The sequence below is a fragment of the Stegostoma tigrinum genome, chromosome 41, assembly GCF_030684315.1.
Source record: "Stegostoma tigrinum isolate sSteTig4 chromosome 41, sSteTig4.hap1, whole genome shotgun sequence".
NCBI lineage: Eukaryota > Metazoa > Chordata > Chondrichthyes > Orectolobiformes > Stegostomatidae > Stegostoma > Stegostoma tigrinum.
In genome coordinates this window covers 6764463-6908641 of record NC_081394.1, presented here as the reverse complement: position 1 = coordinate 6908641, position 144179 = coordinate 6764463, and the positions used below count along the sequence as shown (strand labels likewise).

Sequence of the window (144179 nt, the reverse complement as noted above, 5' to 3'; positions counted from 1 at the left end):
AGCCTGACTTGTCCATGCCGAAAACATATTCCAAATTAAGCTAGTCCCGTTTGACCTTCTGAGGAAGGGCCACTCACCCCGAAACATTAACTGTGATTTCTTTTCACAGATGCTGCCAAGACCTGTTGAGCTTTTCTAGTAATTTCCCATTTGACCCATATCCCTCTAAACACCTCCTATTCATGTATCTGTGCAGATGCCTTTTAAATGTTGTATCAGCCTCCACCACCTCCTCTGGCAGCTCATTCCAAACACGCACCACCCTCTGCGTGAAAAAGTTGTCCCTCAGTTCCCTTTTAAATTTTTCCCCTCACCCTAAACCTCTGGCATCTGATTTTGGACTCCCCTACCCTGGGAAAAAGACCTTAGCTATTCAACCTATCCATGTCCCTCATCATTTTATAAATCTCTGTACGGTCACCCCTCTGTCTCTGATGCTACAAGGAAAACAGCTCCAGCCTGTCCCTGTAACTCAAACCCTCTGAGTCCTGCAATATCTTTGTAAATTTTTTACAAACCCTTTCAAGTTTCACCACCTTTTTCCTACAGAGGTGTGACTAGAATTGAATGCAGTATTCAAAACATGGCCTAATCAATGTCCTGTACAGCCACAACGTGGCACCCCAACTCCTACACTCAATACACTGACTAATAAAGGCAAGGTCACCAAACACTGTCTTCACTATCCTATCCACCTGCGACTCCGTTTTCAAGGAATTACAACCTGCACCCCAAAGTCTGTTTGTTCAGCAACACTCCCCAGGACATGACCATTAAGTCCTGGCCTGATTTGCCTTAGCAAGATGCAACACCTCACATTTATTCATATTTATCTAAATTAAACTCTGTCTGCCACTCTGCAGCACATCTGATCAAAGTCACAAAAGGGCCATTATTAGACACTGCAAAGCAGACTGGGGCAGACATAAACAGCTCAGTGCCAAAGGAGATCACCTCACTTTGGTTTTGGCCGGGAAGAGATGCTACACTCCACCGGAACTCTCCTAAGTGTTGGGTGGGGGACGGGGGTGCTTGCTGGGATTGGGAGAGGAATCTAAATCAATAAACTAATCAGTGCAGCAGTGATTGCTGAACTATCTGCACACGAGGAAAGTACAAGATAAACCCTGTAAATGACTGACACCTCCTGGCAACGATTTCCAAACAACTGACACTCACCACCACAGCCCTGTGAGGGGCATGGATAAGGTGTATAGGCAAGGTCTTTTTCCCAGGGATGGGGATTTCCAAAACTAGAGGACGTAGGTTTAAGGTGAGAGGGGAAAGATTTAAAACAGAAGTGAGGGGCAACTTTTTCATTTAAAGCGTGGTGCGTGTATGGAATGAGTTGCCAGGGGAAGTGGTGGAGGCAGGTACAATTACAACATTAAAAAGACATCTGGATGGGGACATGAATAGGAAGGGTTTACAGGGATATGGACCGAATGCTGGCAAATGGGACGAGATTAATTTAGGACATCTGGTCAGCATATATAAGTTGGACCGAAGTTGCTGTACAACTGCTCGACTCTATGGCAGGGTGAGGGAGATGTATAGACGGTTGAAGCAGATAGAGTTTTAATTGAATCCTTTCAAAACAAAACAGAATTTTCTCTGTAGTTTTGGAAGTAGGAAATGCTATATCCGACAGCAGTCCACATCTACAGCCTCTGAAGGGACTGCTTTGTTGCCCAAACAAAAGATGACCTCTAATTTATGATAGGCCATTTCTCACATCCTCTTCAGAAAGTGAAGCTCAGTTTCACTGACAAAAATGATTACACCAACTTGCTGCATTTAAAACTTGCAAACTACTTGACCTTATTCAAGAATGAGCTCCTAGATTGTCATGTCGAGCAGAGATTTCTTCATCTTTTTCTTCAGAAGTGTTTTCTGCAGTCAAGGGAATGTCATGTGAGGTTTTTTGTTGTTTAGCTGAGCTCGGGGGAAGCTGACTTTTGAAAAATAATTGCTTTAGTGATGATATCAGCACTTTGAAAACCGTGCTGAACTGGTGGTGGGGAAGGAGCCGTGAAAACCTCCAGCAAAAGCCAATGCTAATGCTCCCATTAGTAAGAATGACAGGAAAAGCCTTATCAAGTGGAGATAGTGGGAGTGGCAAAAGATTGAGAGCCGTCTCCAAAGATGTGAGCAAGCAACAAAGACACTTTCTAAAAGGACACTGCAGTTTGTGAAAGGCAGAGTTTGAAGCTTTTGATCTTCAAATACAGGGCCCTTGGGGGAACCAAATGAGATTGCATGCAGGGTTTATGGGGGACAGAGGTGCGTAGGTAGAGTTAGGAGCCCAACCCCTTGGCCTCGACCTGATTTGTAAACTCCCGAATCCTGACTGGAAATGTTTTGATGGGAGGAGGTGTTGCAATGGAGTCATTGCTTTTAAAACATGGCCTCAGGATATGGGCTTGATATTTTAGAATAGAACTGCAAATTATTGTCATGTGTATTTTTACAAAAACTGTCAGAAATTTGACAAGCCATGGTGCCTAAATTAATGACAGATGTCATAAATGAGGAGAAAGAAAAAGTAACAGTTGGTCACTGTTCAAATTATGACTCCTGGGTGTGAGGCATGCTGGAAGACCAGGCCGAAACCACCGTGCCAAGCCAAAATGAGACCTCCATGCAGGGGCTAGACTTCCGCACGGGGCTGCTGAAAGACTCCAAAATCACCTCCTAAGTAAAGACGAGGCCTTCTCACAGGCACTAGGCCTTCATACCAGGCTGCTCAAATACCCAGAAGCTGCTCCAAAGCGATGGACGAGACCTGCACGCCAGGCCGAGACCACCCCTCCTGAATGAGGACACCACACTGGGAGACTACCTGGCCAGGCCTACGATGCCACTCTGTGACATTGGAAACCACTAGGCCTGGGCCCGAAGAAGCTGCCTTCCACCAATGTCATTAAAAGAAGCTAAGGTACCACAATAAATAGAAACATTTTAAAAGTATAGAAAAACAAAGTGAAGCGGACAGAGTTGATGGGATCCAGGCTGAGGAGCCCACATGTTGCACTGCTACTGTGCTTCCATCTTGAAAAAAGTTTAGGACCACTTGATGGTGATAAGTGGCCACTCAAAGGAGTGAATCTTTAGAACTTTTATTCCACATTTCTGGTTGAAGATGTTCCCTTGTTGAACGTATCTCAGGCTGGTCAGGCAGACTTATAGTATCGGCAGGAATTGAAGAATACTGGGAGCTGACAGTGAACTATCTTCCTAATTAATATTCAACAATGTTGTAATGTATCTCTGGAGCAGGTAGAACTGGAACCCAGGTCTCATAGTTCAGAGATACGAACATTACTGCTGAACCATGACAGCCTCTCACAGAGTAGAGATGTTTTCTCATTAATCTGTTTGCAAATCTTTTTGCACAACTTCAGAGCAGTTGGGACTTGAAATCAGGCCGCCTGGCTCAGAGGTAGGGACACCATCGCTGGCATCGCAGTAGCCTGCGCAATAAAACAGAGTAGTTTTTTTTTGTGTGAACCTGACATGTTGCAACCAAAATGGTGTAAAGGCCTCTTACACTTTGTGAAGTGAGCTTGTTAAAAAAAAACTGACACAGGCAATTTTGCAGGATTATGGGGTAAGAGCAGGAGATCAATAGTCCTTTTACAGTCTTGATGAATGGAACAAGTCCTCCAGTCCTGGTTGACAATAAGATTGGAATGTACAGGGTTCAGAAATGCTTCGGAGGTTCAGATACACTCACTTCCAACTTCATTAAATGCTTTTAATTCAAACCAAACCACCTCTGAATGAGATTTTGCTTTGTAATAACCCTGTTAAGATTGACAAAAAGCTGCATTAAACTGCCCCAATCCGGATGGAAGATGAAAAGCTTTTGCACCATAGAGGAATTTTGCATTGGCACGTGATTAGATGTTTTTCACTGAAGTATTTCTGAGTGCTCATCACACGATAACCAGTGCGAATGAGGAAATAATTGTCTTGATACCATTAACTTCCACATACCACCTGTATCTCAGAGAATTATGCACGGGAACCCTGAAGTCATAGAATCACAAAGCAGGGACGCATACACTTTGGTCCAACTGGTCTGCGCAGACCAGACATCCCAGTCTGACCTGGTCTCATTTGCCAGCATTTGGCCTATATCCCTATAAACTCTTCCTGTTCATGTACCCTTCAAAATGCCTCTTAAATTCAACTACTTCTTCTGGCAGCTCATTCCATGCACACATCCCTCTACTTTTGGATTTCCCCACCCTGGGTAAAAGACATTGACTATTCATGCTATTCATGCCTGTCATGATTTTATAAAACCTCTATAAGATCACCCTTCAGCCTCCGATGCTCCAGGGAAGAAAACCTCAACCTATCCATCATTTCCCTGTAATCCTGGCAACATGCTTTTCAATATTTTCTGTACCTTTTTGAGTTGAACTGCATTTTTCCTACTGCAGGGAGACAAGAATTGAACACGGTATTCCACAAGTGGCCCGTAAAGCCACAACATGAACTCCGACCTCCCATATCCAGTGTTTTGACCAATGAAGTCAAGGATGCATATTGCACACAGATTCCTTCATGCTCTGAGTATCCCTCGCCATCTTTTCCATTTCCTCTCACCGCAGCTGCCAACAGCAGAAGGGCCTGCTTTGATCCATGCGCAGTCAGTGGTTGCGACAGTGACTGCTTTGTCCTCAAAGGTGAGGAGAGGTGTGATAGAGAGGGAGGGGTGTGATAGAGAGAAAGAAAATATAATCAACCCTCTACTCCTGTACTCTCTTCGAAGTTGTACCATTGAGTCTGCATTATCTCTGAGTTGCTTCTGCCAAAATGCTTTGCATTTCTGTACACTGAAACCCATCTGTCAGGCGTAAGCCCATTTGGTCAACTTGTCAACCTCTCCCACTGTCATCCTCACAATTCGTTATTCTTTCTAGCTTAATACCATCTGAAAATTTGGACATCCTGCCCTCAACACCCATCTCCAATTCATTTATATAAATCAGGGCCCCCAACACCGATCCCTGGAAACACTAATTCCAACTCATCTCCATTCTGTGAATGCTGCCAATCAACCCATCAATCCCAACCAGTTTTAATTTGCTAACTAACTTGCCTCATGATACCATATCAAACAAGCCCAGCATCCACAATTCTACCCTCATTCACTGCCTGTCACCTGATCAAAGACCTAGTGAAATTTGAATGAGCGGCGAGATACCTGAATTTGGTAAGGTTGTGTATTAAGTTCATAGAATCCTTACAATGTGGAAGCAGGCTATTTGTCCCATTGAGTCCACACCAATCCTCCCTAATACTCTATTTTCCATGGCTAATCATCCTAGCCTGCACCTCTCTGGATGTTATGGGTCAATTTATCATTTCCAATCCACCTAACCTGTACATCATTGTGACTGTGCGAAGAAACTGAAGCATCCAGAGGAAACTTGGACAGGCATGGAAAGTGTGCCAACTCCATACAGACAGTTGCCCCAGGCTGGACCTTAGGAGGAAACCAGAGCACCTGGTGGAAACCCATGAAGATATGAGGAGAAAGTGCAAACTCTGCACAGACTAGTCCAGCAGTGTGGTGGGAACCAGAGCATTAGGTCAGCAAGTAAATGACTAAAGAGGAGTCAGAATCTAAGGCCAGGAAGACTAAGATGAAGAACAGACAAGGAAAGGTTATTGAACATGGCAGGACTAGGGGGTTTGATGTGTGTTTGTTTTAATGAGAGGAGTATGACAGGTGAGGCAGATGAACTTGGTCCATGGATTAAACATACAACTATAACATTGTAGCTAATGCAGAGAGTTGATTGAGGGAGAAGACTGGCAGCTTAATGTTCCGGGATTTAAAAGTTTAGGTAAGATAGAGTGTGTTGTAAAAGAGGTGGGGAAGTTGCATTAGAGATAAGGGAGAATATCACAGCTGAACTGAGGGAGGACACCTTAGATGATTCATCCAGCAACGTCATATGGGTACAGCTCAGGAAAAGGAAAGTGCAATTACTTTGATGGGATTGTACGACAGACCTCCCAACAGCCAGCGGGTTATCGAGGAACAGATATGTGGACAGATGATGGGAAAATGTAAAAACAACAGGTTCATTGTGGTGGGGGATTTCAATTTTCCCAAAATTAACTTGGACTCGCTTAATGCCAGGGGCTTGGATTGTGGATAATTTATTATGTGTATCCAGGACAGTTTTTTTCAAGTAATTTATACATAGTACAAATAGGGAAGGGGTTATACTAGACTTGGTACTGGGTGATAAGCCTGGTCAGGTGATCAAAGTTTCACTGGGGGAGCATCTCGGGAACAGTGACCATAATTCTGAAAGTTTTAAGTTACTTATGGATAAGGATAAGAGCAGTCCTAGGTGAAAGTATGAAGTTGGAGAAGAATAACTGTGACAATATTAGGCAGGATCTGGGGAATGTAGATTGGGGATGGCTGTTTGAGGGCAAATTCCCTCTGGCATGGGGGAATCTTTTAAAGGTCATTTGATCAGTGTTCAGGACCAGTATGTTCCTGTGAAGTCAAAGGATAAGGATGGCAAGATTCAGGAACCTTGGATGACAAGACAAATTGAGAGATTGGACAAAAAGGAAAAGGAGGCATATGTAAGGTTTAATAAACTGAAGACAGACAGAAACAAAACTGGAGAGAACTCAAACAAGGAATTAGGAAGGCTTAAAGGGGCCATACAATGTACCCAGCAGACAGCATTAAGAGAAATCCCCAAGGCATTTCACTGGAGCAGGGAAAGGTAGGCTCACTCAGGCACACATTTGTGTGCGGAGCCAGAGGAAGTGAACAAAACTTCCAATGAAGAGCCTGGACTGGCACCCACAAAGGAGAAAGATGTGTTGGATGGTGAGTTCTAACAGAGAGATGTTCATACTCTAGGGATGCCAACATCAAAAATGGTGTTGTGTGACCCGAAAAACCAAGTCAAACAAGTCCCTGGGATCCCTCCCAGAATGCTGAGGGGCAGGTGAAAAAAAGCCAATGGGGCCTCTTTCTTTCTTGTCAGAAACCCCTGCACCCTCCCCAGTCACAGGAGAGGCACCAGAGGACTGGAGAATAACCAACGCTGCCCTCTCCCCCACTCTATTCGAGAAGGGCAAACATTGACAATCCTAGATCAGCGGTAGGAAAACTACTGGAGAAGACCCTTTGGGACAGGATCTACCCTAACCCCGAAAAGCCTGACCCTACTAGTGATAGGCAGACCAGCTCTGCCTGGGGAAAGCCAGACCCCCGAAAACCTGACTGACTACCCTAGGGAAATAATAAAGATGAGAACAGGGCAGAGATGCTGTCCACATGGACCCTAGCAAGGCCCTTGACAATTCACAGAGTCCTTATAGTGGGGAAGCAGGCTATTCAGCCCGATTCTCCAAAGAGCAGCCACCAAGCCACTACCCTATCCCTGTAACCGTACGTTTCTCATCATTAATCTACCAAGCCTGCTCATCTCTGGACATTATGGGACAATTTAGCATGACCAATCCAGCTAATCTGCACATCTTTGGGTTTTAGGAGGAAACCAGAGCACCGAGTGGAAACCCATGAAGACATGAGGAGAACGTGCAAACTCTGCACAGACAGTCACCTGAGGGTGGAATTGAACCTGGGTCCCTGGCGCTATGAGGCAGCAATGCTAACCACTGAGCCACCTCAGGGCAAGCTAAAACCACAAAAGGTAAAGTCACATGGGATCCATGGTGCCATATTGATTCCATCAGACGCTCTCTGCAATTGGACAGAGGCAATTCTTCAAAAAAACCTTGACTGGCTAAACCCTTCTTAGTTTGATACCTCTCTGGCTGGTCCAAGTTGGAATCAAGAGGTGTCCAGTGGGTTAGGGTGAAGACCTGGCCACAGGTAAGCCATTGGACAATTGGAGAATGGGGTAATAAATGCTGGTCTAACTAACACTGCCACTCTGACAGCAAATCATGAATTTAGGTTAAAGTACCGGGAATTGCGCCAGCTCTTTTCCAAATAGACACTCCATTGTAATTAACTTGATCAGGTCTTGGCTGTGATTCCATTAGACTTTAATAATTGAGTGGTCCCCACAAGTTTGTAGAAGATGAAAATTGAATCATTCTTTAAGATGTTGTGTGAAGGGAGATAATACTGTTGGATAGGACAGCTGGTTGTGCTTTTTCTGTCAGTTTCAGTGTAGTTTCTGGCTTGGTTGGGGTACGGAGATGTGTTGGTAAAGCCCTCAGTGTCCCTCTGAATGGAAACAAATAGGAAATTAGCATTTTTGGCATGAAATGTACAATGCCTTATTGAAGCTACATTAACCCTACAGTTACAGTGCTCTGTCAACACTCAAATAAAGAAAGCTAATAAAAACACATACATTATTACATCGAAAGCTGATGCAAAAGACTTGAGGAATGTTAGAATTAACTCAAAGAAGTGAATGTAAGAAGCGGTTGGGACTTATATTGAATTTAATCACAGCCCTCTGGACTGCTGTTTTCTCTCTGGAACGCTGCACCAGAGGTAGAATATATTGGCTTTTGAGAGGTTACAACACAGATTCATGATAATGATAACTTCAGGCAATGATTACAAATACCAATTGTTGGAACATGGTTTAAACATGGCTCCTGGATGAGTGCAGCTCCAACAACACTCAAGAAGTTTGACACCATCCAGGCCAAAGCAGCCTGCTTGATTTGCACCACATCCACATGCACCCACTCTCTCCACCTCTGACAGTCAGTAGCAGCAGCTTGTACGATCTACAAGATGTATTGCAGAAATTCAACAAAGATCCTTAGACAGCCAAACCTATGACCTCCACCATCTGGAAGGGCAAGGGCAGCAGATACATGGGAACACCACCCCCTGCAAGTTTCTGTCTAAGCCCCTCACCATCCTGACTTGGAAATATGTTGCCATTCCTTCAGCATTGCTGGGTCAAAATTCTGGAATTCCCTCCCTAATGGCTTTGTGGATTTACTTATAGCACTTGGACTGCAATGGTGCAAAAAGGCAGCTCACCACCACCTGCTCAAGGGCTAACTACAGATGAATGATAAATGCTGGCCCAGCCAGGGACAGCCCTGTTCCATGAGTGAATTAAAAGAAAACACTTTGAGTTGAGAAGTGTGGAAGGTGATCAAACTGAGCTGATTGTAAATGATGAACATTGAGCCTCAGAAGTTAACATGCACAACCAAGGTGTCCAAGGATAAAGGGTTCTGAATCTCATTTAGTCATTCATGGGTAAATCAGATGACAAGAAGGTGCTGAGGAGCCAGGAACTGTGCCTTCTGGCTGGAAGGAGTAAATGGTAAAATGAGAATGTGGGAGCAGCATTGCCTCTTCATGATGAGGAAGAATCTGTTGATCAGATATGAGCCACTCTCCGTGCTGCTGTTAATAGCTTAGACCTGGCCCAATCCTCATTCCTGCGTGTGGTGAACACCAGGCCCAGTTTATCTGGAGGTGGAAAATGGATTGCATTTGCAGGGGCACAATGTAAAACAAAAACTTCTAGATTAAGCTGGGGATGGAAGAGGCAGCATGTAGCCAACGTTACCCGATATCTAGCTTTGTCAACTGTGCATTGACCATTACCGGAGTTGGGTTTGGTTCTATTAGATTAGGTTTTATTTAAGGCCTTTCTTAACAGCTTGTATGGACTTTCTTTTTACTTTGAGCTTTCTCAAAAATGAAATTATGGACCAAAGTGAAAAAGACGGGTTTGAAACAACAGCATTAGAAAGGGTGGCTGTGAGTATGGGAAAGCAAGTAACTACCCACCCATGCCACTTGTTTGAACAAGCAGTAATTGAAGAATTGATTTGGGGTCAGGATGGTGTGCAGAGGCAACTCTAGCAACATAAAGTTGATTTGTCTACAGACTACTGGTCATTTATCAGTAACAGAGACTTATTTTGCCTGCCAACACTTGTGTGATTGGTTTGCAGGTAGATGAGCAGCTTTGAACTATGAATAAGTTACAGAGAGAAAGAAAAAAAAGTTCATTCTTCCCCAACTCAGGAGTTGTCTCTCTGGTCTCTGCAGTCAAAACTCATGGTAAGCCTGAAGAAAACCAGTTTATCTTTCCTACAACAGTAGTTGTGAGCCGTGACTTTTAACATGTATATCAGTGACTTTTTAAATCAGGGAATTGGCCATTTTGAGTTTCTCACCAACCAATAGGAGAAACTTGAATATGAATGCAGGTTCTTTGAGGACTTCACAGAGTAGGAGTAGAGAGGTTTATTGCCCTTGTCGAAGAGTCTGTAACCAAAGGGCAAAAGCTAAGAATAAAGAGGAAGAATATAAACTCCCAGAGGGCATTGAATCTCTGGAATTCTTCAGCACAGTAACCTGTTGAGGCTTGGTTGTTGAGTGTAAGCAAGACTGTGATAGAGAGATTTTAATCAATAACGGAATCAAGAGTTGCGGTGTAAAGGGCGGGAAGGTGCAGCAGAAGGCTATCAGATCAGCCATGATCTCCTTGAATGACAGAGCAGAATCAATGGGCTGAATGGCCTACTTCTGCTCCTGTAACTGATGATCTAAAGTACTGAAGAAATGTGATGGCCAGGAGAAAGTCATAGCAGGTCATAAAAATCATTGCAATAATAGAGTCTGGGAACAAAAGCTAATGAAATATCTTTCCGGTGTTTCCACGCTAAACCATAACGTTTTATTCTCAATAGAAACTGAAAGAACTGTGGATGCTGTAAATCAGGAACAACAACAGAAATTTTGTTGGAAAAGCTCAGCATGTTGGGGAACATCTGTGAAGAAAAAAAAATCAGAGTTGGCATTTCAAGTCTGGTGACCCTTCCTGAGAACTGTAGTTTTATCCTGTCAGGACGTATTTCATTGTGTGTGTGTGAGAGAGTGTGTGAGAGAGAGAGAGAGAGAGAGAGAGAGAGAGAGAGAGAGAGGGGAATCTCATAAGGTGCTGTACTGATGCATTCTTTGCTGGCAAAACAAAGTTGATAGTCTGTGCACGAGTGACCTGTTGTCGATTACAGAGACATTTTCCACAAGCCAACAAGTTATGAAATTATGGTCCTCAGGCAACTGATCAGCTTGGAGCTTGGGGAACAAGTTATAGATAGAGAGAGAGAGAGAGAGAGAGAGAGAAAAGTGTTCTGTTCTTTCCCAGCTCAGAAGTGGCCTTTCTGCTCTCCACACTCAAAACTAACTTTGAACCTAAAGATAACCAGGTTAATCCTTTCTTCAGCAGTTGTTGTAAGCTGTAACATTTAACTGCTAAGCCAGAGACCTTTAGAAGACACAGCCATCTGTGTTGCTTGCCAAACAATGAAGCGTCCAGAGAAAGAGCATTGAACCAATGCATTAGCCAGCAGAAGAATCGTAAGGATCATTTCAATACCAGTGCCTGGCAACAATTCTATTGAAGTTTATTTCCTGCATTTTTCCCTCTGCCAATAGTCTACTTTATGTCTGTCAGTGTGTTAGTGAAAGTTTATAAGAGGATTGAAGTTTTGATTAATTGTGTGTGTGCTGATGCTTGATGACTCTTTAATTATAGCAAGAGTCCAATTATTTGTAACAAATAGTGATCCCTATTCCCTTCAGAATCCTGGTCCTTGCTTTGTATCAATCTGAGTTTGAAAGGCAAGTAAATTGGAAACCTTTTAAACTTCTGTGATAACTTCAGGAATCAAAGGGCTGGATTTCTAGTGTACTCCTCCAATGAGTTGTCATAAGTGGAAGAATTGTCTTACCCCTTGGTATGGTTCAGACACTCACCTGTTAAAGGGCCCATGTCGAAGTATCTGGATAAAACTATTCAGCAATAAAGTCTAGAGCTGCAACAGGACAGAAAATAAACTTAATCTTAATCATTTTGATGAGGCTTCAGCATCCTTAAATTATTTATGTTCATTCATGTACATGCATTCAGAATGCAACACAATGACCGTCTATCCATACAGTATCCAACAAATATCCCTGCGTATTCATCATCTCAAAAATAGCACTGTCCATGCGTTTGTTACATGCCTGAGTCAGTCATAAATTTTAATGTCCATTGGTCAATGTAACCTATAGGATGGTGAAGATGATGTTTGGTACATTTGCCTTTATTGGTCATTGAGTTTAGAATTTGTGGCTGTACAGGACATTGGCTAGGCCACTCTTAGAATATTGTGTTCAGTTCTGGCCTCTCTGCTTTAAGAAAGATGTTGTGAAACTTGAAAGGGTTCGGAAGAGATTTACAAGAACATTGCCGGGGTTGGAGGGCATGAGCTACAGAGAAAGGCTGAATAGGCTGGGGCTATTTTCCCTGGAGCATCAGAAGCTGAGGAATGGCCTTATGAAGGTTTCTAAAATCATAAGGTATATGGATAAAGGTGAACAGCTAAGGTCTTTTCCCCAGGGTAGGGGAGGCCAAAACTAGAGAGCACAGGTCAAGCTGACAGGGGAAAAAAATTAAAAGGAATCTAAGAAGCAGCTTTTTCACTCGTGTTTATGGAATGAGCTGCCGGTAGAGGTGGTAGAGGCTGATACAATTACAACACTTAAAGGGCATCTGGATGGGAATATGAACATGAAGGGTTTGGTGTGATATGAGCCAAATGCTGGCAAATCAGACTAGGTTAATCTAGGATATCTGATTGGCATGAACAAGTTGGACTGAAGAGTCTGTTTCCATGCTGCAATACTCTATGACTATGTAGTATGCTATACCTTCACCCAGGAACACAAGGAGGCTCACGTGCCAGTTTCATAATTTGATGGGACTCAGAATAATACAAACACTTACTTCTCTCTATCTGACTTGGCTACACATCCTTAACTACACTGACCTTGCAAAGATTGTTCAGTCCTTAGCTCTTGAGTTCTCATAAAAGTGCTGGAAAGTGGAGCGACTGTAGATTTAGAGCAGTTTCTGATGTGCTGGTCTGAAGGTCCTCTTCTGCACTATCTGCTTCTATAATTGAGTTACTACTTTTTGTGGATGAAGTTTCCATATAAATGCTACTCATTATGTGAAGATGTGCTTCTCCAAACCTGGAGATGTGGGGTAATTCTGATGTGGGTGTTACACTCTTCTTCCTCTTCTCTGTCACCCACGCTACATCTGTCCCTATCTACTTTCTATTTTCCTTTAAAATATTTTGCTGTATTTTTGTGCTGCTTCTGTCAATCCCATGCAGATTGACCTGATTAGTGGCTTGTGTATTACTGGCCATAGTGTGCGATATGACAGATGAATGAGCAGTCAGACCCTAGATGTACCAGGATCAGGGGGGCCTTGGCCTGCTGTACTCTGGTCCCTTAGGTAGCAGAACAGTTGGATAACATGAGTTAAGAAGGCAATGTGAGATACTTGGCACATGAGGTATAGAGTTTAAGAACAGAGAGGTGATGCTGGAACTATACAAATCACTGATTAGGCCACAGTGAGAGTATTGTGTGTGGTTCTGGAATCCACACTTTAAGAGGGACGTGATAGCACTGCAGATGGTGCAGAGAAATTTACCAGGATGTTGCCAGGGCTGGAGGGGTTTGGTTATGATGAGAGATTGGACAGACTGGGATTGTTTTCCTTAGAGCAGAGAAATTGGAGAGAGAATATGTTTGAGATGTATAAAATGATGAGGGGCACAGACAAGTAGGTAGGAAGAAACATTTCACCTTAATAGAGGGATCAGTGACCAGAGGGATAGATTTAAGGTAAGGGACAGAGGTTTAAAGGAGGTGTAAGGATAAAAAATATTCACCCAGAGAATGGTGGGAATCTGGAACCTACTGCATGTAAGGATGGTCGAGACAGAAACTCTCATCACTTTGAAGAAGTACTTAGATGTGCACTTATGATGCCAAGGCAAACAAGGCTATGGGCCAAGCTGTCTTTTATGTTTAATAACTATCTTTTCAAGTAAGTTTCCGATACCATCTAAATGCAGCTGTAGCTGAGTGATTGAATGTCTTTACTGTCACAGGTCAACAGTGGTAAAGAAGGCATCTGGCATGCTTACCTGCATTGTTCAGACCATTGAATGTAGGAATTGGGATGTAATGTTATGGTTGTACAGGACATTGGTGAGGCTACTTTTGGAGTACAGTTCTGGGCAACCTGCTACAGGAAGGATATTGTTAAATTGGAGGGGCTGCAGGAAAGATTTACAAGATGTTATCAAGGCAGGAGGCAATCTATATGGAGAGATTGGATAGGCTGGGATGTTTTCCACTGGGGTGTTGAAGTTTGAATCTTGTAAAGGTTTATAAAATCAGAGGCATAGATAAGGTGAATAGCAAAGGTCTTTTCCCTCAGGTGGGTCATTTCAAAACTAGAGGACATATTTTTAAGGTGAGAGGAGAAATATTTAAAAAAAATGTGAGGGATAATGTTTTCACACACAAGGTGGTTCCTATGTTGAATGAACTGTCAGAGGAAGTGATAATTGTGAGTGCAGTTATAACATTCAAAAGACATTTGGATAATACATGGATAGGAAAGGGTGAGAGAGATACGGACCAAATGCAGGCAAATGGGACTTGTTTAGTTTGGGAAACTTGGTCGGCATGGACGAGTTGAACCAGATGGTTCAATGTTGGAGATAATGGGAACTGCAGATGCTGGAGATTCCAAGATGATAAAATGTGAGGCTGGATGAACACAGCAGGCCAAGCAGCATCTCAGGAGCACAAAAGCTGGCGTTTCGGGCCTAGACCCTTCATCAGAGAGGTTCAATGTTGTATGTCTTCAGGTGCTGGGAGGCTGGATTTGAATAATTAAGTGATTCTTTCTGACAGGTACAATGAGCCTAAGGGTGTTTCTCTGTGCTGTAGCCAATGATTCTATGAATGTAATGTTACTGCCTTCAGGAATGACAATGTTGAATGAAACATCTTACCTGGCCGGGATCTGGGGCTACACCAATGCTTGTTTATTACGATGGAAAAGGCAATGATGAAGCAGAATGCCAAGGTCATCATTAACGTCAGGCCGGCCCTATATCCTTTACAGAATATAGTCAGGAGATCTGGAAGATAGAAATCAGGCATGCAAACGATGGTTAGCCTGGTGAAAGACATCCTTATTCCCTCTGCTCAAAACTTACTGGTATTTGAGTGCGAGGACTTATCCTTGTTTGGTGTTGCAGACTGGTATATTTCAAAGTCCAACAAGACTGCATACTAAGTGACACATTAATGTTTGGGGGCATCTGGTGCAGAGGAACAATGGGAAAATATCACTGTCTAAGACAGTTGCTCCCAAGCTTTCTAGCACATGTCAAAGATGTATAGGATCCATGGTGACTTGGCTGCTTGGATTCAGAATTGGCTTGACCATTGAAGGCGGGGGTAGTGGTGGAAGGATGTTCCTCTGGCTTGAGGTCAGTGACTAGTGGTGCTCCTCAGTGATCTGTGCTGGGACATCTTTTTGATGTACATAACTGACGTGCATGACAACATTGTTGGGTGGCTCAGAAAATTCGCAGACAACACGCAGATTGGTGAAGTTGTGGGTAGTGTAGAAGGCCACAGCAGGATATAGATCAGTTGCAGATATGAGTGGAGAAATGGTGGATGGAGTTTAATCTGAGTAAATGTGGAGGTGCTGCACTTTGGGAGATCAAATATTAGGCTAAAGTATACAGTTAATGGCAGGATCGTGAATAAAATTGATATAGGGAGTGACCCTGGGGTCCAAGTCCACAGGTCCCCAAAAGTGGCCACATGATCAGATAAGGCGGTATAGAAGGCATATGGCATGCTTGCTTTTATTGGATAGGGAATCGATTACAAGAATCAGGATGTCATGTTGCTACTTTATAAGACTTTGTTGAGTTCACACTTGGAGTATTGCATTCAGAGTTCTGTTCGGCACAGTACAGGAAGGATGTGGAGGCTTTGGAAAGGATGCAGAAAAAGTTTGCCAGGATGCTGCCTGAATTAGAGGGTTCGAACTACAAGGAGAGTCTAGAAAAACTTAGGTATTTTTTATCTGGAGTGGCACTAGATGAGGGAAGACCTCACAGAGGCCTATAAAATTATAAGTTGCACAGATTAGGTTGACAGTCAGAATCATTTTCCCGGAGTTTGAAATGTCTAATCCTAGGGGGTTTAAAATTGTATCAGAGATAATAGGAACTGCAGATGCTGCAGAATCCAAGATAACAAGGTGTGGAGCTGAATGAACACAGCAGGCCAAGCAGCATCTTAGGAGCCCAAAAGCTGACGTTTCGGGCCTAGACCCATCATCAGAAACATCAGCTTTTGTGCTCCTAAGATGCTGCTTGGCCTGCTGTGTTCATCCAGCTCCACACTTAGTGGGAATAAACGAACTGTATTTGGACAAGAAAATGTTGACAAATTGGAGTTTGCACATTCTGCCTGTGTCTGCCTAGGTCTCCTCTGGGTACTTACGCTTTCTCTTACAGCCCAAAGGTGCACAGACTAGGTGGATTAGCCATAGAAAATACAGGGTTACAGGGCTAGTGTAGAGGAGACGGGAACGGGTGGGATGCGCTTCAGAGGGTTGGTGTGGACTCACTGGGTCGAAAGGCCTGCTTCCACTCTGTAGGGAATTCTGAATTTCTTCTAAGAAATGTGGTTTCACAGGTATCAGTGTTTAACACACAGTTTTTCACACTATATATCATGTATATCACAGTACGTACAGCGAACAGTTCGTTTACTGGCCGCTGTGGGACCAGAATTGTACTGGTTGATAAAAATTCTGAATGATCAAACAGTCTCATAATCAAGATAAAAACATGAAATAAGTGATACAAACGTAATGCAAGGAGTATATACATCACTGCTACACGTTATTTAGAGCATGATTCACTTAAATAATAATGCAAGTTTGCCTTAAATTAAAATTAACAGCGGAGAGCCTTCTCACTCACACCCTCAACTGAGTACTCGGAGATTGTGATAATTCAGGAGAAATTAACTCAAAATTAAATCAAATGTTGATATTTGATAGGAGCAAACCAGTATATTTACTTTGAGGTAAATAAATTAAATCAAAGCTTTAATAACTGGACAGAATAATCCTGTAAAGTGGGTGGTACTGGGAGGCTGACAGTTTATTCATTAAAACAAAGTTTGCTGGAAATATATATGACGGAATCGAGTCTCACATTTCCAAGTTTTCTGGTGACATTAAACCTTGTGAGAATGTGAATGGTGACAAATGTGCAAAGTGACTGCAGAGTGATTTAGGCAAAATTCAGTGAGTGGGAAAATTTGTGGCAGATGAAATGCAATGTCTGTCAGTGAAATGGTTGTCCATTTTGTAGGAAAACAAACTAAATAGGAGAGTTTAATTTAAATGTTGACAGATTTTGAAACATCAACTTACAAAGGGTCTTGGGCTTGAATGGGCTGTTGGTCTTGCATTTCAAGAGGTTTTGAGTTCAGGAACCAGTCTTACTGCAACTTTATAGAGCCCGGGATGGCAGGTTTAATGTTTGAGGAGGGATTGGGTTGCTTGGGCTTTTTATTCATTCAGGGGATGAGTGCATCACTGGCTAGTCCAGCATTATTTACCCATCCCCAATTGCCCAGAGTCATGAGTCAACCACTTTTCTGTGTGTCTGGTGTTACATATAGGCCAGACAAAGTAAAGATGGCAGTTTTTTTCCCTACAGGACACCAGTGAACCGATGGGTTTTTCCTGACAACCGGCGATGTATTCGCAATCATCATTAGACTCTTAATTCCAGTATTTACTGAATTCAGATTCCACCAGCTGCCACGGCAGGATCAAACCCAGGTCCCCAGAACATTACCTGGGTCTCTGGATTAACAAAATAAAAGCCAAAAGGTGCTGCAGATGCTGTAAATCAGGAACAAAGTTTGAAGGAAGGGTCACTGATGTGAAATGTTAACTTTGATTATTTTCCTTCTCAGATGCTGCCAGACCTGCTGAGCTTTTCCAGCATTTTGCATTTTTGTTTCTGGATTAACAGTCCAGTGATAATACCACGAGGCCATTGCCTCCCTTAAATTTCACTGGAGCTTAGAAGAATGAGAGAGGATCTTATTGAAATGTATACAATTCAAACAGCACTGTACAGACTGGATGTAGAGACGATGTGTCCCATGGTTGGAGGTTCCAGAACAAGGGGTCACGTTCTCAGGATACATGGTAACAGTTTTGCACCAAAATGAGGAGAAATCTCTTCGCTGAGGAAGGCACAGAACCTGTGAAATCTTGTAACGCAGAGAGCAGTTACTAAATTTTAAAAAAAGCATTCACAGGTTGCAGACACCACTGGTTAGGTCAGACTGTTGGCTATCACTAATCACCCAGAGGGCATTTAAGAGTCAACCACCTTGCTGTGGGTCTGGACTCATGTGTAGATCAAAGCAGGTAAGGATGGCATTTTCATTCCCTAAAGGACATTAGTGAATAAGATGGGTTTTTCTGACAATTGATTCATGATCCTCATTAGACTCTTAATTCCAGACTTTTATTAAATTCAAACTTCACTATCTGCCATAGCAGAATTTGAACCCAGGATATTGTCTGGGTCTCAGAATTAATAGCCCAGTGACAAAAGCACTAGGCTATCACCTTCCCATATGTATTTGTGAAAGAAAAAAAAATAGGTTTCTGTGCACAACACACATGTTGCAAGTATCAGGAAGGCTAATGGTATATTGGCCATTATTCCAAGGGATTTGGAATAAGAGTTTTAAGGAAGTCTTAATTAAACTGTGCACAGCGTTGGTGCGGCCACAACTGAAGTACCGGCAGTTTTGGTCCCCTTATTCAAAGAAAGATATTATTTCATTGGAGGACATTCAGAGAAGGTTCACGAGAATCATTCTCAAATAGAGAGATTGTCTTATGAGCAAAGGCTAAACAGGTTGTGTGCTCACTGGATTTAGAAGAATGAGAGGTGATCTGATTGCATATGTAGAATTTTTATGGGGCTTGACCTAGTTAATGCCAAGAGGATGTTTCTTCTCACGAAAAGTCCAGGACTAGTGGACATAATCTCAGAATAAAGGGACAGTGACTGAAATGAGGAATTTCTTCTCTCAGAAGGTTGTGAGCCTTTAGAACTCTTGCAACAGAGAAATGTGAAGGCAGAGTCCTTGCATTTATTTAAGGTTGAGATAGATAGATTCTTGTCAGTTGGGGAATCCAAGATTATGGGAAAAGGGCAAGGAAGTGGATGGGAGCAGTTTCGGATCAACCATGGTCCTACTGAATGGTGGAGCTGGTTCGAGGGGCTAAATGGCCTACTCCTGTTCCTATTTCTTGTGGTCTTATAGTCTTCAAAGCTGAAGTATCAAAGGTGACGGGGAGAACTTGGGAGTATAGCACTGAGGTAAAGGATCATTCACGTTCGTGTTGAGTGATGGCATAGGCTCAATGGGCTGAGTGGCCTACCCCTGTTCCTATTTTCTGCACTTGGTTGATATGTGGGATCTGACACTTACCATGGATTTCACCCATAGCTCTTTGTTGCTTCTCGTAGATGTGCTTACCAATGAAGAAAATGCAAACCAAAACCAGAAGAATTGAAATGGCCAGACTAATATTGTAGGCTGTACAATCTGCAGAGAAGCCTGTCAAGAATGGAATTCATGGATCAGTTTTGCAAAAGAACTCAATTTATTTGACAATGCAAATCTGAAAGCTTGGGTTACCTCTCTTGCCCAACAGTTACACACTGGTTGGTGTACAAGACAATGGTAAGGACAAATGAGGAGTACTACATGCAGTTCAGGTTGCCCTCCTATGTCAAGGTTATTATTAAACTAGAAAGTGTGCAAGGAATATTAGCTAGGATGCTACCTGGACTGGACGGTCTGAGTCCTAAGGACAGACTCGGACTTTTTTTCCCCTGGAGCACGGGAAACAGAAAGGTGACCTTGCAGTAGTTGAGAAAGTCATGAGAAGCATAGATAAGGTGGACAGTAGACAGCTTGTCTCAATGGTAGGGGAGTCTAAAACTGGAGGGCATAGGTTTAAAGTGAGAGGGGTGAGGTACAAAAGGGACAGTATTTTCCATACAGAGGGTCTGGAATGGGCTACCAGAGGTCATGGGGGAGGCAAATACAATTTTGTCACTTAAGAAACATTTTGACAGGTACATGGATGGGATAGGCAATGAGGGGTTTGGGCCAAATGCAGGCAAACAGGGCTAGTTTAATTGTGAAAACTGGGCCAAAATTAGGCCAAAGAGCTTGTTTTTGTGCTGTAAACCTCTATGATTCTATGACTATGATTCTGTTAACATTTGTGGGATCTTGCAGCACATAAAGTGGTTATACCAATACACTGCATTACAACAGGGCAGTACAAAAAGGCTTAACTGACCTAAATATTCTTGAACAAGTTAAAGCTGTGAAAAGGATATAGATCTACAAACACTTTATGCCTCTACTGGGGTGGGAGGAGGTCTTGCATCATTGAAGTAAAGAAACATGTTGACTTCTGGTGCGAAAATTAGGAATGTTGTCATTTATTGTGAGGAGAATGCAATATAAAAGTAGGGAAAAGGGCAGCGGTATATATCGGAGGAATAACGGATCAGCCATGATCCTATTGAATGCAGGCTTGAAGGGCTGAATGGTCACCTCCTATTCCTATTCCTTATGGTCTTAGGGAAATTTTACAGCAGTTGTACAAGGCATTTTGGGGCCTTATCAGTAACACTGTGCACAGAGTAGGTCTCCTTATTTGAAAAATTATATAATTGTTTTAGAAATAGTTCCACTCAACTGATTTGTGGGATGAGGAAAGATTGTATAGTCATAGAGTCATACAGCATGGAATAAGACCTTTCAGTTCAACTCATACATGCCAACCAAGTTTCCCAAACTAAACTCACCCCACTTGCCTGCATTTGGCCCATATCCCTCTCAACATTTCCTGACTCTGTACCTTTTATGTCCATGTGTCTTTTGGATGTCGTAACTGTACCAGCATCTACCATGTTCTCTGACAGATCAATCCATATTTGAACCAACGCATGTGTGAAAAAGTTGGCCCTTCAGTTCCTTTTAAACCTTTCCCCTCTCATATGAAAACCCAAGTTTTGAAATCCTACAGCCTAGGAAAAATTCACCTTATCTATACCACTCATGATTTTATAAGCCTCCATAAAGTCACCCCTCAACCTCCTGCGCTCCAGTGAGAAATGTCCCAGCCCATCCTTAACTCAAACCCTCCTGGCAACATCCTTGCAAATCTTTTCTGAACCCTCCCTAATCTAATAGTATCCTTCCTCGAGCAGGGCAACCAGAATGGACACAATACTCCCAAAGTGGTCTCACCAATGCCCTGCCCAACCACAACATGATGTCCCAACCCTATACTCAATGGTCTGAGCATTGAAGGAAAACATGCTAAATGCCTTCTTAACCACCCTGTCTAATTATGATGCAACTTTCAAATAACTATGTACCCGAACACCTAGGCTCCTGTTTTCTACAATACTACCAGGACCCTACCATTAACTGTATGAATCCTACCTTTGTTTGTTTTACAAAAATGCGATACCTTGCATTTATGCATGTTAAACTCCATCTGCCATACTTCAACCCATTGGCCCAACTGAGTAAGATCCACTTGAAATCTTAGATAACCTTCTTCACTGCCCACTATACCACCAAATTTGTTGTCATCCCTAAACGTACTTTGGGCAAATAGGAGGTGGAATTACTGACTCATAGAGGTATAGTCAAGATAGCCCCAGAGGGCCCCTCTCTCGCTGAAGAAAGACAATGAGTTTAACCTGAGGATCACTGCACCACAGGTGAGGTGAGGTTGAGAAAACAAAACTTACATGGGAACCTCAGCTGGTAAAGGAACTGAACTGAGATTGGGGGTGTCACTCCATTGCAAATCAGCCAACTGAGCTGACTACCATCCCAATGAAATCTGAAGTCCCCGAGGCATCTCAGTACTTGGGAGGAGTGTTTCCTCTAGTGAGGAAGCTAGTAAAATAAATAAGTAAATGTTAAGCCGCACAGCATGGAAACAGGCTCTTCAGTCCGACACATCCATGCTGACCAAGTTTCTCGAATTAAACTGGCCTCATTTGCCTGAATTTGGCCCATATCCTTCCAAACCTTTCCTAGTCATGTACCTGGCCAAATGCCTATTAAGTGTTGCAAATATTCCTTCACCCATCACATTCCCCGGCAATTCATTCCACATATGAGTCACACTCTGTGTGAAAACGTTTCCCCTCACATCCCTTTTAAATCTTTCCCCTCCCACTTTAAACTATGACCCGTGGTTTTGAACTTCCCCACCCGCGGCAGTTCAACAGTGGGAGTAAAACAGCTATCACTTGCAGACCCATTGCAAATGCTGTCACCCTAATCTAATTAAACTGGACTAGCTGGGGATGGAAACCTCCGTGGAGGGACAAGATATTCCAGATAATTTGGTTTGTAATCAAATGTGCAAAGTGAGTGCAAATTTTTGGCAAATAATTTTTTAATCCAACAAGTGTAGCAGTTACTCACTGAATACTTGAAGAGTGATATTGGCTGATGCTTTGCTACCAGAGGGGGACTCCAGAGTGATAGTAAACTCTGAGAAGCCGTAAGTGTAAACAGAGGTTAGAAGGAGGGAGGCATTTGGTAAGAGGTCCATATCGTGGAACTTGTGCTGTGACATATTCTGATTGGTGCCGTTCCACTGGAAAAGTGTGTAGCCATTGGCGCTCCAGGTTCCGTTCTTCACTTCCCCAGATATACGTACAGAAAGGATGACACTGGCTCCAGCTTCTGCATTGATGCTGCTGAGCACTGGAGAGACGCTGAGAGGCTGTGGTTTATCTGTGAGACACGACAATGGTTCAGTAAACTACATTAAACTTATTCCAACTGATCATTTCGACAGAGGGTCAACTTGCCATTTCTATATGTGGCTGAGAAAGATGGACCTAAATCCAATGACCAATTCAGTTCTCGTTTTTAATCATGTTTTTAGTCATTCATAGAATGAGGGCTTTGCTGGCTGGCCCAGAATTTATTACCTGCCCCTAATTGCCCCTTGAGAAAGTGGTGGTGAACTGCGATCTTGAGCCGCTGCAGTCCATGTGCTGTATATTGACCCACAGTGGCATTTGGGAGGGAATTCCAGGATTTTGACCCAGTGACAGTGAAGGATCAGCAATATATTTCCAAGTCTGGATGGAGAGTGACTTGGAGGGGACCTTGTAGGGGGTGGTTTTCACATGTATTGCTGCCCTTGTCCTTCTAGTTAGAAGTGCTCGTGTGTTTGGAAAATGCTGTCTAAGGATTTTTGGTGAACTTCTGCCGTGCTTCTTGTTCATTGTACGCACTGCTGCTACTAAGCGTCAGTAGTGGAGGGAATGGATGCTGGTGGATGTGGTGCCAACCAAGCAGGCAGCTTTGTCCTGGATGATGTCAAGCTTCTTGAGTGTTGCTGAAGCTGCACTGCTCCAGGCAAGGGGGGACTTGTGCCTTGTAGATTATGGACAGGCTTTCAGGAGTCAGGAGATGCGTTAGTGCTAGATTCCTAACCTCTGACCTGCTCTCATAGCCACGGTATTTATGTGGATGGCCCCATTCAGTTTCTGGTCAATGATAATGGATGTTGATAGTGGGGGGATTCAGTTACGGTGATACCCTTGAATGTCAAGGGGCAATGGTTAGATTCTCTCTCGTTAATTATTGCATGGTATATGGGAGTTGCTGAGAAAAGCAGCAGTTATTGCCCAAGCCTAATTGCCCTTCAAGTGAGCAGTTCAGTGGATTATTTCAGTGGGCAGTCAAGCTTCAACCTCATTGTTGTGGGTCTGGAGTCAGACCAGATAAGGACAGCTCATTTCCTTCCTGAAAGAAACATGAGGCAACACTGTAGATTCTTATGACAATTGTTTCATTGAGGGTTCAATTTATGAATGGAATCTAAAGTCTGCAGGCTGCATTTAACCCACATCCCCAGAATATTGGTCATGGTGCCCAGTCTATCAGTTGAACGACATTAATGTTACACCACTGTGTCTTCTCATGCCGATTGTGCAATTTAAGTTATCTATTGTGTTTTTGGCAAATGCTAAGCTTGTGAAAGACTGTAATGACCAGCATGGATTGAAGAAAGAGATTTCCATCCCTTCGCAGCCTTCAGCTGCTGTGCTGCAACAGACGTGTGGCAACTCTAAAGGGGTTGCAGGAGCTGCTCGATCTGGGTGAATATATGCACACGCCTTTGAAGGTGGCAGGACAGATTCAGAGGTTGGATTGAAAAGAATGCAGTACCCTCAGCTTTATTAGTAGGGGCACAGAGTATAAGAGTGAGGGGGTGATGTTGATTTTACAGAAGAGGTTAGGTTGGCATCAAGTGGAGTACTACAACCCGTTCTGGGCACCATACTGCAGGCACTAGAGAAGGTGCAGAAAACATTCAGGGACATGAATGCACTGAAGTTCCTTCAATAGCATATTCTGAACTCAGGACCACGTCCATCTAGAAGGACGAGGGCAACAGATACATGGGAACACCAACCCTTTCAAGTGCCCCTCCAGACACTCACTGTCTTGAGTTGGAAACTTATCGTCATTCCTTCAGTGCTGGTGGGTGACATATCCTGTCACCCTGAAATAGTGCTGTGGCTGTATTTTATTTCAAATTAATTTTTGTGGGATGTGGGCATCGTTGACTGAGCCAGCATTTATTGCCCATCCCTAGATGTCCCTTGAAAAGGTGATGGTGAGCTGCCTTCTTGAACTGCTGCAGTACATCTGCTGTAGGTTGACCCACAATGACCTTAGGGAAAGTATTCCAGGATTTTAACCCAATGATACTGAAGGAATGGTGATATATTTCCAAGTCAGGATGTTGAGTGGCTTGGAGGGGAACTTGAAGGTAATTGTGTTCCCATGTATCTGCTACCCCTGTCCTTCTAGAGGGAAGTGGTGGTGTGTTTGAAAGGTGCTGTCTGAGGATCTTTTAATTATTTTCTGCAGCGCATCTTGTAGATAGTACACACTGCCATGATTGAGTATCAGTGGTGGAAGGAGTGGATGCTGGTGGATGTAGGGCCAATCAAGTGAATTGCTTTATCCTAGATGGTGTAGCACTTCTTGAGTGTTGTTGAGCTGCACCCATCCAGGGAAGTGGAGAGTATTCCATCACACTTCCACCTTGTGCCTTTTAGATGGTGGATAGGCTTTGCAAATTCAGGAGGTGCAGTATTCTTAGCCTCTGACCTGTTCCTGTAGCCATTGTGTTTATGTGATAAGTCTAGTTGTGTTTCTGGTCAATGGTAACCACAAGCCATGCACATCCCAAAGATTGCCACTGTCCTCAAAAGCAGTTCACCACTAACTTTGCCAGGGCAATTAAGGACGGGCAACAAATATGTTCTGAGTGAGTGATACCCACGTCCTGAATAATAAAAATAATAAAATGCAAATAAATAAAAACACTCCTGCTGTGATTTGTCTCAAAAATACTTGACACAGCTGATGTTTAGCAATCATTTGGAGAATTAGAAAGAATACTCAACCTGTGACAAAAACAGAAATTGCTATTGAAACTCAGCAGGTCTAGTAGCATCTGTGGGAGAGAAAGCTGAGTTGGGTCCAGTTCTAAGCTCCTTTCCATAGGAAAGATGTTATGAAACTTGAGAGGATTTAGAAAAAAATTGGCAAGAATATTGCTAGGGTTGGAGCGTTTGAGCTATCAGAGGCTGAGAGGTGATGTTACAGAGGTTTATAAAATCATGAGGGGCATGAATAGGGTGAACAGACAAGGTCTTTCCCCCCAGAGTGGGGGAGTCCAAAACTAGAGGGCATTGTCTTAAGGTGAGGGGGGAAAGATTTAAAAGGGACCTACGGGGCAACTTCTTCATGCATATTCATGTGTATTGAATGAACTGCCAGAGGAAGTAGTGAAGGCTGGTACATTTACAACATTTAAAAGGCAACTGGATATGAATAGGAAGTGTTTGTAGGGAAATGGGCCAAATGTTGGCAAAAGTGACTAGATTTAGTTAGGATATCTGACTGGCATGGATGAGTTACACCAAAGAGTCTGTTTCCACGCGATGCAGCTCTATGAGTCTATGACCCTTCCTCAGTACACTGCCAAACCTGCTGAGATTCACCAACAATTGCTGTTTTCGTTTCAGATTTCCACCATCTGCAGTTCTTTGTTCCACTTCATATTCAACTTGTAGTTGATAATTCTGGAAAAAGATTAGCAATGTTAGAAAGGCAACCTGCTTTTCTTTATTTTGGAAATTGCAGCAACTTACCGTAGACATTCAGCTCAACCTTAGCTGTCCTTGTGTTGCCAGATGCTGTACTCATGGTCACATCATATTCTCCAGTGTCCAAAGCGCTCACAGACTTTAGTTTCAGAGAAGTCTTGGAAGATATTGCTGCCCGTCCGGTGTAATCGGGGCTGATCTCTGGGAATGTGTCACGCCACCAGGCAACTACATTCCCCCCAAACATCCAGCTCCCATTCTTCACCTCCTCTGAAGGGCTCACAGACAGGATGACTGTGTCCCCAGCAACCACATTAATCTTGCTGCTTTTGACACTGATGGTAAAAGGAGCAGACTTTTCTAGGTGAAAGTAAACAAAAAAAATCTGTGATATTTTCCAATGATGGAACTGATAATACTCCAGATTCTGCAGTTGTAATGACAGTGAGATTGCCAATGTCTTACCCACTTACAACTGTGAGGTATCTTGGATCTTCTGGCATTCAATCATGGATAATCACACATACTAATCCTTACTTACTCATCCATGTTATTTGTTGGCGGTCAACCAACTCAGTTGGCTGGATGGCTAGTGAGTGATGGCAACAGAATGAGTTCAATTCTCACACCAGCTAAGGTTACCACGAACTACTTTCCTTTTCAAATCATTGACTTAACAGCAGGAGACAGAGAGTGGTGGTGGAGGATAGTTTTTCGAGGCCTGTCAGTAGCGGTGTTCCATAGAGATCAGTGCTGTGTCCTCTTTATTTGCCATTTATATGAATGATTTGGATGAGTGTCTAGAAAGCATGGTTAAGTAATTTTGCAGATGATATCAAAATTGGTGGCATAGGAGATGGTGAAAAAGGTTTTCTAAGATCACAAAGAGATCTTGGCCAAATTGGTCAATGGGCTGGAAAATGGCAGATGAAGTTCAGTCTGAATAAATGTGAGGTATTGCATGTTGGTAGGGCTTATATAATTAATGGTTAGACCTTGGGTATTATTGTAGAACAGACGTACCAAGGGGATTGGGCACGTAACATATTGACAGGATGGTTAAAACGTTGTTTGGAATTCTTGCCTTCATTGCTCAATCCTTTGAGCATAGGAGTTGGAAAGTCATGTTGAGGTTGTACAGGGCTTTGGTGGAGCCTCTTCTGGAATACTGTGTCCAGTTCTGGCCACCCAGTTATAGGAAGAATATTATCAATTTGGAGAAGGTTCAAAGGAAATTTACTAGGATGTTGCCAGGTACGGAAGGTTTGAATTATAATGAAATTCTGAATCGGCTGGGAGTATTTTCTCTGGAGCTTAGAAGATTGAGAGGTGACCCTAGAAAAGTTTATAAAATAATGAGGGCTTTTAATGAGGGTCAATGGGAGATGTCTTTTCCCTAAGATGGGGTACTTCAAGACTAGAGGCACATTTTTAAGTTGAGAAAACAGAGATTTGAAAACAGTCATGAGGGACAAATTTTTTATGTCGAGGGTGGCTCATGTGTGGAATTTGCTGAGGAAGTGTTGGATGTAGGCACAATTACAATGTTTAAAAGACATTGGAATAAGTACATGACTAGGAAGAGTTTGCAGGGATATGGGCCAGGAATAGGCAGGTGGGCCTAATTAAGTTTGGGAGAATTGTCAGCATGGGCTCAGGAAGGACATACTAGCCCTGAAGCGGAGATTCACATGGATGATCCCTGGAATGTAGCTTTAACGTATGATGAACGGCTAAGGATCCTGGGATTGTACTCATTAGAGTTCAGAAGGTTGAGCGGAGATCTAATAGAAACTTACGAGATAAAGTATGGTTTAGAAGGGGTGGACGCTAGGAAGTTGTTTCTGTTAGGCGGGGAGACTAGGAGCCGTGGGCACAGCCTTAAAATTAGAGGGGGTAAATTTAAATCTGAAATGAGACGACATTTTTTCAGCCAGAGAGTGGTCAACTTGTGGAATTCATTGCCACGGAGTGCAGTGGAGGCCAAGACATTGGATGCCTTTAAGGCAGAGATTGAAAAATTCTTGATCTCAGAAGGAATCAAAGGCTGCGGGGAGAGTGCAGGGAAGTGGTGTTGAAATACCCATCAACCATGATTTAAATGGCAGAGTGGACTTGATGGGCTGAACGGCCTTACTCCCACTCCTATGTCATATGGTCATATGGCTGGTTGGACCAAAGGGCCTATTTCCATGCTGTATGACTGTATGATTCTTTGAATGTGTGAGGTGTAGTAGCTTTCAGGTCAAACCACCACGTGTTCTCTCTCTCTCTCTGGCTGGACTATTGAGACGTAACATTATTTGATAATTCGGACATCATATCAAGCAGGGCTGGGGGAGCGGGAGACAATCAATTCAATTGAGGTGTTGTCTGAAAGCTGCTTACTTTGCAATGCATGAGCTGCCTGTGACTAAGTGTCACAATGCCAGAACTATATGCTGAGGGATGCACAAGATATCAGGCCAGCTTTGGCAGCAAAAAATGGCTGAGTTGAATCTTACAGAGTGGACTGTTTGGAGCCTCTCAGGCTGGATAGGTTACAAAGATAAGTTCTGTGTGAATATTAAAAGCATTGAAACACCACTGAGGCAACTGAAAGTCAAATTAACTCTGTGGAGAAAAGTTGAATTTACTTATAATCTCTGTCGTACTTATTGTGGCAAGCTTTGGAATGTACTTTAACAAATTTAACCAAAAATCCATTTTTTGAGGGAACATAAAGTGACTGTAAACTGATATTTTTGGTCACCCTATTTAAGAAATGATATTATTTCATTGGAGACAGTTCAGAGAAGGTTCACTCCAATGATCCCTTGTGCAGAGAGATTGTTTTATGAGCAAATGGGACACACTGTAGCTCAGTGGTTAGCACTGCTGTCTCACAGTGCCAGGGGCCTGGATTTGATTCCACTCTCAGGCAACAGTCTGTGTTGGGTTTGCCCAATCTCCCTGCATTTGCGTGGGTTTCCTCCGGATGCTCTGGTTTCCTCCCACAGTCCAAAGATGTGCAGGGTAGGGTGGATTGGCCATGGTAAATGGAGGGAGAGTGGGTCTGGGTGGGATGCTCCTTGGAGCATCAGTGTGGAATCGATGGGTTGAATGGCCTGCATGCACATTATAGGGATTCTGTGAATCAAAGGTTAAACAGATTGGGACTCTATTCACTGTAGTTTAGAAGAATGAGAGGTGATCTCATTGAAAGATTTTTAAGGGGCTTGACAGAGTAGATGATCTTTCCCCTTATGAGAGAGTCTAGGACCACAGGGCACAATTTCAGAATAAAGAGGTGCAAATTTAAGACTGAAAGAGTGGCAATTTCTTATTTCTGAGCATTGGGAGTCTTTGGAACTCCTTGCCACAGAGAGTTGGGGGGGGGCAGAGTCCTTGTGTGTATTTAATGTTGAAGTAGATACATTCTTAATCAGCTGGAGAATCAAGGGTTATGGGGAAAGGGCCGTGAAGTGGATGTGAGAAATGTCAGATGAGAGATTAAATGGTGGAGCAGGCTTGAGGGGCTGAATGGTCTACTCCTGCTCCTATTTCTTACGATCTTATGGACAGAATTCCAATCTTTTAGTTTAGAGTTTGGCTGAATTATACATTATATCTCAATGATACATTTGACACAGAATAAAATCCTGCTCCAAACCATGATGGACAGAAAGAAGCAAGAGCTGGAAATAACTGGAGAAACCCAGCGTGTCTGAGAGCAGCCACCAAGAGAGAAAAAGTAATGTCAATGTTTCGGGTCCAGTGTGTTCTGAAGAAGGGTCGCTGGACTCAAGTGTTATATCTGCTTTTAATCTTCACAAATGCAGCCGGACCTGCTGTGTTTCTCCAGCAATTTGTGCCTTTCATCTCAGAGCTTAAGCATCTACAGTTCTTTGTTTTATGAACAGAAATGTTTTTTTCACACACATACATGCATATATCACAAAATCCCCAATTCAAGTTTTGGTCATTGAGCCATACAGCACAGAAACAGACCCTTCAGTCTAACCAGTCCATGCCGACCATAATCCCAAACTAAACTAGCCCCACCTGCCTATGCTTGCTCCGTATCCCCACAAACATTTCCTATTTATGTACTTCTCTAAATGCCTTTTCAACATTGTAACTGTAGCCACATCCACCACTTCCTCAGGAAGTTCATTCCACATACAAGCCACTCTCTGTATAAAAAAAATGCTGCTCAGCTCTTTCTTAAATCTTTCTCACCTTAAAAATATGCCCCCTAGTCTTGACAGACCCCATCCTAGTGAAAGGATGCCTGCCATTCACCTTATCCATGTCCCTCATTATTGTAAAATAAACCTCTATAACGTCACCTCTCAACCTCTTACACTTTAGTGAAAGGACTCCCAGCTTATTTAGAGTTTAAAGGCGTGAGGCTGGAAAATTACAGCAGGTCATACAGTATCCAAGTAGCAGGAAAGTCAATGTTTTGGGCTGAAACTGTTTTTCAGAATATCTTACTCATAGACCCTGGTTTCCAGCATCTGCAGTCCTTATTGTTTCCCAGCCTATCCAGCCTCTCTTTATCACTCCAAACCTCCATTCACAACAACATCCGGGTAAATCTCTTCTGATTGATACCCCTCTAGCATGATACTATCCTTCCCACAGCAAATCGACCACAACTGGTCACATTACTCAAGCAGAGGCCTCACCAATGCCCTGTACATCCTCAACAGAACATCTCAAGTTCTATAGCCAAAGGTCTGACCAATGAAGGCAAACATGCTAAATTCCTTCTTATCTATATGTGATGCAGATTTCAAAGAATTATGTAACTGAACCTCTAATTATCTCTTTTCTTCAACACTCCCTGAGGCACTACTTTTAATTGCATAAGTCTTGTCTTTATTTATTTTATAAAAATGTAATACCTCACATTTATCCAAATTAAATGCCATTTGTCACTTGTCAGCCCATTGAACCAATTGATCAAGATCTCTTTGTAATCTTAGATAACCTTTGTCACTGCCCACTATCCCACCAAAGTTGGTGTCACCCTGAAACATACTAACCATGCTTTCTGTTTTCTGATCTAAATCATTTCTATAAATGACAAACAAAAGCAGACCCAGCACCAATCCCTGTGGAAAATCCTTGTCACAGGTCTCCAGCATGAGAAACAACCATTCGCCACCACTCTCTGTCTCTTACAGTTAAGCCAATTTTGTATCCAATTGGAAAGCTCACCCTGAATCCTATATGATCTAACTTTAGTAATTAGTCGACTGTGTGGAACCTTTACTAAAGTCCAAGTAAACTGGGTATACTGCCCTCCCCTCTCAATCTGATCATTGTCAATTACAAGAGACATGGAACTTACGAAATACATTCAAAGTGACCTTGGCTTTGGCCTCTTGTCCAGTGGGGGAATCCATTGTCACCCAATAATCTCCAGTGTCTTTGAGGGCCACAGAATAGAGGAGAAGGGAAGTGTTGTCCAAGAGAAGCACGTTGCGTTTGGTGTAGGCGACGTTGAGGTTGGGGGGCTCGACTGTCCAGAGGACGATTGACTCACCGTCAAACTTCCAGAAGCCACTCGAGACTGGAGAGGAAGGTCTCACTGGGAGGATGGCTGTATCACCCACTGTTGCATTCACCTCTGTCTTGTACACAAGGACACTGAAAGGCTGTGGTTCAGCTGCGGGAATAATTCCATGGCATCAGTGTTAGGAAGGAACCCAAAGCGGAACACAACATACAGAGACTGCCTTTTTCTTTAACCCAGGAGATTACAGTTCTGTCTCTGTACCCCAAAATATTGTAAGTTTCGCCCTTCTGACCCAGCCTGTTACCCAAAGAGATTCTCACCGTATGATATTAACAAGCACACTACAGAAGCGATGAGTCTAGCTCTCTCCATCCTGGCAGAAGTGCTTCTGATACAAACACTCTCCAGATTCCTGTTCCCAGGCACGTCACATGAGCAGTTTAAGAAGACTGGGAAAAGCCAAGTGACTGACTGCTGCCTGTTGATCAAACACTTGTCAACGAGCTCAGAGTGCAATCATTGTCAGATCCATTGTTCTGCCATTTCCCATCCACTTGCAATTTCTTCTGCCTGGACTCGAGACTGTGTTAGTTTCACCCTGCTTGCTTTCTCCAGATGAAAGGGATATTGGACTGAAACGTTCCCTGTGAAAAATGGCATATTCTGAGCCATTTCTGTTTTGTTCTGACAACACAACTCGACTGTGAAAAATATTGTATTGAGAAGCTCACAGCTCAGAAAGAAGGCCAATATCAATGCAGGAGTGTCGGTGTCGATAAGTTAATCAATGGCAATTCAGTTAGTCAGTGATAATGCAGTCAGTGGATGACGATTCAGTCAGTCGGTGATTCTCTTGCATTCAATCCTTCCACAAATGGGAATATGCTCTCACATTCTATTCTGTCCAAGCCCTTCATGATGTTGATTACCTCAAATCATCCCATTCCAGGCTTGTTTTCCCTGATGACAGTCCTTGGCTCTCCAGTCTGTCTTAATAACTGATGTTTCTCTTCCCTGGAAGTTTTCCTGTGAATCATTCCTGCTGTATGTCTTTGTATCAACTCTAAAGTGTACCACAGGTCATCATATTCTAGCTGAGGCTAAACTAATGTTATATACCACAGTTCAGCTTTGGAGAACAGTAGCAGGGAGGTCTTGTTGGAAGTCTAGAAGGCTTTAGTGGACCACCCCTGGAGTATGGTGTGCAGTTTTGATCTCGTTATCTGAGGAAGGATGTGCTGGCTATGGAGGGAGTGTTAATGAAAACTTAACAGACTGATTCTGGGATGGCAGCACTGACAAATGGAGAGACCGGATCAGTTACGATTGTATTCACTGGAGTTCAGAAGAATGCGGGGTGGTGGGATTTCATAGAAACCTATAAAATTCGAACAGAATAGACAGATTAAATGCAGGAAGGATGTTCTAGGTGACCAGGAAGTCCAGAAGCAGGAGATCACAGTCCAAAGGTGCAGGGTAAGCCTTTAGAACTGAGGTGATGAGAAATTTCTTCAATCAGCGGGTGACCCTATGGAATTCTCTGCCACAGAAAGTGTAGTAATTGTAATGAGGTATGCCAGACAGACCTCATAGAATATGATTTACCTGACTGGCTCTGGAAACCTGGTACAATCAGGGAGACCTGGCTGACATAAAAGGGTGAATGTCAGGAATTTTGGGGCCCTGAATGCCTGACTCAATGAGAGGCAGCAATATTTTCAAAGGCCACGCATTTGAATACAGGGTGATTGGTGATGGGACGCTAAGTTATTTCAGAAAGCAGTTGCGGCCAAAACATTGAAGACTTTCAAGAAAGATGTTGATGTAGTTTGTCAGATGGAAGGGATCAAAGGATATGGGGTGGTGAGAGGACAGGGGACTGAGTTGGATGATCAGCCATGACCATACCGAATGGCAGAGCTGACTGGAAGGGATGAATGGTCTAATTCTTTGATTTGATTTGATTTATTATTGTCACGTACAACGCAGATAGCCCATAGCTTACAAAGTGTTTAAGGATAATAGAATACAGCAAGGAATACAATGATGCAATAGAGCTCAAAGAGAAACATCAAAACTAAATTTAAAATTTCCGAGGTCCATTCAGAAGTCTAATAACAGCAAGGAAGAAGCAGTTCTTGAATCTGTTGCTGTGTGCATTTAAGCTTTTATATCTTCTGCCCAGTGGAAGAGGTTGGAAGAGAGTATAACTGGGGTGGGAGTGGTCTTTGATGATGTTGGCTGCTTTCCACGGCAGCAGGAATTGTAGATGGAGCCAGTAGAGGGAAGGTCGACATGATTGGTTGTGGTCACAACTTCCTGTAGTTTCTTACGGTCCTGGGAAGACCAGTTGCTGTACCATGCTGTGATGTATCCAGACAGAATGCTTTCTATGGTGAATCTGTAAAAATTGTTAAGAGTCTTTGTGAACATGCCAAGTTTCCTCATCTGACTGAAGTAGAATAGGGGCTGTTGTGCTTTCTTGACTGTCACCAGAACTTGACACTCTCAACCTCAGGTCCGTTGATACTGATCGAAGTGTGCCCTTCACTCCGCTTCCTGAAGTCAATGACCAGCTTCTCCATTTCGCTGATCATAGAACCCCTACAGCGTGGACACAGGCTCTTTGGCCCAACAAGTTCATACTAACCCTCAGAGCATCCCACCCAGACCCATTCCCCTGTAACCCACCTAATCTACACATCCCTGAACACTATGGGAAATTTAGCTTGGCCATTCCATCTAGCATGCAAAACTTTTGGCTGTGAGAGGAAACTGGAGTACCCAGTGGGAGCCCACGGAGAAGCAGGGACAATGTGCAAACTCCACACAGGCAGTCACCCGAAGGTGGAATCGAACCCATATTCCTGGCGCTATGCAGTACCATTGCTAATCTCTGAGCCACTGTGCTGCCCCAAATGTTGATGAGAGGGAGAAATTGTTATCTTTACACCACACCACCAAGCACTCTAACTCCTTTCCCTACATTCTATGTTTTGAGCCCATAGTAACAAAGCCTCCTGCATTTTTCTCTTTCCTAATTTCTATCTAAAGCTGTCCTGCCACTTTCAATAAAACAGAAATGTAGACCCTGAATTCCAGTCCCTCTGCTCCCACTGTCATTTGGGGATAGCCACTGCAAACTTCCCCAGGTCTGAAAAAAAAACGCATCTACCAGTTTCCTATCCCCCCGACCAAGTTTTTCAAGGAGCTATAAACAGCTGACGGTTGCTTTTTTGGTCGCATCTCGTTTTAAACAACTATTTCAACCAAAGCTCAGAGAATTCCTGAGTTTATTAGCTGCTCATTCCATTGTTCTCTCCTTTCCCCAGAAAACACTTGCTGTTCAACACTGGAAAATCTGTTCCTTTTCCTCTGCTGACTCTTCCCGTTTCAAAAGCAGGGAGAGGCTTAGGGACACTACAGAATCCCTGCAGTGAGGAAACAGGACCTTCGGCCCAACAAGTCCACACCCACCCTCAGAGCATCCCACCGAAACCCATTCCCCAATAACCCACCTAATCTACACATCCCTGAACACTACGGGCAACATAGCATGGCCCAACCACCTAAACAACACATCTTTGGACTGTGGAAGGAAACTGGAGCATCCGGAGGAAACCCACACAGGCACAGGAAGAATCTGCAAACTCCACCCAGACAGTCACCTGCGGGTGGAATTGAGCCCAGGTCCCTGGTGCTGTGAGGCTGCAGTGTTAACCACTGAATACTGTCGTGCCCACAATCACACTGGGACAAGATGCAATGCAGTCCCAAAGCAAGAATTATATGGAAACATCTCTCAAACCCATGACATCGGATTTCAGGGTAAGTAGGCGAATTGGATCCAATATTGGCTTGGCGATAGGAGACAGAGCTTGGTGGTAAAAGGCTGTTTGTGTGACTGGAGCGCAGTGTGCAGTGACCTATCACAGGGATCAGTACGGGGTTAATATCAAGTGAATAGGCACACAATAAGCTACAAGCTCTAATCCAAACCACTTAACACGCTCACTTGGAACTATATCACCATTCATAGAGTCATAGACTTGTACAGCACAGAAACAGACCCTGCTGACCAGGTATCCTGAATCAATCTAGTTCTTTTTTGCTTTCCAAAAGTGATCTAACCAATGTCCTTTACAGCTGCAACGTTACATGCTAGCTCCTGAACTTATACTCTGATCTATAAAGACAAGCATACCAAGCACCTTCTTCACTACCCTGTCTACATGCAACTCTGCCTTCTAGGAGCGATGAGCCTGCACTCCAAGCTCTCTAAGTTCAGCAATATCCCCCCACGGGCATATCATTTAGTGTATAAGCCCTGCCCTGATTCGCCTTACCAAACTGCGCACCTCATGGTGACAAGCCTACAGACCCACAAGAACGTGAATGACTCTATGTGGAAAATTACGTATGGGCATTAAATGTTGGTATTGCAAACAATAAGTTCCAAGTGGGGTGTTTGTGTCAGGAAATTAATATTACAGGCGTTGTGATTCAAGCTCCGACATATTCAAGAAATGTATTGCAGACCAACACATTTCCAACAGGAAAGAATCGCACATCACGAAGTATGTCCAATAAAGGAACAACATTAAGCCAGTTGGCTTATTGAGCCTGCTCTGGCCTCCACGGAGGTCATGGCTGATCTGATTTTAACCTTAACTCTGCATTCCTGCGAATCCCAACAATCCCATCCACCCTGGTAATGATGAATCTATCTTCGTCTGCCTTCAGAATATTTTGGGGAAGGGCATTCCAATATCACAACCCTCTGAGATTAAAAAAAAAACGTTGTCTTCTCACTGTTTCAAACAGGTGTCCACTTAGTTTTAAACCGTGACCCCCAAGTTCTGGATTCTCCCACAAGAGGAAACATTCTTTCAAGACACCTCAGGATTCTGTACATTTCAACAAATACACTTCTGACTACATGGACAGGTTGACTAGGCTGGGCCGTTCTACCTTGGAGAGTTAGAGGCTGAGGAGTGACCGATAAAGGTTATAAAATCCTGAGAGACCTGCATATGTTGAATAGCCAAGATCTTTTTCCCAGGGTAGGGGCTCCAAAATTAGAGGTCAAGTGTTTAAGGTGAAAGAGGAATTGCATATCAGGGACGTAAGGAGCTCCATGACAGCAAGAACCGTAGATGCTGGAATCACAGTCAATACAGTGTGAAGCTGGAGGAACACAGCAGGCCAGATAGCATCAGATGAGCAAGAGATTTGATGTTTTGGGCCTGAACCCTTTGTCAAGACTGCTGAAGTATTCAGGCCCGAAGCATCAACTCTCCTGGTTCACTGATGGTGCCTGACTTGCTTATTTCCTCCAGCTCCACACTGTGTCGACAGGCAACTAAAGGTGGTGTGTGTGCGGAATGAGCTACCGGAGGAAGTGATGTAGGCAGGTAAAATTACAACATTTAAAAGGCATCTGGATGAATACATAAATAGGAAGGGTTGAGAGGGATATTGACCAAATGCTGGCAAATGGGACTAGTTCAGTCTTGGAAATCTGGTCAGCATGAATGAGTTAGACCAAAGGGTTTGTGTTTGTGCTGCATAACTCTATAACTTTTGACTCTTGTGGACTCCAGAGGATCCAGGCACAGCCTCCCTTGCATTTCCTTGTAAGCTGACCCACTTATTACAGGGATAACAAAGTGTAGAGCTGGATGGACACAGCAAGCCAAACAGCATCAAAGGAGCAGGAAAGCTGACGTTTTGGGTCGAGACCCTTCTTTTGATTCTGCTCCTCTGATGCTGCTTGGCCTGCTGTGTTCTTCCAGCTCTACACCTTGTTATATCAGATTCTCCAGCATCGGCAGTTCCTACTATCTCTGCAACACTTATTACAGGCTTTGGTCTGGTAAGCGTCTCTGAACTACTGCTATGACATTAACATATATCCATCAATACCAGGACCAATACTGTTTTGTCAGAATCTATGGCTCAATAATTATTATTACAGTTTTTAATTCATAATGATTCTGAGACTGCACCATTATTGTTGGCTAACCATGAATCTATCAAATTAAATCTGGCAAATGTCACTCAACCGTTAGCAGGGTCATTGAACAAAGTATGATTGACAAATTGGTGTCTGAGGTGATTTTTCCTGTTTTGGGTTGCTGTACTGAATCAGCATATTCAATCAAACGTTCAGCTGTAGATTGCTGAGGAAGGAAATGTGCTTTCAAAGATTTTGGTCGTGCAGTCATCAGGACAGAATCACAAGAAAGCTAATTTTCAAAGGGAGCACCAATTTATCCTGCGTGTGAAATGGGCGCTGCCTGGATGGCAAATGGACTCGGAGTGGTCAGGGCAATATGGTGGTGGAGGCCAGGGTTGGAAGGCAGAGGTTCACCACGAAGCAGTTAACTGCAAATCTTTTGTTTATAATTAAACCAGGACAGTCGACCCTGACTGTACAAAGTATTGACCTGAGGAATGTACCAAAGGCTGGAAGATTCTACCATCTCCTCATTTAAAACCACCTTTCTTTTCTATTCTGTATCATTCAGTGCTCTAAGACCAAAAGACTTAGGAGCAAGAGTAGGCCATTCAGCCCCTCGAGCTGCTCTGCCATTCAATATGATCATGGCTAATCTCATTACAGCCTCAACACCACTTTCCTGCTGCTCTCCAGAGCCCTTTAACCTGTTACTAATTAAAAACATGCCTACCTGCTGCTTAAATTTATTCAGTGTCCTGCTTTCACTGCACTCTATGGTCAAAACCCTTTGAGGGAAGTAATTCCTCCACACCTATTTTACACCTGATACCACTTATCCTAAAACTATAGCTTGTCACTCTAGATTGCCTCACAAAGTGAATTATCTGCTGGATGTCTACATTGTCAGTCTGCATTTATATCTTGTTTATGTCAATTAGATTACTTCTAATCTGTCCAAATTCGACAGAGTATTGGCCTAAACTGCTGAATATCACCTCAGAAGACAAACCTTTCATCTCTGGAATTAATCCAGAGAACCTTCTCGAAAATGCCTCCAGTACAATTACATCCTGTCCCGTCCAAACTCCATTGGTGGTTACCAGAGGAGAATTATCCAGAAGATTGACTAATTGTACCATTTACAGGTAATTTGACAGGAATGATGAGATTGTTCGAGTGGTTTGTCACATCACGTCACGGTTCTGTTTCAAAACAAAAGAACAAAGAACAAAAAGAAATTACAGCACAGGAACAGGGCCTTCAGCCCTCCAAGCCTGCGTCGATCAAGACCCTCTGTCTAACCTGTCATCTATTTGCTAATGGCCTGTGTCCATTTGCTCCCTGCCCATCCATGTACCTGTCCAGATATATCTTAAAAGATGCTAACGTGTCTGCGTCTACCATCTCCACTGGCAACGCATTCCAGGCACCCACCACCCTCTGTGTAAAGAACTTTCCACGCATATCTCCCTTAAACTTTCCTCCTCTCACTTTGAACTCATGACCCCTACTAATTGAATCCCCCAATCTTGGAAAAGCTTTTTGCTATCCACCCTGTCTATACCCCTCATGATTTTGTAGACCTCAATCAGGTACGCCCTCAATCTCCGTCTTTCTAATGAAAATAATCCTAATCTACTCAACCTCTCTTTATAGCTAGCACCCTCCATACCAGGCAACATACTGGTGAACTTCCTCTGCACCCTCTCCAAAGCATCCACATCGTTTTGGTAATGTGGCGACCAGAACTGTACACAGTACTCCAATTGTGGCCGAACCAAAGTCCTATACAACTGCAACATGACCTGCCAACTCTTGTACTCAATACCCCATCCAATGAAGGAAAGCATGCCATATGCCTTCTTGACCACCCTATTGACCTGCATTGTCACCTTCAGGGAACAATGGACCTGAACACCCAGATCTCTCTGTTCATCAATTTTCCCTAGGACTTTTCCATTTACTGTATAGTTTGCCCTTGAATTTGATCTTCCAAAATGCATCACCTCGCGTTTGCCCGGATTGAACTCCATCTGCCGTTTATCTGCCCAACTCTTCAGTCTATCTATATTCTGCTGTAATCTCTGACAGTCCCCTTCACTATCTGCTACTCCACCAATCTTAGTGTCTTGCTGATCTTGCTGATCAGATCACCTACACCTTCCTCCAAATCATTTACATACATCACAAACAACAGTGGTCCCAGCACAGATCCCTGTGGAGCACCCCTGGTCACAGGTGTCCAATTTGAGAAACTCCCTTATACTACTACTCTCTGTCTCCTGTTGCCTAGCCAGCTTTTTATCCATCTAGCTAGTACACCCTGGACCCCATGTGACTTCACATTCTCCATCAGCCTGCCATGGGGATCCTTATCAAGGTTACCGCCTTACTGAAGTCCATGTATATGACATCTACAGCCTTTCCCTCATCAATCAACTTTGTCACGTCCTCAAAGAATTCTGTTAAGTTGGTAACACAACCATGTTGCCTATCACTGATAAGCCCATTTTCTTCCAAATGGCAATAGATCATATCCCTCATTATCTTCTCCAGTAGCTTCCCTACCACCGATGTCAGGCTCACCGGTCGATAATTACCTGCATTATCCTTGCTGCCCTTCTTAAACAAGGGGACAACATTAGCAAGTCTCCAGTCCTCCGGGACATCACCCGTGTCTAACGATGCTGCAAAGATATCTGTTAAGGCCCGGGTTATTTCCTCTCTCACTTCCCTCAGTAACCTGGGATAGATCCCATCTGGACCTGGGAACTTGTCCCCCTTAATGACTTTTAGGATACCTAACACTTCCTCTTTCCTTCTGTCAACTTGACCTAGAGTAAGCAAACATCTATCCCTAACCTCAACATCTGTCATGTCCCTCTCCTTGGTGAATAAAGCGGACACTGGGTGAGTATCTGCACCGAGGAGCAGAGAGTTGTGATCAGGAAGACAGCAGCAGCTCATTAACAGAGGCAGAAGTGACTGATCTGTGGGTTCAACATCAAAGCTCAACAATGAAGCTGTTTCTTGCTTTCACTATTATCTACATATGCATTGCCAAAGGTAAGTCTGTCCTGTTTTTACTTGCTCTTGAGATGCCTCTGATGCTGAGCTCAATCCTGAGTTCCCTCCAAAACACTAAGTGTCCAACAAGTAGATATTAACAGCCTAGATGGGGGTGCCAACATCTGTTTCCTTTCTGGAATTAGTTTGATAATCAATCAAGGGCAACAAACTGATATATAGAATCATAGGATGCCTACAGTGTGGAAAGAGGGCATTCGACCCATTGAGCCCTGCACTGACTCTCTGAATAGGATCCCACAGGTCCAGGACACTACCCTATCCCTGTGACCCTACATTTCCCATGGCTCATCCAACTAGTTTGCATACCCATAGGCACCACAGACAATTTAGCAGGGTCAATCCACCGAGCTTGCACACTTTGTGGGAGGAAATCAGAGCACCCAGCGGAAACCAACACAGGCATGGGGAGAATGTGCAAACTCCACAAAGACAGTCACTCCTGTTTGGAATTCAAACTGAGTCCCTGGTGCTGTGAGGCAGCAGTGTTAACCACTGAGCCACCGTGCCACCCCAAACGTCTTTCTCTCAAATGAAAAGGCCCCAAGATAATGAAAAGAAAAAGTGACTCCCAAGTTCTTAAGAGATTTGCGGTCAGATGTTCCAATGCCTCGTTTTAAGAAGTATCTTCAAGAAGAAATGCAAAGTCAAGACAATTTGGAGGAGGAAGGGATTTCCAGACCTCAGACAGTTGAAAACATGGCTGCTGCTGATGGAACGATGGTAATGGACATGCCTCAGGATGTTCAGTGGAGTCCTGCCTGTCTCTTCTGAGGACTTTCAGTGATGGGTCAGATCACCATTCTGCTCTCATTTAGGAGATATATGCTCATTTGGTGCTGATCCGCATTTCCATAGCAATGGTGTACAGGGATATGTGGATAACGGACAGGAGACTGGGCACTCAGTAGCAGAATCTATACAGGCATGATGAGCTGAATGGTCTCCTTCTGCACCGCCATAGTTCTGCGAATTTGTGGTTTCTTCTGGGGCTTTCTGAAATGTGAGAAACATGGATGGCAGACCAAATGTGAAGCTGAGTGGAGTTGGGGAACAAATGATCTTTCAGTACAATGGCTACTTCAAGTTTAAATGTGTAAATGGGTGGGTGGGTGACATAAGTAGGGAAGTGGGTAGCGGTTTGGGTAGGTCACCATAGTTCTACTGTCATTGCCATCAGGTATTACAGAATAGAAAGAGGCTCTTCAGCACATAGAGTCCATGCTAGTCATCAAGCTACCCTCATCCTGTTTCCTGGCACTTTGTCCATAGTCTTGTATGTTACAGCATTTCAAACGATCACCTAAATACTTCTTGAATGTTGCAATGCTTCCCACTTCCATCACCATGGGGATAAATATGGCTCTTGCTCAGAGCCCAAGGCATTCTGAGAAGATGCTGCGGAGCACTGAAATTCCCCTGGGGAAGTTGGAAGTTCCTGGGTGATTCCCCATGTGTCAAATGCATCAGAACTTCCACATCTTCAGTCATTGGTCCAACATCGGACAATTCTGCCCCAGGAATCTTGGCCCATCAATATCATGGGAACCACAGGCAACACAAAGTGAAGTCTGGAGGCGAACAAGTTTGATGACCCTTTGTTGCACTCCCTTTCTGGAAATAATACCTTTCGTCAGTTAAGGGGGCCTGACTATTACAAACTTTCCTCATCAGAAACTATATTTTGCTGCTTCCCCTGCCCTGTTACAATCTCAGAGTCAAATCCTGCACAATAATCAAGAAAGCATGTAAATTATTAATTCCCCAAACAGCTATGTAGGATGATTAAGTCAAAACTTGAGTCAGCTGTCACTGAGAAATGAGTGAATGTTTTGAGAACAAAGACGAAGAAACAATGTGGAACTATTGAAGCCAGAACAAGATCCTCATTTCATTTTCACTGCAGGACGTGTCCAAGCTTTGGGACGAAGCGGTATATTGTGCCGAAGAATTTAGTTCCATGTCACATAAAGCAATTGGTATTTGTATCAATTGGTATTGAAGTTGTAAAGGAAGCTTGTCTCTGGTATTGCAAAGATCTTTTTTAGCCTATTATTTTCTTTTCTTCTCCCTTTTTCTTTGTTTGTTTGCTTGGGCAATGCCTCAATAAAAGTGATGTCAACCAACACATCAACTGCAAATCCTACAACGACACAGGGCGTAAGAATGTCAAAAACCGACAAGGAAATAAGTATGCACTGCCAACATGATGCCACACAGCATAGAAAGCGTTTACATTGCGGTCTTTTCTGGCTCATTGGTAACATTCAGACCTCTGGCCCTACAGACCACATCCAAAGGTATGTAATTGCATTTCTCAATTAGCTGAGTAAAATGATAATCTCCTTATGGTCCAGAAGACAGATGCCGAGGTTCAAGTCCCACACGCACCTGTGGTATCTGAAGAGGTTGATGCAAAATGTCTACAGAAAACATTGTTCTATTAATATCAGGCCGAAATTTGCTTTTATGCCTCAACCCATTCTTTCATTCTCGTAATAAAGCATAAACGAATCCTGTTGTTACAAAGTTGATGAAACCTCAAACTCAACTCAAATGATTAACACTAATCTCCAACTTGCTCTTTGTGTTTTGATTTTCACTCAATGCCACATGACATTGCAGCTTAAATTGTGTTGGAGATAATGGGAACTGCAGGTGCTGGAGAATCGAGATAACAAAGTGTGGAGCTGGGTGAATACAATAGGCCAGGCAGCATCTTTCTGCTTGGCCCACTGTGTTCGTCCAGCTCCACACTTTGTTTTCGCTGACTTTGGAGTATTGTTGTTTGCCAAAGAAGGAGCTGTGGCCCCTGAATCGGCCTTAGCTATCTTACTATTTCAGAGAAGAATAACACTCAGAAATGAGAAGCACCACTCTACTTCGATGTGTGGGTGAAGGCTGGAGGACAAGGCTGCCTGAAAGAGCACAGCCAGGAGGGGGATTGAACCTGTGTGGTAAGCATCAGTCCGCTCTGCAATCCAGCCACCAAACTGGATTATCAGTAAAAGATGGGCTAGATTCTCTCAGAATCACAATGGCCTGAAGTTCCTGGTCAGAGACCTGATGCATGATGAGAGATGTTCAGATATCACTAAATTCCAGGGCAATCATCAGCGCAGACCTCCTGCCACATGAGAATTGCTCAGATTGTTGAAACATCAAATGGACTCAAGCTGCAGAACCTTGCAAGAAATGGTCTGAGCAAGAGTCAGACATTGAATTTGAAAAGTGACATTGTGCTCACTTGGATACATACACTAGACACTAAAAACTAAGTTTGTCTCAGCATTGTTTCATGGCTGGCACACTGATCACACTTACTGAACAGTCCAGTCACAACATTCTTCGTGACCCCACAGCAATTCCCAACCCTCCCTCCCTGAGGCATTAACACCCTCCTCTGATCACCTAACACAGCAGCTCAATCTCCCTCCTACCCACAGAAGCCCAGACGACAAACCTGACCATGATGATATGACCCAACCACCTCCCCAATGAGACTTGACTAGCTCCACAAGTCCAGGCAGGAACTGACTAGCCCCAGGCTTAACCAAGCCTCCCATCTTGACTATCCATCTTACACCTCACCTACCTGCCACTCCATCAACCTACCCTCCCACCTACCTCTTAATTAGCCCACCCACCTGCCCCTTGACCTTCCAACCAACTCAATCAATCCTCAGCCTACACACATACCAACTCACCTGTCAGCTGAGCACTCTAACCACTTACACATTTGCTGATAGAATGCTTACAATGAAGATAGAGGCCATTTGGCCCATCAGAACTGCCATAAACTTCCAAAGAGCATCCTAGCCCTCAACCCTATCCCCAACATTTGCAATGGCTAATCCATCTAGTCTCTACATCCCTGGACACTATGGGACAATTCAGCATCGCCAATCACCTAACCTGCATGTCTTTTGACTGTGGGAGGAAACCAGAGCACCTAGAGGAAACCCAAGCAGGCACAGAGAGAACATGCAAACTCCTCGCAGACTGTCACCTGAGGATGCAATTGAACCCGTCCCTCTGATGCAGTGAGCCACTGAGCCACCCAAAACTGCAGAATTTAGCCTTGTTTAACTCCTTTATGGGATAAGGACATTGCTGTCTAGCCTAGGTTTATTGCCCGTCCCTCATTGCCCAGAGGGGCAGCTAAGAGTGTTTTGATAATTACGTCAGAACAGATAAGAATGGCAGTTTCTTACCTTAAACGATATTTGTGAATCAGTTGAGGTTCTTTTTCCTCCTCGCAATGAATTGGCGATCATTAGAATCTTACGTCCAGAGACCTTTTAAAATAGAGATTCAAATTCTACCAACAGCAGCAATGGAGATTTGAACTTGGGTCCCCAGACCACTACCTGGGTCAGTGAGTTAACAGTCCAGCAATAAAACCACATGTTTGTCACTCCCATTTAAGGTACTCACTCATTTCCCACACCCAATTACCTATATTCCTCAAATACGTACCCACACAATCACCCTACTCTTTCATCCACTCACTCATTTGCTTGTATTGGCAGCAGATACTTGAGATTACCATGTGCAGTTATCATCTTAAAAGAGGAGTGGATTTCTGTCTTAACCCTGACTCTTGGCAAGGCCAATTGACGAGGGCTGGGCTCTGGATTTTAGGGAAAACTGACTTAGATGACCCAGCAGAATGTGTGGAGCAGAGCCGAATTTTGGTAAGATCACAATGGAGGTGCAATTTGATGAGGCCAATCTTTCAAAATCAAAAAAATGTGTGCCAAATAAACATTGCTATCCAGTGCTGATCTCGTGCCTCTCATCCCAAACCCTCACACACAATTACTATCCCAATAACTATGCCTTGCCCCCTTGAGAGCTTCAATTGAACCTGACTCCATCACATTTCTCGGTAATGTGTTCCACAGCCCAACTACTCGTGGTTTGAAAAATCTCTTTCTCAGATCGTTCTTGTTACTTTTGTTTTCCTGTTTTTATTTTCAATGAAGAAACATCTTTAACATTATAAGGAATCAATTTTCACTGTTACCAAATGTAACTTTATGAAAGTTTTGACTACAATACACCATGAAAAATACACAGTGTTTTTTATCCAACATGTAAACATTTTGAATGTAAGGCAACAGAGAACTTGAAAATTATGGATTTCAGTGATCCTTATGGAGAGGTGTGAGTGGGAATAAGTGAAGCTGACCTCAAACAGCAGAATTTTGGATCAATTGACATGGGTGGGAGGTGGACATAGGGTCACCAGCCAGTATTGAGAAGTAGAAATAGAGCCAGGAGCTAAGTGAGTTCTGACTGGGCTGTAACAGTCAGTGTAGAATAAACAGGTGATTACTTTCTGAGAAACAGCCTTGAACAGGAGGAAAAAAGGTAATATTGTCAATCCGCCAATGTTACACTCAGCTCTTCACAGGCTGCACACTGAATGTGGCACTAATCTGTTCCAACTGCAGGGTCTCAGTATTGGAGATGGAAAACTGTAGCACAAAGGGAAGCACTAATGTTGGGGTTCCTGGTAAATGTAAAGAGTGGAGAAAACTGTAACATTGATAATAGTATCATCGATATTGAATTTGCTCAGTATATTTACATGAAATTAGCAAATGAAAGTGTTCATTGCTGTTGGAACTGATTCCAGTTTCATTACTGTGGTAGCTCCAAGCAATCACTTCTGAACCGTGAAATGTTTGTGCTTTATTAACCACACCACATACACCAGACACAAATGTGGTGAGGTAATGTGTTTGTTCAATTTCTTTGTAACTAATTCAATGGCCAGGGTACAACAATGTCCGTGGAGAATTATTCTTTGTATAAAAACCAATCAGAATGGAGAACTTAGAGAACTTGTCACAGCCTTGAATGAAAAGCAACAGAGATCACTGATTTCACAGAATGGGGGATTCTCTACTATTGCAGATAAGACGCATTTATTATCCTTTAATTTCAGCTGTTGGAGTTCCAGGTAAGATGTTATCACAGTTAAAGGTAATGTGAATTATTAATACCGGGTCATTCTTTTTCAAAGAAAATATTGTGATTGGATTTGTGTTAAAAACAGGAATCAGACCAACAGAAAGTGTTGATAATTTCACTATGTGTGATTGAGCTGCATTGTAATGTTTTTGTAAACATTCATTAAGAGATTGATGAGGCATCATATGTAATCTGGATTTATCAAATCTCCCATCCTTTGCAATAGAGGGCTCTTAGAAGTAAATCTTGTGCTGCTTATGAGGAGGAGGAGGATGTCTTTGTCAAGCTGGACATCTATTTCTGGGAAAATATAGAAATATTTCTCTTAATCTGAGGAGAAGGTATATCCTGATTTGTGAATCTGCAGTGATGCATAACTTTGATCATGGATTGTATTGCAGGTTGTGTAGGTGTCAGTAAATTAGTTGGATTAGACGTTTCACAGGCCTGGACATGTATGAGTTATGAACAATGGGTCTGAAAACACAACATTCCTGGCCAAGTGAGGGGATATAAGATGGATCCATGAAGTTTGATTTTTGTGAGCCAAGAAGAAGGTGAGGTAGTTGTAGGATAAAAATCAGTGTCTGGATATTGGATAGTGATATGCAAATAGAAGCTTTTAACTGTTTCTGTTACTTTAAAACAAATGAGTGCTGTGAATTGGCTCACACAGCACAATGCCTGTACTGATAGTTCAGATAAGGGAGGTCCTGATTGACACAAGCAGCTAATAATAAGTGGGAGCTGACCCACAAGCCTCTGTGAAATGCACCGTTGTGTCCGACACTGAAACATTATTTAACTTGTACCTGCTCTTTGATATGAATGGGAAATAATATCTTCCCAGGAAAGGAGCCAGAATTATTCCTGAGGGAAGTTGGAGTGTTCACAGGCATTATGGCTCTAACTGGTCCCCAATATGTTGAGTGGTCTCCTTGGTAACTTTTAACTTACTGCAAATTTCCATGAATTCAGATGTAATTTCTGCTGACTTTACTTTGAATGTTAGTGTGAAAGTGATGAAAGGAAATTTTATCCCTTGATTATGCCCCGCCAGCCTTGCATCGCTCATTGGTTCGGTTCTTTGGTTTTGTTTCTTCTCAACTGCGTCATAACACAGCACAGTTTAAAATTCAAGGTGAGCAGGTTCACTGGGAAGATTTCTGGAAGAGGCTTCAGGTTGTTTTCATTCCACGCAGTGAACTGCAGTCCATTAAGTGAAACGTGTGCAGGAGCAGGTGGAAACTTGGAATATCTGGAGAAGAACTGAAATATTGACAGAGACTTCACCGCTGGCAATGTTTGGCTATTAAGGTAATGGATAGGGTGCAGTATGTGAAGAATGAATTAGATGTGCAGCTGCTGATTAAACTTTTCCTCTCTCCTTCACTGTGCTAGTAAACCTGGTGGCGATTGTGATCCTGTACCGAGGAAGGTGTGGCCTCTCGCAATGTATCACTTGCTATCTTGTGGCAATGGCAGCGTCTGATCTACTTTTCGTTATCACTGATCCTTTACTAAGGTCATCAGCCTCAATTTATTTTGCAGATTCCTTCATATTCATTACTCCTCTTTGTATTGTCATTTATTTTTTGGCTGTGGCAGCCACTGTTGTTTCTGTGTGGCTCACAGTTGCTTTCACTGTGGATCGATTTGTGGCCATTTGTTGTGAGAAGCTGAAAACAAAATATTGCACCAAGAAAGCTGCAACTGTGGTGATAACAACAGTGAGCTTGCTGGGCTGTTTGGAATCTGTCCCGTGGTGCTTTGTAAAGGAACCAGAATATGTAATTGATAGTGTTCCCTGGAATTGTGTCACCAAAAAGAGCTTCTTTACATCCCCTGGATGGGCTGCACTAGAAATGATTCATTACATTTTAACACCTTGCATCCCTTTCTTTTTAATTTTGCTCCTCAATGTTTTAACAGTCAGACATATTTCATTGGCAAATAAAATACGAAGGGGACTTCGCAGCAAAAACTGCACAGATGAACACAAGGATCCAGAAATGGAGAGTCGCAGGAAATCCATTATTTTGCTTTTGAGCATTTCTGGCAGTTTCATCCTGTTATGGGTGTTACACATAGCATATATCATCTACCGGCGAATTGCAGACATGCTAACATATTACACATACACTGACCCTAACTTCATCATAAACCGCACATCAAAGATGTTGCAAGTACTCAGTACCTGCACTAACACGGGTATTTATGTTGTAACCCAGAGTAAATTCAGAGAGGAGCTGAAGAATGGGGTGAAATACCCTTTCAATCTCATTGTTAAACATCTGTCAACAGTCACACAGACACATTTATAATGTTCTTTTTCTCCCCCTCAGCATCAAACAGTCTAGACCCACGAATTGATTATAATTTCTTTCAGTTGGAATCTCTTTCAATTGTGAATGCACGCTCATACACACACATCAAACTTTTCGTTGCAGGATTCCTTCAGTATCATCTTACAATGCAGACCTACAACCGAAAACACACAGTTTATTACAAACAGAAAGTGCTGGAGAAACTCATCGGGTTTGGCAGCATCAGTGAAGACAGAAACTGAGCTACAGTTTAAGTCCTGAATCACTCTTTATTCACTTTAGATGGTTACCTGTTCAATTCTTTCTGCGTTACACATGTCTACACAATTATATACACTCGTTCACTCTCCTCCCATCTCACTCTCACATGCACAGACTAAACAATAGCCCCTCTACTGGACTGTCTGTGAAATACTGCACTGTACATTCACAAAAACCTTCACTATTCTTCTCTCTGGTTGACTCTGTATGAGACATTCAGTCCATACATCTGCAGAGGCAGGAACAAACAGGCACAAAAATTCCATTTCTCACATATGCACACACACTCATTCACTCACACACACAAATACACATATGCCCATACTTACTCTCACACTGTCTCTCCTAAACGCATGCACAATCAATGACACACTCTCTCTCCTGCAAACATGCACACTCTCTTTCTCACACACACACACACACTCTCTCTCATACACTCTCTCTCACATGCACACATTCTCTCACACACACTCTCTCTCACACTCAGACATCCACACACACACACACACAGACACACACTCTCACACACACACCCACACACACGGACTGTCCCACACCCATGCTCTCACAATCTCATGCACTCTGTATATTCCACATGCATATACTCTCACACACACATTCACACACACTCTCTCTCATGCACATACACACACACTCTCACTCTCTCCCTGACACACATACGAATGCGCACACATTCTCTTTTCCACACACACACCCTCTGTCAAATTGCACCTGTGTACCCACACACAAAAACACACACACACACGAACACACAAGCACTCTGCCTCTCTCTCTCACACACACACTCTCGTGTACACACACACTCTCACACACATACACACAGTCTCTATCTCACACACACACATACACACTCTCACACTCTCAGTCTCTCTCTCACACACCTACTATCTCACATACACTCTCTCACCCACACAGTCGTGCTCTCTCACAGGCAAGCACGCCAGCACACACACACACTCACACACACATTCCCTCTCACTCACACGCTTTCTCTCTCACACACGCACACTCTTACACATCCTCTGTCTCTCACACAGAGAGATACACATGCACGCTACACTCTCGCACACACTGTCTCTCTCACATCACACTCTCTCACACATACACAATCACGCATAATATTGCGGAATCACATACAGATTGAGCAGAGCAGAAACATAAACATAAAAAAAGGACCAGAAGGATTCATCACTTCAAGTCCACTCTACCATTCATCACAATCATGGCTGATCATCCAACTCAGTCCCCTGTTCCATCTTTCTTCCCAAATACCCTTTGATTCCTTTAGCCTGAAGACTATGTCTATCCCTTCCTGAAAACAGTCAATGTTTTGGGCTTGACCTCTTTCTGTGGGAGAAAACTCTGCAGGGTCACTACTCTCTGGGGAAGAATTTTCTTCTTATCTCAGGATGAAATTATGAAGAAAGTTAGGAAAACAAAGAGTGAAAGATATTTCCATTTAACATGAAGAGCAACAAATAGGATATCTCCTCAACATCAGGGGCAAATCTTCCAGTTTTAAGTTTGCTAGATTGGGTGTTCACTGGAGATAGCAAAGGGATCCCGTGGACATTCTGACATTCACAAGAACAATCACTGTCTGCAGATCATTGTTGCTGCTTGAAGATCCAGGTGATTGTCCTAAATCTTTCACTCTCAGGATCATTGGAAATGAGATACGTGACTCAAAATTTGAATTGGATCAAACTGGAATTGTTTTTGCACTGACCTCCATGGTAATCCTCAGGAGGTTTCAAGTTCCAGTGAGGAACTTGTTGCTTCTTGTGGCCAAAATCTCCAAATCTCAGTTCAAGGCATTCAGTTGCAACAATTTGGGATGGGAAAGCTGAGTCTAACATTGGGGCAACTGCAGAACCGCACACTCCACCTAACATTATATCCAAACCCAATCTAACCAATGATGGTTTGAAAATCCACCAGCAATTAAAACTCACAAATAAATTGAACAATAATAAAAAATAAAATTCTACACAAGTGGATACAAAAACCTACTGAACAGCAAAAGTGTTAAGATGGATAATGTGTACAACAGCTAGAATAAGGTAGAATAGAATTAGGGACAGGTTTTCATATATTATCAGGAACAGTAGTGGATTACAGTATATGATGGTATGTGTATATGGCGGGACAAATTATTTGATACACCATGCTTCATGTGAAGAATCAAGAACTTCCGTAATTTATTTTATTTTCCATCTGCCTGTACCTGATGGCAACTTGCTTATTTCTTTTTATTTATCCCCAAGCAATGTCTCAGCTGTGGTAATTACTGAGTGTGTCTCATTAGTCACAGACACCAGTTTCCAATAAATAAACACTTCTAATAAATGGAAAGACCGTGTCTCTTTTATTTTATTATTTTCCTACTTTTTAAAATTGTGCGATGAAATGAGAAAGAACTGTTTTCAAAACAAAACCCAGTGTTTTAAAGGAATGCTGCAGATTTGGAAAAGCAAGTAATCTGATATTCAGAGGTACCAAGGTGTCGAGCTGGATGAACACAGCAGGCCAAGCAGCATCGGAGGAGCAGGAAGGCTGACATTTCGGACCTCGGCCCTTTTTCAGAAAGGAGGAGGGGAAGGGGTTTTCAAAATAAATAGGGAGACCGGGAGGTGAAGAGAACTGGGATAGAGGAGAAGATAGGTGGAGAGGAGACAGGCAGGTTAAAAAGGTGGGGATAGAACCAGTAAAGGTGAGTGTAGGTGGTGAGGTAGGGAGGTGATAGTTCTGTCTAGAGAGGACAGATAGGCCAAGGGGGCAGGATGAGGTCTGCAGGTAGTAGATGGTGTTGTGGCTTGAGGTGTGAGGAGGGGATAGGTGACAGGAAGGACAGGTTTGGGTGGGGACTTTGGAGGGTCTGATCAGGCAGTAAGTGAGAGACTGAGAGGACAACCAGAGCCAGAAATATACAGCAGTAAAGATATAGGATAAAAGACAGACAAGGAGTCACAGAATGACTGAGAGACAGATAAGAGAAGTAGAATAGTGGAGAGACAGGTAAAGACAGATACAATGGCACAGAGGCTGGTAAACAGAGACAGAAAGGCAGATGGACTGATTTGGAGAGATGGAAATGCAGGCAAATCAATAGTGAGGGGTAGAAAGGCAGAAAGAGAGAAGAAGAGACAGAAATGTACATATAATGAAGGAGCGAGAGAGAGAGAGAGAGAGAAAGGAAGAAAAAACTGATAAAGAGAGAGAAAGGAGAGGTAGAAAAACAGAGAGACTCTAAGAGAGATACAATGTCTTTTTCTGATGAAGGGCCGAGGCCTGACGTCAGCTTTTGTGCTCCTGGGGGCAGATTTCTGGGGCAGAATTGTGAGATGTTGGACAAATGACTGAAGGTGTGGAAGTTCTCATGCGTTTGACACATGGGAATCTCCCAGGACCTTCTGACTTGCCCTGGGGAATTTCCATGCTCCCAACATCTTCCCGGAATGCCTTGGGTTCTGAGCAAGAGCAGTATTTTTCATCTACATGGTGATGGAAGTGGGAAGCATTGCAACCTTCAAGAAGTATTTCGGTGATCACTAGAAATGCTGTAACATACAAGGCTATAGACCAGGTGCCAGGAAACAGGGTTAGGGTAGAGTAGCTTGATGACTTGCATGGATACAATAATCAAGAAAACATGTCAATCACTAATTCCCCAAACAGCAAAGTAGGATAATTAAGTGAAAACTTGAGTCCGCTGTCACTGAGAAATGAGTGAATGTTTTGAGAACAAAGACGAAGAAACAATGTGGAACTATTGAAGCCAGAACAAGATCTTCATTTCATTTTCACTGCAGGACATGTCCAAGCTTTGGGACTAATCTGGATATTGTGCCGAAGAATTTAGTTCCAAATCACATAAAATATTGACTGTATCAATTGGTATTGCAGTTGTGTTGTAAAGGAAGCTTGTCTCTGGAATTGCAAAGATTCTTTTTCGCCTATTATTTTCTTTTCTTCTCCCCTTTACTGTGATCGTTTGCTTAGGCAATGCCTCAACAAAAGTGATGTCAACCGACACATCAGCTGCAAATCCTAAAACTACACAGGGCGTAAGAATGTCAAAAACCGACAAGGAAATAAGTACGCACGGCCAACATGATGCCACACAGTTTATGCTGTGCCCTTTTCTGGAACATTGGTAACATTCAGAACCCTGTCCCAGAAGATCAGGGCTTGGGTCCCACCTGCTCTGCTCTAAAGGTATGTTATAGCATTTCTCAATTAGCTGAGTAAAATGATAGTATCTTTATGGTCCGGAGATAAGGCTCATAAGTCAGGAGATCTAGGTTCAACTCCTACCTGTGCCTATGGTATCTGAAGAAGTTGATTCAAAATGTCTACAGAAAACGTTGTTTTATTACTATCAGGCTGAACTTTGTTTTCATGCCTCAACCTGTTCTTTCATTCTCTTCATAAAGGATAAATGAATCCAGTTGTTACGAAGTTGATGAAACCTCGAACTCAACTCAAATGGGTTACACTAATCTCTAACTTGCAATTTGTGTTTTGGTTTTCACTCACAATGCCATATGACATTGGAGTTTTGTTGCTCATCAAGGAAGGAGCCGTAGCCCCCGAATCGGCCTTAGTTATCATACTATTTCAGAGAAGGGTAACAGTCAGAAATTAGAAGCACCACTCCACATTGATGTGTGGGTGAAGGCTGGGGGTCTGAGCTGCCTGAAACAGCACAGCCAGGAGGGGGATTGAACCGGTGCTGCTGGCAACAGTCCACACTGCAATCCAGCCGCTAAACTGGTTTATCAGTAAAAGACAGGCTAGATTCCGTCAGAAACGCAATCGCCTGAATTTCCTGGTCAGAGACCTGATGCATGATGAGAGATGTTGTTGGGGTATTACCAAAGACCAGAGTATTCACCAGCACAGACGTCCTGCCACATGAGAATTGCTCAGATTGTTGAAACATCAAATGGACACAAGCTGCAGGACCTTGCAAGAAATGCTCTGAGCAAGAGTCAGACATTGAATTTGAAAAGTGACATTGTGCTCAATTGGATAAATACACTAGACAGTAAAAAATAAATGTGTCTCAGTATTGTTTCCTGGCTGGCACACTGATCACACATACTGAACAGCCCAGTCACAACATTCTTCTTGACCCCACAGCAATTCCACCCCTCCCTCCCTGAGGCATTGACACCCTCTGCTGATCACCTAACACAGCAGCTCAATCTCCCTCCTACCCACAGAAGCCCAGACTACACAGCTGACCATGATGAGATGACTCAACTACCACCCCAATGAGACTTGACTAGCTCCACAAGTCCAGGCAGGAACTGACTAGCCCCAGACTTAACCAAGCCTCCCATTTTGACTATCCGCCTTACACCTCACCTACCTGCTACTCCATCAACCTACCCTCTCGCCTACCTCTCAATTAGGCCACCCACGCGCCCTTGGCCTTCGTACCAACTCAATCAAAACTCAGCCGACACACATACCAACTCACCTGTCAGCCTTCCACTCAACACATTTACACATTTGCTGATATAATCCTTACAATGCAGATAGGGGCCATTTGGCCCATCAGGTCTGCACCTACCCTCCAAAAGGCACCCCTGGTCTCAACCCTATCCCCATCATTTGCCATGGCTAATCCATCTAACCTGTACATCCCTGGACACTATGGGACAATTTAGCATCGCCAATCCACCTAACCTGCATGTCTTTCGACTGTGGGAGGAAACCAGAGCACCTCGAGGAAACCCATGCATAGAGGGGGAGAACATACAAACTCCACACAGACTGTCACCCAAGGATGCAATTGAACCCATGCCTCTGATGCAGTGAGTCACTGAGCTAAACAAAAGTTCAGAATTTAATCTTGTTTAACTTCTTGATGGGATAAGGACATTGCTGTCTCGGCCAGGTTTACTGCCCGTCGCTCATTGCCCAGAGGGGCAGCTAAATGTGTTTTGATGAGTAGGCCAGAACAGATAATGATGGCAGTTTCTTGCCATAAAGAATATTCGTGAATCAGTTGAGGTTTTTCCCTCCTGAAAATGAATTTGTCATCATTGCACTCTTACATCCAGATTTCTTTCAAAATAGAGATTCAAATTCTACCATCAGTCACAGTGGAGATTTGAACTTGGGTCCCCAGAACACTACATGGGTGTGTGAGTTAACAGTCCAGCAATAACACCTCAAGGTTTTCACCCCCATTTAACTTACGAGCCCATTCCCCATACCCAATTGCCTATATTTCTCAAATACGTACTCAAACCGCCACCCTACCCTTTCATCAACTCACACATTTCCTTGCACAGACAGCAGATACTTAAGATTACCATGTGTAGTTAGCATCCTAAAAGAGGAATGGATTTCTGTCTTAACCCTGACTCTCGGCTCGGCCAAATGAATTCTTTTTGAAGAGTGCTGAGCTCTGGATTTCAGTGGAGAACTGCCGGAGATGACCCAGCAGCATGTCCGGAGCAGAGCCAAATTTGGGAAAGATCCCAACGGAGCTGCAATCTGATGAGGACAATGTTCTCAAAATAAAAAAAACGTCAAATTCACATTGCTATCCAGTACTGATCTCCTGCCAAATGTCCCAAGCCCTCTCACACAACTACTGCACAAGTAACTATGCCTTGCCCCCTTGAAAGCTTCAATTGAGCCTGACCCCATTACATTCCTAGGTCATGTTTTCCACAGGCTAACTATTCGTGGTTTGAAAACTCTGTTTCTCAGATCGCACAGGTTACTTTTGCTGACCTTTTTTTTAAAACAAAGAAACATCTTTAACATTATATGGAATCAATTTTCACTGTTACCAAATGTCAATCTATAAAAGTTTTGAATAAAATACACCATGAAAAATATAACATGATGTTTTTCAAAAATATAAATGTTTTTAATATGACGCAATTGGGAACTTGAAAATTATGGATTTCGGTGATTCTTATGGAGAGGTGTGAGTGGGGATAAGTGATCCTGAGCTCAAACAGCAGAGTTTTGGATCAATTGACATAGAGGTGAACATAGGGTCACCAGCCAGCACTGAGAAGAAGAAACAGAGCCAGGAACTAAGAGAGTTCTGTTTTGACTGTAACAGTCAGTGTAGAATAAACAGGTGATTACTTTCATAGAAACAGCCTTGAGCAGGAACTAAGAAGGTAATATTGTCAATCCTCTGATATTACACTGAGCTTTTCACGGGCTGCATGCTGAAAGTGGCATTAATCTGTTCCAACTGCAGGGTCTCAGTATTGGAAATGGAAAACTGTAGCACAAAGGGAAGCGCTAATGTTTAGGATTCTGGTAAAGGTAAAGAGTGGAGAAACCTGTAACACTGATAATTGTACAACGATATTGAATTTGCTCTGTATATTTACATGAAATTGGTAAATGGAAGTGTTCACTTCTGTTTGGAACTGATTCCAGTTTCATTACTGCGATAGCTCCAAGCAATCATATCTGAACCGTGAAATGTTTATGCTTTATTAACCACGCCACATACACCAGAGACAAATATGGTGAGGTAATGTGTTTGTTCAATTTCTTTGTAACTAATTCAATGAACAGAGTATAACCATGTCAGTGGAGAATTATTCTTTGTATAAAAACCTATCCGAACGGATCAGCTTAGAGAACTTGTAATAGCCTGAATGAAAAGCAACAGAAATTACTGTCTTTCACAAAATGGGGGATTCTCTACTATTGCAGATAAGCCACATTTATTATCCTTTAATTTCAGCTGTTGGAGTTCCAGGTAAGATGCTATCACAGTTAGTAGTAATGTGAATCTATTCCCAGCATTACCTTTGAATGTTTCAGACAGCCACCTGTTCTAACAGATGAATGATAACCTGTTCACAGGTGTTTCAACATTGACAGCACAGTTTCATATCTGTCGTGGTCATTGCTGATCAACAGCTGGTATTAATACAGGGTCGTTCTTTTTCAAAGAAACTACTGTGATTGGATGTGTGTTAAGAGCAGGAATCGGACAAACAGAAAGTGTTGATAATTACACTATGTGGGATCAACCTGCATTGTAATGCTTTTAGAAACGCTCATTCAGAGATGGATGAGGCATGGTGTGTCAAATGGGTTTTTCCAACCTCCCATCCTTTGAAATAAAGAAGTAAATCTTCTGCTGCTTATGAGCAGGAGGCGGATGTCTTTGTCTAGCTGGACATCAAATTCTGGGAAAATGTAGAAATATTTCTCTTAATCTGAGGAGAAGGTGTGTCCTGATTTGTGGAAATGCAATGATGGATAACTTTGATCATGGATAGTATTGCAGGTTGTGTTGTTGTCAGTAAGATATTTGGACTGGAACTTTCATAGACCTGGGCATGTATGAGTCAAGAACTGAGTCTGCAAACTCAATATTCCTGGCCAAGGGAGGGGATATAAGATGGATTCATGAAGTCTGATTTTTGTGAGCCACGAAGGTGATGATGTAGTTGTAAGATAGAAATAAAAGGCTGGATGTTGGATAGTGATCTGCAAATAGAAGCTTTTAACTGTTTTTGTTACTTTAAAATAAATGAAGACAGTGAGTTGGCTGACGGAGCACAATGTTTATACTGATAGTTCAGATAAGGGAGGTCCTGATTGACATGAACAGCTAATAGTAACTGGGAGCAGGCCCACTAGCCTCTGTGAAATGCACCGCTGTGTCATACGCATGAAACATGGTTAACTTGTACCTGCTCTTTGACATGAATGAGAAATCATATCTTCCCAGGAAAGGAGCCAGAATTATTCCTGAGAGAAGTTGGAGTCTTGACAGGCATTATGGCTCTAACTGGTCCTCACTATGTTGAGTGGTCTCCTGGGTAACTTTTAACTTACAACAAATTTCCATGAATTCAGATGTAATTTATGTTGACTTTACTTTGAATGTTAGTATTAATGTTATCAAAGGAAATTTTATCTCTTGATTCTGCCCCACCACTCTTGTATGGCTCATTGGTTTGGTTCTTTGCTTTCATTTCTTCTCAACAGCGTCATAACACAGCACTGTTTACAATTCAAGGTGAGCAGGTTTATTGGGAAGATTTTTAGAAGAGGCTTTAGAGTGTTTTCACTCCATGCAGTGTAATGTACTCCATTAAGAGAAAAGTGTGCAGGAACAGGTAGAAACTTGGAATATCTGGAGAAGAACTGAAATATTAACAGGGACTTCACTGTTGTCAATGTTTGGATATTGTGCTGACAGGTAGGGTGCAGTATGTGAAGCACAAATTAGATGTGCAGCTGCTGATTAAACTTTTCCTCTCTCCTTCACTCTGCTAGTAAACCTGGTGGCGATTGTGATCCTTTCCCGAGGAAGGTGTGGCCTCTCGCAATGTATCACTTCCTACCTTGTGGCAATGGCAGCGTCTGATCTACTTTTCGTTATCACTGATCCTTTACTAAGGTCATCTGCCTCATTTTATTTTGCAGATTCCTTCATATTCATTACTCCTCTTTGTATTGTTATTTATTTTTTGGCTGTGGCAGCCACTGTTGTTTCTGTGTGGCTCACAGTTGCTTTCACCATGGATCGATTTGTGGCCATTTGTTGTGAGAAGCTGAAAGCAAAATATTGCACAAAGAAAACTGCGACTGTTGTAATAGCAACAGTGAGCTCGGTGGGCTGTTTGGAATCTGCCCCGTGGTGCTTTGTAAAGGAACCAGAATATGTAATTAGTAATGTTCCCTGGAATTGTGTCACCAAAAAGAGCTTCTTTACATCCCCTGGATGGGCTGCATTAGAAATGATTCATTACATTTTAACACCTTGCATCCCTTTCTTCTTAATTTTGTTCCTCAATGTTTTAACAGTCAGACATATTTCATTGGCAAATAAAATAAGAAGAGGACTTCGCGGCAAAAACTGCACAGATGAACACAAGGATCCAGAGATGGAGAGTCGCAGGAAATCCATTATTTTGCTTTTGAGCATTTCTGGCAGTTTCATTGTGTTATGGGTGTTACACATAGCTCATATCCTTTACCGGCGAATTGCAGACGTTGACCCTAGCATCATCATAAACCGTACATCAAAGATGTTGCAAGTACTCAGCACCTGCACTAACACGGGTATTTATGTTGTAACCCAGAGTAAATTCAGAGAGGAGCTGAAGAATGGGGTGAAATACCCTTTCAATCTCATTGTTAAACTTCTGTCAACAGTCACATGAACACATTTATAACCTTTACTCTTTTTCTCCCTCTCAGCATCAAACAGTCTGGACCCAAACATCAATTATAATTTCCCTCATTTGGAATCTCTTTCAATTGTGTATACACACACACACACACACACACACACACACACACACACACACTCACACACACACACGCACAAACACACACACAAATCAAGCTTTTCTTTGCAGGATTCCCTCAGCATAATCTCACAATGCAGACCTACAACAGAACACACATGGTTTACCAGAAAGAGAAAGTGCTGGAGAAACTCAGCTGGGCTGGCAGCGTCAGTGCAGACAGAAACAGAGCTACAGTTTAAATCCTGAATCACTCTTTATTCACTTTAGATGGTTACCTGTTCAAATCTTTCCGGGTTTACACATGTATACACAATTATGTACACTCATTCACTCTCCATTCATCTCACTCTCACATGCACAGACTAAGCAATAGCCCCTCTACTGGACTGTCTGTGAAATACTGCACTGTACATTCACAGAAACCTTCAGTATTCTTCTCTCTGATTGACTCTCTGTACGAGACATTTTGTCCATACATACCCAGAGGCAGGAACAAATAGACTGACACATTCTATTTCTCACATATGCACACACACTCATTCACTCACACATACAAATACACTCATGCGCTTACTGACTCTCACACTCTCTCTCCTACACACATGTGCACACTCACTCTCACACTCTCTCTTCTGCAAAAATGCACACACTCTCTCTCTCTCTCTCTCTCTCTCTCACACACACACACACACACACACACACACACACACACACACACACACACACACACACAGTCGGTCTCTCCTGTACCCATGCTCTCACATTCACATGCACTCTCTTTCTTTCACACGCCGACTCTCTCTCACATACACACATTCATGCACACTCACTCTCTCTCAGAAATTCACACTCACACACTCTCACTTTCTCTCTCATACACATACTATCTCACAAACACTCTCTCACCCACACACACACCCTCTCACACACATGCACATGCTTGTGCCCGCACACGCGCACACACACACTCTCCCTCTCACGTATACACTCTCTCACATACACTCTCTCTCACACATACACACACATTCTCACACACATGCACAGACTCTTAATCTCTCTCTCACACACATACTATCTCACACACACTCTCTCACCCACACACCCACTCTTTTTCACACATGCACATGCATGCGCGTGCCCACACACACACGTGCGCGCGCACACACACACACACACACACACACACACACATACACACATACACACACACACACACACACACACACACAAACTCACAAGCTCAGACACCAAAGTGTAGGGCTGGATGAAAACAGCAGGCCAAGCATTACCTTAGGAGCACAAAAGCTGACGTTTCGGGCATAGACCCTTCATCTGAAAAAAAATCTGATGTAGGATCTAGGCCCGAAACATCAGCTTCAGTGCTCCTAAGATGTTGCTTGGCCTGCTGTGTTCATCCAGCTCCACACTTTGTTATCTTGGATTCTCCAACATCTGCAGTTCCCAATTTCTCTGATCACACTCTCAGACAGTCTGTCGCACACACACACTACCTCCCTCTCACACAATTTCTCTCACATACAGACACACACACACCCTCTCTCTCTCCCACACACACAGACATGCACACACACACTCTTGCACACACTCTCTCTCACATATCACACTCTCTCATACATCACACAATCACACACAATATTGTGGAATCATGAACAGATTGAGCAGAGCAGAAATATAAACACAAAAAAAGGACCAGAAGGAGGTCATTCAGCACTTCAAGTCCAATTTACCAATCATCACAATCATGGCTGATCATCCAACTCAGTCCCCTGTTCCATCTTTCTTCCCAAATACCCTTTGATTCCTTTAGCCCGAAGACTATGTCTATCCCTTCCTGAAAACAGTCAATGTTTTGGGCTTGACCTCTTTCTGTGGGAGAAAACTGCAGGGTCACTACTCTCTGGGGGAAGGATTTTCTTCTTATCTCAGGGTGAAATTATGAAGAAAGTTAGGAAAACAAAGAGTGAAAGATATTTCCATTTCACATTAGGAACAACACAAAGATATCTCCTCAACATCAGGGACCAAATCTTTCAGTTTTAAGTTTGCTAGATTGCCTGTTTGCTGGAGATAGGATAAGGGATCCCGTGGACATTCTGATATTTAGAAGAACAATGACTATATGGGGATCATTGTTGCTGCTCGAAGATCCAAGTGATTGTCCTAAACCTTTCACTCTCAGGATCATTGGAAATCAGATACGTAACTCAAAATTTGAATTGGAACAAACTGGAATTGTTTTTGCTCTGACCTCCATGGTAATCCTCAGGAAGTTTCAAGTTCCAGTGAGAAACTTGTTGCTTCTTGTGGCCAAAATCTCCAAATCTCAGTTCAAGGCATTGAGTTGCAAAAATTTTGTGGGAGATTCCTGAATGTTGACTCAGGCAAATGATGGATGGGAAGGCTGAGTCTAACACTGCGGCAACTGCAGAACAGCACAATCCACTGTGAGTGATTGGGTGTGGATGGACCAATGATATTTGAAAATCCACCAGCAATTAAAACTCACGAATAAATTGAACAATGAGATAAAACATAAAATTCTGCACAAGTGAATACAATAACCTGCTGAACAGCAAAAGAGTTAATTTGGATAATTTGTCCAACAGCAATAGAACGGTAGAATAAAATTAGGGACAGGTTTCCATTTATTATCAGGAACAGTAGTGGATTACAGTATAGGATGGTATGTGTATATAGAACATAGAACATAGAACAGTACAGCACTGACAAATTTATTGAATGCACCATGCTCCAGGTGAAGAATCAAGTGCTTCTGTAAGTTATTGTATTTTCCATCTGTCTGCACGTGATGGCAATTTGCTTATTTCTTTTCATTTATCCCCAAGCAATATCTCAGCTGAGGCAATTACTGAGTGTGTCTCATTGTGAATAAACCCTTCTAATAAATGGACAGATCGTGTCTCTTTTATTTTATTATTTTCTTCCTTTTTAACATTGTGGAATGAAATGAGAAAGAATTGTTTTCAAAATAAAACCCAGTGTTTTAAAGGATGGCTGCATATTTGGAAAAGCAAGTAGTCTGATATTCAGAGATAACAAGGTGCAGAGCTGGATGAACACAGCAGGCCATGCAGCATCAGAAGAGCAGGAAGGCTGACATTTCAGACCCTGTTTCAGAAATGGGGGATGGGAAGTGGATTCCGAAATAAATAGGGAGAGCGGGAGGCGGACAGCAGATGGATAGAGGAGAAGATAGATGGAGACGAGGCAGGCAGGTTAATGATGTGGGGATGGGGCTTGTAAAGCTGAGTGTAGGTGGGGAGTTAGGGAGGAGATAGGTCTGTCTAGAGAGGGCAGACAGGTCCAAGGAGCGGGATAAGGTTTGTAGGTAGTAGTTGGAGTTGGGGCTTGAGGTGGAAGGAGGGGATAGGTGGCATGAAGGACAGGTTTGGGTGGGGACTTTGGAGGGTCTGATCACGCAGAAAGTGAGAGAATGAGAGGACAACCAGAGCCAGAAATATACAGCAGTCAAGATATAGGATAAAAGAGAGACAAAGAGTCATAGAAAGACAGACGGACAGATAAGAAAAATAGAATAGACACGAGACAGGTAAAGATAGATACAATGGCACAGAGGCTGGAGAAGAGAGAGAGAAAGGCAGAAGGACTGATTTACAGAGACGAAAAGCAGGCAAATGGATAATGAGAGGTAGAAAAGCAGAAAGAGAGATGAAGAGACAGAAATGCACATGTAATGATGAAGAGAGAGCGAGAGAGAAAGGAAGAAAAACTGATAAAGACAGAGAAAGGAGAGATAGAAAAACAGAGACCCTCAAAGAGAGATAGAATTTCTTTTTCTGATGAAGGGTCTAGGCCCGAAACGTCGGCTTTTGTGCTCCTGGGGCAAAATTGTCTGATGTTAGACAAATGACTGAAGGTGTGGATATTCTGGTACATTTGACACATGGGAATCACCCAGGACCTTCCAACTTCCCCTGGGGAATTTCAGTGCTCCCCAACATCTTCCCAGAATGCCTTGGGCTCTGAGCAAGAGCAGTATTTTTCATCTACATGGTGATGGACGTGGGAAGCATTGCAATCTTCAAGAAGTATTTAGGTGAGCGCGAGAAGTCCTGTAACATACAAGGCTATAGACCAGGTGCCAGGAAACAGGGTTAGGGTAGAGTAGCTTGATGACTTGCATGGATACAATAATCAAGAAAACATGTCAATCACTAATTCCCCAAACAGGAATGTAGGATAATTAAGTGAAAACTTGAGTCCGCTGTCACTGAGAAATGAGTGAATGTTTTGAGAACAAAGATGAAGAAACAATGTGGAACTATTGAAGCCAGAACAAGATCCTCATTTCATTTTCACTGCAGGACATGTCCAAGCTTTGGAACTAATCTGGATATTTTGCTGAAGAATTTAGTTCCAAGTCACATAAAGCATTGACTGTATCAATTGGTATTGAAGTTGTATTGTAAAGGAAGCTTGTCTCTGGTATTGCAAAGAATTTTTTTAGCACATTATTTTCTTTTCTTTTCCCCTTTTCTTTGTTTGTTTGCTTGGGCAATGCCTCAACAAAAGTGATGTCAACCGACACATCAACTGCAAATCCTAAAACTACACAGGGCGTAAGAATGTCAAAAACCGACAAGGAAATAAGTACGCACTGCCAATATGATGCCACACAGCATCTATAGAGTTTACATTGCGGCCTTTTCTGGCACATTGGTAACATTCACACCTCTGGCCCAGAAGACCAGGGCTTGGATCCCACCTGCTCTGCTCCAAAGGTATGTTAGAGCATTTCTCAATTAGCTGAGTAAAATGGTAGTATCTTTATGGTCCAGAGGTAAGGTCCATAAGCCAGGAGTTCCAGGCTCAACTCCCACTGCACCTGTGGTATCTGAAGAGGTTGATTCAAAATGTCTACAGAAAACATTGTTCTATTAAAATCAGGGTGAACTTTGCTTTTATGCCTAAACTGGTTCTTTCACTCTCTTCATAAAGCAGAAATGAATCGTATTGCTACAAAGTGGATGAAACCTCGAACTCAACTCAAATAGTTTATGCTAATCTCCAACTTGCTCTTTGTGTTTTGGCATCCACGCACAATTTTCTAATTATTAAGGAAGGAGCCATAGCCCCTGTAATGTCCTCAGCCATCTCTCTATTTCAGAGAGGGAAAACAATCAGAAATGAGAAGCACCACTCCACATCAATGTGTTGGTGAAGGTTGCAAGGCTGAGCCACCTGCACCAGCACAGCCAGGAGGGGATTGAACCGGTGCTGTTGGTATCAGTCTGCACTGCAATCCAGCCACAAACTGGTTTATCAGTAAAAGACGTGCTGATTCTCTCAGAATCACAATGGCCTGAATCTCCTGGTCAGGGACCTGATGCATGGCAAGAGATGTTGTTGGGATATCACCGAAGACCAGGGCATTCACCAGCACAGACCTCCTGCCACATGAGAATTGCTCAGATTGTTTAAACATATGGACACAATCTGCAGGATGTTGTAAGAAATGCTCTGAGCAAGAGTCAGACATTGAATTGGAAAAGTGACATTGTGCTCACTTGGATACAGATACTAGACAGTAAAAAATAAGTTTGTCGCAGTATTGTTTCATGATTGGCACACTGATCACGCATACTGAACACTTCAGTCCCAACATTCTCCTTGACCCCACAGCAATTTCCAACCCTCCCACCCTGGAGTATTAACACCCTCCACTGATCACCTAACACAGCAGCTCAATCTCCCTCCTACCCACAGAAGCCCAGACTACAAAACCTGACCATGATGATATGATCCAACTACCTCCCCAATGAGACTTGACTAGCTCCACAAGTCTAGGCAGGAACTGACTAGCCCCAGGCTTAACCAAGCTTCCCATCGTGACTATCTACCTTACACCTCACCTACCTGCCAGTCCATCAACCTACCTGCCCACCAACCTCTCAACTAGGCCATGCACCTGCCCCTTGACCTTCCTACCAACTCGATCAATCCTCAGCCCACACACATACCAACTCACCTGTCAGCCTACCACTCAACCCACTTACACATTTGATGACAATATCCATACAATGCCAGTAGAGGCCATTTAGCCCACCAGGTCTACAATGACCTTCCAAAGAGCATTCCACCTCTCAATCCTATCCCCAACACTTGCAATGGCTAATCCATCTAGACTGCACATCCCTGGACACTATGGGACACTTTAGCATCGCCAATCCACCTAACCTGCATGTCTTTGGACTGTTTGAGGAAACTAGAGCACTGAGAGAAAACCCAAGCAGATACAGGGAGCACACGCAAACTCTGCACAGACTGTCACTTGACGGTGCAATCGAACCCATGCCTCTGATGCAGTGAGCCATTGTGCCACCCAAAAGTTCAGAATTCAGTCTTGAACTCCTTCATAGGATAAGGACATGGCTGTCTAGGCCAGGTTTAATGCCCATCCCTCATGGCACAGACGGGCAGCTTGGAGTGTTTTGATGAGTAGGCCAGAACAGATAAGGATGGCATTTTCCTGCCATAAAGAATATTTATGAATCAATTGAGGTTTATTTTCTCCTGGCAATCATTAGACTCTTACTTCCAGATTTCTTTTAAAATAGAGATTCAAATTCTACCAACAGCCGCAATGAAGATTTGAACTTGGGTCCCCAGAACACTACCTAGGTCTGTGAATTGACAGTCCAGCAATAAAACCACAAGGTTGTCACCCCCATTTAAGGTACTCACTCATTTCCCACACCCAATTCGCAATATCCCCCAAATATTCACCCACAACATCACCCTACCCTTTCATCCACTCACCTATTTGCTCGCAATGACACAAGATGCTTCAGATTACCATGTGCAGTTCGCATCCTAAAAGCGGAATAGATTCCTCTCATAACCCTGCCTCTTGTCATGGCCAAATGAGCTCTTTTTGATGAGTGCTGGGTTCTGGATTTCAGTGGACAACTGCCTGAGATGACCCAACAGCATGTGCGGAGCAGAGTCGAATTTGGGAAAGATCCCACGGAGGTGCAATTTGATGAGGCCAATGTTTTCAAAATCGAAAAATGTGTATCAAATAAACATTGCTATCCAGTGCTGATCCCCTGACGAATGTCCCAAGCCCTCACACACAATTACTATCCCAATAACAATGCCTTGCCCCCTTGAGAGCTTCAATTGAACCTGACTCCATCACATTTCTCGGCAATGTGTTCCACAGCCTAACTACTCGTGGTTTGAAAAATCATTTTCTCAGTTCGTTCTCGTTACTTTTGCTGGCCTTTTTTTAAGAACAAAGAAACAACTTTAACATTATATGAAATCAATTTTTGCTGATATCAAATGTAGTTTTATAAAAGTTTAAAATAAAATATACCATAAAAATATGCAGTGATTTTTATACAAAACATAAATATTTTGAATGTAAGGCATGAGGGAACTTGAAAATTATGGATCTCCGTGAATCTTATGGAGAGGTGTGAATGGAAATAAGTGAAGCTGACCTCAAACAGCAGAATTTTGGATCAATTGACATGGGCAGGAGGTGGACATAGGTTCACCAGCCAGTATTGAGAAGAAGAAACAGAGCCAGGAGCTAAGAGAGTTCTGATTGGGCTATAATAGTCAGTGTAGAATAAACAGGTGGTCACTTTCATAGAAACAGCCTTGAGCAGGAGGGGAAAAAGTAATATTGTCAATCCTCCAATATTACAATCAGCTCTTCAGCTGCATGCTGAAAGTGACATTAATCTTTTCCCATCGCAGGGTCTCAGTATTGGAGATGGAAAACTGTAGCACAAAGGGAAGCACTAATGTTGGGGTTCCTGGTAAAGGTAAAGAGTGGAGAAACCTGTAACATTGATAATAGTATCATCGATATTGAATTTGCTCAGTATCTTTACGTGTAATTGCTAAATGAAAGTGTTCACTTCTGTTTGGAACTGATTCCAGTTTCATTACTGCGATAGCTCCAAGCAATCATATCTGAACCGTGAAATGTTTGTGCTTTATTAACCATGCCACATACACCAAAGACAAATATGGTGAGGTAATGTGTTTGTTCAATTTCTTTGTAACTAATTCAATGAACAGAGTATAACCATGTCAGTGGAGAATTATTCTTTGTATAAAAACCTATCCGAATGGATCAACTTAGAGAACTTGTAAGAGCCTGAATGAAAAGCAACAGAAATTACTGTCTTTCACAAAATGGGTGATTCTCTACTATTGCAGATAAGACGCATTTATTATCCTTTAATTTCAGCTGTTGGAGTTCCAGGTAAGATGCTATCACAGTTAGTAGTAATGTGAATCTATTCCCAGCATTACCTTTGAATGTTTCAGACAGCCACCTGTTCTAACAGATGAATGATAACCTGTTCACAGGTGTTTCAACATTGACAGCACAGTGTCATATCTGTCGTGGTCATTGCTGATCAACGGCTGTTATTAATATCGTATCATTCTTTTTCAAATAAAATATTGTGATTGGATGTGTGTTAAGAGCAGGAATCAGACCAACAGAAAGTGTTAATAATTTCACTATGTGGGATTAACCTGCATTGTATTGCTTTTATAAACACTCATTCAGAGATTGTTGAGGCACTGTGTGTAACATGGAGTGAACAAAACTCCCATCCACAGCAACAAATCATTCTTAGAAATAAATTTTCTGCTGCTTATGAGGAGGCGGTGGATTTCTTTGTCAAGATGGGCATCTAATTCTGGGAAAATATAGAAATATTTCTCTAATACTGAGGAGAAGGTGTGTCCTGATTTGTGGGACTGCAGAGATGGATAACTTTGATCATGGATTTTATTGCAGGTTGTGTAGGTGTCAGTAAGATAGTTGGATTGGAAGGTTCACAGGCCTGGGCACGTATGAGTTCCGAACTGAATCTGAAAACTCAACATTCCTGGCCAAGGGAGGGGATATAAGATGAATTCGTGAAGTTTGATTTTTGTGAGCCAAGAAGATGGTGAGGTAGTTGTAAGATAGAAATCAAAGGCTGGGTGTTGGATAGTGATCTGCATATCGAAGTTTTTAACTGTTTCTATTACTTTAAAACAAATGAGTGCTGTGAATTGGTTGACAGTGTGCAATGCCTATACTGATAGTTCAGATAAGGGAGGTCCTGATTGACACAAGCAGCTAATAATAAGTGGGAGCTGACCCACAAGCCTCTGTGAAATGCACCGTTGTGTCCGACACTGAAACATTATTTAACTTGTACCTGCGCTTTGATATGAATGGGAAATAATATCTTCCCAGGAAAGGAGCCAGAATTATTCCTGAGGGAAGTTGGAGTGTTCACAGGCATTATGGCTCTAACTGGTCCCCAATATGTTGAGTGGTCTCCTTGGTAACTTTTAACTTACTGCAAATTTCCATGAATTCAGATGTAATTTCTGCTGACTTTACTTTGAATGTTAGTGTGAAAGTGATGAAAGGAAATTTTATCCCTTGATTATGCCCCGCCAGCCTTGCATTGCTCATTGGTTCGGTTCTTTGGTTTTTGTTTCTTCTCAACTGCGTCATAACACAGCACAGTTTAAAATTCAAGGTGAGCAGGTTCATTGGGAAAGATTTCTAGAAGAGGCTTCAGGTTGTTTTCATTCCACGCAGTGAACTGCAGTCCATTAAGTGAAAAGTGTGCAGGAACAGGTGGAAACTTGGAATATCTGGAGAAGAACTGAAATATTAACAGAGGCTTCACTGCTGGCAATGTTTGGTTATTAAGGTAATGGATAGGGTGCAGCATGTGAAGAATGAATTAGATGTGCAGCTGCTGATTAAACTTTTTCTCTCTCCTTCACTGTGCTAGTAAACCTGGTGGCAATTGTGATCCTGTACCGAGGAAGGTGTGGCCTCTCGCAATGTATCACTTGCTATCTTGTGGCAATGGCAGCGTCTGATCTACTTGTCGTCATCACTGATCCTTTACTGAGGTGGTCAGCCTCATTTTATTTTGCAGATTCCTTCATATTCATTACTCCTCTTTGTATTGTCATTTACTTTTCAGCTGTGGCAGCCACTGTTGTTTCTGTGTGGCTCACAGTTGCTTTCACCATGGATCGATTCATGGCCATTTGTTGTGAGAAGTTGAAAACAAAATATTGCACCAAGAAAACTGCAACTGTAGTAATAGCAACAGTGAGCTTGCTGGGTTGTTTGGAGTCTGTCCCATGGTGCTTTGTAAAGGAACCAGAATATGTAATTGATAGTGTTCCCTGGAATTGTGTCACCAAAAAGAGCTTCTTTACATCCCCCGGATGGGCTGCACTAGAAATGATTCATTACATTTTAACACCTTGCATCCCTTTCTTTTTAATTTTGCTCCTCAATGTTTTAACAGACAGACATATTTCAGTAGCAAATAAAATACGAAGAGGACTTCGCGGCAAAAACTGCACAGATGAACACAAGGATCCAGAGATGGAGAGTCGCAGGAAATCCATTATTTTGCTTTTGAGCATTTCTGGCAGTTTCATCCTGTTATGGGTGTTACACATAGCTCATATCCTCTACCGGCGAATTGCAGATGTTGACCCAAACATCACCATAAACCGTACATCAAAGATGTTGCAAGTACTCAGCACCTGCACTAACACGGGTATTTATGTTGTAACCCAGAGTAAATTCAGAGAGGAGCTGAAGAATGGGGTGAAATACCCTTTCAATCTCATTGTTAAACGTCTGTCAACAGTCACACGGACACATTTATAACCTTCTCTCTTTTTCTCCCCCTCAGCATCAAACAGTCTGGACCCAAATATCGATTATAATTTCCTTATGTTGGAATCTCTCTCAATTGTGTATGCACACACATACTCACACATCAAACTTCTCTTTGCAGGATTCCCTCAGCATCATCTCACATTGCAGACCTACAACAGAAAACATTTAGTTTACCACAAACAGAGTGCTGGAGAAACTCAGCTGGTTTGGCAGCCTCTGTGCAGACAGAAACAGAGCTACAGTTTCAAGTCCTCATTCACTCTTTATTCACTTTAGATGGTTACCTGTTCAATTATTTGGGGTTACACACATATACACAATTATGTACACTCATGCACTCTCCATCCATCTCACTCTCACACTCACAGACTAAACAATAGCCCCTCTACTGGACAGTCTGTGAAATACTGCACTGTACATTCACAGAAACATTCAGTATTCTTCTCTCTGGTTGACTCGCTGTATGAGACATTCTGTCCATACATACACAGAGGCAGGAACAAACAGACAGACACATTCTATTTCTCACATATGCACACACACTGGTACACACACACACACACACACACACACACACACACACACACACACACACACACACACACACAGTCTCGCAAACACATTCTCACACATACACACACTCTCTCACACACACATGCACACTCTCTCCCTCAGATGCACACACATACTCTACCTCACACAAACTGTCTCTCACACACATATTCACACACACTCACGCTCTCTCACACACACATATTCACACACTGAGTCTCACTCTCTCTCACACGCATACTATCTCGCACATACTCTCTCATCCACACACCCTCTCTCACACATGCATATGCTTGCATGCAGACACATATGCACACACACACGCACAGACACACACATACACACACTTACACACCCTCTCACACATTCTGTCTCACATTCACACTCCTTCTCTCACAAACATGTTCCCTCTCTCACACGCACAAACACAGCCTCTCTCTCTGTCTCAAACACACACACAAACATACACTCTTGCACACAGTGTCTCTCTCACATCACACTCTCTCACACATATACAATTACACACAATATTGCAGAATATCATGCAGATTGAACCAAGCAGAAACATAAATCTTAAAAAAGGAATATAAGGAGATCATTCAGCACTCCAAGTCATTTTACCCTTCATCATAATCATGGCTGATCATCCAACTCATCCCCTATTCCATCTTTCTTCCCAAATACCCTTTGATTCCTTTAGTCCGAAGACTATATCTATCCCTAAGTATCAGCTTCAGTGCTCCTAAGATGTTGCTTGGCCTGCTGTGTTCATCCAGCTCCACACTTTGTTATCTTGGATTCTCCAGCATCTGCAGTTCCCAATTTCTCTGATCACACTCTCAGACAGTCTGTCGCACACACACACTACCTCCCTCTCACACAATTTCTCTCACATACAGACACACACACACCCTCTCTCTCTCCCACACACACAGACATGCACACACTCTCGCACACACTCTCTCTCACATATCACACTCTCTCATACATCACACAATCACACACAATATTGTGGAATCATGAACAGATTGAGCAGAGCAGAAATATAAACATTAAAAAAGGACCAGATGGAGGTCATTCAGCACTTCAAGTCCAATTTACCAATCATCACAATCATGGCTGATCATCCAACTCAGTCCCCTGTTCCATCTTTCTTCCCAAATACCCTTTGATTCCTTTAGCCCGAAGACTATGTCTATCCCTTCCTGAAAACAGTCAATGTTTTGGGCTGGACTGTTTTCTGTGGGAGAAAACTCTGCAGGCTCACTACTCTCTGGGGGAAGGATTTTCTTCTTATCTCAGGGTGAAATTATGAAGAAAGTTAGGAAAACAAAGAGTGAAAGATATTTCCATTTAACAAGAAGAACAACACAAAGATATCTCCTCAACATCAGGGACCAAATCTTTCAGTTTTAAGTTTGCTAGATTGCCTGTTTGCTGGAGATAGGATAAGGGATCCCGTGGACATTCTGATATTTAGAAGAACAATGACTATATGGGGATCATTGTTGCTGCTCGAAGATCCAAGTGATTGTCCTAAACCTTTCACTCTCAGGATCATTGGAAATCAGATACGTGACTGAAAATTTGAATTGGGTCAAACTGGATTTGTTTTTGCACTGACCTCCATGGTAATCCTCAGGAAGTTTCAAGTTCCACTGAGAAACTTATTGCTTCTGTGGCCAAAATCGCCAAACATCAGTTCAACGCATTGAGTTGCAACAATTTTGTGGAAGTTTCCTGAAAGGTGACTCAGGGAAATGGATGGAAAAGGCGAATCTAACATTGGGGCAACGGCAGAACAGCACACCCCACCCAGCATGATATCCAAACCTACTCCAACCCCAAATGTGACAATGATTACCCCTCCCCACCAGAAGGTGATGGGCCAATGAGGGTGTGTGCGTGTGTATGTGTATAAGTGTATGAGTGTGTGTGTCAACCGAGCCTTGTGTTATTCTGCAATATTGCGAGTGATTGGGTGTGGATGAACCAATGATGATTTGAAAATCCACCAGCAATTAAAACTCACGAATAAATTGAACAATAATAAAACATAAAATTCTACACAAGTGGATACAATAACTTAATGAACAGCAAAAGAGTTAAATGCATAATGTGTACAACAGCATGAGTAAGGTAGAATAGAATTAGAGACAGCTTTCCATATATTATCAGGAACAGTAGTGGATTACAGTACAGGATGGTATGTGTATATGAGCAGATAAATTATTTGATACACCATGCGCCATGTGAAGAATCAAGAACTTCTATAATTTATTGTATTTTCCATCTGTCTACACACAATGGCAATTTGCTTATTTCTTTTCATTTATCCTCAAGCAATATCTCAGCTGAGGTAATTACTGAGTGTATCTCATTAGTCACAGATGCTAGTTTCCAATAAATTAACACTTCTAATAAATGGAGAAACCGTGTTTCTTTTATTTTATTATTTTGTTCATTTTTAAAATTGTAGGATGAAATGAGAATGAACTGTTTTTAAAACAAAACCCAGTTTTTTAAAGGATGGCTGCATATTTGGAAAATCAAGTAATCTGATATTCAGAGATAACAAGGTGTAGAGCTGGATGAACACAGCAGGCCAAGCAGCATCAGAGGAGCAGGAAGGCTGATGTTTTGGCCCCAGACCCTTCTTCAGAAATGGTGCAGGGGAAGTGGTTTCTGAAATAAATAGGGAGAGGGGGTGGTGGATAGAAGATGGATGGAGGAGAAGATAGGTGGAGCGGAGACAGGCAGGTTAAAGAGGTGGGGATGGAGCCAGTAAAGGTGAGTGTAGGTGACGAGGTAGTAGGGGGGAGATAGGTCTGTCTAGAGAGGCTGGACAGATCAAGGGGACGGGATGAGCTTAGTAGGTAGGAGATGGTGTTGGAGCTTGAGGTGGGAGGGGGGGTTAGGTGGTAGGAAGGACAGGTTAGGGAGGCGGGGATGAACTGAACTTGTCTTGGGATGCAGTAGGGGGAGAGAAGATTTTGAAGCTTGTGAAGTCCACATTGATCCCATTGGGCCGCGATAGGGCTATGGTTATGATTATGGTTAGGTTTAGGGTTAGGTTTAGGGTTAGGGTTAGCTGTGTTCATCCAGCTGTACACCTTGTTATCTCAGATTCTCCAGCATCTGCAGTTCCTACTGTCTCTGAAACAATCTGATATTCATGTGTATTGTTGATTGAGCGGATGACAGTTGAGCTTTGGATCAGACATGGTTAAAGTCAAGGGGTTCTGTGTACAGAACCAAAGCTCAGGGAGTTCCTGAGTTCAGACACTGCTCGGTCCATTGTTCTTCCATTCCCACAGGAGACACTTGCTGCCCTCCACTGGACACTTTCCCATGCTCCCTCTCCCCATTTAAAAAGCAGGAGGATGTTTAAGTGAAGGACACTATATGACCCCCTAAAATTTGCTACCTACTTTAGGAAATACTTTGGCATTCGCTGCAGCTCTACCCAGACCCATCTCTGGCTTATCCATCACAGACAGTGACGGCTTTCGCTATTGCTGATGTCTGCTTTGGTTCCAAGCTCTGGAAAATGGGAGGCACAGGTTTGAGTAGGGACTTTGGAGGGTCTGTTCAGGCAGAAAGTGAGAGAATGAGAGGACAACCAGAGCTAAAAACGTACAGCAGGAAAGATAGAGGCAAAAAGAGAGACAAGGAGTGATAGAAAGACAGAGAGACAGATAAGAGAAATGGAATAGTGGAGAGACAGGTAAAGATAGATACAATAGCACAGAGACTGGAAAAGAGAGAGAGAAAGACAGAAAGGCTGATTTAGAGAGATGGAAAGGCAGACAAATGGATAGTGAGAGATAGAAAGGCAGAAAGAGATGAAGAGACAGAAGTGCACATATACTGATAGAGAGAGAGAAAGGAAGAAAAACTGATAAAGAGAGAGAAAGGAGAGAGAAAAACAGAGAGACTCAAAGAGAGATAGGATGTCTTCTTCTGATGAAGGGTCTCGGCCCGAAACATCAACTTTTGTGCTCCTAAGATGCTGCTTGGCCTGATGTGTTCATCCAGCGCCATACTTTGTTATCTAGAATGTCAGAGAGACTATTAAACAGACAGAAAAAGCAGAGACAGATAGAGAGATAGGAATGCATTGGGATAAGTATGGGGAGATGGAAAGGCAGAGAGATAGTTAAAGAAAGAAAGACAGAGAGACAGATAAATAGACAAAGCAATGTATAGAGACAGGGAATATAGAAAGTAATGGAATGAACAGAGAGAGAGAGAGATGACAAAACCAAAAGGAGCTGAATTGTGAAGGGTTGAGGAAACTCCTCAAGTTTGTTTCAGTTTTATTTTGCAAGTGTGGTAACACCGCCCTCTTTTGGCGACTAGACGCAGCTCCCCTAGTGGAGAACGGTGTCACCTTGTGTCCAACCCTCAATGGTACATGCAGTAACGTGGCCTCAAGCCCAAAGTGGACATTGAGAAATGAGAGATGTTAATCAACAAGACATTTGCTTTTACATGGGCAGCTTCATGCAGTTGTTTTCTTTTCCCTCCAGAATGTGAAGCTTTGCTTGTGTTACTTTGTGTAATGAAAGTGTGACTTGAAGTCTTAAGAAAAATCCCATTGGAAATCCAAAACACCCATTTTCTCAAAGCAGCCTAAATGATTAAATGTTGTTTTGATCACAGAAATGTATAGTTCAGAGTATGGACTTGGATTTCTGATTTTCTATCTCTGCTTTTGTGTGTGTCTCTCAATCTTTCAAACTCTGTTATCAGTCTCTCTGCCTTTCCATCTCTCCTATTACCTCCTTTTCTGTCTATCTGCCTTTCTATCTTTCTTTATTAATATATCTACATTTGTCTCTTCCTTTATCAGTCTTTCTGCTGTTCTCTCTCCCCTTTCCATCCTGATTTACCGGTTTCTCTGCTTTTATCTCTCCTTCCATATATTTATTACTCAGGCTGTCCTCTCTCTCTTTCTCTCTTTCTCTATCTGCCAGAACAGACAATCGAGTCTGCTCTGACAAAAGTACATGACTACCTGTATTGGTCCCACTCCCATAGCATTGAATGTTGTGACACTTCAAGTGTTAATTTCCACAATGAGATTTTGCCACGTTTATTATTAATAAAAGATGAATATTTCAACAACACTTTCAGATCAATAAATTTTCTGTCCCAAGTTGTGAAACAGCTCTGTGTTTAGCTCTGGATCTGTTCCATTTCCATGAATTTTGTGAATCAACCTTGATCTCAATTCCATTTTATTGAAGCATATTCACTGGGCTCCTCTTCCTGGGCTGGAAGATCTGGTTTGTGAAGACTGAAGACACAGACTGCTGAATACACAACCTCCTCACTGTCATCTGACCTGGGCTGTGACAGAAAACCATGTGTTAGATATGAATCTGGTGGGACAAATCACAGTGTATCTTGCTAATGGTACAACTAACACAACGAGGAACCAGAGACAGTAGGAACTGCTGACGCTGGAGTCTGAGATAACAAGGTATGGAGCTGTATGTACACAGCAGGCCAGGAAGCATCAGAGGAAAAGGAAAGCTGTCATTTCAGGTCTGGACCCATCTTCAGAAATGGTGGAGGGGATGGGGGCTATGAAATAAATAGACAGAGGGGGAGGAAATGATAGAAGGTGGATAGTGGAGCAGACAGCTGGAGACTAGATGGACAGGTCAAGGAGGAAGGGGGGGATGAAGCCAGTAAAGGTGAGTGTATGTAGACAGTTGGGAGGGGGTTTGGTTAGTGAGGTGGGAGGAGCAGATAGGTGGGAGAGAAGTCAGAAAGGTCAAGGAGGCAGGGACAGTGGGAGGGGGTGCTGGTCACGGGATGAGGTTGGGAGTGGGGAGATTTTGAAGCTCGTAAAGTCCACATTGAGACAATTGGGTTGTAGGTTCCAAGGTGGAATATGAGATTCTGTTCCTCCAGTTTTCAGCTGGCTTTGTTGTGACACTGGAGGAGGTCCAGGATGGACACTTCAGCCAATGAGTGGGACGGGGAGCTGAAGTGATTCGCGACAGGGAGCTGTTGTCATTTGTCAGAAACCAAGAGAAATTGCTTCACAAAGCAGTCTCCGAGCCTCCGTTTGGTGACAGTGAGGGTGGGGACGGTGAGGCAATGTCGATGAGAGTGGGAGCGGTGAGGCAGGGAAGGTGAGAACGAGGGAGAGAGTGGGGAGTGTGAAGCAGTGACAGTGAGAGTGAGGACGGTGAGGCAGTGGTGCTCACAGTGGGGATAGTGAGGCAGTGACAGTGAGAGTGGGAGCGGTGAGGCAGTGATGGTGAGAGTGAGGGAGAGAGCGGGGACGGTGAGGCAGTAACAGTGAGAGTGGGGACGGTGAGGCAGTGACAGTGAGAGCGGGGACAAGTGAGGCAGCAACAGTGAGAGTGGGGATGGTGAGGCAGTGACAGTGAGAGTGGGGACGGTGAGGCAGTGACAGTGAGAGTGGGGACAGTGAGGCAGTGACGGTGAGAGTGGGGACGGTGAGGCAGTGACAGTGAGAGTGGGGACAGGGAGGCAGTGACGGTGAGAGTGGGGACAGTGAGGCAGTGACAGTGAGAGTGGGGACGGTGAGGCAGTGACGGTGAGAGTGGGGACAGTGAGGCAGTGATGGTGAGAGTGGGGACAGTGAGGCAGTGATAGTGAGAGCAGGGACAGTGAGGCAGTGACGGTGAGAGTGGGGATGGTGAGGCAGTGATGGTGAGAGTGGGGACAGTGAGGCAGTGACGGTGAGAGTGGGGACGGTGAGGCAGTGACAGTGAGAGTGGGGACAGTGAGGCAGTGACGGTGAGAGTGGGGACAGTGAGAAAGTGACGGTGAGAGTGGGGACAGTGAGGCAGTGACAGTGAGAGTGGGGACAGTGAGGCAGTGACGGTGAGAGCGGGGACAGTGAGGCAGTGACAGTGAGAGTGGGGACAGTGAGGCAGTGACGGTGAGAGCGGGGACAGTGAGGCAGTGACAGTGAGAGCGGAGACAGTGAGGCAGTGACAGTGAGAGTGGGGACAGTGAGGCAGTGACGGTGAGAGCAGGGACAGTGAGGCAGTGACGGTGAGAGAAGGGACAGTGAGGCAGTGACAGTGAGAGCAGGGACAGTGAGGCAGTGACGGTGAGAGTGGGGATGGTGAGGCAGTGACGGTGAGAGTGGGGACGGTGAGGCAGTGACAGTGAGAGTGGAGACGGTGAGGCAGTGACGGTGAGAGTGGGGACAGTGAGGCAGTGACAGTGAGAGTGGGGACGGTGAGGCAGTGACGGTGAGAGCAGGGACAGTGAGGCAGTGACGGTGAGAGTGGGGACGGTGAGGCAGTGACAGTGAGAGTGGGGACAGTGAGGCAGTGACGGTGAGAGTGGGGACGGTGAGGCAGTGACGGTGAGAGCGGGGACGGTGAGGCAGTGATGGTGAGAGTGGGGACAGTGAGGCAGTGACGGTGAGAGCGAGGACGGTGAGGCAGTGACAGTGAGAGCGAGGACGGTGAGGCAGTGACAGTGAGAGCGGGGACAGTAAGGCAGTGACGGTGAGAGTGGGGACAGTGAGGCAGTGACGGTGAGAGTGGGGACGGTGAGAGTGGGGGCAGTGAGGCTGTGACGGTGAGAGTGGAGACAGTGAGCTAGTGACGGTGAGAAAGGGGACAGTGAGGCAGTGACAGTTAGAGTGGGGACAGTGAGGCAGTGACAGTGAGAGCAGGGACAGTGAGGCAGGGACATTGAGAGTGGGGACAGTGAGGCAGTGACAGTGAGAGCAGGGACAGTGAGGCAGTGACGGTGCGAGCGGGGACAGTGAGGCAGTGACGGTGAGAGTGGGGACAGTGAGGCAGTGACAGTGAGAGTGGGGACAGTGATGCAGTGACAGTGAGAGTGGGGACAGTGAGGCAGTGACGGTGAGAGTGGGGACGGTGAGGCAGTGACAGTGAGAGTGGGGACAGTGAGGCAGTGATGGTGAGAGTGGGGACAGTGAGGCAGTGAAATTGAGAGAGGGGACAGTGAGGCAATGAAATTGAGAGCGGGGACGGTGAGGCAGTGACGGTGAGAGTGGGGACAGTGAGGCAGTGAAATTGAGAGCGGGGGCGGTGAGGCAGTGACAGTGAGAGTGGCGACAGTGAGGCAGTGACGGTGAGAGTGGGGACAGGGAGGCAGTGATGGTGAGAGCGGGGACGGTGAGGCAGTGACGGTGAGAGTGGAGACGGTGAAGCAGTGATGGTGAGAGTGGGGACAGTGAGGCAGTGACAGTGAGAGTGGGGACAGTGAGAGTGGGGACAGTGAGGCAGTGACAGTGAGAGCAGGGACAGTGAGGCAGTGACAGTGAGAGTGGGGACGGTGAGGCAGTGACAGTGAGAGTGGAGACAGTGATGCAGTGACGGTGAGAGTGGGGACAGTGAGGCAGTGACAGTGAGAGCAGGGACAGTGAGGCAGTGATGGTGAGAGCGGGGACAGTGAGGCAGTGATGGTGAGAGTGGGGACAGTGAGGCAGTGACAGTGAGAGTGGGGACAGTGAGGCAGTGACAGTGAGAGCAGGGACAGTGAGGCAGTGACGGTGAGAGTGGGGATGGTGAGGCAGTGATGGTGAGAGTGGGGACAGTGAGGCAGTGACAGTGAGAGCAGGGACAGTGAGGCAGTGACGGTGAGAGTGGGGATGGTGAGGCAGTGATGGTGAGAGTGGGGACAGTGAGGCAGTGACGGTGAGAGTGGGGACGGTGAGGTAGTGACAGTGAGAGTGGGGACAGTGAGGCAGTGACGGTGAGAGTGGGGACAGTGAGAAAGTGACGGTGAGAGTGGGGACAGTGAGGCAGTGACATTGAGAGTGGGGACAGCGAGGCAGTGACGGTGAGAGCAGGGACAGTGAGGCAGTGACGGTGAGAGCAGGGACAGTGAGGCAGTGACAGTGAGAGCGGAGACAGTGAGGCAGTGATGGTGAGAGTGGGGACGGTGAGGCAGTGATGGTGAGAGTGGGGACAGTGAGGCAGTGACAGTGAGAGTGGGGACAGTGAGGCAGTGACGGTGAGATGGGGACGGTGAGGCAGTGACGGTGAGAGCAGGGACAGTGAGGCAGTGACAGTGAGAGTGGGGACGGTGAGGCAGTGACAGTGAGAGTGGAGACAGTGATGCAGTGACGGTGAGAGTGGGCACAGTGAGGCAGTGACAGTGAGAGCAGGGACAGTGAGGCAGTGATGGTGAGAGCGGGGACAGTGAGGCAGTGATGGTGAGAGTGGGGACAGTGATGCAGTGACAGTGAGAGTGGGGTCAGGGAGGCAGTGACGGTGAGAGTGGGGACAGTGAGGCAGTGATAGTGAGAGTGGGGACAGGGAGGCAGTGACGGTGAGAGTGGGGACAGGGAGGCAGTGACGGTGAGAGTGGGGACAGTGAGGCAGTGACAGTGAGAGTGGCGACGGTGAGGCAGTGACGGTGAGAGCGAGGACAGTGAGGCAGTGACGGTGAGAGTGGGGACAGTGAGGCAGTGACGGTGAGAGTGGGGACGGTGAGGCAGTGATAGTGAGAGTGGGGACAGGGAGGCAGTGACGGTGAGAGTGGGGACAGTGAGGCAGTGACGGTGAGAGTGGGGACAGTGAGGCAGTGACGGTGAGAGTGGGGACGGTGAGGCAGTGACGGTGAGAGTGGGCACAGTGAGGCAGTGACGGTGAGAGTGGGGACAGTGAGGCAGTGACAGTGAGAGTGGGGACAGTGAGGCAGTGATGGTGAGAGTGGGGACAGTGAGGCAGTGATAGTGAGAGCAGGGATAGTGAGGCAGTGACGGTGAGAGTGGGGATGGTGAGGCAGTGATGGTGAGAGTGGGGACAGTGAGGCAGTGACGGTGAGAGTGGGGACGGTGAGGCAGTGACAGTGAGAGTCGGGACAGTGAGGCAGTGACGGTGAGAGTGGGGACAGTGAGAAAGTGACGGTGAGAGTGGGGACAGTGAGGCAGTGACGGTGAGAGCAGGGACAGTGAGGCAGTGACGGTGAGAGCAGGGACAGTGAGGCAGTGACGGTGAGAGCGGAGACAGTGAGGCAGTGATGGTGAGAGTGGGGACAGTGAGGCAGTGACGGTGAGAGCAGGGACAGTGAGGCAGTGATGGTGAGAGTGGGGACGGTGAGGCAGTGACGGTGAGAGTGGGGACAGTGAGGCACTGACGGTGAGAGTGGGGACGGTGAGGCAGTGACGGTGAGAGCAGGGACAGTGAGGCAGTGACGGTGAGAGCGGGGACAGTGAGGCAGTGACAGTGAGAGTGGGGACAGTGAGGCAGTGACGGTGAGAGCAGGGACAGTGAGGCAGTGACGGTGAGAGCAGGGACAGTGAGGCAGTGACAGTGAGAGCGGAGACAGTGAGGCAGTGACAGTGAGAGCGGGGACAGTGAGGCAGTGACAGTGAGAGTGGGGACAGTGAGGCAGTGACGGTGAGAGCGGGGACAGTGAGGCAGTGACGGTGAGAGCAGGGACAGTGAGGCAGTGACAGTGAGAGCGGGGACAGTGAGGCAGTGACAGTGAGAGCAGGGACAGTGAGGCAGTGACAGTGAGAGCAGGGACAGTGAGGCAGTGACGGTGAGAGTGGGGATGGTGAGGCAGTGATGGTGAGAGTGGGGCCTGTGAGGCAGTGACGGTGAGAGTGGGGACAGTGAGGCAGTGACGGTGAGAGCGGGGACAGTGAGGCAGTGACGGTGAGAGTGGGGACGGTGAGGCAGTGACGGTGAGAGCGGGGACAGTGAGGCAGTGACGGTGAGAGTGGGGACGGTGAGGCAGTGACGGTCAGAGTGGGGACAGTGAGGCAGTGATGGTGAGAGCAGGGACAGTGAGGCAGTGACAGTGAGAGCGGGGACAGTGAGGCAGTGACGGTGAGAGCGGGGACGGTGAAGCAGTGACGGTGAGAGTGGGGCCTGTGAGGCAGTGACGGTGAGAGTGGGGACAGTGAGGCAGTGACGGTGAGAGTGGGGACGGTGAGGCAGTGACGGTGAGAGTGGGGACAGTGAGGCAGTGACGGTGAGAGCGGGGACAGTGAGGCAGTGACGGTGAGAGCGGGGACGGTGAAGCAGTGACGGTGAGAGTGGGGCCTGTGAGGCAGTGACGGTGAGAGTGGGGACAGTGAGGCAGTGACGGTGAGAGTGGGGACGGTGAGGCAGTGACGGTGAGAGTGGGGACAGTGAGGCAGTGACGGTGAGAGCGGGGACGGTGAAGCAGTCACAGGGGCCACATCAGGAACAGCGGATACAAATACCACATTAGCAGCTGTGCAGGTGTACATCTGTTTAGTGGTGAAGGTTTTCTTTGGGCCTGCGATGGGCGTGAGGGATTGTGTGTGGGGAAAAGTGTAACACCTCCTGCTGTTGCATGGAAAGGTGCCGGGGGTGGTGGGGCTCGTGGGGAATGTGGAGCAGAAAAGCGGGTCACAGAGAGCGCGGCCCCTCCGGAAGGCAGGTAAGGATGGGGATGGGAATATATCCTTGGTAGTGGGCTCAGATTGCAGGTGGCGGAAGTGGCGGAAAATGATGCATGGAGGAGCCATGTGTACGACCTCCATTACAAACTGCAGTCACTCAACTCAGCTCCTCCGACATGCACCTTCCAAACCCATGGCCTCTGCCACCCAGAAGGGAAAAGGCAACACGATCATGGGAACACCTTCCTCTGCAAGTTTCCTGCCAAATCACACACAATCCCAGCTGGTAATGACATTGGCATCCCCTCCCTGTCTTTCACTTGCAAGTCTGGATCTGTCTTCTTCATAGCACTGTGACTCACCAGTTTTACTCCCATTGTCGTCCAGACTGTGCGTCTGGGTGGGTGGGAGAATGGAGCTGATGAGGGGGTGGGAGCATGTCCCTATTCCTGAGGGAGAGAGAGTTTGACCAGGAGGTCACAAGGAGGATATGAGAGAAGCTGAGCCAAAGGGGGCTGAGCAGGGCGACAGAGATTCACAGGAAGGGCGTGGGGTGGAGTGGAGACAGAGAAAGGGACGAGAGATGGCCCTAGGGGCAGAGATTGTGGCATGGGGTGGGGTATCACGCAGCGGCGGCCTCATGTAAGAAATATGTGAAACGAGGATTTTCAGGGACAAATCCCAAGGGACTGTCTCTCTGTTTCTCTCGCTGAGTTTTCCCTCCCTCTCTGTCCTTCTGTCTCACTCTCTCTATTTCTCCTCCTGGGTTCTCTCCCTCACTTGCACTGGTATTATCTGTTCTTCTCTCTCTTCCTTCTTCTGTCTGTCCCACTCTCGCTCTCGCTTTCTGTCTCAATCCCTCCCCCTGTCTGATCCACTCACAACACTTGGTCATCTTCTTGGTCATTTTATTGTAGGATAAATATTTATATAAAAAACAGTAACTTGCCCTTTTCATGATGAAACAGGATATATTCTGAACTGGTCAGTCACGTATATTGGTTTTTTGCGGTGCACACGCTGGACACACATTTTCCGGTTTGTGGAATAGCTGGACTCAATGATGAGTGTAAGGTGAGACGTAACAAACCAGAAGACATTTGATATGAAAACCACATCCCTCAGCTGACTAGTTTGTAACTGCTTTGAAGCATTGCAGACAACGTTTGCATTTTCCATGATGTTGAGCTGGGACTATTGTAAAACGAATACGGCGTTTTTTTTTAAGGGAAGAAAATGCTTTACCTTGTTATTATGTGCAGGTGGAGGATATGTCTAATCTCGGGCCACGTTTAAGTTTGTGACACAGAAGAAGTCTGTGACTAGTTTCCCAGAACAGCAACACAGTGAGTCACCTCCAAGCTGCGGACTCAAGTGGACGGCCCCTGGAGTATAAGTTCCATCAAACAGGGACAATACTTGTTGGGTTTTTCCACTGAGTTGGTCTAAACCAGAATCTAAAATGATGTGACAGCTCCTTCCGATCGGACTAACTTCTATATTCTCACTTACCTCGGTGCTGGATGGGTGCTGCGTCAAATGGGTTCGGGGAGCGACAACGACGGTGTCACGTTGCTTCTTCCTGATCATAACAAAAGGTGTTAAAGGTTTTCAAATGAGATGTCTTGGAAAGTAATATATTGCGGGAGATAATCAACAGAAGCGAGTCCTGCAGGGGATTGACATTCTCCGCGGATAGTCATCTTTGTGAAGCCAGGAAGACAAAATCTAAAACAATTAATTCTCGCTTTCTCTGTGGCTGAGAGAAACCGATAGATCAGCAAACGGCCCACCAGGGGGCGTAAGTTTCAGCCATTCCCCTATTGTCAGAAGCTCAGAATGTTGGCTCCTCCGGACCAGTTGCTGTGTCCCTCTATCTCTGGGTAATAGGATTTGAGGTTCAAGTTCCACTTATGCCTAGAGTATAGGACAAAACACTGGAAAAGCTTGATTTAACTTGTAACCCAAACATTCACAAGTTGTACCACCCGTTCTGTACGAGGCTCCTGTGACCGATGTGGTAGCGTCTCTAACTTTGGGACAGAATACGTCGGTCCCTTCTGCTCCAGAGAGGTGTAACAATAGGTTGAATAGAAATATTGAAAAATAATTTCTCCACCATTAAATTTCTCCCTTTTTAATCCTCAATTCAGTTGCAGTCGCAGGAACATCGGAGTAAATTATTTTAACTGAGAGCCTTAAGTATGTGGCTATCTGATGTTGTCAGCCTTAAAAAGGCAGACTGTGATACCTAAGTTTAAACATACCATAGGATAAACACATACCTCTGCACTTTCACTGCAATCATAACCAGAATGATAATGGCCAAACTTGTTCCTACAGGGATTACAATTATCCAGGGAAGCATTCCTAGGAATATTCAAAACAGTGCTTTAAGATTATGACTTGGTAGCCACATAACATTCATTTGATTGAAAATACACCTTCCTACATATCGACATCAAAACATATGGTTAAAGCTGCTCTATTTTACAAAGGTGAGATGGCCTAGCAAATCGGAAATTGTAGATAATGCTTTGGAGATACAAATTAAAAACCCAATTAGGTTGCTGGTGGAATTCAAATAGAAATATTATGTTTAGGATCGAACTGTAGTCTCAGTAACGCCGAGTGTGACAACCCGCACATTACAGATGGAGAAAAGAAACATTGAGGACATGGGAGTGAAGCCTTCAGTCCCAACCCTGACTTTACAATATGTGATTTCAGACCCACAGTAACATGTTTAACACTTGTCTTCGCTCTGAAATCGACCAGTAAGGGTCGGTCTCTTCAGTTCAAGGGATTAGATTCAGGTAGGAGTGGGGGAGCAGGCGCTGATGTATGAAGTGGGATAGGAATGGTTAGTAGTATAGTCATTGGACTTAAAAAGAATAAGGTGGGAGGGAGGAAGGAGGATCTCAAAGAAAGCTGAAAAATTCAAACAAATCTGGACAGGGCAAATGCAGAAAATATGCTCCCAACGACTGGGGAGTCCAGAACTGGTGAGGGTCATTGTTTAAGGGAGTGGGTCAGGCTGCTTAGGGCTGAAGTGAGGTGATATGAGGTGAGTCTGTGGAATTTCTGCCACAGAAGTGCTTGTGAAAAGACTGGATGTTTTCAAGGAGGAGATAGATATAGTTCTTAAGGCTAAAGGGATCAACTCATATGGTTGAAAGTCTGAGGGGGCTGAGTAACTTCTCTCCCTCTCTCTCAGAGGACAGGCAATCTTTGGAACACACAGTAACTCACAGAGCCCTTAAGAGTATTGATAGGCAGAGGGATTTGGGTGTACAAATACCAGGTCACTGAAAGCAGGTGGAGTCAGTAGCCAACAAGGCAGACGGCATGCTTCCCTTCATCGGGCAGGGCATTGAGTTTAAAAATTGGCAGGTAATGTTGTAGCTTTATAGAACCTTAGTTAAGCCATATTTGGAATATTGTGTCACCACACTAGAAGAAGAATGTAACGTCTTTGGAGAGGGTAGGAAAGGTTTACCAGGATGTTGCCTGGTATAGAGGACATTAGTTATGAGGAGAGGTTGGAGAAACTTGTTGTTCTCACTGGAATTATGGAGTTTGAGGGGCGACCTGATAGAGGTCTACAAGATTATGAAGGGTATGGACAGAGAGGAAGTCAGAAGCTTTCTTTTTCCTTGGTGGAAGAGTAGGCTACTAGGGGCCATGGATTTAGGGCATGAGGGGCAAAGTTTAAAGGTGATGTACATGGCAAGTTTTTTAACACCAAGCGTGGGGGATGCCTGGAACTTGCTGCTGGAGGAGGTAGTGGAAGTAATTATGACAGTGGTTTTTAAAGGGCGTCTTGACAAATAAATGAATAGAATGGGAATAGAGGGATATGGTCCCCAGAAGAGTAGGGGGTTTTAGTGTGACAGGCAGCATGTCGGTGCAGGCTGGGAGGGCTGAAGGGCCTGTTCCTGTGCTGTAATATTTTTTGTTCTTTTGTTGTTTGTTCTTATTCAACTTCACCAGCAAGCAGTGGGCCTTTGAATAAATTATAACATTTCATAAATCTTTGCTCAACAAATGAGACATGGTCTATGGGGTGGACAGGCAGAAAAGTAGAGTTCAGTTCAAAACCAGAATGACCATGGTGTATTTAAATGGCACAGGTATTTCATTGGGCCAAATAGCCTACTCCTGCTGTAATTCATTCAAATAACTGAACTACAGCCAGGAACACGGCCTGTAAAGTTGAGAGGAGCTTCTGACATCAAAGAGAACCAAATTAACACAATGGTTCCTGTCATTTGAATGCTCACAGCATCAGAGTAAATCACATTGCCTTGGGTAAGGAGTAGTTGAGTTCAGCTAAGGATGGCAGTTTCCTCTCCTAAAAGACATTAGTGAACAAGATGGGTTTTTCATGCAATCGACAACAAATTCACGGTCATCATTAGACTCTTAATTCCAGATATTTATTTGATTCAAATTTCACCATCTACCAGGATGGGATTCGAACCTGGGTTCCCCAGAATGTTATCTGAGTCTCTGGATTAAGGTTCCAGCGAAACTAGTGGTATTACCGCTGAACATTACATGGCAAGTAAGCATAGTCAGTCTACCTCACCTGCATATCTCCTGCAAGAAACTGGAGCACCCAAAGGAAATTCAGAGAGACATGAGGAGAATGTGCAAACTCCACACAGTCACCCAAGGCTGGATTCCAACTGGGTCCCTGACACCATGAAGCTGAAGTGCTAAACACTGAACTACCGTGCCACTCTATTCACTGACAGCAATATATTTATTGACATCGCTACACTGAAATGCCCCAAATCATTTCTGATCCATGCTGATCAGTCGAATTTGACACCAGCTTCAGAAGCTACTGGCACAAGAATATGTTCCCAACTAACTTGATGCAGAACATTGTATTTAAGCTATTTTCTGAGGCCAGTGATAGTTACAGACTCTGGAAGGAAGAGCCATTCATCTATCAGAATTTCTACTGGCATTCAGACAGGTCATCCCTGTTAATGACTTTCATGTTGTGTACAGTTGACATAATTGGTACATGGACTTGAAAAATGATTCAGATCTTCACAATCTCAGTTTTGAGATGTTCCCTTTTCCAGTTGAGCTCTTACTATGATGAAATGAAAGAGTGAAGGGGTCAGCTGCCAAGTTGGTTCAGTTGAACAAAGTGCAGATACTTACACAGCATGTACAACTATCATGCACGAAGTGTCTGGAAACTGTTGAAAGCCAATTGGAATGCAAGCTTGACATTGAATGTATCGCGTAAATATAACGTTGTCCCTGCATTATACACTGCAGGGCGCACTTCATGAGTTTTGTTTCATTGTCAAGGAGAAATATTTTGTTATGCATTCATTTTATGGAAAATTCATCTTTGGAAAATAGTATCGGTCTCAGCAGAGGGGGTATTTGCAATGAAAGAGTCAGTTGTCTGGAGTAAATTATCTCCAGCATTAAATTTCAGGGTATTTCAGAAGTAGTCAATGCCAAAATGCATTAAGAAATAAACATCCAGATTCATACTGACAAGTGACAGTTAAAAAAATCACAGCACCCCTGCACTGTGGAAACAGGCTGTTCAGCCCAACAAGTCCACACTGACCCGAAAAGCACCCCCCCAGACACATCCCACTAAAATTAATCGAATCTACACATCCCTATACAATACAGGCAATTTAGCATGGCCAACCCAGCTAGTCTGTACATCTGTGGATTGTGCGAGGAAAGTGGAGCACCAGGAGGAAACCCATGCAGACACGGGGAGAATGTGCAAACACCACACAGACAGTCACCCAAGGGTGGGATTGAACTCAGGTCCCTGGCACTGTGAGGCAGCAGTGGTAACCACAGAGCCACATGTCACATAGATGCCAAGCCATGACCATCTCTGATAAGAGAAAATCTACCCATCACCTTTTAACAATCAATGGCATTACCCCAATTAACCTCCCAACCGTCAACATTCAGGTGTTACCATTGACCAGACATTCAACTGGACTTGTCATATAAACACAGAGGCGACAAGGGCAGCTAAGAAGTTTGGAATACTGCAGCAAGTAATGCATTTCCTGACTTGCTAAAGCCAGTCCTCCATCTACAAGGCAAAGGTAAGCAGTATGATGCAATATTCCCCACTGGCCTGGATGAGAGCATTTCCAACAGCCCTCAGGAGGCTTGAAACTATTTGGGATAGGCAGCCCACCTGACTGGCATCACATCCACTCCCTCCACCACTGGCTCTCACTAGCAGCAGTGTGTAGCTTCTACAAGATGCACTGCCATCTTTTTCTGGTCTGGCCTATATGTGACTCCTGCCCCACAGCAATATGGGTGAATCTTAACTGCCCACTGGGCAGTCAGGGATGGGCAATAAATGCTGCCTTGCCAGTGATGCCCTCATCCCATTAATGAATAAAGAAAAAATGTCATGAAGGCTCCTTAGACAGCCTTCCAAATAAATGACCACCTCCATCTGGAACGACAAGAATGCAGATTCACAGGAACTGCACTGTCTGTAAGTTTCTTAACAATGTCCTCACTCCCCTGGCTTGGCAATATATCATGATGCCTTCAGTGCTGCTGATTCAAGGATGCAGAAATCGCTCCCACATAAGATTCAGGAAGGACAGCACATGGACTACAGATGTTGAAGAAAGCAGCTCAATACCACCTTCTCAAGTGCAACGAGGAACAGGGAAAGCAATGCTGCACAGCCAGTGACACATGAATTAAAACTACAATTCGGATTCACCTGTTGAATTGAGCTGGTACTTATTGACACGAACACCATTCTCGTTCTCTGCCCTGCATATAATCAGCTCCTCAGATCCATTAAGGTGAGTGAGCATCAGAGAGCTCTGAAGCTGGCCATTATTCTCTGTCCAGGAATAGATGGTAACTTCTGAAGTGTTGCCCGTGATGTCTTTCCCACCGATGTTCCACGTGATGGTTCCCGGAGGATTGGCTCTGATGATGCAGATACAAGAAGTCTCATTCTTGGAACTGGTGCAATTTAGACCAAGTATTATTCTGAGTTCACCTAAAGAAAAGAATTCACATTGTAATGGTTACAAGAGTCCAGATTTACCACTGTGTTGTCAAGATAAAGCTAAGTATTCTATAATATCTAACATACTGTAAACTGATATCCCATTAGTTCCAGATACCAAAAAAAACATTTTATGATTGTCTCATTTCAGCTATCTTTTCCCATCTAAAATTAGTAGTCAACATATGAAATATCACACGATCATCATTGTACCTTTCCGGCAAGCTCTCAGATTTTGTTAATGATGCTCTAGCCAACCATGTTCGGACATTATAAAGGGCTGTCGATAAATACTGCAAGCAATTTTTGTGCCCTTATTTCTCACAGGCACCGAAATCCGTTTCAATATCTTGATTTACTGAACTTAGGCCATCTGTCTTGAATCTGTTGATGCCATCATCAGAAAACAAGGCCAACACCATCCCCCCAATGCCAATTCATTTTCCTATTTCTGTCATTAATACATATCCTGAATCCTTCAAGATTCATGTCCCATTTCATGTCATCATGGAACTATTTCTCTGGAAAGGCTATCATATCAGACCGATTCACATAATCTCACACTCTCAGATGATCTGCTTGGTAGAGTTACGATCTTCCATCAGATACAGAGTCTTCAGCTTCATCCCTTTGTCATGTTTATAAATTCTAATCTTATCTGTTGGTTGACTCTTAGATTTATGTTCTCCAAGTTACAGTTTGTTTATCATTTTCCGCATTCACATTTTTGACTTTGGCCTTAACTCACTCTTTGATTTAATACATTGCCACAAGTTTGATACCTTCTCTCTCCCATTCTGTTTTGAATTCTCTGTCACTTCATGACTGGCAGGCAGCAAGAACAATAGTGCCAGCAAGTTCAGATGTAATCTATCCCATTGGGACACATTCCACTTTCAGCATTTCGGGTGATAGTTCCCTTGAACGGGAACATACTTCTCTCACAGCAGTATTTGTGAAAGAACCATGAACTATTGAAGTGTCATGGAGCAGGAGGTGGCCGTTTGGCCCATCATTTCTGCAACAGACCTCCAAGTGAGTGTTTTGACATGGTGCAATACCGCTTCCTTTTCCCAAAAACCTGGTATGTTGCTTCTACTGAAATAACCATCCAAATCCATCTTGAAGGCTTCAGTTCAAACCGCTTATCAGGTATCACATATGTATGAGATCACTTTTGGGGTTAAAAAGCATGGATCTACCCGTCGCATATCATTGCCCATTGGGAATGTGCATGATCTTATTCATTTGGCATATCAAGTCCGCAAAAGCCCTCTGAGAAACACCCCACTCAGTCCCAACCCCTCACCCTCTGCCAAACCTCACATTTCCCATGCCGAACCCACTTAGCCTACATTTGCTTTATTCATCAACCAGGTGAGGGTGTTGCTGAATAGGCAGCATTTATTTCCCATCCCACATTGCCCAGAAGGCAGTTCAGGGTCAACCACATTGCTGTCTGGAGTCACATGTAGGTCACACCAGGTCAGGATGGCAGTCTCAGGACATCAACGAAGGAGATAGGTTTTTTTTTTCATCAATTGGCAATCGATTCATGGTAATCATTATATTCTTAATGCCACATATCATTATTGAATTCAAAGTCCACCATCTGCTGTGGTGGGATTTGAACCCAGGTTCCTAGAACATTTATCCAGTTTGTGCATTTCAGTCCAGCAATAATACAACTAGGCTATTGTCTCCCTGTGGCCTACTTGTATTAGTGCATAACATTACACAGCAAAATAGCATGGTTAATCCACCGAACCTGCACATTTCCAGCAAGAAGCTGGAGCCCCCAAAGGAAACCCATGGAGACACAAGTAGGATGTGCAGCTTCCACACAGTCACTCAAAGCTGGATTTAAACCCTGGTCCCTAAAACTGTGAGGCAGAACTGTTAAACACTGAACTGCTGTGCCACACTATTCACTGACAACAATTTATTGACTGAAGTGACTACAGTGAAATCATTTCGGATCTGTGCTGATCAGCCAAATATGAGAACAGCTTCAGAGGCTACTGGGCACTAGACTCCGTTTCCAGTTAACTGAATGCAGAACACTGCTGCTAAAGCATTTTCTGATGCCTGCAGAAGTTACAGAATCTGGAATAAAGATACATTCATCCACCAGAATCTGTACTGACGTTCCAAGAGGTCATCATTGTTTACCACTTCAATGTTTCTTTTTCCACATTGACATCATTGCTGCATGTACTTGAAAAAATAATCGGATCTCAGTTTTCAGATGTTCCCTTTTCCAGTTGAACTCTTAATCTAAGGAGATTAAAGAGTGTCGGTGTTAGCTGCCAATATGGTTGAATCAAGTGGAGTGCAGATACTTACACAGCGTATACAGCCATTATGTACTGAGTGGCTGGAAACTGTTGAGGAGCACTCGGGATGCAAGCTTGACAATCAATGTGTAGTGTAAATACAATGTTGTACCTGCATTGAGCATATAGCTCACCACCAACTTCTCAAGTGCGACTCGGAACAGGAAAAGCAATGCTGCCCAACCAGTGACACATGAATTAAAAATAAAATTAAGATTCACCTGTTGAATTGAGCTGGTATTTACTGACACTAACACCATTCTCGTTCTCTGCCCTGCATATAATCAGCTCCTCAGATCCATTCACGTGAGTTAGTGTTGCAGAGGTCTGAAGCTGGCCATTGTTCTCTGCCGAGGAATTGGCAGTAGCATCTGAACTGTTCCCCGTGATGTTTTTACCACTGATGCTCCATGTGATGGCGACTGGAGGATTGGCTCTGACGATGCAGATACAAGAAGTTTCATTCTTGGAACTGGTGCAGTTTGGACCAAATATCATTCCGGGTTCATCTAAAGAAAAGAAGCAGAAGCACATTGTCATGATTACAACTGTTCACACGTAATGTCTAGATAGTTAGGCGTATGCTATTTAACTAACTGGAGAAGTTAATGCAATTATCACTGACAAGGATTTACATATCAAGAGATAACAGGAGATAAAAAAATAATAAGACAACTTTGCCCTTTTCTGAAGAAGGGTCTAAAACCAAAAAGTCAGCTTTCCGGCTCCTCTGATGCTGCTGGGTCTGCTGTGCTCATCCAGCTCTACACCTTGTTATCTCAGGTTCTCCAGCATCTGCAGTTCCCACTACCTCTGAACAGGTAACAAGAATAGTGTTCACCATTATTTTTGTCAAGATAAAGTTAAGTATGATAGATGGTTTACTATAAACTGATCTCCCGTTGGCTCGAGATCCCAAAAACATATTGTGAGTGCTTCATTTCAGTTATCTTTTCCCATCTAAGATTGGCTGTCTACATATGAAATAACATATGATTACCATTGTACTTTTCTGGCAAGCTCTCAGAGTTTTTTTTATTGACGCTCTAGCCGACTATTTTCTTCCAGTTCAAAGGGCTGCACATAAATGCTACAAGTAATTTTTGTGCCTTTATCATCTATCATACATCACAAAATCCGTTTCGATATCTTCACCGCTTGAACGCAGGCCATCCCTCTCGAATGTGTTGATGCCATCATCAGTTAACAAAGCCACCTACCCCTAACACTGACTCAGTTTCCCATTTCTGTCATCACTAATTATTCTTAACGCTTCAAGATGTAATTCCCATTTCATGTCATCATGGAACTATTTCTCTGGAAAACCTATCAGATCATATCGATTCATTTATCCATACGCTCTCAAGTCATCTGCTTGGCTCAGAAACTATCATCTATCAGATGCAGAGTCTTCAGCTTTCATGACTTTGTTGTCTTTACAAATTCTGATCTTATCTGTTGGCTGACTCTGAGATTTCTTTTCCCCCTGTCACAGTCTGTTTGTCATTTCCCACATTAACATCTTTGTCTTTGGCCTTAACTCACTCTCTGATTTAATACATTGCCCCAAGTTTGATATCTACTCTTTTCCCCCATTCGGTTTTGATCCTCTGTCCCTTCCTCACTGGCAGGCAGCAAGAACAATAGTGCCAGCAATTTCAGATGGAATCTGTCACAATGCTACATGTTCCACTTTCAGTATTTCTGCTGACAGTGCCCTTGAACTCAAGCACATTTCTCTCACAGCAGTATTTGTTGTAAAACTATGAACTATTGAAGTGTCACGGAGCAGTAAAAGGCCAATTTGCCCATCATTTCTGCAACGAAACACCAAATGAGCATTATGATATTGTGTAATACTTCTGCTTATTCCGCATACCCTTGCATGCTGTTTCTTCAGAAATAGTCACCTAAATCCAGCTTCACACAATCCAGGATAAAGCAGGCCACTTGACCAGCATCACATCCACAAACATCTCATCTCTCTACCTTAACATTCAGGAGCTGCAGTGTGTACATTCTACAAGATGCACTGCCATCCTTACCTGGACTGGCCAACATGTGACTGCAGACCCACAGCAAATTTGTTGAATATTAACTGCTCGCTGGGCAGTCACGGATGGGCAATAAATGCTGCCTAGTCAGTGATGCTGTCACCCCGTTCATGAATAAAGAAACAAGGCTCCTCAGACAGCACCTTCCAAATCCATGACAACCTACATCTAGAAGGACAACAGAGCAGATTCACAGGAACACCGCTGCCTGCAATTTCTCGACAAGGTCTTCACTATTCTGACTAACAATATGTCAGGCAAAGCAATGCTGCCCAACCAGTGACACATGAATTAAAAATAAAATTAGGATTCACCTGTTGAATTGAGCTGGTATTTACTGACACTAACACCATTCTCGTTCTCTGCCCTGCATACAATCAGCTCCTCAGGTCCATGAGGGTGAGTCAGTGTTAGCGAGCTCTGAAGCAGATCATTACTCTTTGCCCAGGAATAGACAGTAACATCTGAAGTGTTCCCCGTGATGTTTTTCCCACTGATGTTCCATGAGACGGTGACTGGAGGATTGGCTCTGACGATGCAGATACAAAAAAGCTCTTTCTTGGTCCTGGTGCAATTCAGGCCCAATACTGTGATGGGTTCATCTAAAGAAAAAGAGCAGATTCACATTGTCATGCTTGCAATCATGTGGACATAATGTCTAGATTGCTGAGTGGATTCAATTTAATTAACTGGAGAAGGTAACGATATTCTCACTGAGAACATTTTGAATATCAAGACATAATAAGTGTGTTCACCATCAACAGGGCGCAACTGGCAAGCAAAAGTTAACTAATGTGTGATATTAGGTCCACCAGAACCTATTCTTTTTTTGGTTTTCGATACCAAAAACATTTTATGATGTCCTCATTTTGGCTATCTTTCCAGGCTCCCATTTGCAGTCTACATGCACAATAACCATGATTACCATTGTACCTCTGTGGAAATCTCTGATTAATTAATTATACTCAAGCCTACCATGTTCTTACGGTTCAGGTGGCTGTTGGTAAGTAATTTTTGTGCCTTCATCATTTCTCTTTATCAAAATGTGTTTCCACAACTTCATTTCCTGAACAGAGATACTAAGAACTATCGATGCCGACCAAATGGATCTCCACTGGCCAGAGATAACACACTGTGGAGCTGGAGGATCACAGCAGGCCAGGCAGCATCAGAGGAGCAGGAAAGTTGTCGTTTTGTATCGGGACCCTTCCTCAGCAATAGGGAAGGTGGAAGGGAGCTCAGAAATAAACAGAGAAGAGGAGTGGTGCTTGGGAAGGTAGGTGGGATCGTGATAGGTGAACCAAAGAGACAATATTCGAAACTGCTTACAGCTCCAATGTTTGAATAAAGTGCGTAAGAACCTACTTACATTTTACATCCAGTTTAAGAGATTGTCGAGCGGCCACCACTCCGCCAGGCCCTCTAAGTTCACAGACCAGGGTCCGTCCATGATGGTTAGCGAATGGAGTGAAGGAGAAAGTTGATAGAACAGTCCAGGAATTCTCGAAATTGTTCCTGATTTTTTTTGAAGTTTCAGACACTGGCTGAATAGGGGTTGAACCTTGCCCTTGTGTCCATTTCAGCTCAAAATTACAAGTTAAACAATGGTAGGTGATTGAACAGTTCAGATGCACTGGTTTTCCAGCAATGAGTTGTCCAGAGGCTGCGATTTGATGCTTCTCTGTCAGTGGAAAGGACAAAAACTGCACAGAGTTTTCAACTCTACACTCGGGAGGGATGAGTCAACAATAACAAATAAATGAATGACTGCATTTTCTTCTACATCTCTGCTGCAGGCTAAGCTTCCTCAGATTGATAGATTTAATAAAAACATACTTGTATTCCATTACTAGTAGCCCCACCCACTTATTGGTCCCGTAGGTTTATTTACAAAACTGATCAGTCAATATCCTTGTTTAAGTTGTAGAATCTCATGTTTCCACACAGGTCCTCACTGGCCCTATGTATATATAAGCAGGGGAATATGCACACTGTGTGAGGACAATATCTGCCTTTGCCAATAATTCATCACACCCCAGTGCTTTCCTCTGCCATAGTGCAGATCCCTCTTCTTAGCCTTGTGAGCACCAGACCAATACTGCATTAAGCTTTCCAATGGCTGTTTTGAAAGTTACAACGCCATTTTCTCATTGCACTGAGCCAGATACAGTCTCTAGACCTGCACTCATCATGTTGTTGACCAAATGGATCTCCATTGGCCAGTAATGGACTGGGCTAGCCAGAAAAATGTTATTGCTACAAACACAGATCCAGAGACAACAAATCGTGCAGCAAACAAATGGGAAGATAGGGAGGTGTTTGCTGGACCTCTTCCTGAGATATTTGTAACATCAATACCCACAGGTGAGGTGCCAGAAGACAGGGTGTTGGCTAATGTTGTGCCATTATTTAAGAAAGGTGATCAGGAAAAGCCTGGCATCTATAGACCGGTGAGTCAGTGGTGGACATGTTGTTGGAGGGTATTCTAAGGGACAGGATTTACTTGCATTTGGAAAGGCAAGGACTGAATGAGGGGCGTCACATGGCTTAATGCATGGGAAATCATGTCTCACTAATGCGATTGAGTGTTTTGTTTGAAGAAGAAACACAGAAATATGATAAAGGCAAACCAGTAGGAAATGACCACATGGAATTCAGTCAAGCATTTGAACAGGGTCTGCATGTTAGACTAGTTAGCAAGGATAGATGACATAGAATGGAAGGTGAGCTGGCCAACTGGATTTTTAAAAATGTCTTGAAGGTAGGAGACTGAAGATGGTGTTGCAGAGTTGTTTTTCGGAATGCAGACCCGTGGCCAGCTCTGTGCTGCACAGATCAGTGCTGGCATATAGCTTCTCAACACACATCTACCATTGTGAGGGACAGAAGTGGCTGGTACATGGTCACAGCACCCTCTGCAAGTTCCCCCTGAAGCCAGGCGCCATCCAGAATTGGAAGCAGGTCGCCGCTGAAGCTCAGGCGTTTGGCTGCACTGTGGGTGCTCTTAGATCCAGGATCAGCCATGGCTCAGGAAGGCAGATCACTCCTTCTTTTAGCAGCAAAACTATGAAAAATAGTCAATAAATGTTGGCCCAGTTACCAATGATTACATCACATGCACAGATACAACAATACATTTTATAGGCCCTGAAATTAATGAACTACCTACCCAGGACAAAGAGAGAGACAGGAATAGCATTGGAGCAGGATTCTGTTTCTTTCCTGTTCTTAGTGATCTTCACCCTGATGTAATACTCTCCTTCATCTCTCTTCCTGACGTGTTTCATCAGTAATGAACATTCTTTCTTTGTCGGATTCCCCCTCAACTCCGTTCTCTCTTTATACTCAGTGTACACACTGTCTGGATTTCGGCCATTGTAGATAACAATAGCCCCTTGGGATTTCGGTTTGGGACCTCCCTTTAACCAGAGAACCTGCGGATTTCTGCCACCGGCGGGATAATCAAATGTACATGGGATCTCCACACTTGACCCTTTCACTGCCAATACGTTCCAGGGAACCTTCACAGCCCATCGGTCACTATGGACAGCTAAATAAGGAAAATGGAAAATTCCAGTGAACTCAGCGACAAGAACCAAATTGAACCATTCCATTAAATGACAGGCAAATAATGTGAACTCAATCTTCAAACATCCAATATTATATAGACACCAGTAACAACACACCCGTTAAATTATCATGAGAATCTACAAGCTCAAGAAAAGTTCAGTTTGAAGAAATTAAAATACATACTAATAAATAATAAGTTTCAATGAAATGCGGGACCAAGTATTCAGCATAATATACGTGAGCTTTTCCCCCCACATATCTAACCATACATATTGATACAATCAATTAATACCCACATTCCACCCAAACAATGATGGCAAATTCAGAAATTAAGTTATTGCAGAATTCAGTAATTCTGAAAGATAATGTCGTACCTTTTTCAAGTAACAGAACGAGAGAAAGGAACATAACAGTCTGCATGACTGCGAACTGTTTTTTCAGGCAACAAGATGATGAAATGTGGCTCAGAAAGATTCCGCTCTTTGATAATATAATACACATCGAATAAAAGCGAATCCGAGCACAGGGAGATCAGCTGCCTCGCATACTGGGTTCCCTCGCAGAGCTCACTCACGGATAGAGACCACCACCCCCACCCCACCCCCCGGGACGCTTCTAACCCTTTCAATCGTATGATACTGGGAGTAACGTTATCCCCCACTTTACAGGGTATAACGCCGAAAGGGAGACAGAGATCTGGACCAGCGAACTGGCGTTTTCCTGTCACCAATCATAAGGCAGAAATGAACTTCAGATTCGGGTACCAAAAATAACCTGACCACAAATTTCGTCTCAGAATTCACACATTTTATCTGTTTGCCTGTCAATGCGTTATAAATGTTCTGTTGCGGTTGATGGTGACACAGAGCACTCTTTTCACACCTTCAAATGTCCAGGCAAAAGGCTGTAGCTCAAATGCCAGTGATATAGAGGTGTATTTTTTTCAGGAAACAGTTTATTTTTAGATATGACTTTCGGTCTTTACAATTCTAGTTTCACCTCAGAAATTGGGTCAGGTGAACTGATCCGAGCTGCTGCAATCAAGCTTTTGTGATTTTATTTTTCAATTTGGAAATATTGGCTTGTATTTTTCGATTTCAAAGAGAAGTATCACCGGATGTAACTGGCGAAACGATAGCAATGGTGAGGAGAATCAAAATAGTGGAATCAGGAGCTATTGGGATAAAGCAGGAACAGGATACTGATTGTGAATGATCAGCCATGATCATAATGAATGGTGGTGCTGGCTCGAAAGGCCGAATGGCCTACTCCTGCACCTATTGTCTATTGAGAAGTGAGAGGTAATTGAGAGATCCGTGTGCACCTTGCAGATCCCTCTATCTGGTGTGACTTGCATTTCCCAAGGTCCCGGTCTCTGAGACGCTGCATGCGCTCCAATGGAGTGTGTGATCCCAGTCCGAGCTCAGTGTACGGGGGATATAGGTTCAATCCTCACTAAAACCGTTTGTTGGAAATTTAATTTGAAAAATGCTAGAATTGAAAGCTCAACTCTGTGACCATGAAACAACGTTTTTTTTTCCCCTTTGTAATTACTATCTGTTTGATGGTGAATCAGGAAAACTCCCGTCAATAGTAATTCTGACCTTCAGGTGACTCCAGACCCATTGTTGCGTGACTGGCTCTTCGCAGCTTTCCGAAATGACCGAATAAATCGCTCAAATTGAAGGTGATTCACGCTGGATCTATCAACAAGACAAACACCTACAAAATATCACTGTTTTTATTCCAAACCTTGCCGTTCCTCTTCCGTTGCTGAAACGATTACTGATATTGCATTCACCGCTTCTCACTGGAGGAACTGGATAAGGATATGACATTTCCCGCTAAAACACGAATGAAACACACGACGACACGGATAATATGACAGTTGAAGAGGTAAGGCAATTGCTTCATGAAAATCAGGCGCCCTTGAAGCAGAAAAGGGAAATGCGACTTGTACAAAGTGCGATTCACTGATGAATTAATTAAGGAATGGAGTGTTCACTGAGCTACTTCCAAGCAACATGAATTCGAGATACTCACTGTCTCGTCGTTTGGGACTAATTCAGATCCTACATTTATCTTTTTTTGGTGGAATTTGTTTCCCATAACATTGTGAGCCTGTCCTCCGCTGATCCTTAGACATTTCCTTTTGGTTAACCACCAAAAGTCCGTTTAATACTTCATCCATTTTTCCTTCTTCACCCCTCCTCTCTGTTGCCCATAAGCTTCACCTTTCAGTGACGGTCTAATTGAATTTCAGAGAGTTGATTGCACCAGCTTTCACCACACTCTCAGGCATTTCATTCCATATCCGAAATGCGGTGTGCAGGATACTGAGTTGAAAGAGCAGCCATTTTCATCTTGGATTGTGAAGCAGACCTTCAGGTCCGAATGGATTCCCCGGCTTCTCTGTCCTCTGTTTCCGAATGGTTCTAAATCTGGCCCCTATGGTTCTCATCCATCTAGGCAATTGGCAAGTGATTCATGCTCTTTATTCTACCCAGGCACACAATGATATTGATATCACCCGTGCCTCAAGGAGGAATTCGGGCGGGAATATGTCTGCTTGCTGGGCCAGTGATGCCCATTTCACACGAGTGGACAATAATCGCTTTAAAAAATATTTTGCATTTTATTATTTCCATCTGATATCCCCCATTGTGCTGCTTGTATACCTGCCCCTATTATGCAACATGGTCTCCTCGTACTCTCTGTCTGACTTTTCAAAATGGTACATAGATTTGAAATATAAGTTCCCAGTCTTGATTGTGCAGCAGCCATTGTTCCATATCTGAAATTACATCGAACCAAAAATGAGCCCTGAATCATCTGCTGGACTGTGAAAACTGCATGCATTCATGTTGAGTATTCCAAGGTACTTTTTAATATGTATTATTCTGTATTGTAATCGCAACTGATGCCTGCCACCCCCCAGATTTCTTTTGCCAACATTCTAATTTTATTTCCCACCTTCCTACTCCTTATTAGCACAAGGGAATCTACAAAATTGGAAAATTAGTTGAGTGGCAGGCAACAGCAGATCAGTACGACCGGTAGGTACTCAAATTGACAGGATGTGACCAGTTTCCGTGTAAGGGCCTCAGCCATGGATATTTCCTAATTTGTGGATTGCACAAAGTTGGACAGTACAACTAATAGTCTATCATTGTGCCTTTGTAAATTTATGCTAAGTGAATGGATAAAACTCTGAGAGATGGAACTCAATGGAAAAATTGCCCTGACCAGTATTAAAAATGGAAATCCAATTCAACACTGTCAGACTTCTGTGAGGCATACCATTTTTTAAATTGAGTCACAGAATATGGCCATTACTGACCAAGCCATCATTTATTACCATCCCTAATTTCCCAGATGGCAGATAAGATTCAATCATGTTTCTGTGCATCTGGAGTGACAATGTAGCCTATACCAGGTAAGGGTGGCAGACCTCCTTCCCTTCAGGATATTAGTGAACCAAATGGATTTTTACACCTGATGATCTGCGGTGTTTCATGGTCCTCATTCCACTGCTAATTCCAGATTTTTTTTGAAAATTAAATTCAAAATCCCATTGGTCTCTTCGATGGCCAGGTGGTCATCCATTTTAACTCTGCCTGCATGTAGATAGGACATATGTTGCATCCATGACTGTATACATTTTTGAGGGTATAGCTGCCACATGGCCAAGCTGATCTGCCATACAAGAACTCTTGAAGCAATTTATTACAACAGGGCTACTGCAGTGTAACATTTGGGTTGCACACCAATCAATTTCTTCCACTGCATGAAGCTAAAAGTCAATTGCCTGCAAACTCCATCTCACTGAATCCATCCAAGGCAGTGCTCAGTTCACTCCAATCACTTGCACTGACTTGTTCCACTGGACTTGTTTCCAGTAGTAATGACAGCTGAACCAACACAAGTTTATTGTCCCAGTTAAATGCTCTTCCTTCTTGCAAGAGAGGGTGCTTCACTGGAAATGCCAGTATCCATCGTGCCTTGTCTCAGATGCCAACATGGCTCTGAGGATGAAGGGGGTCAAAGGGTACGGGGAGGAAGAATGAGCGTGATACTGAGTTCAATGCTGAGCCGTCATCAAAGTGCTGAACAGCCTACTCCTGCCTCTGAAGTTCTATACTTCTATCTCAACTGAGTGTGGAATCCCGCTCAGATTCATGTTGCTGCTAACTGTAAGATTTAGCATTGTTTCTTGTCATGAAGTCTGGAAGTATTGAAGTGAAATAGGATTTCCATTTACCCAGGTGTCCAGCAGAGCTTATTTTTTTATCCCTTCAAGGGATGGGGGCATCACTGGCAAGGCCAGCATTTATTGCCCATCCCTAATTGCTCAGAGAAACAGTGAGGAATCAATCACAAAGTTGTGGACCTGGAGTCACTTGTCAGCCCGGCCAGATCAGAATGGCAGTGAACCAGATGGGTTTCTTCTTCAATCAGCAATGGATTCAGATGTTTTTATTGAATTCAAATACCACCAATTAACGCGACAGAATTGATCCAGCAATCCCTAGAAACATTGCTTGGATCTCAAGATTACCTGTCCAGTGATAATACCGCTAGGCTATCGCCTACCCTAAATCTTCTACCAATCTCTGGTTGTCAAGCCAGCAGCATTCCAAAGCATGAGGAATGTTGGTTACCTGTTGGCTGGGCAGCTGGATTGTGATGCCAAGTCAATGCAACAGTATGCGTTTAATGCCCACACTAACCGAAGGTTAACATGAAGAACTCTAACATCTCCATTCACCTTAATCACAGTGACCCTCCAATTGAACTACCACCAGTCACCCCTCTCTCATGAAAGATAGCCGTCTGGGGCTATGTTGACTGAAGGATAACCCAGCCAGCTGTATGAAAATTACTAAGCATGTACAGACCTAGAGCAATTTCAATACCACAACAATAATCTGTAAGACTAAATCTATTCCTATCATTAAATATGTCAGAAAATAATACCCAATGGACTACCAAATTGTCATAATAGTAAAAATCATAAACAGGAACTGAGGTCCTGAAGACTATCAGTAAATTAAGATGAAACACAAGAACATCAGTATTGATATTATCAGTAATAAAGAGATTAATGGTAGTGTAAATTCTGACACACCAAGAAGGTAGGTGGAACTTTCGCTGCATTTGATTTCCCATGCTTTTTCGGGTCACAGCCAATTTCTTTACTTATTATGTCAAGGTCCTGATCAATTTGAGTAAAACACATATAGAAAAACAGAAATTAGAAGCAGGCCCTTTGGTCCTTCATGCCCGTTCCACGATTCAATATGATCTTGTTAATTATCCCACTCATTACACTATTCCTGCTTTCTCTTCATGTATGTTGATCCATTTAGTCGTAAGAACAGATCTAACTTGAAAAAATTCCATTTATTGACCTCAACTGCTTTTTGTAGCAGAGAATTTCACAGGCTCACCACTAAAGACATCCCGCCTCATCTCAATAAACAATTGAATGATACATCAAATAAGAATGCAATTTAGGCCATTATGTTCACACCACTATATCCTGCCCAGCTCCTCTGATACCACACAGAGGAAAGACGGTGGCTTTATAAAAATGTGACTGGACTGATCATCTGGTGCCAAGAATCTCAAACTCTAAGATATAAATAAGAGCTGCACTAAGTCCTTACGTGCAATTATCTTCTGTCTTTTCTGTTGTACTTTGACATGTGATAAAATATGTTCTTGTTAAAATATTGAGATGCAGCTTTGCTGGCTTTTGTTGCTGGATGGGAGTGTTGAGGTATATCTTTGGTAGTGTTTCAGTTAGTTGGATTTGAGTTAATCAATGAGTACTGATTCAGTCATTTGATGTTGACTCAGTCAGCTGGTAAATTTCATTAGTTAGTGATGCTTCAGTCCGTAGTTGTTACTTAGAGAAACAGGGTTTACACAGTCAGTTCCAATAAGTTCATTTTATTTCAGAAAATGACGTGGATTCACTTCGTTCCAGGTGGTTCCGTCGGTTTATGATGTATTGGAAAATGTTGATTCAGTCATTTCCAGGGAACTGAGTCGGTTTCTGCTATTTAAGAAGTTGTTGTTTCTTTCATTAGTATCAATTAATTCGTATTGTTTGGAAAATGATGTTCAGTCAGTCAGTTCCAAGTGATTCAGTCATGTCGTACCTGTGGACAACGTCCCGGCCTCCATTGCACTCTGTGGCAATGAATTCCACAAGGCCACCACTCTCTGGCTGAAGAAATGTCGTCTCATTTCAGTTTTAAATTTACCCCCTCTAATTTTAAGGCTGTGCCCACGGGTCCTAGTCTCCCCGTCCATCGGAAACAACTTCCCAGCGTCCACCCCCTCTAAGCCATACATTATCTTGTAAGTTTCTGTCAGATCTCCCCTCAACCTTCTAATCTCTAATGAGTACAATCCCAGGATCCTTGGCCGTTCATCATACATTAAACCTACCATTCCAGGGATCAATTTGGCCCGCCCTGACTGCAAAGGCTGTCTGAATGATGGCATTTTCCAGTGCTGTTTCTCTATCATCTTTCAACTTACCTGCACATTCTTCCATTTCAGAGATTGGACTGATTCCCCTTTTTGATTGTCTTGAGTGAACCTGCCTCCACCAGATTTTGAGACAGCTCAGCCCAGCCTGGTGCTGTATGAAAAAAAAGGTACTCCACCTGTCGCTTTTCCTTGTTTTGCCGACTTGTTCCAGCAATGGTAATATATTCTCCCCATCTGCTCTGCCCACAGCCCTGATGATTTTGAATAACTCGATTAAATTTCCGCAAAAGCAGGCCAGACAGAATCAGAGGAGCCGGAAAGTTGACGTTTCAGGTCTGAACTCTTCTTCATTTTCTGAAGAAGGGTCCTGACCTGAAACCTCAACTTTCCTGCTGCTCTGATGCTGCTTGGCCTGCTGTGTTCCTCCAGCTCCACACTTTGTTACCTCTAACTCCAGCATCGGCAGTTCTTGCTATCTCTAAGTCTCCACAATGTTGTCTTTTCCACAACAATGCGAGTTTACTGTGTTTGTAAGACAAACTCCTTTGCACTGGCGACATTCCTGTGGTTATCTTTATGTATCCTCCCCAGATATTTATGCAATCTCCAAAACAATGTTCGCTAAAAGTGGATTTAGCATCGCAGGTGAGGTCGGTGCATCATTATATACATCTCAAATTCTCCGGTCTTCTCATTTATGTCGCTTCGTATAAAATGCAAGGCACCTCTCTCATCCTTTATGGTCAACTTCAATAACACGCAATTGCTACGTTCCTGCACAATGTCTACAATTGTGTATGTTTTCAGTGATATTGTGGCTCAGCACTCTTCTGAATTAAATGAAGCTCCTCACATTTCTCTACATTGAACAACAGTCACCGAGCCATTCTATTAACTTGCAGTTTTGGCTTTTACCCCTAAATCCTCACTTTTTGCAAGGTGTCCAAGTTTTGCGTCACTGGAAAACTCCAAAACTGTGGCCTATTGCCCAAGGCATACCTCCTTAATACGTATCATGAATTGCAAATGTGCCAACTCAAAACTGTGGCGAAACTCACACCAACATTTACTCCACTACAAATGACATATGTTAGATTTCTGTGTTCTGTCAGTTCCCAATATTTCAGCGTCAGAGAGCTACATAGCACAGAAACAGATCCTTAATCTCAATCAGAAGAATGAAAAACAGCTGATTGCAGCTTGCTGATCACATCCCTTTCGAACGAGCATTTCAATGAAATCAAAAAGCTCAGGGTACAATCACATTCTCCTCTTTAAAAAACAAAGGAACTGCGGATGTTGTAAATCAGGAACAAAAACAAAGTTGCTGAAAAAGCTCAGCAGGTCTGGCAGCATCTGTGAAGGAGAAAACAGAGTTAATGTTACGCGGTCCGGTGACTCTTCGTCAGCTCTAACCCTTCCTCAGTCACAGGATCTGAAACGTTAACGCTGTTTTCTCCTTAACGGATGCTGCCAGAGTTGATGGGTTTTCCCAGCAACGTTGTTTTTGTTGCATTCTCCTTTTCCCTGGATAACACTTTCTTTTCTTTATTGAATATAATTTCCTTTCATCTAGCTCGTTCATTGAAAAGAAAGTGTCGATAGAGTGTATTCTGTGGTCGGTTCTGTTTGCGGCAACTATGGATCTTGTACGTGGTCCTGAACGTTTCTTGCGGTCTTTGGAAGTTGAATTCGGCCATTGTTGCATTACCAAAAACGATCAAGTGTGGCAAACTGGAATTAGAATAGTTAGCTGGTTGTTTATGACCACACTGAAGGGCCCATTCCCATGCTGTAGATCTCTATGACACTTCCTTTATCCTATTCTCGGGCACAATGGTGGCCAGCAATGTTGTGTCTTACTGTTTAAGTTACACCCGGCGAAAAGAAAACACCATTAGTTTTCAAATGAAGGGTTCGGATGGCCAGGGAGTTACAGAAAGTAAAAGAGATGAGGGCGAACACATAATAAAACTAGGCTTGCTGGAGCATTGCAACAGGCTTCTGACAGAAATGTTGCTATGGGGTCATGGTGCTATTTTTAAAGTGTCAGACAGTTAAAGAGTTTTATCAAAAGGCAAGAAAAGATTTCCTTTTCTTTTCAAACGCTATAGGTAGATCTATATCTTCATTAATTGATGCTTGGAGAGCATTCTGGAATTGAATAAGTGAGCACAGACAGCTGAGGCTGAAAGAGTCTTGTGCTTATGTGATATTAAAAATGAAGTTCTGATTAGGAAGTGGAGAAACCCTCAGAGAATTGCAGAAAAAGGCTAATTGGGTGATGAGTGAAAGTCGCATTCACATAATATTGTAAGGAGACATTTTGTGTAGCACATTCAATTTCTGTATCAGACCAGGGAGGAAGATGGAAAACTCAAGCATCAACAAACCAATATTGTATCTTGTAAAGACATCTTAAGGATGTCATCCAGTTCTGTGAAACATACCAAGCACTTAAGGTAGTGGGTAAAAAGTGACATGTGATCAAATTGATCCTTGCCTTACCCATATCCATTTGTGAAGAACTATTCAAGGATTAGTAGATTTATCTAAGATGAAAGAATAACACTAATATATTAAGAGAGTTCAGGATATTGCAACCAGATCTCCTGAGGCTCCTCATTTAGTTATACTTACAACTAAGATAATTGTGGGAAAAAAAACTTTGGATTTCTATTAACACATCATGGACAATTGAAGCACAATCTGACCAAGGTTCTAATTTTGTGTTGAAACATTTCCAGTCCATGGTTGGAAATTCCAGTATAAAACAGTTGAAGTCTACCACCAGTCACACACAAATACATTTAGAGAGCTTTAGTCAGTTGCACAGAATTGGCCAGTCCAATGTTTTAAACAAAATCAATCAGTGATGCCTCAGGGAATAAAGGGGCTTGATTTTGAATGCACTATCCCATGTTGCTGTGACAGTTTATTACCTTGTATTATCCAGAAATGCTACATGAAAGTAGGTTTGAACTGCATGAAAATTTATATTAATAAAGTAATGCAAATGTTTCAAAGTTACATTCATATTTAATACCATATTCACGTTCCCTTTCAGAAATAGATTTGTATTTGGGATTGGAAATCAAACTCTCCCAAAAAGAGATATTAGTAATTAATTTTGGAAAGGTCAATAACTGAACAGACCACCCAGCTGTACGCTATTCAAGTTTCATGTTTTGCTCTGGTCTTGTTGATCTCCATTAGTCTGCAAGTGGAAGATCCATCTTGATACTGTTGGTGTCCAATTGCAGGGAATTCACTGGACTCCTCCATCAGGTTGAATTTCAGGTTTGCAAATGTTTCAGATGATGACCTTTGAAGAGTGAACGCATCCATTTTGAGGTGACTTTGATACAGAACACATGACCATCCAAACATGGCTCTACATCAGAAATACATAGGTTAAGTGGTAGGGAGATAGATCAAAATATAATGCTTGTGCCAGCAGTAAAGGGAGTGCAGTCTAATGTGGCTGCAGAGGTGAGTCAAGGGAGTAGAGGAGGGAGGTTGGTTTACAGGTGAGTGAGGGTGAGGTCGCAGTATATACAGTCACTTGTACTTGCATGGATGAGTTAGTGGGAGACAGGGACATGACTAGATAATGTAACTGTGCTGGAACATGAGAAAGCAAGTTGTTTAGTACAATATTATATACAAGGGTATCATATAGTTGAAGAATACACTCCAACATGCCTAAACAATCAAGAAAGATGAAGAGTTGAGTGAAATGTAAAAGCAAGTTGTAAAGGATAAAGGACCCACATGTGAGAGTGAGGTGGAATGAGAAGGTGATTGGTCCTGTCAGATTGTTTCCACGAGGAAACTCTTCAACTGATTTCCTGGTTGGTTCAAAATTTCAGCCGCAGGAAGACATAGTGTGAGTGATATTGAGGAGGAGGTTTGCTAGATTCTTAATACGGGCTATCAGCATCACCACATCCTCACAATGCACTTAATGTGGCTCAAGGGGAAGAAACTGTTGTGCACTTCCTTGTATAATGTGCCTTTGGAAAAGTGAATCCCGTGGAGATTGTTGAGGTTCATCATGAACACATCATTGATGAATGACTGTGCACCCCATGGACATTTATCGAAAACACACACTGCAAGAGACATCAACCACATCTAGGCAATCACAAAACTGCTGTGACATGGAATTTAGGCTCCCAAATCCTGTTGGTTTGCCAGCATAGAGTTGCAGACTGGAAGTTCCAAAGTCCAGGATTAATTACTGAAGTGTCTATCAAATCCTTGGGCAGACCTTCAATGGAGAAATTTCACTGTCGGGAGTCTTTCTCAATGCCACTGACACATATGGCTAGGAATTGAGATTAATCCATTGGGCTCAATTCCTACCAGGGAATCGACACTGTGAAACTGAAATTTTATTGCTGTATCTCAGACTGAATCTCACTGTTTGATGCTCTTCCAACTCCTACAACTTTCAAGTCAAAATGCTTCAAAACATGCCATAGCAAATTTGCTGAATAACATATTTTTGGACATTGGGTGGAATGAACATTTTAATTGTGTCTGTTGTCATTTCATTTTTTGTGTAAACAATTCTCCAGAGATTTTTGTTATAAACAGTACATTGTATCATTGTAAATCTAAGTTGTTTGTTATTATACTGCAAAATTTAAAAAGGTTTTGATCAAAGAAATTGAACTGCCTTTGCACTTTATGCGATGTGTAATTGGAGCTATCGTGAAATACATTGTACAATGTAAAATTTTCCAAGACAGAAAGAGGCCAACAATCCATCAAGTCTGTACCAGTTCCTGAAAGTGCTACCCAGCTAGACCAATTCTCCAGATCTATCTCTGTCACCTTCTAGATACACAATTTTTAAGTATATATTCAGCTCTCTGTTCAAAGATCATATGGAATTTGTCTCCATCGCACTCCCAGGCAGCACATGCAAATCCTAACAACTCTCCAAGGAAAGGAGTTTCTCCTAATTGCACGGCTTGCTCTTTTGCTGACAATCTTGGAATTGTGAGCCCTAGTTACTGACAGACCAACTGGTGGAAATAGAGTATCCTTCTTTACCTGTCAAAATTGTTCGTAATTTTTAACACCTTAATAATGTCACCTCATACTCTTTGTACTAAAGAGACTAAGCCCATTTTCTGTAATCTTCCCTTGCATAGATCATCCTTCATTTCTGGAGTCATTCTAGTAAATCTTCTTTACGCTTTCCCCGTTGCTAGACTATCCTTCCTCACATAAGGTTGCCAGAACTAAACTCAATACTCCAAATGTGGTCTAGCCAATGTTATGTAGAGATGTAGCATTGCTTCCTTGCTGTGGTATTCTATACCTCTATTTATCAACCAAAGCATCCTATAAGCCTTCCTAACTACTGTTTCAACTTACTTGCCCCATTTCAGGCAATTATGCACTCCCCGCAAAGTTATACCATTGAATCTAAGGATAGGATTCTTGGCAGTGTGGAGGAACAGAGGGATCTTGGTGTGCAGATACATAAATCCCTTAAAATGCCACCCAAGTGGACAGGGTTGTTAAGAAAGCATATGGTGTTTTGGCTTTCATTAACAGGGGGATTGAGTTTAAGAGTCGTGAGATCTTGTTGCAGCTCTATAAAATTTTGGTTAGACCGCACTTGGAATACTGCGTCCAGTTCTGGTCGCCCTATTATAGGAAAGATGTGGATGCTTTGGAGAGGGTTCAGAGGAGGTTTACCAGGATGCTGCCTGGACTGGAGGGCTTATCTTATGAAGAGAGGTTGACTGAGCTCGGTCTCTTTTCATTGGAGAAAAGGAGGAGGAGAGGGGACCTAATTGAGGTATACAAGATAATGAGAGGCATAGATAGAGTTGATAGCCAGAGACTACTTCCCAGGGCAGAAATGGCTAGCATGAGGGGTCATAGTTTTAAGCTGGTTGGAGGAAAGTATAGAGAGGATGTCAGAGGCGGGTTCTTTACGCAGAGAGTTGTGAGAGCATGGAATGCGTTGCCAGCAGCAGTTGTGGAAGCAAGGTCATTGGGGTCATTTAAGAGACTGCTGGACATGCATATGGTCACAGAAATTTGAGGGTGCATACATGAGGATCAATGGTCGGCACAACATTGTGGGCTGAAGGGCCTGTTCTGTGCTGTACTGTTCTATGTTCTATGTTCTATGTTCTAATCTGTATTGTCTCTCCATTTATCTTCTTCTGAAAAGCATTACATCAAAATTTTCTGCATAAGGAGAAGTCGGTTCAACCTGTAAGTTTGACATCAGGGATGGATAATTTGTTGGATGTGATTCTGACAAAAAGAATTAACATGCATTTGGAGGGGCGGGGATGCTGCATCAGAGCCCATATGACTTTATGCAAGGGATGTCATGTCTCGGAAACTTGGTTCAGCTTTTGAGGAAGTAACCAAAAAAATTGATAAGGGCAGAGTGGTATCCCACCACAGTTCAAAGTTGTGCAAGTTTGGGGGTTTGGCCATGCTACATCACTTATTGTGTCATGGAATGTGTAGGTTAGGAGAGCTAGACACAGGAACGCAGGGTTTTAGGACAGGGTATGGGGATGGGTCTGGGTGGATACCCTTTAGAGGGTCAGTGTGGACTTATTGGGCTTAATGGCCTGTTTCCACACTGTTGTGAATCTATGTTCAAGTTGGTTCAATTGGCTGAGGAGCGAGCCATGGAATTTAATTTGGATAAATGAGTGTATTGCATTTTAGTAGAACAATCAAGAGCAGGACTTATACAAATAACATTAGGGCCCTAGGCAGTGTTGGAGAACAGAGAGACCAAGGGGTTCAAGTCCATCATTTCTTGTAATTTACATCACATTTTCCTTCATTGCTCAGGCCTTTGAGTATTTGAATTGGGATGTCACATTGATGTTGGACAGGGCATTGGTGAGGCCTCTTCTGGTATACAGTGTGCAGTTCTGGTTGCCCTGTTATAAAAATGATCTTTTTAAACTGGAGAGCACTCAGAAATGGTTTACCGGGATGTTGTCCGGTATGGACAATTTGAGTTATAGGAAGAGGCTGGAAAGTTTGATGTTCTCTTGATTGGAGTGTCGGAGGTTGTGGAGTAACCTTCAAGGTTTATGGGCATAGATATGGTCAATAGCAGGAGTCTTTTCCCAAAGGTGGGGCATTCAAAAGTCGGGGCAATATTTTTAAGGTTAGAGGAGAACGATTTAAAGGACATGAGGGGCAACATTTCTATGCAGTGGTGGTTAGTGTGTAGAATGAAATGCCAGAAGAAGTGGTTGGTGCAGATACAGTTACAACATTGAAAAGACATTTATATAAGTTCACGAATAGGAAAGGTTTGGAGGGGTATGGACTACTGCAGGCAGTAGGACTGAATTAGCCTGGGAACATGATTGTCATAGACTGGTTGGACTGAAGGGTCTGCTCTGTGCCATATGACTCTATGGCTCTCTATCACAGCTTTGATTTGATCAGAGATCCCTGGTTCAGACGGTGTCCATGATATTTCCCAGGAGAATGACTCTTCCAAGTCACTTCCAGCTAGTGGACTGAGATGATCAGTCCGTGATTTAAAAGTTGCTCAGGACAAAGTTCCTCAGCACGGTCTGGAATTCCTATTGTGTGTGATTCAAATTGTTTATAAATGAAATATAAAGTTCAAACGAACATCTCCTTCTGGAGCTGGTTACGATCTTCATCGTCACTTACCTCAGTGTTCAGTGCCTACTGCACTGGAGCAGTTGTGGAAACAACAGTGGTGCCACTTTATCTTCTTCCTGATCACACAAACATTGTTTAAATTTTCCAAGTACATTTTAAAAATAAACATAACATGTTTACTGCTAACCCATACGTATTGATCTCTTACATTTCAAGAACATTCTATGTAAAAAAGAGTCTTGAGCTTATACAGGGTCTAAATCGAGCATTGAGCAACAAACAGGGGAGGCAATGGCCTCTTGATATTATCACTAAGGTGGTAATTCAGCAATCCAGGAAGTTTTGTGCGTATCTGGGTTCAAATCTTGCAAAGGGAAGATAGTTGAAATCAATAAAAATCAGGGGCTAGGTGTCTCATGATGACCATGTGACCACTTTTGGGAAACGCACCTGGTTCATTAATATCATTTTGTGATGGAAATCTGGCATCCTGACATGGTTTGGCATGTGTCTCTTGAGCTACAGCAATGTGATTGACTTTCAACTGCCTCTGGGTAATTATGCAATAAATGCTGGCCTAGCTGAGACACCCATGTTCTGTGAGTCAGAAGTAAATAATAATGTTCTAGAATGAGCGGGTTATCTTATCAGGAAGGTTTGGAAAGCTTGACCTGCTACTAATGGAGTTTAGAAGAATGAGAGGTGATCTTATTTGAATGTAAATGAATGTAAAGGGGCTTATTAGGATTGTAGCTAAGATGTTTCTACTTGTAGGAATGACTGGAATTTAGGAACATTGTTTAAAAATTATATCATTGTCTCCAAATCAAGGGTACTTTCTGCTTCTTTCAGCAGGCAATTAGCCAATAAAATTCTCTTACTCAGGGAACACTGTTCATGAGATATTTAAGGCTGACTTAACTTAAAGTTTATTGCAGGTGACCTCACATCCCAAAGTTTGCATCGTCAAGGCAAAGTGTACGTTCCCTCCTGCAAATGAAGTCTCTGACTCCAGCTCAAAGAAGAGTCATAGAATCCACTTAATATAAAGCTGAACCAACAAACATCAATCAGTGACAGTCGATCAGGTTCCTGTTCCTTTGGGGAAGTTGTTATGCTGGGTATTTATGTTTCAAATCACTGGGAGGGGACCTTAAACCAGGAGTGTACATGGGACATTTCACACTGTTTTGTGAAGGAAGCAATCATTACACATTAAATGTCAAGGACGAAGGACTGCATCTCTCATGCTTTCCAATTGTACCAAACCATCATCAATCCAGACGATACATTAATGTTTGAAATTATAACTCCGTTACAGAGAATGAGAAAATGCAAATCAAAAAAGCAAGCAATTATTGCAGCCTCTTGCTGTGGTTCGTAGATCTACAAATAGCATTCTCGCCAACACATCTGCCTAAAAATGCCTCTGATGTTTCTCTATTTTTAAATATATGTACTTAAATATATGTTTCCAAGAACTCACTGTTTCATGAATCTTAGCTCATGCATAATTTCACTACGTATTTGTATTCATTCACAGGATGTGGTCGTTGTTGGTTAGGCTGGCATGTATTGTCTATCCCTAATTGCTCAGAGGGCGGTAGTTACTCAACCGCATTGCCCTTGGTGTGGAGTCACATGTGGGACTGAATGGGAAAGGATGGCCAATTTCTTTCCCTCAAGGGCATAAGTCAACCAGATGACTATGTGAAACAATTGACAATGGTGCCATGGTTGTCATTAGATTTTAAATTGCAGTTTCTTTTTTCTTAAATTTAATTCAAACCCGGGTCCACAGAACTTTACCTGGGTCACTGGATTCCTAGAGTAATGATAATACCAGTAGGCCATTCTCTTTCAGGATAAACCAGTTGCAGACACAATTCCACATTTGGAGAAATCTTCACACAAAAATGTTTAAGTATTTATGGAGCACACATACCTTTGGACCTTCACCACAATCATGACCAGAACAATGAAAGTCACAGCTTTTCCGAAGAGGATGAGCAATCTCCAGGGAAGCGTTCCTAAAGTATTGAGAAAGAAACATCTCATGTTCTTCATTCTGGTAACCTTGTTGTTATCTGAATGACAGCAGACCTTCCCTATCTGTTAATTAAATTATTCTAGCTTGTTTGGCGTTGGTGTGTTGCCAGTGTAATGTAGAATCAATGATCAAACTATGCAGATTCATGATTTAAAGAAATCAGCTCAAATTCCAGCACTGGATTTGCCATATTAGAGCTCATTTAATAATGATGTAACTTAAAGCTGGTTTTGGTCATTCTAAGCATGTCAATTACCATTAATTGTTTTTTGTAGATTTCAAACGGAGACAATATCTTCAGGATTAACCACAGTCAGGTGTGTAACACACATTATACACAAAGTGGACCAATTGATGCTCTTTATATCAGTTACCTGTAACCAGCATCTTCCATTATCCCTCAGAGTCCAGTTACATTTTAGGATTGTCTCACTTCATTGTCTTTCCATAGATTCTAGTATTAGAGGCCCAGGTCTCAAGATGTCAGAATGAACAGATAGGACTGTCTCGGAAAATTCCTTCACTTAGACTGTTGTACATTTTTGGAGTACCTTCAGTCGCTCTGAATTCAAAACTGAGATGGATAGATTTTTTTGGACCAACGGGAAACAGAGACATGGGACATTAGCAAGACAGTGGGTTTGAGGTCAAAGCTCAGACATGCACATGGTGAATGGTTTAGCATGATAGAGGGGCCAAATGGTCTCCTCCTCTCTTTTTTTTTATAAATTGTGTCAAGTAAATCAAAACAGAATGAAATGTTTCTGATGCTGGATATTATAGCTAGTGAATCAGTAAAGAAACAGCGCAATTATGAAAGAATCCATAACCAGGTTTGGAAGGGTGGAACAATTTAAAAACTAGAGTCTCCCATTTAAGACAGAAATAATGAATTTTTTTTTCTTCTCTGTTGAAGTGCCATGGAGCACATGGCAGCCATTTGGCCCATTATTTTTGCAACAGATCTCCAAATGAACATTATGACCTTCTGAAATACCTCTGCCTTACCCCGATACCATTGCATGATGTTTCTACTTAAATAATTACCGATCTCCATCTGGAAGGCTTCATTTCAACTTGCTGATCAGGTATTACAAATGCTTGAGATTACATTTGGGGAACAGAAAAGCATGGACAAAGCAATATCAATTTGTTGCTCATTGGAAACATACATGATCTTATTCATTTGGCATATCAAGCCACCACAAACCCCCTGAAAAACATCTCAACAAGTCCCATTCCCTCACCCTCTCGCATACCTCACATTTCACATGCCTAAAAAACTGAGCCTACACATTTCGTTTCTTAATCAACTGGATGAGGGTGTTGCTGGCTGGGCAGCATTTATTGCCCATCCCTAATTGCCCAGAGGGAAGCTCAGAGTCAACCACATTGCTGTGGGTCTGGAGTCACATGTAGGCCACACCAGGCAAGGATGGAAGTTTCATTCCCTAAAGGACACCAGTGAACCAAATGGGTTCTTAAAACAATTGGCAGTGGATTGATGGTCATTATGAGATTATTAATTCCAGATATTATTATTGAATTCAAAGTCCACCATCTGCTGTTGTGGGAAGCAAACCTGGGTTCCCCAGACTGTTTAGCTGGGCCTCTGGATGAACAGTCCAGCAATAATTTCGCTAGACGATCGCTCCCAATAGCCCACAGGTATTATCACTGAACATTACAGGGCAAGTAATGATGGTCAATCCACCAAACCTGCACACCTCCAGCGAGAAATTGGAGCACCCAAAGGAAACCCACAGAGACAAAAGGAGAATGTGCAAACTCGGCAAAGTTGCCCGAGGCTGAATTCAAACAAAGGCCCCTGACACTGTGAGGCAGACGTGCTAAACACTGAATTATCGTGCCACACTATTCACTGACAATATTTTATTTATTGAAGTGACTGCAGTGAAATGTGCCAAGTCATTTCTGACCTATGCTGATCAGTCAAATTTGAGAACAGTTTCAACAGCTACTGGGCACTAGAATGTGTTCCCAGCTAACTCAATGCAGAACACTCTATTCAACCGTTTTCTGGTGCCAAAAGAAGTTACAGACTCTGGAAGGAAGAACCATTCATCCATCAGAATCTCTACTTGCTTTCACACATCATCCCAGTTTACCACTTTTTTCCACACTGCCTTCATTGATGCATGTACTTGAAAAAAGAGTCGATCTCAGTTTCAAGATGCTCATTTTTTCCAGTTGAACTCTTAATCCAAGGAAATGAAAGGGCATAGAGGTTATCTGCCAATATGGTTGAATCAAGCAGAGTGCAGATACTTACACAGCATGCACAGCCATCATATACTAAGTGGCTGGAAACCGCTGAGGACCACTCAGGTTGCAAGCTTGATATTGAGAGATAGTGTAAATACAATGTTGTACCTGCATTGAATAGGCGGCAGGGTGCATTTCATGACAATTTGTTTCATTTTCAAGGAGAAATATTTTGTTACGCTCTCATTGTATGAGTAAATTGCATACTTGGAAAATAATATCAGTCTCAGCAGAAAGGGTATTTGCAATGAAAAAGCCAGTTATTTTTGTAATGGAGTAAACTCTCCAGCATTAAATTTCAGGGCATTTCAGAAATAATCAATACCGAGATGCATTAAGGCATGAACATCCAGTCTCAGACTGACAAGTGGCAAGAAACAATCATGAAATCCCTGCAGTGTGGAAACAGAACATTCAGCCCAAAAAGCCCACGCTGACGCTGAGAGCATCCCCACCTCCAAAAGTGCCCTCCCTCTATAGCCAACCTACACGTCCGTGAACACTGCCAGCAAATTTAGCATGGACAATCCACCCAGCCTGTGCATCTTTGGATTTTCGGAGGAAAGTGGAACACCCGCAGGAAACCCTACAGACACAGGGAGAATGTGCAAACTGCAAACAGACAGAACCCAGGTTCCATGTGCTGTGAGGTAGCAGCGCGAACCACTGAGCAATGTGTCGCATAAATGCCAGGAAATGACCATTTCTGATGACAGACAATCTACCCATTGCCTTTTCACAATTGTTGGCATTACCAGAATTAAATTGACAAGTGTCAACGTTCAGCTATTGCCATTGAACAGTTCTTCAACCTGACTTGCCGTATAAACAAAGATACTACAAGGGCAGCCATGAATTTAGCAATACTGCAGCAGGAAACTCATCTCCTGGCTTGCCAAATCCAGTCCACCATTTAAAAGGCACAAGTCAGGAATGAGATGGAATACTCCCCACTTGCCTGCATGAGTGTAGTTCCAACAGCTCTCAAGAGGCTTGGCACCATCCAGAATAAAGCAGCCCACTTGCCAAGCATCACATCCACAAACATCCAATCCGTACACAACCCACATTCAGGAGCAGCAGTGTGTACCTTCTACAAGATGCACTGCCATCCTACCTGGTCTAACCAACATGTGACACCAGATCCACAGCAATTAATCTTAACTTCTCACTGGGCAGTCAGGGATGGGAAATAAATGCTTTTGAGCCATCAATGCCCTCAACCTGTTAATGAATCAAGAAACAAGGCTCCTTAGACAGCACCTTCCAGAACACTTTCCAGAACAACATATTTAAACCATTTTCTGAGGCCAGTGCAAGTTACAGACTCTGGAAGGAAGAGGCATTCATCTATCAGGATCTCTACTGGCATTCAGATAAGTCATCCTGTTTATCACTTTCATGTTGTGTGCACATCACATCAGTAGTACATGGACTTGAAAAATGATTCAGGTCTTAACAAACTCAGCTTTGAGATGTTCCCTTTTCCTGTTGAGCTCTTACTACAATGAAATGAAAGAGCGAAGGGGTCAGCTGCCAAGTTGGTGGAGTGAAGCGGAGTGCAGACACTAACACAGCATGTACAACTATCATGCACGAAGTGTCTGGAAACTGTTGAAAACCAATTGGAATGCAAGCTTGACATTGAATGTATCGCGTCAATATAATGTTGTCCCTGCATTATACACTGCAGGGCGCATTTCATGAGTTTTGTTTCATTATCAAGGGGCAATATTTTGTAACGCATTCATTTTATGGAAAATTCATCTTTGGAAAATAATATCAGTCTCAGTCGAGGGGGTATTTAGAATGAAGGAGCCAGTTGTCTCAGTAATGGAAAAAGTTTTCTCCAGAGTTAAATTTCAGGGCATTTTAGAAGTAGTCAATACCAAAGTGCATTAAGAAATAAACATCTAGTCTCAGACTGACAAGTGGCAGTAAAAAAAATCACAGCACCCCTGCACTGTGGAAACAGGCTGTTCAGCCCAACAAGTCCACACTGACCCAAAAAGCATCCCCCCAGACACTTCCCTTAAAATTCATCGCATCTACGCATCCGTGAACACTACAGGCAATTTAGCATGAGCAACCCAGCTAGCCTGTACATCTGTGGATTGTGCGAGGAAAGTGGAGCACCAGGAGGAAACCCATGCAGACACGGGGAGAATGTGCAAACACCACACAGACAGTCACCCAAGGGTGGGATTGAACTCAGGTCCCTGGCACTGTGAGGCAGCAGTGGTAACCACTGAGCCACATGTCACATAGATGCCAAGCCATGACCATCTCTGATAAGAGAAAATCTACCCATCACCTTTTAACAATCAATGGCATTACCCCAATTAACCTCCCAACCACCAACATTCAGGTGTTACCATTGACCAGACATTCAACTGGACTTGTCATATAAACACAGAGGCGACAAGGGCAGCTAAGAAGTTTGGAATACTGCAGCAAGTAATGCATTTCCTGACTTGCTAAGGCCAGTCCTCCATCTACAAGGTAGAAGTAAGCAGTATGATGCAATATTCCCCACTTGCCTGGATGAGAGCATTTCCAACAGCCCTCAGGAGGCTTGAAACCATTCGGGATAGGCAGCCCACCTGACTGGCATCACATCCACTCCCTCCACCACTGACTCTCACTAGCAGCAGTGTGTAGCTTCTACAAGATGCACTGCCATCTTTTCCTGGTCTGGCCTATATGTGACTCCTGCCCCACAGCAATATGGGTGAATCTTAACTGCCCACTGGGCAGTCAGGGATGGGCAATAAATGCTGCCTTGCCAGTGATGCCCTCATCCCATTAATGAATAAAGAAAAAATGTCATGAAGGCTCCTTAGACAGCCTTCCAAATAAATGACCACCTCCATCTAGAACGACAAGAATGCAGATTCACAGGTACTGCACTGTCTGTAAGTTTCTTAACAATGTCCTCACTCCCCTGGCTTGCCAATATATCATGATGCCTTCAGTGCTGCTGATTCAAGGATGCAGAAATCGCTCCCACATAAGATTCAGGAAGGACAGCACATGGACTACAGATGTTGAAGAAAGCAGCTCAATACCACCTTCTCAAGTGCAACGAGGAACAGGGAAAACAATGCTGCACAGCCAGTGACACATGAATTAAAACTACAATTCGGATTCACCTGTTGAATTGAGCTGGTACTTATTGACACGAACACCATTCTCGTTCTCTGCCCTGCATATAATCAGCTCCTCAGATCCATTAAGGTGAGTGAGCATCAGAGAGCTCTGAAGCTGGCCATTATTCTCTGTCCAGGAATAGATGGTAACTTCTGAAGTGTTGCCCGTGATGTCTTTCCCACCGATGTTCCACGTGATGGTTCCCGGAGGATTGGCTCTGATGATGCAGATACAAGAAGTCTCATTCTTGGAACTGGTGCAATTTAGACCAAGTATTATTCTGAGTTCACCTAAAGAAAAGAATTCACATTGTAATGGTTACAAGAGTCCAGATTTACCACTGTGTTGTCAAGATAAAGCTAAGTATTCTATAATATCTAACATACTGTAAACTGATATCCCATTAGTTCCAGATACCAAAAAAACATTTTATGATTGTCTCATTTCAGCTATCTTTTCCCATCTAAAATTAGTAGTCAACATATGAAATATCACACGATCATCATTGTACCTTTCCGGCAAGCTCTCAGATTTTGTTAATGATGCTCTAGCCAACCATGTTCTGACATTACAAAGGGCTGTTGATAAATACTGCAAGCAATTTTTGTGCCCTTATTTCTCACAGGCACCGAAATCCATTTCCATATCTTGATTAACTGAACTTAGGCCATCTGTCTTGAATCTGTTAATGCCATCATCAGAAAACAAGGCCAACACCATCCCCCCAATGCCAATTCATTTTCCTATTTCTGTCATTAATACATATCCTGAATCCTTCAAGATTCATGTCCCATTTCATGTCATCATGGAACTATTTCTCTGGAAAGGCTGTCATATCAGACCGATTCACATAATCTCACACTCTCAGATGATCTTCTTGGTTCAGTTACGATCTTCCATCAGATACAGAGTCTTCAGCTTCATCCCTTTGTCATCTTTATAAATTCTAATCTTATCTGTTGGTTGACTCTTAGATTTATGTTCTCCAAGTTACAGTTTGTTTATCATTTTCCGCATTCACATTTTTGACTTTGGCCTTAACTCATTCTTTGATTTAATACATTGCCCCAAGTTTGATACCTTCTCTCTCCCATTCTGTTTTGAATTCTCTGTCACTTCCTGACTGGCAGGCAGCAAGAACAATAGTGCCAGCAAGTTCAGATGTAATCTATCCCATTGGGACACATTCCACTTTCAGCATTTCGGGTGATAGTTCCCTTGAACGGGAACATACTTCTCTCACAGCAGTATTTGTGAAAGAACCATGAACTATTGAAGTGTCATGGAGCAGGAGGTGGCCGTTTGGCCCATCATTTCTGCAACAGACCTCCAAGTGAGTGTTTTGACATGGTGCAATACCTCTTCCTTTTCCCAAAAACCTGGTATGTTGCTTCTAATGAAATCCAAATCCATCTTGAAGGCTTCAGTTCAAACCGCTTATCAGGTATTACATATGTATGAGATCACTTCTGGGGTTAAAAAGTATGGATCCACCCATCGCAAATCATTGCCCATTGGGAATGTGCATGATCTTATTCATTTGGCATATCAAGTCCGCAAAAGCCCTCTGAGAAACACCCCACTCAGTCCCAGCCCCTCACCCTCTGCCAAACCTCACATTTCCCATGCCTAACCCACTTAGCCTGCATTTGCTTTATTCATCAACCAGGTGAGGGTGTTGCTGAATAGGCAGCATTTATTTCCCATCCCACATTGCCCAGAAGGCAGTTCAGGGTCAACCACATTGCTGTCTGGAGTCACATGTAGGTCACACCAGGTAAGGATGGCAGTCTCAGGACATCAACGAAGGAGATGGGTTTTTTTTCATCAATTGGCAATCGATTCATGGTAATCATTATATTCTTAATGCCACACATTATTATTGAATTCAAAGTCCACCATCTGCTGTGGTGGGATTTGAACCCAGGTTCCTAGAACATTTATCCAGTTTGTGCATTTCAGTCCAGCAATAATACAACTAGGCTATTGTCTCCCTGTGGCCTACTTGTATTAGTGCATAACATTACACAGCAAAATAGCATGGTTAATCCACCGAACCTGCACATTTCCAGCAAGAAGCTGGAGCCCCCAAAGGAAACCCATGGAGACACAAGTAGGATGTGCAGCTTCCACACAGTCACTCAAAGCTGGATTTAAACCCTGGTCCCTAAAACTGTGAGGCAGAACTGTTAAACACTGAACTGCTGTGCCACACTATTCACTGACAACAATTTATTGACTGAAGTGACTACAGTGAAATCATTTCGGATCTGTGCTGATCAGCCAAATATGAGAACAGCTTCAGAGGCTACTGGGCACTAGACTCCGTTTCCAGTTAACTGAATGCAGAACACTGCTGCTAAAGCATTTACTGATGCCTGCAGAAGTTACAGAATCTGGAAGAAAGAGCCATTCATCCACCAGAATCTGTACTGACGTTCCAAGAGGTCATCATTGTTTACCACTTCAATGTTTCTTTTTCCACATTGACATCATTGCTGCATGTACTTGAAAAAATAATCGGATCTCAGTTTTCAGATGTTCCCTTTTCCAGTTGAACTCTTAATCTAAGGAGATTAAAGAGTGTCGGTGTTAGCTGCCAATATGGTTGAATCAAGCGGAGTGCAGATACTTACACAGCGTATACAGCCATTATGTACTGAGTGGCTGGAAACTGTTGAGGAGCACTCGGGATGCAAGCTTGACATTCAATGTGAAGTGTAAATACAATGTTGTACCTGCATTGAGCATATAGCTCACCACCAACTTCTCAAGTGCGACTCGGAACAGGAAAAGCAATGCTGCCCAACCAGTGACACATGAATTAAAAATAAAATTAAGATTCACCTGTTGAATTGAGCTGGTATTTACTGATACTAACACCATTCTCGTTCTCTGCCCTGCATATAATCAGCTCCTCAGATCCATTCACGTGAGTTAGTGTTGCAGAGGTCTGAAGCTGGCCATTGTTCTCTGCCGAGGAATCGGCAGTAACATCTGAACTGTTCCCCGTGATGTTTTTACCGCTGATGCTCCATGTGATGGCGACTGGAGGATTGGCTCTGACGATGCAGATACAAGAAGTTTCATTCTTGGAACTGGTGCAGTTTGGACCAAATATCATTCTGGGTTCATCTAAAGAAAAGAAGCAGAAGCACATTGTCATGATTACAACTGTTCACACGTAATGTCTAGATAGTTAGGCGTATGCTATTTAACTAATTGGAGAAGTTAATGCAATTATCACTGACAAGGATTTACATATCAAGAGATAACAGGAGATAAAAGATAATAAGATAACTTTGCCCTTTTCTGAAGAAGGGTCTAAAACCAAAAAGTCAGCTTTCCTGCTCCTCTGATGCTGCTGGGTCTGCTATGCTCATCCAGCTCTACACCTTGTTATCTCAGGTTCTCCAGCATCTGCAGTTCCCACTACCTCTGAACAGGTAACAAGAATAGTGTTCACCATTATTTTTGTCAAGATAAAGTTAAGTATGATAGATGGTTTACTATAAACTGATCTCCCGTTGGCTCGAGATCCCAAAAACATATTGTGAGTGCTTCAAAGATAATAAAATGTGAGGCTGGATGAACACAGCAGGCCAAGCAGCATCTCAGGAGCACAAAAGCTGACGTTTCGGGCCTAGACCCTTCATCAGAGAGGGGGATGGCGGGAGGGAACTGGAATAAATAGGGAGAGAGGGGGAGGCGGACCGAAGATGGAGAGTAAAGAAGATAGGTGGAGAGGGTGTAGGTGGGGAGGTAGGGAGGGGATCGGTCAGTCCAGGGAAGACGGACAGGTCAAGGAGGTGGGATGAGGTTAGTAGGTAGCTGGGGGTGCGGCTTGGGGTGGGAGGAAGGGATGGGTGAGAGGAAGAACCGGTTAGGGAGGCAGAGACAGGTTGGACTGTTTTTGGGATGCAGTGGGTGGGGGGGAAGAGCTGGGCTGGTAGTGTGGTGCAGTGGGGGGAGGGGATGAACTGGGCTGGTTTAGGGATGCAGTGGGGGAAGGGGAGATTTTGAAACTGGTGAAGTCCACATTGATACCATATGGCTGCAGGGTTCCCAGGCGGAATATGAGTTGCTGTTCCTGCAACCTTCGGGTGGCATCATTGTGGCAGTGCAGGAGGCCCATGATGGACATGTCATCAAGAGAATGGGAGGGGGAGTGGAAATGGTTTGCGACTGGGAGGTGCAGTTGTTTGTTGCGAACTGAGCGGAGGTGTTCTGCAAAGCGGTCCCCAAGCCTCCGCTTGGTTTCCCCAATGTAGAGAAAGCCGCACCGGGTACAGTGGATGCAGTATACCACATTGGCAGATGTGCAGGTGAACCTCTGCTTAATGTGGAATGTCATCTTGGGGCCTGGGATGGGGGTGAGGGAGGAGGTGTGGGGACAAGTGTAGCATTTTCTACGGTTGCAGGGGAAGGTGCCGGGTGTGGTGGGGTTGGAGGGCAGTGTGGAGCGAACAAGGGAGTCACGGAGAGAGTGGTCTCTCCGGAAAGCAGACAGGGGTGGGGATGGAAAAATGTCTTGGGTGGTGGGATCGGATTGTAAATGGCGGAAGTGTCGGAGGATAATGCGTTGTATCCGGAGGTTGGTAGGGTGGTGTGTGAGAACGAGGGGGATCCTATTGGGGCGGTTGTGGCGGGGGCGGGGTGTGAGGGATGTGTCGCGGGAAATGCGGGAGACGCGGTCAAGGGCGTTCTCAATCCCACCCCAAGCCGCACCCCCAGCTACCTACTAACCTCATCCCACCTCCTTGACCTGTCCGTCTTCCCTGGACTGACCGATCCCCTCCCTACCTCCCCACCTACACCCTCTCCACCTATCTTCTTTACTCTCCATCTTCGGTCCGCCTCCCCCTCTCTCCCTATTTATTCCACTTCCCTCCCCCCATCCCCCTTTCTGATGAAGGGTCTAGGCCCGAAACGTCAGCTTTTGTGCTCCTGAGATGCTGCTTGGCCTGCTGTGTTCATCCAGCCTCACATTTTATTATCTTGGAATCTCCAGCATCTGCAGTTCCCATTATCTCTTGTGAGTGCTTCATTTCAGTTATCTTTTCCCATCTAAGATTGGCTGTCTACATATGAAATAACATATGATTACCATTGTACTTTTCTGGCAAGCTCTCAGAGTTTTTTTTATTGACGCTCTAGCCGACTATTTTCTTCCAGTTCAAAGGGCTGCACATAAATGCTACAAGTAATTTTTGTGCCTTTATCATCTATCATACATCACAAAATCCGTTTCGATATCTTCACTGCTTGAACGCAGGCCATCCCTCTCGAATGTGTTGATGCCATCATCAGTTAACAAAGCCACCTACCCCTAACACTGACTCAGTTTCCCATTTCTGTCATCACTAATTATTCTTAACCCTTCAAGATGTAATTCCCATTTCATTTCATCATGGAACTATTTCTCTGGAAAACCTATCAGATCATATCGATTCATTTATCCATACGCTCTCAAGTCATCTGCTTGGCTCAGAAACTATCATCTATCAGATGCAGAGTCTTCAGCTTTCATGACTTTGTTGTCTTTACAAATTCTGATCTTATCTGTTGGCTGACTCTGAGATTTCTTTTCCCCCTGTCACAGTCTGTTTGTCATTTCCCACATTAACATCTTTGTCTTTGGCCTTAACTCACTCTCTGATTTAATACATTGCCCCAAGTTTGATATCTACTCTTTTCCCCCATTCGGTTTTGATCCTCTGTCCCTTCCTCACTGGCAGGCAGCAAGAACAATAGTGCCAGCAATTTCAGATGGAATCTGTCACAATGCTACATGTTCCACTTTCAGTATTTCTGCTGACAGTGCCCTTGAACTCAAGCACATTTCTCTCACAGCAGTATTTGTTGTAAAACTATGAACTATTGAAGTGTCACGGAGCAGTAAAAGGCCAATTTGCCCATCATTTCTGCAACGAAACACCAAATGAGCATTATGATATTGTGTAATACTTCTGCTTATTCCGCATACCCTTGCATGCTGTTTCTTCAGAAATAGTCACCTAAATCCAGCTTCACACAATCCAGGATAAAGCAGGCCACTTGACCAGCATCACATCCACAAACATCTCATCTCTCTACCTTAACATTCAGGAGCTGCAGTGTGTACATTCTACAAGATGCACTGCCATCCTTACCTGGACTGGCCAACATGTGACTGCAGACCCACAGCAAATTTGTTGAATATTAACTGCTCGCTGGGCAGTCACGGATGGGCAATAAATGCTGCCTAGTCAGTGATGCTGTCACCCCGTTCATGAATAAAGAAACAAGGCTCCTCAGACAGCACCTTCCAAATCCATGACAACCTACATCTAGAAGGACAACAGAGCAGATTCACAGGAACACCGCTGCCTGCAATTTCTCGACAAGGTCTTCACTATTCTGACTAACAATATGTCAGGCAAAGCAATGCTGCCCAACCAGTGACACATGAATTAAAAATAAAATTAGGATTCACCTGTTGAATTGAGCTGGTATTTACTGACACTAACACCATTCTCGTTCTCTGCCCTGCATACAATCAGCTCCTCAGGTCCATGAGGGTGAGTCAGTGTTAGCGAGCTCTGAAACAGACCATTACTCTCTGCCCAGGAATAGACAGTAACATCTGAAGTGTTCCCCGTGATGTTTTTCCCACTGATGTTCCATGAGACGGTGACTGGAGGATTGGCTCTGACGATGCAGATACAAAAAAGCTCTTTCTTGGTCCTGGTGCAATTCAGGCCCAATACTGTGATGGGTTCATCTAAAGAAAAAGAGCAGATTCACATTGTCATGCTTGCAATCATGTGGACATAATGTCTAGATTGCTGAGTGGATTCAATTTAATTAACTGGAGAAGGTAACGATATTCTCACTGAGAACATTTTGAATATCAAGACATAATAAGTGTGTTCACCATCAACAGGGCGCAACTGGCAAGCAAAAGTTAACTAATGTGTGATATTAGGTCCACCAGAACCTATTCTTTTTTTGGTTTTCGATACCAAAAACATTTTATGATGTCCTCATTTTGGCTATCTTTCCAGGCTCCCATTTGCAGTCTACATGCACAATAACCATGATTACCATTGTACCTCTGTGGAAATCTCTGATTAATTAATTATACTCAAGCCTACCATGTTCTTACGGTTCAGGTGGCTGTTGGTAAGTAATTTTTGTGCCTTCATCATTTCTCTTTATCAAAATGTGTTTCCACAACTTCATTTCCTGAACAGAGATACTAAGAACTATCGATGCCGACCAAATGGATCTCCACTGGCCAGAGATAACACACTGTGGAGCTGGAGGATCACAGCAGGCCAGGCAGCATCAGAGGAGCAGGAAAGTTGTCGTTTTGTATCGGGACCCTTCCTCAGCAATAGGGAAGGTGGAAGGGAGCTCAGAAATAAACAGAGAAGAGGAGTGGTGCTTGGGAAGGTAGGTGGGATCGTGATAGGTGAACCAAAGAGACAATATTCGAAACTGCTTACAGCTCCAATGTTTGAATAAAGTGCGTAAGAACCTACTTACATTTTACATCCAGTTTAAGAGATTGTCGAGCGGCCACCACTCCGCCAGGCCCTCTAAGTTCACAGACCAGGGTCCGTCCATGATGGTTAGCGAATGGAGTGAAGGAGAAAGTTGATAGAACAGTCCAGGAATTCTCGAAATTGTTCCTGATTTTTTTTGAAGTTTCAGACACTGGCTGAATAGGGGTTGAACCTTGCCCTTGTGTCCATTTCAGCTCAAAATTACAAGTTAAACAATGGTAGGTGATTGAACAGTTCAGATGCACTGGTTTTCCAGCAATGAGTTGTCCAGAGGCTGCGATTTGATGCTTCTCTGTCAGTGGAAAGGACAAAAACTGCACAGAGTTTTCAACTCTACACTCGGGAGGGATGAGTCAACAATAACAAATAAATGAATGACTGCATTTTCTTCTACATCTCTGCTGCAGGCTAAGCTTCCTCAGATTGATAGATTTAATAAAAACATACTTGTATTCCATTACTAGTAGCCCCACCCACTTATTGGTCCCGTAGGTTTATTTACAAAACTGATCAGTCAATATCCTTGTTTAAGTTGTAGAATCTCATGTTTCCACACAGGTCCTCACTGGCCCTATGTATATATAAGCAGGGGAATATGCACACTGTGTGAGGACAATATCTGCCTTTGCCAATAATTCATCACACCCCAGTGCTTTCCTCTGCCATAGTGCAGATCCCTCTTCTTAGCCTTGTGAGCACCAGACCAATACTGCATTAAGCTTTCCAATGGCTGTTTTGAAAGTTACAACGCCATTTTCTCATTGCACTGAGCCAGATACAGTCTCTAGACCTGCACTCATCATGTTGTTGACCAAATGGATCTCCATTGGCCAGTAATGGACTGGGCTAGCCAGAAAAATGTTATTGCTACAAACACAGATCCAGAGACAACAAATCGTGCAGCAAACAAATGGGAAGATAGGGAGGTGTTTGCTGGACCTCTTCCTGAGATATTTGTAACATCAATACCCACAGGTGAGGTGCCAGAAGACAGGGTGTTGGCTAATGTTGTGCCATTATTTAAGAAAGGTGATCAGGAAAAGCCTGGCATCTATAGACCGGTGAGTCAGTGGTGGACATGTTGTTGGAGGGTATTCTAAGGGACAGGATTTACTTGCATTTGGAAAGGCAAGGACTGAATGAGGGGCGTCACATGGCTTAATGCATGGGAAATCATGTCTCACTAATGCGATTGAGTGTTTTGTTTGAAGAAGAAACACAGAAATATGATAAAGGCAAACCAGTAGGAAATGACCACATGGAATTCAGTCAAGCATTTGAACAGGGTCTGCATGTTAGACTAGTTAGCAAGGATAGATGACATAGAATGGAAGGTGAGCTGGCCAACTGGATTTTTAAAAATGTCTTGAAGGTAGGAGACTGAAGATGGTGTTGCAGAGTTGTTTTTCGGAATGCAGACCCGTGGCCAGCTCTGTGCTGCACAGATCAGTGCTGGCATATAGCTTCTCAACACACATCTACCATTGTGAGGGACAGAAGTGGCTGGTACATGGTCACAGCACCCTCTGCAAGTTCCCCCTGAAGCCAGGCGCCATCCAGAATTGGAAGCAGGTCGCCGCTGAAGCTCAGGCGTTTGGCTGCACTGTGGGTGCTCTTAGATCCAGGATCAGCCATGGCTCAGGAAGGCAGATCACTCCTTCTTTTAGCAGCAAAACTATGAAAAATAGTCAATAAATGTTGGCCCAGTTACCAATGATTACATCACATGCACAGATACAACAATACATTTTATAGGCCCTGAAATTAATGAACTACCTACCCAGGACAAAGAGAGAGACAGGAATAGCATTGGAGCAGGATTCTGTTTCTTTCCTGTTCTTAGTGATCTTCACCCTGATGTAATACTCTCCTTCATCTCTCTTCCTGACGTGTTTCATCAGTAATGAACATTCTTTCTTTGTCGGATTCCCCCTCAACTCCGTTCTCTCTTTATACTCAGTGTACACACTGTCTGGATTTCGGCCATTGTAGATAACAATAGCCCCTTGGGATTTCGGTTTGGGACCTCCCTTTAACCAGAGAACCTGCGGATTTCTGCCACCGGCGGGATAATCAAATGTACATGGGATCTCCACACTTGACCCTTTCACTGCCAATACGTTCCAGGGAACCTTCACAGCCCATCGGTCACTATGGACAGCTGAATAAGGAAAATGGAAAATTCCAGTGAACTCAGCGACAAGAACCAAATTGAACCATTCCATTAAATGACAGGCAAATAATGTGAACTCAATCTTCAAACATCCAATATTATATAGACACCAGTAACAACACACCCGTTAAATTATCATGAGAATCTACAAGCTCAAGAAAAGTTCAGTTTGAAGAAATTAAAATACATACTAATAAATAATAAGTTTCAATGAAATGCGGGACCAAGTATTCAGCATAATATACGTGAGCTTTTCCCCCCACATATCTAACCATACATATTGATACAATCAATTAATACCCACATTCCACCCAAACAATGATGGCAAATTCAGAAATTAAGTTATTGCAGAATTCAGTAATTCTGAAAGATAATGTCGTACCTTTTTCAAGTAACAGAACGAGAGAAAGGAACATAACAGTCTGCATGACTGCGAACTGTTTTTTCAGGCAACAAGATGATGAAATGTGGCTCAGAAAGATTCCGCTCTTTGATAATATAATACACATCGAATAAAAGCGAATCCGAGCACAGGGAGATCAGCTGCCTCGCATACTGGGTTCCCTCGCAGAGCTCACTCACGGATAGAGACCACCACCCCCACCCCACCCCCCGGGACGCTTCTAACCCTTTCAATCGTATGATACTGGGAGTAACGTTATCCCCCACTTTACAGGGTATAACGCCGAAAGGGAGACAGAGATCTGGACCAGCGAACTGGCGTTTTCCTGTCATCAATCGTAAGGCAGAAATGAACTTCAGATTCGGGTATCAAAAATAACCTGACCGCAAAATTTCGTCTCAGAATTCACACATTTTATCTGTTTGCCTGTCAATGCGTTATAAATGTTCTGTTGCGGTTGATGGTGACACAGAGCACTCTTTTCACACCTTCAACCGTCCAGGCAAAAGGCTGTAGCTCAAATGCCAGTGATATAGAGACGTGTGGTTTTTTTCAGGAAACAGTTTAACCCACTCTATGTACTATATTTTTAGGTATGACGCTCGGTCTTCACAGTTCTCGTTTCACCTTAGAAATTGTGTCCGTTAAACTGATCCGAGCTGGTGCAATCACGTATCCTTGTCTGCCTGTCCTCCTGTGGTTCCTTACACATTTCTCTTTCGTTAATCGCCACGTCTGTTATGTTCCTCATTCGCTTTTAGCTCTTCTCCCCCTCCTCTCTGTTGTCCATCAAGCTTCACGTTCGAATGATGAACTAATTTAATTTCAGAGAGTTGATTGCTTCAGCTTCCACCACACTCTCAGGCAGATCATTCCACATCCTCAATGCAGCATGCCCCAAGGGATATTCTCCAATGTTGCTTCTCTCTCTCTTCCTGGGACGTCAGGACTGACGTATGAATAGGGAATGGATCATTTAGCACAGTGCTCACTGGAGTTTAGAAGAATGAGAGAGAGATCTAGTAGAAACCTTTTCAATTCTAAAAGGGCTGGCCAATGGAAACACTGGAAAGATGTTCCCAAAAACTAGGGAACAGAACCAGGTACCTGAGGACACGGGGAGGCCATTTAGGACTGTCAATGAGGAGAAATTTCTTCACTGAAAAATTATCTGCCACAAAACTGGATTGAGGCCAGAATATTGAATATTTTCAAGATGGAGATAAATATAGTTCTGAGGGTGAAAAGAATCAAAGGATAAACTGGGATTCGAATGAGTAGCCAAGTTCGTCTTGAATGGTGAGCCTGATCCAAGGGCCGATTGGCCTCCCCTTGTTCGTATTTCCTATGTTTCCCAATGATTCTAAACCTGCCTCCCTCTGATTCTGAACCGTTTAAGCAATGGGAACTAAACCACACTATTTATCTCCCCAGGCTCCTCGATATTGAATACCACATTGAAGCTCAGCACGTATTTGTCAATGATTTGGATGATAGTAGAGAAGACTTGGTTCGTAAGTTTGCAAACAACACCAAAATTGTTGGCTTTCAAGCAGTGAATTACATTTTCTAAGATTACAGAGGGATTTTGATCAAATTGCTGAAAATGGCAGATGGGGTTTACTCTCGGTAAATGCAATGTATTACATTTTGGTGCAACAAACAGGGGTAGGGCTTACACAAGTAATTGTAAGGCCTTCAGTCATGTTGTAGAGCAGAGGGACCTAAAGGTACAAATATATAATTCTTTGAAGTTTGCATCACATATAGACAGGGTGGTTAAAAGGCGTTTGGTACGCTTGCCTTCATTGCTCAGTTCTTTGAGTACAGGGTTTGGAAAGTCATGTTGAGGTTCTGCAGGACACTGGAGAGGCCCCTTCTGCAATATTGTGTCCAGTTCTGCTTGCCCAGTTATAGCAAGAATGTTATTAAGCTGGAGAGATTTCAGAAGAGATTATCAAGATGTTGCTGGGTATGGAAGGTTTGAGTTATAAAGAATGGCTAGACAGGCTGAGACTTTTTTATTGGAGCGTAGAAGATTCAGAGGCAATCTGATAGAAGCTTTTTAAATTTAAAATAATGTGGTGTAGGTAGATTTAATCCAAAGGCTGGGGGATTTCAAGACTAGAGTGCACATTTTAGGGAGAGAGATCTTAAAAAGACATAACAGGTATTTTTTTTTACACATGTGTGAAATGACCTTCCTGAGGAAGTGGGTACAATTACAACATTTGAAAGGCATTTGGATAAGTCCAAGAATAGGAGAGATTTATAAGGATATGGGCCAGGAGCAGGCAGGTGGGACTGGTTTATTTTGGAATTAGGTTTGGCATGGCCTGGTGAGACCAAAGGGCCTGTTTCCATGCTGTTTGACTCTTTGACTCTATATCTGACACCAAGATTCACATACTGTATTATTTATGTCGACATTTCCTCCTCTTATATTAATTTAACTGCCAATGCAGCCAGTTTGAAAATTTAAAATCTGGTGGTGTCTGATTCGGCGACCAGTTGAAAGCAGGAATTGTTCCTGTGAAAACAAGATCACTGAATCAGATTTGGGCACTCAGCACACCCTCCATTCAATGTTGTCTTGTATAATCATCCTATTCAAGAGCACTTTGCCAAAGCCCTCTACATCTTTGGCATGAAGAACTCCATCAATGTCTACTTTAAGCAGACTCAGTGACTGAAATTCCACAAAATAGAGAACGCCAGAGATTCCTTGCCATCAGATAAAGAAACAATCCTCATCACACTAATAATGAGATGTACCCTGATCCTGGTTCTAAACCACTCACTCCACCCTCCCAAACATGGGTAATCACCTTATCTACATTTAGCCTATGTCGGTTTTGAGCTTTTTTAAAAGATTCCAATGAGATCATCTTTCATTCTTTGAGATTCTGCAGAGATTACAATCCCAGATTCTGCAATGGGTCTTCATAGTGCAGTTTTGTCATCCTGAAGTAAGTCTTTGCTGCATTCCTTCTGTAAAAATTCTAAAAACCCTTCAGTAAGTAGACCAAAACTGCATAAGATATGCCAGATAATATGTGGTCAAAATTTCATATGTTCAAAGACCTCACCACTTTTATACTTGAAAGCTTTTGCAACAATGGCTAGCATATTGTTGTCCTTCCGACTAATTGCTGAACGTGCATGTTAGACTTCTGAGGATTATTCACAGGCTCAGCTAGTTCCCATTGTGCATCTAGAGTTACACCTCACATTTGAAGACACATTCTGCGTGTCTGGTACCATCATGAAGGTGGATAAAGGCATATAGTTTTGTGCAGTTCTTCTGCCATATTACTGCTCAATGTGTCAGTCTGCCCAAATTCTAATCAACCCATTCAGAGTCGCAATTACACACCTCAGAAGCAGGAAGGAGCTGAACCTAAACCTCCAGCTCTAGGGTTGGACATTACCACGGTGTAACCAGAGCCCTTCATTTGATGTGTGAATATCAATGTTGTATGTTGTGAACATCCAGTGACTAAATACCAGCTAGTATTGAGTACTTGCTGTACCACTAGTCACAACTTGAAAATGCGAGAATGAAATAGTTGTCCCTGCTCTGTCCCAGCCGGTTAGCTAAGCCCCCAACGTACGTCAATAGATTCCAAAATATCCTGGGGATAGCAATATCTGCAGATGCTGCAATCAGAGATAACGCAGTATGGAGCTGGAAGAGCACAGCAGGCCAGGCAGCATCAGAGGAGCAGGAAAGTTGATGTTTTGGATCCAGGCCCTTCTTCAGAAACCAGAAACATCAACTTTCCTGCTCCTCTGATGCTGCCTGGCCTGCTGTGCTCTTCCAGCTCCATACTGGGTCATTTCCAACGTATTTTCTTTATTTTAATTTCAGGAATACCACTCTAATGGAAATCTTTATCAAAGTTTTATGATAATCCATGCACAGTAAATCCACCAAATCGATGTTATCACTTCTGTTCAAGATACACTACCCTGCTCATCAAATGCTGTCATCCATTTACAAATCCATTTGAGAATACTCAACCAAGCAGAGGAATCTTGTACAAAATGCAGAGAAATGGAATTGTGGGAGATATAGCAGTTTGGATCGGAAATTGGCTTGCTGAAAGAAGACAGAGGGTGGTAGTTGATGGGAAATGTTCATCTAGGAGACCAGTTACGAGTGGTGTACCGTAAGGGTCGGTGTTGGGTCCGCTGCTGTTTGTCAATTTTATAAGTGACCTGGATGAGGGCGTAGAAGGATGGGTTAGTAAATTTGCAGACGACACGAAGGTCGGTGGAGTTGTGGATAGTGACGAAGGATGCTGTAGGTTGCAGAGAGACATAGCTAAGCTGCAGAGCTGGGCTGAGAGGTGGCAAATGGAGTTTAATGCAGACAAGTGTGAGGTGATGCACTTTGGTAGGAGTAACCAGAAGGCAAAGTACATGGCTAATGGTAAGATTCTTAGTAGTGTAGATGAGCAGAGAGGTCTCGGTGTCCATGTACACAGATCCTTGAAAGTTGCCACCCAGGTTGACAGGGCTGTTAAGAAGACATACAGTGTTTTAGCTTTTATTAATAGAGGGATCGAGTTCTGGAACCAAGAGGTTATGTTGCAGCTGTACACAACTCTGGTGCGGCCGCACTTGGAGTATTGTGTACAGTTCTCGTCACCGCATTATAAGAAGGATGTGGAAATTTTGGAAAGGGTGCAGAGGAGATTTACTAGGATGTTGCCTGGTATGGAGGGAAGGTCTTACGAGGAAAGGCTGAGGGACTTGAGGCTGTTTTCATAAGAGAGAAGAAGGTTGAGAGGTGACTTAATTGAAACATATAAAATAATCAGAGGGTTAGATAGGGTGGATAGGGAGAGCCTTTTTCCTAGGATGGTGACGGCGAGCATGAGGGGGCATAGCTTTAAATTGAGGGGTGAAAGATATCGGACAGATGTCAGAGGTAGTTTCTTTACTCAGAGAGTAGTAAGGGAATGGAATGCTTTGCCTGCAACGGTAGTAGATTCGCCAACTTTAGGTACATTTAAGTCGTCATTGGACAAGCATATGGATGTACATGGAATAGTGTAGGTTAGATGGGCCTGAGATTGGTATGACAGGTCGGCACAACATCAAGGGCCGAAGGGCCTGCACTGTGCTCTAATGTTCTATGTTCTAAGTTACTATTTCCCAGATTGTCATTTATACATTTGAATATTTTCTGTATGAGTCATTTTGGGGGAACAGCTCTTTTCCTTCCTCTTTCCCCTCGGAGAAATTACCAGTGTATCCGGTACTTCAATGCTTATCTCTCTGAAAATTTGGCAATGCACATAATTAGATCCAGTGAGTGGAACTGATTCTAATCTCAAGAGTTTCTCCAAAACCACATGTTAATCTTCTCCTATTCCTTGCACTCATTTTACCCTTGGATCACTATTTCTGGGAGATTTATTGTATCACTCTCATGGAAGAAAAAAACATTTCCCCCTATTTCTCTGCCACTCCCTGTGCCGGGTGAAATGGCGTTGTCATTGCCTACAATTGACCCATGTCTGTCCAACTATTTTTTATAATGTATCTGTACAGGTTTTTCGGTGTGTTCTCTTTTGTTATTTTTATCAATTTGCATACATATTTGATCCCCACGCCTTCTTTAACAGCTTCTTGAACCTCTTTTGCTGCATTCCAAATTCCAACAATTTTTCAGATTCATAACTATTTTTGCAAAGCTTTTTTATGCCTTTACGATTCATCTAATACTTCCTTTGTAGGCCACAGTTGAATGATTTCTTTGTGTTTTTGTACCTTCCTGGAATGAACTGGTCATGTAAACCTGAAATAATTCTTTAACAAATACCTGTTTGTTATTGACTATAATAGCTTTCTCCCAATCCACTTCAGGCAGTTTAACCCTTACACCACTGGAAATTCCCTTGTTCAAACTTCACACTCTGGCTTGGGACTGAACTACTTCACAATCAACACAATGTGCAATTTTACCAAATTGGACATTGATCCACAAAATGCTTTTTTGACCAATTTATTAGTTGTGCTTCTTTGCTCTTTGTATACTACTAGGTCCCAAGTAGCCTTCTCCCCAGGTGTTCTTTAGCAAACTGTTCAGACATCTATCACTGGTACACTCTAGAGTCTCATCCTCAGCAATAAACCATACATCAATTGAAGGTATCCATCATTATTGTATTGACCAGACTACGTGCTTCTTAGATCTCTTGATTATCATTATGGCCTACACAAGCAGCAGAGCTCAGTGGCCTGCAAACAAATCCTGAGCAAATTCATCAAAGATCCCTCAATAACACTTTTCTTTGTAATGGGAAATTGGTTGAGTGGCAGGTGACAACAAATCAGGATGATGTGAAGGGATTCAAATTGGCAGGATGTGGCCGGCGTCCCGCAAGGATTTGTGGAAGGCCTCAGAAACTCACATTTCCAAATTTTCTGATTACACAACATTAGGTGGCCTTGTGGACAGTGTAGATGTCAGCATAAAATTACAAAGGCATATCGATAGACGAAGGGCAGAACTGTGAGAGTTGGAGTTCAATTGAAACTTTTCCCTCATCAGTACTCCCGATTAGGAATCTAATTTGATGTTATTGCACTCCTATACCCTATTATTTATTTATTCAAAGGATGTGGGCATCACTGACCACATACCCATTAATGTTCATCTCTAATTGCCCAGAGGGCTATTAAAAATCAGCTATATTTGTCTCTATCTGGAGTCACATGTAGACCAGACCAGGTGAGGATGGTGGATTTCCTTCCTTAAAGGATGTTAGTGAACCAGACGAGTGCTGTCCCCTGATAATCAACAATGATTGACTCTTGTTTCTGGATTTTTTAAACAAAAATTGTACACAAATTCCAATTGCTTTCTTTTAAGGTTAAATAGTCATCTATTTTTTAATGTTGCCTGCATTTCCCTGATGTGATGTGGAATCCTCTATAGTCATGATATCAATGTAATTCTATCTATCATGGATGCAGAATCATGGCTCCCACAGTTGAAACATGAGAGCTGAAGCTTGTTAGGCCAGTGGCAGTCCCCTCATATAGGTAGGACACATGTTGCATCCAAGACTCAACATATATTGCAGGATATATCGGCTACATAGCCAAACTGACCTGCCATAGCAAAACTTTTAAAACAATTTATGATAACAAGGGCACTGTAGAATAACTTACAGACTGCACACCAGTTTCTTTACCCTACACATTTAAGTACCAATTACCTGCAAACTTCATCTCGCTCACTGACTTTCCCCTCTCTGCACTTCAATCACTTTCACTGTTTTGTTCCACGAGACTTGCTTCTAACAGCATGGCAGTTGAACCTACAAGCACAAGTTTATTATCCTTGATCAATGCTCTTCCTTCTTGCAAGAGAGGGTGCTTCAATGGAAATTTCAGCATCTCTTGCCCCTTGTCATCCTTATCCATTTTGGATGGCAGTTAATAGTCAATCACATTTCTCTGAATCTGTGGTGACATGGCAGACAGACCAAAATAGGATGGCAGTTCGCCTTCTCAAACGTACATAGGGGAAGTGTAAGATGTCAGTGATAATTGAAATATGAGGTGAATTCAAAGAGATCTATCACTGGAGAGTGGGCTTGTTACAATACTCCTATTGCTTGTTTAGTTTACCCACTGGTCCCGATTCAGTGTGTGGGTATCCTGGAGAAATTCAGCAGGGGCTCCGTCATGTGTACACATCCTGTGGACTGTGATTGTCTCACAGAATATCAACATTCCCAGGATTATGCATTTAAAATGAGGAAAGAGTGGTGATTTCAATGAGAATATGTGATGTATTTTCTTCCTTCTCTGACCTCTACGATAGCTAGACAATTAAGCTTTTGAATATTGAAGGAAAACAGAATTGAAGGTTACCATAATATGACAGACATGGTGATGATTAGTGATGAAATGTATGGGACACTGTGGTGAATGTGAATATTTGTTCCTGGAGAAGATCACTATTCTGTTGAATTGACAGGTCAATGCTGGCACAAAATTCTTGACTCCCTCAGTCTTTAGCAGGTTAGTTTTACATTTTCATGTCTCTTGGCTTTCTGATAATAATATTGTAAGTGAAGACACCGTAGTCCCAGATGACCAATCTCTCACCAGACAAGCAACTTGTGACCAGTTTAACCTCGTGGTAGCTCTGGAATGGGACAACATTGAGAAACTGATGGTGTGGCATTCCCTCATAAACTGAACCCTGATAGTGCAGCAACTCCTTCAGTACTGACCCTCTACAGTACGGTTCTGTGTCAGCACTGACTTTCTGGCAGTGCGGCACTCCCACAGCATTGAACTCTGACAGTGAGGTTCAATTAATAGCACGATAACCTCAACCAGCCGTAGGAATAGAACCTGCGATACTGTCATTAATTAACATCCCACAGCAGCCATCCACCCAACTGAGCTGATGTGTGTCACGTTGCCACTGCTCCTTGCTGCTCTTAAGAAAGTGAGGATGGGTGGCTTTCCTGCGTTGATTTCATTCACTTGCCGTACGCAAACCCACAATGTCATTTTGCGCAAAATATCAGGATTTTGACCCAGTGACACTGAAGCAATGACTCTGGGAGCATTTCACTATTAGAGAAGTGAGTGCAGCACTGTTGCAGGGTCATTACTGTGCGAGCGCTGCACTGTTGGAGTTCAATGCTGAGGGAGTGCCACACTTTCAGAGGATCAGTGCTGACACAGAGCCGCACTGTCAGAGGGTCAGTACTGAAGGAGTTGCTGCACGATCAGGTTTCAGTTTCTGAGGGAATGCCACACCATCAGATAGTCAGTACTGACAAAGTTTTGCACAGTCAGAGGGTCAGTATTGAGGGAGCACTACGATTTCAGAGGATTATTACTGAGGGAATGCTGCAATGTTGCAGGGTCAGTACCAAGGGAGGGCTGCCATATCCTAAGGCTCAGCACTGAAGGAGGATCAGTCCTAAGGGATGGCTGTGCAGCCAGAGGGTCAGTACTGAGGGAGTGCCGCACTGATGGAGTTGAGTGCTGACAGAGTGCCGCACTGTTGGCAGGTCAGTACCGAGGAAGCAGCGCACTAGTGGAGTGTCAGCAGCGATAGAGTGCCGCACTGCCAGAGTTCAGTGCTGAGGGAGTGCCACACTATTGGGGTTCAGAACATGAAGGAGTACCATAACATCAAATAGTCAGTAGTGACAAAGATTTGTGCAGTCAGAATGTCAACACTGAGGGAGCAGGCAATTTCAAAGGGTTATTACTGAGGGAGTGCTGCAAAATTACAGAATCAGTACCAAGGGAGTGCTGCATAGCCTGATGTTCAGCAACGACCAGAGGGTCAGTACTGAAGGATGGCTGTACTTGGGCGGTCAGTGGTGTGGGAGTGCCACACTGTTGGAGGGTCCTTGCTGAGGGAGTGCCAGTCAGTCAGAGTATCAGTACATAGGGAGCGCAGTACTGTCAAGGAGTCAGATCTGTGGGAATGCTGCACTGTTGGAGGTTCAGTATTAAATATCTGCTGCCCATTGTGCTCTGCCCAATAAGTGAATTTCATCTGGCACAGGTTTGTGGGTCATGTCGTTGTGGTAAAACTGCATCATTGCTCATTCCCTCTTTCATTCTGACTCAGCTCTACAACTGACTGACGCTACGAGTCAATGTGGTGTTCAACGCACAAAGCACTCTATCATAACAAAAATAAAGCACTCAAATGTCCAGTGACTCCACGACAGGACGCAATCCCTCCTTTTAATTTTCATTCTGCCTGACAGTTTAAATATTTTATATAGCTATCCTTGTGTGTATTATCGTTTCCAAAGTGTTAATTCTTACAGTTTGTGTCCGACCACCAGACGGTGCGTGTTTGTGTCAGCTTGAAGGTGTGTGAGAGAGCCATTGAGAAACGGTGGGGAGGAGGATGCAGCTGGAAGATCCCACCTTTTCACACTTCTGCCTGTTCCTTTGTCTCTGCATCTCACGCTCCTCCCTTCCGAAGTCTCAACGCAGTGATTTTTTTCTCTCAACTCTCGGCGTTCACTCTCTGCCTGAGGGCAGCCTCGGAGGTGAAGCGACGTTACAGCTTGCTCTCCTCTGCCACAGCGAGTAGGGATAATGAGCTGCTCGTCTGGCACAATGAGAACACCAAGCTCTCCCTCAACTTCGCCCTCTTGGAGACCGACCCTCTGCTGAGAGACACCTGCATGAGCTGGGACTCCCCAGTTGGAATTATCATCGTGGCTCAATGGTGTGAGAAGCCTTCGGAAAGTGTGCAACAAAGGTCGGGTGGTCCATAGTGGGGTCACGTTTATCGTGGGGCAGGAACAGGACCAGGTGGGGAGCAAATTTGACAGCAAGCAGAGTTTCGTGGGAGAGTTGACAGATGTCCACTTGTGGGACCACGTCCTTTCGGCAAACGGCATCAAGGCACTAAGTCAAGGGTGTCACAGTGCGGGGGGTAACATCATCAGCTGGCATACAGTGCAATACGAGCGCATGGGGAACGTGAAGATAGAGGAGAATCATGACTGAAGCTTGTAAAATGTGGGGACTATTTTGGGTTTGATGGGGACACCCACCGGCTGACTCTCCCACAGGCATTTCTGTAAACTGGCACAGAAACATAATGCTCACACACACACACACACACACACACACACACACACACACACACAGAGAGAGAAACACGTTCACACAATAAGATGCAAAAACCGATCTGTGCACCGGCTGCAACTGTTTGTGAGTTTGAGAGTCAGAGATGAGACTGTTGAGAGAGCCCCTTTAGTCACAATCTATCCTGGATTGTGGATGCGCCTTCCTGCGATTATAAATATTTAATTTGTCTATATATACGCCTCTTTGCTTCCATGACCACGTAAGACATAAACATTGATCAAATGCTCAGCTAAAGCGCCCGTGAATAAGCTCTCATGATCACCTTTAAATTTGGGAACGAGCAATAAAATAAGTTTCTGTGGCATGTTATCCTCAGATGAGCAGAGCTGGGCTCAAATCCCAACTCCTCTCTCCGCCTGTTACAACATCGCTGAGCAGATTGACTGGGGAGGCTCTCTCATGGGCGCCTATTCAGGAATAGTGTAGTTGGGACAGGTATGTGTTCTCAGGCTGGAACAGGTCTGGAGGCTTACAATGTGCTGGACCAGAAAAAGTAGAAGGAGGTTCGAGAAATGAACACGATGTGGATGAGCTAGTGCGGGGTATACAGGTCAGGAGGAGCAAAAACCGAAATAACTGGGGATGCTGGAAATAAGGAACAATAACGTTTCAGGTCTGGTGGCCTTCCTCAACATTGATGATAAGTGGGAAATCATCGTCTTATACGCAGAAAATAGGTAAGGGGATGTGGTACAGAGTAAATAATAGGATAGAGCCTGAAGAAAGAGAAGAACAGTTGGATCAGCAAAGGAGTCGATAAGTTTTTGATAGAATCCCTACACTGTGGAAACAAGCCCTTCAGCCCAACACGTACAATCCTGAGAAAGCCCACCCAGACCCATTCCCCCTAATCTATTCATCCCTGAATACAACTGGCCAATCCACCCAGGTGGCACATCTTTGGACTTTGGGAAGAAACCACAGCACCTGAATGAAACCCATGCAGACACTGGGAGAATGTGCAAACTCCACACACACAGTCACCAAAAGGTGGAATCAAATCGGGGTTCCTGGTGCTGTGAGGCTGTAGTGCAAACCACTGAGCCACTGGGCCACCCCAGTAAATGATCTGTCTGGGAGGGTGAATAGTTGTAAATGGGGGCTGTTACTGACTAACAATAGATAGTGCGTAGTCCACTCATGCCTGAATATCAAACAGTTTTACCTCCACCTCCACCTCCACGCTTATTTCTCTAATCATGATCCTAATCCCCCTTCTACTGACCCATTCTCCTGCCTACAACACAACTCCTCCTCCTGGACACCAACCCAAAGCCTCCTACCCTGCCTCGACCTATTCATCTCCAAGTGTGGTTATGGTGTCAATCGCCTCAACCTCTCCACCTATCTCACCCACTCCAACCTCTCCCCTGCAGAGCGTGCAGCCCTCCACTCCAATCCTAACCTCACCATAAAACCTGTGGATGAGGGAGGCACAGTTGTAGTATGGCACATTGACCTCTGCATCACTGAGGCCAGATGCCAACTCTCCGACACCTCCTCCTATCACCCCCTTGATCATGTCTCCACCCCTGACCACCAAAACATCATCTCCCAAACCATCCATAACCTCATCATTTCAGCTGGACCTCCCATCCACAGCCTTCAATCTCATCGTTCCCCAAGCCCACGCCGCACGCTTCTATCCCCTTTCTAAAATCAATAAAGCCAACTGCTCTGTTTGATCCATTGTCTCCACCTGCTCCTGCCCCACCGAACTTATCTCCACTTATTTTGACCCCATTTTCTAGCCCCTGGTCCAGGAACTCCCCACCTACATCCCGACACCACCCACGCCCTCCACCTCCTCCAAAATTTCGATTCCCTGGCCCCCTACATCTCATCCTCATGATGGACAGCCAATCCCTGCAATCCCCTTCCCTAAACGCCCTCCACGTCTTCCTCTCCCATAGGCCAAAACAGTCCAACCCCTCCACTGACACCCTCACCCAGTTTGCAAATTCTCCTTGAACTCCTCTCACTTCCTACAGACAAATGGGGTGGCCATGGGTACCCGCATGGACCCATGTCTTTTTGTAGGTTACATGGAACAGTCCCTCTTACACAGCAATACTGGCCCTATCCCCCACCACTTCCTCCATCATATTGATGACTTTATCAGCGCTGCCTCATGCTCCCTCGAGCTCGGACAGTTCCTTCACTTTACTAACACCTTCCACCCCAATTTTAAGCTCACCAGGACCATCTCTTATACCTCTTTCTCCTTCCTCGACCTCACTGACTCCTTCCCTGGTAACCACCTGGAAACTGATATCTATTTCACGCCAACTCCCACAGCTGCTAGAATACACCTCTTCCCACCCAATTTCCTGCAAGAATGCCATTCATAATTCCCAATTCCTTCACCTCTGCTGCATCTGCTCCCAAGATCAGGCGTTCCACACCAAACACTCCAGATGTATTCGCTTTTCAAGGACCGCAATTTCCCCTCCACAGTGCTCGAAAACACCTTCGACCGCATCTCTCATTTCCGCCCCCCCCAACCCAACAGCTCTCATACCCACTTCCCACAATAACAACAAAGACAGAATTCCCCCGTCCTCACCGAGAGCCCCATCAACATCCGGATACAATCCATCATTCTCCACCACTTCCACCACCTGCAATCTGACCCCACTGCAAAGGATATAGTTCCCTCCCCGCCCTTATCTGCCTTCCAGGAGTCTGAACTCTGCGTGACTCCCTCGTCCTATCACACTACCCACTAGCCCCACCACCCCTAGCACTTTTCCCTGCAACTGCAGGAAATGCTACACCTGCCGCCACGCCTCCACCCTCACCCCCATCCCAGGCCCTAAGAAAACCTTCCACATTAAACAGATGTTCACCTGCACATCTGCTAATGTGGTATTTGTATCTGCTGCTCCCGATGTGGCCTCCTCTACATCAGGGAAACCAAGCAGAGGCTTGGAGATCACTTTGTGGAGTACCTACGCTCGATTTGCAACATATGACAACACCTCCCAGTCACAAACAAATTCAACTCACCCTCCCACTTTGTGGGCAGTCTGTCCATCCTGGGCCTTCTCCAGTGCCACAACGATGCCACCCAAATGTTGGTGGAACAGCACCTCATATGCCCCTTCGGAACCCTGCAGCCCAATGGTATCAATATGGACTTTACAAGCTTCAAAATCTCCCCAGCCCTGACCTCATCCCAAGACCAGCCCATCTCATCCCTGCCTCCCTGACCTGTCCATCGTTTCTCCCAAGAATCCACTCCTCTCACCTCACTGACCAACCCCCACCCCCACTTCCTACCTACCAGCCTAATGCCCGCCTCCTTGACCTGTCTGTCTTCAATCTCACCTACCTGCCCCTTCCTCCAAACTGAACCCCGATCCCAACTCCCCATCTACACTCACCTTTTCCGGCTCCATCCCTGATTCCTTGACTTGTCCATCTTCTCTCCACCTATCTGCTCCTCTTTCCACCTTCTAACATTGCCTCCTCCTCTCTCTATTTATTTTAGAGCCCCCTACCCATCCCCCATGTCTGAAGAAGGGCCCAGACCCAAAACATCAGATTTCCTGCTCCTCTGATGCTGCTTGGCCTGCAGTGTTCATCCAGCTCTGCACCTTCTTACCTCCGACTCTGGCATCGGCAGTTCCTACTATCTCCTAAATAGTGTGTGATGGCAGGCTATGTGATAACAAGGCTGGTGTCTGGGGTGGGGGTGGGTGTTAAGACATGGGAGAGTTTAGGGCCTAATTTTATTGACTTGATATTGAACCCAGAGGTCTACAGGGTCCCCAAGCAGAAAATGAGATTGTTTTTCCAGCTTGCACTGAGCTTCAGTGGAACACTGCAGAAAACCAGAGAAAGAGATGTTGGCCAGGGAGCAGGATGCTGTGCTAAAGTTGCAGGCAACCGGTAGCTCAGAGTCTTTTATGCAAGAACGTCGATGGTCTGAGTATTGGTCACCCAGTCTACGCTTTATTTCCCGAATGTAGAGGAGCCCACATTGAGTGTGACGAATATGGCAGATGAGATTTTGCAAGTAGAGGTGAAGAGTTGCTCCACTTGGAAGGTGTATTTTGGCCCTCGGATAGTGGGGAGGGAGGAGGTAAATGGGCAGGTGTTGCGCTTTCACTGGTTGCAGAGGAAGGTGCCGTGATAGGGTGGGGAGAGGGGGGATGTTGGGGGTGAAGGAAGAGTGGACTAGGGTGCACCAGAGGGAACAGTCCCTGTGAAATGTGGACAAGGGAAGGGACGGAAATATCTGTCTGGTAGTTGAGGAATGTTGGGATTCAACTTCAGATAAACCAATCAGTTTCTTTACCTAAGACATATAGCAGCTCTTTATTGAAAAAAAATAAAAATTGCAAAGCGGCAAAGATTATTACCAAAATATTTAAACAATACTAATATATTTGCACAACTACCCTCTAGATATGGAACACGCCCCTACGTAAAACCTTCAGACTTTGGAACATAATATAAAG

At 43.7% G+C, this 144179-nt stretch overlaps 3 protein-coding genes across 4 annotated transcripts; all 3 read right to left on the bottom strand.

Annotated features, from left to right (window-relative positions):
• Window positions 1-8050: 8050 nt before the first annotated feature.
• Window positions 8051-32147, bottom strand: LOC125448563 (carcinoembryonic antigen-related cell adhesion molecule 21). Of its 2 annotated transcripts, XM_048523949.2 has the most exons (8): window positions 32029-32147; window positions 31541-31858; window positions 26245-26559; window positions 22481-22795; window positions 19439-19567; window positions 14887-15015; window positions 11774-11832; window positions 8051-8251 (listed from the first exon to the last, which is right to left on the bottom strand). In XM_048523949.2, exons 1-7 carry the CDS (start codon window positions 32078-32080, stop codon window positions 11810-11812), a joined length of 1281 nt encoding a protein of 426 aa, XP_048379906.2. In that variant the 5' UTR covers window positions 32081-32147; the 3' UTR covers window positions 8051-8251; window positions 11774-11809. The 2 variants fall into 2 exon arrangements, with proteins under 2 accessions (XP_048379906.2, XP_048379908.2); XM_048523951.2 differs by lacking the exon at window positions 19439-19567.
• A 42251-nt stretch (window positions 32148-74398) lies between these two features.
• Window positions 74399-96736, bottom strand: LOC132206687 (uncharacterized). Its single transcript, XM_059641297.1, has 8 exons — window positions 96584-96736; window positions 95082-95295; window positions 94027-94314; window positions 91880-92167; window positions 84539-84641; window positions 83784-83853; window positions 76177-76270; window positions 74399-74502 (listed from the first exon to the last, which is right to left on the bottom strand). The coding sequence occupies exons 1-8, from the start codon at window positions 96734-96736 to the stop codon at window positions 74399-74401; spliced, it is 1314 nt and encodes a 437-aa protein (XP_059497280.1).
• Window positions 96737-106944: 10208 nt separating this feature from the next.
• On the bottom strand, window positions 106945-128101 carry LOC132206686 (myelin-associated glycoprotein-like). The gene is made up of 8 exons (XM_059641296.1): window positions 127949-128101; window positions 126447-126660; window positions 125392-125679; window positions 121764-122051; window positions 118919-119206; window positions 113376-113460; window positions 111479-111546; window positions 106945-107180 (listed from the first exon to the last, which is right to left on the bottom strand). Exons 1-7 carry the CDS (start codon window positions 128099-128101, stop codon window positions 111480-111482), a joined length of 1383 nt encoding a protein of 460 aa, XP_059497279.1. The 3' UTR covers window positions 106945-107180; window position 111479.
• Between the last annotated feature and the right edge of the window lie 16078 nt (window positions 128102-144179).

Excerpts from the sequence above, each read along its gene's own strand:
- LOC125448563 (XM_048523949.2), bottom strand. The coding sequence starts at position 32,080 with ATGGAGAGAGCTAGACTCATCGCTTCTGTAGTGTGCTTGTTAATATCA. Across the intron at positions 19,568-22,480 it reads TATCACTCTTCAAGTATTCA|GCTTCTCTGCAGATTGTACA; the intron begins GTGAGTAACTGC and ends CATTCTTGACAG. Across the intron at positions 15,016-19,438 it reads AGCTATGGGTGAAATCCATG|ATCTCCTGACTATATTCTGT; the intron begins GTAAGTGTCAGA and ends TCTATCTTCCAG.
- LOC132206687 (XM_059641297.1), bottom strand. The coding sequence starts at position 96,736 with ATGGCTGATCCTGGATCTAAGAGCACCCACAGTGCAGCCAAACGCCTG. Across the intron at positions 94,315-95,081 it reads TCTTAAACTGGATGTAAAAT|ATGAACCCATCACAGTATTG; the intron begins GTAAGTAGGTTC and ends CTTTTTCTTTAG. Across the intron at positions 92,168-94,026 it reads ATACCAGCTCAATTCAACAG|ATGAACCCGGAATGATATTT; the intron begins GTGAATCCTAAT and ends TCTTTTCTTTAG.
- LOC132206686 (XM_059641296.1), bottom strand. The coding sequence starts at position 128,101 with ATGGCTGATCCTGGATCTAAGAGCACCCACAGTGCAGCCAAACGCCTG. Across the intron at positions 119,207-121,763 it reads ATACCAGCTCAATTCAACAG|GTGAACTCAGAATAATACTT; the intron begins GTGAATCTTAAT and ends TCTTTTCTTTAG. Across the intron at positions 113,461-118,918 it reads GTACCAGCTCAATTCAACAG|GAACGCTTCCCTGGAGATTG; the intron begins GTGAATCCGAAT and ends TCAATACTTTAG.